This window comes from Pyrgilauda ruficollis, unplaced genomic scaffold, assembly GCF_017590135.1.
Source record: "Pyrgilauda ruficollis isolate IOZ18807 unplaced genomic scaffold, ASM1759013v1 scaffold100, whole genome shotgun sequence".
NCBI classification, from domain to species: Eukaryota; Metazoa; Chordata; class Aves; order Passeriformes; family Passeridae; genus Pyrgilauda; species Pyrgilauda ruficollis.
In genome coordinates, this window is record NW_024508102.1 from 628,037 (window position 1) to 762,341 (window position 134,305).

At 55.6% G+C, this 134,305-nt stretch overlaps 10 protein-coding genes and 1 long non-coding RNA gene across 11 annotated transcripts; 4 read left to right on the forward strand and 7 right to left on the reverse strand.

Moving 5' to 3' along the window:
* The first annotated feature begins 6,809 nt into the window (after positions 1 to 6,809).
* Positions 6,810 to 11,311, forward strand: LOC121353669 (guanylyl cyclase-activating protein 1). The gene is made up of 4 exons (XM_041467706.1): positions 6,810 to 7,007; positions 9,248 to 9,397; positions 9,882 to 9,972; positions 10,244 to 11,311. Exons 1-4 carry the CDS (start codon positions 6,810 to 6,812, stop codon positions 10,402 to 10,404), a joined length of 600 nt encoding a protein of 199 aa, XP_041323640.1. The 3' UTR covers positions 10,405 to 11,311.
* A 136-nt stretch (positions 11,312 to 11,447) lies between these two features.
* On the reverse strand, positions 11,448 to 13,557 carry LOC121353675. The gene is made up of 3 exons (XR_005955174.1): positions 13,451 to 13,557; positions 12,733 to 12,809; positions 11,448 to 11,704 (listed from the first exon to the last, which is right to left on the reverse strand). It is a non-coding gene; the product is annotated as an uncharacterized LOC121353675 (long non-coding RNA).
* Positions 13,558 to 14,144: 587 nt separating this feature from the next.
* Positions 14,145 to 19,653, reverse strand: GUCA1B (guanylate cyclase activator 1B). Its single transcript, XM_041467695.1, has 4 exons — positions 19,263 to 19,653; positions 17,782 to 17,931; positions 16,762 to 16,876; positions 14,145 to 16,212 (listed from the first exon to the last, which is right to left on the reverse strand). Exons 1-4 carry the CDS (start codon positions 19,464 to 19,466, stop codon positions 16,085 to 16,087), a joined length of 597 nt encoding a protein of 198 aa, XP_041323629.1. The 5' UTR covers positions 19,467 to 19,653; the 3' UTR covers positions 14,145 to 16,084.
* Positions 19,654 to 27,621: 7,968 nt separating this feature from the next.
* On the forward strand, positions 27,622 to 31,577 carry IRF6 (interferon regulatory factor 6). Its single transcript, XM_041467419.1, has 7 exons — positions 27,622 to 27,804; positions 28,634 to 28,838; positions 29,262 to 29,384; positions 29,488 to 29,634; positions 29,866 to 30,258; positions 30,620 to 30,738; positions 31,032 to 31,577. Exons 1-7 carry the CDS (start codon positions 27,631 to 27,633, stop codon positions 31,251 to 31,253), a joined length of 1,383 nt encoding a protein of 460 aa, XP_041323353.1. The 5' UTR covers positions 27,622 to 27,630; the 3' UTR covers positions 31,254 to 31,577.
* On the forward strand, positions 31,422 to 32,385 carry CUNH1orf74 (chromosome unknown C1orf74 homolog). Its single transcript, XM_041467030.1, has 2 exons — positions 31,422 to 31,451; positions 31,915 to 32,385. Exons 1-2 carry the CDS (start codon positions 31,422 to 31,424, stop codon positions 32,383 to 32,385), a joined length of 501 nt encoding a protein of 166 aa, XP_041322964.1.
* Positions 32,386 to 32,780: 395 nt separating this feature from the next.
* TRAF3IP3 (TRAF3 interacting protein 3) lies at positions 32,781 to 44,221 on the reverse strand. The gene is made up of 15 exons (XM_041467041.1): positions 43,779 to 44,221; positions 42,629 to 42,936; positions 40,972 to 41,062; positions 40,440 to 40,497; positions 40,243 to 40,267; positions 39,975 to 40,004; positions 39,642 to 39,737; positions 37,400 to 37,471; positions 37,004 to 37,144; positions 36,183 to 36,320; positions 35,777 to 35,912; positions 35,042 to 35,104; positions 34,904 to 34,963; positions 34,185 to 34,366; positions 32,781 to 32,840 (listed from the first exon to the last, which is right to left on the reverse strand). Exons 1-15 carry the CDS (start codon positions 43,855 to 43,857, stop codon positions 32,781 to 32,783), a joined length of 1,539 nt encoding a protein of 512 aa, XP_041322975.1. The 5' UTR covers positions 43,858 to 44,221.
* A 190-nt stretch (positions 44,222 to 44,411) lies between these two features.
* LOC121353601 (corticosteroid 11-beta-dehydrogenase isozyme 1-like) lies at positions 44,412 to 47,680 on the reverse strand. Its single transcript, XM_041467553.1, has 6 exons — positions 47,593 to 47,680; positions 47,028 to 47,158; positions 46,741 to 46,852; positions 46,057 to 46,242; positions 45,448 to 45,591; positions 44,412 to 45,006 (listed from the first exon to the last, which is right to left on the reverse strand). The coding sequence occupies exons 1-6, from the start codon at positions 47,678 to 47,680 to the stop codon at positions 44,786 to 44,788; spliced, it is 882 nt and encodes a 293-aa protein (XP_041323487.1). The 3' UTR covers positions 44,412 to 44,785.
* Positions 47,681 to 48,902: 1,222 nt separating this feature from the next.
* On the reverse strand, positions 48,903 to 53,126 carry LOC121353609 (corticosteroid 11-beta-dehydrogenase isozyme 1-like). Its single transcript, XM_041467563.1, has 6 exons — positions 53,039 to 53,126; positions 52,299 to 52,429; positions 51,167 to 51,278; positions 50,391 to 50,576; positions 49,706 to 49,849; positions 48,903 to 49,155 (listed from the first exon to the last, which is right to left on the reverse strand). The coding sequence occupies exons 1-6, from the start codon at positions 53,124 to 53,126 to the stop codon at positions 48,920 to 48,922; spliced, it is 897 nt and encodes a 298-aa protein (XP_041323497.1). The 3' UTR covers positions 48,903 to 48,919.
* A 6,513-nt stretch (positions 53,127 to 59,639) lies between these two features.
* G0S2 (G0/G1 switch 2) lies at positions 59,640 to 60,677 on the reverse strand. Its single transcript, XM_041467345.1, has 2 exons — positions 60,598 to 60,677; positions 59,640 to 60,230 (listed from the first exon to the last, which is right to left on the reverse strand). Exon 2 carries the CDS (start codon positions 60,194 to 60,196, stop codon positions 59,882 to 59,884), a length of 315 nt encoding a protein of 104 aa, XP_041323279.1. The 5' UTR covers positions 60,197 to 60,230; positions 60,598 to 60,677; the 3' UTR covers positions 59,640 to 59,881.
* A 9,241-nt stretch (positions 60,678 to 69,918) lies between these two features.
* Positions 69,919 to 93,507, forward strand: LAMB3 (laminin subunit beta 3). Its single transcript, XM_041468163.1, has 23 exons — positions 69,919 to 70,065; positions 70,513 to 70,599; positions 71,262 to 71,416; positions 80,086 to 80,200; positions 80,348 to 80,421; positions 80,524 to 80,703; positions 81,199 to 81,262; positions 81,543 to 81,718; positions 82,634 to 82,754; positions 82,990 to 83,178; positions 83,258 to 83,413; positions 83,870 to 84,069; positions 84,934 to 85,045; positions 85,313 to 85,685; positions 86,244 to 86,404; positions 87,372 to 87,580; positions 88,498 to 88,701; positions 89,291 to 89,435; positions 90,230 to 90,437; positions 91,405 to 91,546; positions 91,676 to 91,852; positions 92,484 to 92,637; positions 93,031 to 93,507. The coding sequence occupies exons 2-23, from the start codon at positions 70,551 to 70,553 to the stop codon at positions 93,165 to 93,167; spliced, it is 3,501 nt and encodes a 1,166-aa protein (XP_041324097.1). The 5' UTR covers positions 69,919 to 70,065; positions 70,513 to 70,550; the 3' UTR covers positions 93,168 to 93,507.
* A 433-nt stretch (positions 93,508 to 93,940) lies between these two features.
* On the reverse strand, positions 93,941 to 102,986 carry CAMK1G (calcium/calmodulin dependent protein kinase IG). The gene is made up of 12 exons (XM_041467407.1): positions 102,895 to 102,986; positions 100,738 to 100,866; positions 100,412 to 100,486; positions 99,713 to 99,851; positions 99,410 to 99,533; positions 98,840 to 98,915; positions 98,266 to 98,378; positions 97,357 to 97,435; positions 96,829 to 96,916; positions 95,906 to 96,393; positions 95,377 to 95,493; positions 93,941 to 94,449 (listed from the first exon to the last, which is right to left on the reverse strand). The coding sequence occupies exons 1-11, from the start codon at positions 102,984 to 102,986 to the stop codon at positions 95,400 to 95,402; spliced, it is 1,497 nt and encodes a 498-aa protein (XP_041323341.1). The 3' UTR covers positions 93,941 to 94,449; positions 95,377 to 95,399.
* Positions 102,987 to 134,305: the final 31,319 nt, after the last annotated feature.

Consider the following 134,305-nt stretch of genomic DNA (forward strand, 5'->3'; position numbering starts at 1 on the left):
GGACAGCAGAGCAAGAAGTCAGCTAAGCTAAGTCATAGAATAAATTTTATTTCTCTTTAGGGAAAAAAAAAAAAAAAAAAAGGAAGAGAGAACAGAGCTGCAGCAGCCAAGCCAATAAAATCCTGTGGAATGGGAGAGCCCGGGCTGTGCACAAAGGTGTCCCACAAATCTCATTACAGCAAGGAGACTTCAAAGGGGCTGTGGGACAGCAGCAGCAGGGGTGACTCAGCTCCTGCCACTGCTGGGGTGCTCCTGAGCCCCGGGGCTGGGGGTGCCCCAGCGCTGCTCCTGCCTCACCCTCGTGGGTGCTGAGCACGGGAAAACATCCCCCTCACTGCACGGAGGGCTCTCGAGGTGAATTTAGCATCCCACGGACGCCAGCTGCTGAGCAGCCCTGCCAGGGCTCCTGTGCACCTTCCCCTTCGTGTGCTCCGGGTGGAAGATGTTTGTTTTTCGCCTTCCACCTCCCAGCCCTCCCCTGGGAAGGGCAGGAGAAGCTCAGGGGCAGCACGAGCAGCAGGCTGGGCACGGTGGCTTCCGTGAAGAGCAAACTGCAGAGACACGGGGAACCTGCCAGGCTGGGTGCCTGGGCTGTGTTTTTGAGGAAGGACAACTGTCACCCCTGCGTGACTGAGGCCACACAGCAAGAGGGACTGGTGGGCTGGGCTGGGCACAGAGCTCAGGAAAGCACTTGGAAGATCTCCAGCAGGTTTTGTGGCATAGAAAGAGCCGTGTGAGCACTGCTGTGATGTAACACACCGCAGCGTGAGGCTGCCTTTGATCCCAGCACGGGTAAACACCCCAGAACAATCTGCTTTCACATCAGGGTGAGGAGCTGCACCCTCAGCTGGGGATGGTTCACTGGCAGCTGGGAGAGGGGTTTGTGCAGCTCAGGCTGGGCCTGGAGGAGGAAGGGATGGAGCAGAAACCCTCAGGTGTGCCTGCAGGCCAGCAAACAGCTCAGAGCAGCTGCCAGTGGGGCAGGGGGCACGCTGCAGCTGGGGTGGCAGGGCAGCAGTGTCCTGCAGAGCCTGCCCCAGCTGCACTGCTGCCCGCCAGGGCTGGCAATCCTGCCCCCATGGCCCAGCCCCTGCACTGCTCTGCACCCCCTGTGACATCCAGCACCCCGGTGACACCCCGTGGTCACAGTGGCCCCGTGGTCACAATGGCCCCTGAGCAGCAGCCCTGCAGTGCCCAGGCAGTGCCACAGCAGCTCCAGGGCTCCTTCCCCAGAGAACCTCCCTGGTGGGTGTCCCAGCTCACACTGGCAGCAGGGACACCGTCCCACCACGTCCCCTTCCTGAGGGCTGCAGCTCCTTGCCTGGGGGTGACCAGGGTGACAGGGACACAGTGATGCCAGTGGGATGCTTCATCCCAACCCTGCTGGGCAAAGCAGCAGCTGTGCCTGCAAAGCACTCCTGCTGCTCTGGGAGGGCTCTGGGATGGTCAGGGATGGCTCTGGATGGGTCAGGGATGGCTCTGGATGGCTCTGGGTGGCTCTGGATGGCTCTGGGTGGCTTTGGAATGGCTCTGGGTGGCTCTGGATGGCTCTGGGTGGCTTTGGAATGGCTCTGGGTGGCTCTGGATGGCTTTGAAATGGCTCTGGATGGCTCTGGGTGGCTCTGGGTGGCTCAGGGATGGCTCTGGGTGGCTCAGGGATGGCTCTGGGTGGCTCTGTGTGGCTCTAGATGGCTCAGGGATGGCTCTGGGTGGCTCTGGGTGGCTCAGGGGTGGCTCTGGGATGGCTCCAGGGTGGGCAGCACTGGTGGCCAGGCTCTGGCAGCTGCCCAGGGAGCTCCTCCCCAGGGAGCACCTCTGAAACCTTCCTGCCTCCCCGATTCCTGAGCCAGCCTTTCCCTGGGACCCGCCTGGGGGATTTGCTGCGAGGGCACCAGGCGGTTTGGGAGGGATTAGGGATCTCTGGGCGCAGGAACGGGGGCAGTAGGATTAGTGGGACTCTTCATTCGGGCACGGAGCCATAAACAGCACCTTAAGCCTGCTTCCCCTCGCAGGCAGGGATCCCACAGGCGGGGAGGGAGGAGGTTCCTGCAGAGCTCCAGGTGCCCCAGAGGAGGGGCAGGAGCCCCGGGGCAGGAGCAGAGGCAGAGGCAGAGCTCAGGCTGCAGCCCTGCATGACTTAGCAATCGGGCTGCCAAGGCAGCTGCAGCCTCCCCTCCCCGCCCAGGGCCGTGACTGCAGTGCTGCTGCTGGGGGGGGGCACAGGCAGCAGCCCCCTGTCCCTTCCCCCACCGCCCTCTCATTGGGTGCTGCCACTCCTGGGGGGTGGTGGACCCCCAAAATTGGGGCTGGACCCCAAGGTGGGCACTGGACGCCCTGGGGGAGGGGGGCTGGACTCCTCAGCTGGGCAGTGGACCTCCTAAGGAGGGGGGGCTGGACCCTCAAAATGGGCACTGGACTCCACACTGGGGGGGCTGGACCCCCCAAGGTGGACACTGGGCCCCCCAAACTGGGGGGGGGGGGCTGAATCCCCAAGTTGGACACTTGACCCCCCAAGGTGTGTGGGGGGGCTGGACCCCCAAGGTGGACACTGGGCCCCCCAAATTGGGGGTGGCTGGAGCCCCAAGGTGGGCACTGGACCCCCCAAATTGTGGGGGGAGGGCACTGGATCCCCCAGTGTCCTCGTCGGGATCCCACAGGCGGGGAGGGAGGAGGTTCCTGCAGAGCTCCAGGTGCCCCAGAGGAGGGGCAGGAGCCCCGGGGCAGGAGCAGAGGCAGAGGCAGAGCTCAGGCTGCAGCCCTGCATGACTTAGCAATCGGGCTGCCAAGGCAGCTGCAGCCTCCCCTCCCCGCCCAGGGCCGTGACTGCAGTGCTGCTGCTGGGGGGGGGCACAGGCAGCAGCCCCCTGTCCCTTCCCCCACCGCCCTCTCATTGGGTGCTGCCACTCCTGGGGGGTGGTGGACCCCCAAAATTGGGGCTGGACCCCAAGGTGGGCACTGGACGCCCTGGGGGAGGGGGGCTGGACTCCTCAGCTGGGCAGTGGACCTCCTAAGGAGGGGGGGCTGGACCCTCAAAATGGGCACTGGACTCCACACTGGGGGGGCTGGACCCCCAAGGTGGACACTGGGCCCCCCAAACTGGGGGGGGGGGGCTGAATCCCCAAGTTGGACACTTGACCCCCCAAGGTGTGTGGGGGGGCTGGACCCCCAAGGTGGACACTGGGCCCCCCAAATTGGGGGTGGCTGGAGCCCCAAGGTGGACACTTGATACCCCAAGGTGTGTGGGGGGGGGGTGGCTAGACCCCCAAGGTGGGCACTGGACCCCCCAAATTGTGGGGGGAGGGCACTGGATCCCCCAGTGTCCTCGTCCCTTCCCAAGTGGCCAGGAGCTGGTGTGAAAGCAGCAGCTTCTGAGCAAGCTCAGCCCAGAACAGGGGTGCCCAGGCCTCACTGAAATGGCTGTGGTGAAAGCTGCTTTCCAGGAGTCCAAATCCCCTTGTTTTATCCCCCGGGGGACATGGACTGAGGTTTCCTTGTGGCAGCAACTGCTGGAATAACCCCTGTGAGCTGAGGTCCAGCCTTCCAGGCACTGGGCTTCTGCCCCGGAGAAGTGAGTGACAAAAAGAGGTGCTGAACCTGCAGGGATCTGGTGATTCCCCCCGGAGGCTCTAAGGAGATTTCTGAACAATTTGCAGGCATTCCCCTTCTTAATGGGTTTAGGAGCCGGGGAACAGAAATAGCACCAAGCACGTCACGGAAAGCAGGAAACCTCTTTGCAAGGTTAAAAATAAGCAAAGCATTGCTTTGGGACAGGCAGGAGCAGGGTGGCTAATTGCTGAGGGAAGAGGCAGTTTCCATTTGCACAGAGGTGTCGTCAATGAAAACGAGATAACTGAGTCATGCTTAGGTAACAGCAGCAGAAATCTCTGCAGCCAAGCACAGCCCTGCTCACAGCTCACCCTGTGTGTCCTGGGGCTCACGCTCCCCTGCTCTGCACAGGGCTCCTGCAAACACCCAGGGCTCTTTCATGCTGTGCACATCTCTAAACTCTCCCTGCCACAGCATTGCTGGGTTTTGTTTTCTCTCCTTGCCTGATCTTCTCTCTGCTCCCTGGAGATTTTCCTGCTGCAGGTGTTTCCCTGTGCCTGATCTCTCCCTGCCAGCACTCACAGAGCCCAAATCTCTGTGCACTCTCCTTGGCCTGACAGAACCCTGCCTGTTTGCAGGGCACTGCCTGGGGGCAGGTTCCTTGTGCCCCGTGTGGGCAGGCATGCCTCCCATTTCTGGGGAAACCACCTGGAAGTGACAGAGCAATGCCCAGGGCAGGGCAGGCTCAGCTCCTCCTGCATCACCTGGGGCTGCGGGGTCCCTGCAGAGGCACCCAGGGCTGCTGCCCCGAAGGACAGTGCCAGTTCTGCCCCCACTGCTGCGTGCTCTGGGCTCAGACTGTGTGCAGCCCTTCCCGAGGCAGGTTTGCCATGGCTGTGCCTGGCGACAGCTTCAGCAGGAGCGTGCTCTGCTGCATTTATCCCTGCTGTAACTGAGGGTCAAGAGACAATCCAGCCCTTTGTGTCATCATTCCTGTTCTCTCAGCATTTGTTTAAAGTCACTTCCATATGTCCAGAGCACTGAGTTTACAGTCCTTCTCTTTAGGCAGCACCAGCTCAGATTTTGGCTGGGGCTGTGCAAGCCCTGGCTCTCAGCACCCACACTGCCCTCCTGCCCTGACTCCCTGTTTCCAGAGCACCATTTTAGTTTACAGTCCTTCTCTTTAGGCAGCACCAGCTCAGATTTTGGCTGGGGCTGTGCAAGCCCTGGCTCTCAGCACCCACACTGCCCTGACTCCCTTGCAGGAGTCCCCAGGCTCTCCTGCTGGGGGTGGCGAGGGCAGGGGGCAACTGCCACGCATTTCTCAGGATCTTTTCCTCCACAGGCGGCTAAAACACCAGAAGGCCCTGGCAAAGAGAGCCGAGGGGATGGAGGAGGCCAAAGCAGAGCCGGAGATCACCCACCCGCCCCCCAGACCAAGGAGCCGGCCGCCCCCAGCCGCTGCCCTGGGCTCCCGCCTGGTGCCGGTCGTTGTCCACGCTGGGGACCGTCCCCTGAGCTCCTTCCACTTCGAGTTCTACCAGCCCGGGTGGCCCAACTCGCTGGCCCCGTTCTGCACGGCGCAGAAAGCCTTCTGTGGCTTCCGCTTCCAGGAGGGCGCGGGGCACGGGCGGCGGCTGCAGCTGCAGAGCGCGGACACCCGCAGGTGGAGATCCTGCCACCACCCCAAGCCCTAGCCCGGGCAGCCCAGCGCGGGCAATAAAGCCCTGAGAGAGCAGTGACCAGTGTCCCGTGGGTGTGGGAGCAGCTGGGATGGGTGGGGAGGCTCTGCCGCTGCTCCCCAGGAAAATATGCAGAGTGGATTTTGCTCTGAAAGCTGCCCAGCCTGTCCTGTCCTGTCCTGTCCTGTCCTGTCCTGTCCCGTCCTGTCCTGTCCTGTCCCGTCCTGTCCTGTCCTGCTGCACAGGTGTCACAGCACAGGGCACTGCACAGTGCCCACCCAGCCCAGCTCACCTGGCCCAGCACAGGCTGGGCTGGCTCAGGGCTGCACTGAGGGCTCACCCTGCTCAGGACAGAATTAGCACATCCAATTAGTGTCCCTCAGCTTAATTCCTTTTCCATGAGTGTTTGATGATTGTGTAATGCTGCTTTTTTTTAGCGGAGTTATTCCTAATTTACTGTGGTGCAGAATCAGTAGTGGTCTCTGTCACTTGTTAGATAACTGCAGCTGTTGGATATAAAGTGTGTGCTGTGGGTGAACTCTGTGGGACACCCTGGATCACATCCTTTCACTTCAGGACCTGGCCCATGGCTCTCTCTCTGAGGTTCTTTCTGATTTCATCCCCCAGTACTTCTCAGAATGCTGTGTGTCAAAGTGAACACAACACTGGGTTTGGTTGTATTTACATGGGGAATTTTGCATGGGAATCCACCACAAGTGAGAACTGAAGCTGCATTTAACTGCACTGGGGTGAGCAGAGTGTGGGACAGTTCTGAGGGAAAAACACTCCATTAGCAGGACCAAGAGGGACACAGGACCCCTGGGGCTGGGGGGAGAGGGCCCTTCCCCTTCCTGCCGGCTGCAATTAAAGCAGACAAACCTTTACCATTCAAAGCAATTAAGTTTCTGTATTTGTCTGCTCACACCAAATTTACCCTCCTGGCGTGTCTCTCCAGGAGCTGAAGTGGCACTTCCCCTCCCTGATTCCAGGCTCTAGAGCCCCTCTGGAATCCTCTGGCACACTGGGGTGAAGGGAAAGCAAAAAGCAGAAACAGCACAGAGGATTCAGCGTGGTTTCCTCTCATTTTTCTTACTCTGGTTCTGGTCCAAAAGTTGTTGCTCTTGTGACACCAGCCCCCACCTCTTAAGTGATAAATGAAGTGGATTAAGGGATTAGCTCATCACAGAGAAAATTCCACCCTCCTAATCTCCTGCTGGGCCTGTAATCTGCAAGACTTCCCCATTTTACCTCTTTTCTATTTTAACCTGAACTCCTAATGCCTGGCAGGAGCCCACCACCCCTCCGAGCCTCATTGGCTGGGGAGGGATTTGCTGGGTACTTAAAAGTCACCTTCCCATCCAAAGAGGGTTTTGTGCTTTTGGGTTTTGCCAGGAAGACGAGCGTCCTGTGTCCATCCCTGCTGGGATCTGTACAGCACCAGGGATTTCCTGATGCCCTGACCCTGCACTGCAGGAGATGCCTGGGCTTTGAAGGCAGAACTGTCAGATTTTACTTTTTTTCCCCCTAAATTTCACAAACCCTCAGTTTTTGGCGGCAAAGGGACCAGCAGTTGGTGTGGAGATGGGGAACATGGACGGGAAAGCCGTGGAGGAGCTGAGCACCACCGAGTGCCACCAGTGGTACAAGAAGTTCATGACAGAGTGTCCTTCAGGCCAGCTCACCCTCTACGAGTTCAAGCAGTTTTTTGGCTTGAAGAACCTGAGTCCGGCGGCGAACAAATACGTTGAGCAAATGTTTGAGACGTTTGACTTTAATAAGGTAAATATTGTCCTTCCCCCTGGGCCGTGCAGGGCTGGGCTCTGCTCTGCTGGGCTGGGTGGGAGGCAGGAACTGCCCTGCGAAGGTGCAGCCTCGTCCACTGCAGCCCCAGACACTGCAGGATCCGTTCTGGAAGGTGAAAAATGCCAGCCAGAGCTCCTCAGCCTCTGCCTGCCCTGCAGGGACGCAGCGGCTTCTCCCAGGACTGATGTTTTCCTTCTGGAACAGGGGGGCTTTACCTGGCACTCTCTGATCCCTTCAAAACGAAGTGCCCTTCAGTCCTGAAGCACCGGCTGCCGTGACAGTGGCCGTGGGGACAAGGGCTGCGATCGTGCGGGGACAGGAGTCCCCAGCACGGGCTGGGGCTGCTGGGGCGTGAAACTGCGCAGGGATCGCTCCGGCACGGCTTCCTTCCGTGGGACACGGGGCTGGGGCTGCCCGGGCAGCCTGGGGATCCGGGAATGCAGTCCGGAGAGGGATTCGGGAATGCACTCCGGAGGGGGATTCGGGAATGCAGTCCGGAGGGGGATTTGGGAATGCAGTCCGGAGGGGGATTCGGGAATGCAGTCCAGAGGGGGATTCGGAAATGCACTCCGGAGGGGGATTTGGGAATGCAGTCCAGAGCAGGGATTCGGGAATGCAGTCCCAGAGAAGATTTTTAGGAATGCAGTCCCAGAGCAGATTTTTGGGAGTGCAGTCCCAGAGCAGGTTTTTGGGAAGCAGATGGATGCTGTGTTCCAACAGGAAACTGCATCCTCCTCTGCTTGCAAATGACCTGAAATTGCACCTCCTGTGAGATGAGGAATCCATTTTATGGCAACCCAAAGGGCTTAGTGGCATTAATCCCATTGACAAAAATGCAAATCAGGCCCTAAATCCTTCAGGTGTTTGGTTTATGCCTTGGCCTTTCCCTTGCTCGCTGCTGTGTTTGAAAGCTTGCCTGGAAAGGGAATTGATGTGCAGGAAATCCTGCTGGCAGCGGGGCTTAGCAGTTATTTGTCCCTTATCTGGCTCCTGCAGCAGTGGGTAAAGCAGATGAGCTCTGGCAGTGCCTTTGTTCATTGACAGAGCCCTGGCTTAGGCTCTGCTGAGGTCTGGGGTGGGAAGCATGGAATCGAATTTATTGGGATTTTTTGGGCAGGTTTTCAGTCTGGATGAAACTGTGGGATAGGAAAGATTTCTGGAATTTTTTGGGAGTTTTTTTTTTAATGTTGGGGAATTTTGGGGGATTTTTGGATGATTTTTAGCGTTTGTTTTGAATTTTCTAGTGATTTTTTTTTGGGGATTTTTGGGTATGTTTAGGTTCAGGATGAAACTGTTAGATAGATAAAAATTTTGGGAATGTTTTGGGAAGTTTTTGGAATTCTTGGGCTTGGAAAGGCCCCCCAAGATCCCTGAACCCAGCTGCCCCCCCAGCTCTGGTGGGCTCACCACGAGCCGTGTCCCCAGTGCCACTTCCAGGGAAGTGCCACAAACCACAGCAAGGGCATCCCTTCAAACGCCACGGGAACGCTCCGTGCTGGGCAGGAGGCATTTTTAACACCCTCCTGGAAGCTCTGAGTGTCACAGGCAGTGTCTGGTGGCTGTGAGCCCGGGCCAGCAGCCTGGCAGTGGTGCCACCATCCTGGGTGGACACCTCAAACCGTGGCACGAGCTGGGGCGGGCAAACACCGGCAGGAAAGTCAGAGATAAAAGTGTTTGTGCTCCAAACGTGGGTACAGAAATGGCCCAGGGACAGAGAAACACCTGCCCAGCCCGAGATGTCAGCGGCATGAACGCGCTCCTCTCCTGGAAATGAGACCCTGGCAGCAGAAAGGAGCTGTGGCTGGATGAGGCTGGGGAATTTATCAGGGTTCATCTGCACAAACCTCTCTGACCTCTGAATTCCCGCTGCTTTGGGCTGGTAATTAACGCCTGGTGTGTTAATTGCCTGGGCATAGGCCAGCTCCCAGTCCCCAGGAGATCCACCCAGCCAGGCCCTGCCTTCCCAACCTCTAACGGTCCAAGGCTGGACTTGCTGACCTTGGAGGCCTTTCCCAGCCTTTATGATTTTATAATTCCATCATTCTACAGCATTTCTGCCCAGATTCAGGAGGAACCTTGGCTTCCACCACTCCACGAGCCCCTGGTCTTGGGGTGGAGGGACCAGTTCAGGGGGAACTTCAGAAACTACTAAAATAATCCTTCATTGCCTGACTCTGCTTTTAATCTCACCTGAGCTTCCAACCTTGTGCTCTTAGGATGGCTACATAGACTTCATGGAATACGTGGCAGCGCTGAGCCTGGTGCTGAAGGGGAAGGTGGACCAGAAGCTCAGGTGGTATTTCAAGCTCTACGATGTGGATGGCAACGGCTGCATCGACCGGGCTGAGCTGCTGAACATCATCAAAGTGAGTGGGGCCAGCCCTCCCTTCCTGCAGCTGCAGGGAGGCTGGAAGGGGAACTTGCAGCCCGTGAACTCCATGGTCAGCTAGCAGCCCCTGCCCAGAGCTGCTGCTGAGCTCTGCCAGCACCCCCAGCTCTGCTCCCACCCCCTCGGGCACCCAGCACCCCTCGTCCTCCCCTGGCAGCTTGCACTGAAACCGGGGCTGAGATAAGCACTTGAATTTAATCTAAGGGTTTTCAGAGGTGAATGGCTTCTGGCTTATCCCAGCGTGCCCACTAAATCTTGTAAAGCATTGATGGCCCTTTAGGTGATTTTAATCTCCAGCCTTTAGACAGGACTTATTCCTTGCGAAGCCTAACTGCCTGAAAACAAGTTTTAGCCCTGAAAAAGCGTTTGGCCTTTCGTGTCTGCTCATTTGGCCGCCTGTTCCGACGGGCACAGCCACGTGCAGAGCCCTCGGTGACCCCTGTGCCCCTCGCTGCCCCCAGGCCATCCGCTCCATCAACCGCTGCAACGAGAAGATGACGGCGGAGGAGTTCACGGACATGGTGTTCAACAAAATCGACATCAATGGAGACGGTGAGGCCTTCCCCGGGCAGTGCCACTGCCCTGCCCTCCCTGCCTGCCCCCAGAGCAGTGTCCCTGAGCAGCAGGACGGCAGAGCTGGCAGAGGGACCCCGTCCCCTCCGGGCTGCCCGGGGGACGCTGCCCTCAGCCCCGCCAGGGGGGCTCTGCGGTGGGCTTCGGGGCACAACGCCGGGTGCTGAGCCCCCATTTCGGGGTCTGTGCCGGTGCTGGGGGAGCGGGGAGCAGCAGGCTGTGGGGTTTAACAGAGCTTGGTGCCCTGCAGGCGAGCTGTCCCTGGAGGAGTTCATGGAGGGCGTGCAGAAGGACGAGATGCTGCTGGACATCCTCACCCGCAGCCTGGACCTGACCCACATCGTCAGGCTGATCCAGAACGACGGCAAGAACCCTCACGAGGCCGGGCAGGACGCCCAGGCTGCCCAGTAGCTCCCGGGACGCTTTCCCTTGGCCTCCCCTGGCACTGCCAGCCGGGATCAGCCGCGGGGCTGCACTCCCCGCTGGCAGAACTGTCCCCTCGGCGCAGGGACAGCGCTGTGACACCGCGGGCAGCGGGAGGACAGGCCTCGGCAGGGAGGGTGCAGAGCTGGGCTGTCCCACACGGACCTGGCGTGGCCTCGGGGCCTCTGGACGCTGCTGCTGCCGAGCTCAGAGAGGGGACAGCCAGAGCTTCCTGGGCAGGGGAGCAGCACGAGGCTGTGCAGGCCAAGAACTCCCTGAGAACACCCCAAAACTGCCACCGAGGCCGTGGCCAACACCCCCCCAGCGGGGTCCAACAGGGGCTGCCCAGGACTGGGCCCCGGTGAGAGGGGTCCTGGAAAAGCAGATCTGAACCTTCTCCTTCCATTTGTATTTCCAGAGCAAGCTGTCACCAGTTCTGGTCACTCCTTCCTTCACTGGTTATCATTTGGTCAGCAGTGGTAGTGATAACGTGAGTTAAAACATTTATGAGCTGGCAAAAGAGGAGGGGTGTTTGCAGTGGCTTTGTTTAAAAGCATTCAAAACACTGAATGGTGCCTTTTCCTAACAACCTCCTGGACTGTAAGGAAATGTTTCTCCCTGAAGCATCAGGAAGGAAGGAAGTGCTTCCAGATGAGCACAATCAGCAATGCAGTAACCCGAGAGGAGCTGCAGGACCGTTCCTGCTGTGTCCCCACCTGGCCAGGAGCACCAGGAGGCTTTGACCCCTTGTGTGTGTGGGTGCTGGAGGGGGAGCTGCTCCAGAGGGTGAGACCAGCTCAGGGCAGTGCCCGAGGCCAGCCCTGGGCAGCCCCTGTGCAGCCCCCCGAGCCCCCAACAGCCCCAGCTGTGCCCCAGCTGTGCCCCAGCTGCTCCTGCAGGAGCTCCTCACCCCCGGGAGCACTCCCAGGCGTGGTGAGGCAGCACAGGACACCAGGAAGGGCTTCTTGCCCAGCTGGGAGTTTTGTTATTTAGCACTGGGTGTTTGCAGTTCATAAACAGCTTCCCGACCATTTTTCCTGTGAGTCTTTTTCATTGGACAGAGTTCTACCTGGAAGCTTTTGTCCTTCCAGTCCTACGATGAGCTAATAAAGATGTTTTACAGTATCATTTCAGGCTGTGCATCTTGTCTCTTGCAGTCAATCCCTGTGTTTGCAGCAGGACAGATGTAGTGGCTCACACAGTGCAGGAACAGCTGCTCTGGGGCTCTTCTCGGGCTCCCAAAGCACAGCACAGGAGCCCTTGGTGGCCACCTTGTGCACCCACAGCCCTGCAAGAGGGAGGGGAGCAGCTGCAAGCCCTGGTGAGAGGGGGCTGAGCTGTTCACTCGCAGTGTAACTCTGCCTCTTGCAGCAAAACCAGCTCCCCCAGAGATGACAGCACAAAGCTCGGAGCCCTTTGGCCCTGCAGCAGCGGGGAGGGAGCTGGGCTCAGCTCAGCGTGGGCTTTCTGAGCACCTCCCTGGGCACAGACTCCGTCAGCCCCGCCCGAGCTTCCCCGAGCCTCCCCCTGCACCGGGGGGCAGCAGGAAGCAGCTTGGAGCAGCCAGATCTCTGCATGCACAGCCAAAGTTGTTCTAAAAGGGCTGTCCCTGTGCCAGCCCTGTCCCCATCTCATGGATCCCATCCCTGTCCTATTCCTGTCCCCATCCCGTCCCATCCCATTATCCCAGCCCGTTCCCATCCCGGTTTTTGGGACCCCCCGCTCCCGCCGTGTCCCCATCCCGCAGCGCTCTCTGCCGGCGCCGCCGGGAGCAGCGGGAACGCGCCGGGACCGGCCCCGGCACCCCAAACCAGCCCCGGGACCCCAAACCCGAGAGAACCCCCAAAACGGCCTCGGGACCCCAAACCAGAGCCAACCCCCAAAACGAGCCCCAGGACCCCAACCCCAGTGAATCCCCCAGACCAGCCCCGGGACCCCAAACTCGACAGAACCCCCAAAACAGCCCCAGGACCCCAAGCCCAGCGAATTCCGCAAAACAGCCCCAGTATCCCAAACTCGACAGAATCCGGGACCGGCCCCGGCACCCCAAACCCGAGAGAGCCCCCAAACCGGCCCCGGCACCCCAAACCGGCCCCGGGACCCCAAACCCGAGAGAGCCCCCAAACTGGCCCCGGGACCCCAAAACAGCCCCGGGACCCCAAACCCGAGAGAACCCCCAAAACAGCCCCGGGACCCCAAGCCCAGCCCCGTGTGGCCGGTGCGAGGGGCGAGGGGCGAGGACAGGCCACCGCAGCCGTTCTCAGCCAGACCCTCCCGGCCCCTTTCCCATTTCGGCTGCTCCGGCGCTGCTCGGACCCCAGATCATCCTCGAGTGCAGGGGCTTTAAGGGTGATGCGCTTGAGACACTTTCTAGGCTTCTGAGGTGAGCTTAACTTGGAGAAAATAAAGAAATACAAGGAAGGAAAGGAAAAGGAAGGACAGCAAGGAAAGAAAGAAAAGGAAAAAAAAAAAGAAAGGAATGGCAGGCGAGAAAGCAGGAAGGGAAGAAAGGAAGGAAAATAAACAAACCAGCCCCGGGAAAGAAGGAAAGGGAGGGAAAGAAGGAAAGAGAGGGAAAGAAGGAAAGGGAGGAAAGAAAGGAAAGGGAGGAAAGAAAGGAAAGGGAGGAAAGAAAGGAAAGGGAGGGAAAAGAAAGGAAAGGAATTTTGGCGTGGCACAGCTGAGCACAGGCGCTGTAAGAAAAGCACTGAGAGCACAGGCAGTGCCTGCAGTGACCGGCGCGGGGCTCAGGAGGTCACTCTGGCTTTGCCCAGGACATTTTCGAAGGGAACCTGCCCACAGGTGCTTCGGGAGTGACCGGGGCACAGAGCCGGGCAGCCCCTGCCCAAAGCTCGGCTGCGCTCGGGGCAGGGCTGAGCACAGAGAGGGATCCTCTCTCCTCCCATCCCTGCTGCTCAGCCTTTCCCCTGGGATGCCTCTCCCGGAGTATTTTAGGAGGTGATGCCTCCTAAAGAGGGCTCCTGTTGCCCCTTCCCTCCCACCACAGCCCCAGCTTTCCAGCCTGGTTATTCACCTTCGGTCCTGCCCGACTGCAGGGCACGGAGCAGATGGCAGCCCAGAAAAGTCAGGTGGCATTTGCCTTTTGCGAGCCATCCTGCTTCCCAGTTTAGAGCAGAAAGAAATCCGATCAGTCCAATCCAATTGGAGCTGGGCCCTAAGTCTGGCAGAGGGATTGTGCAAGAACTGACATCAAGAGCCTGCTGTGAGTGCCAGAGATCAGGGCTTTAAAATAGCGCTGGGGCCAAAGCACCTTGCCATTTCTCGACCAAAGATTACACAATTGATAAGAGGAACAGTTTTCCATGGCTTCTGCCAGCTGTGACACAGACACAGCCCCTGCACGTCCATCCCAGCCCTGGTCTGGAGCCCTGCAGCTCCAGTCCTGCCCGGCTTTCACTGTGCAGCACTCACTCCCTTCATTTTAAACTCCTGCTTCCAGTTCTCTTGAGAAACTTTTTTATTATTATTATTATTTTTTTGCTGTCATCACACGGAAGTTAAACACAAGAGGCTCCTTCCCTACTCTGCAACAGCATCGTCATCTCTCCTTATCTCTGTCTTACCCGGCTGCTCCACCAGCTCCTCCCCTAAATTCAACAGATCACACTCACAGGCTACAGTTTCAGCCAGGTCTCACACAGCTCTTCACCTAATTAACAAACAGATACTAGGAAACAAAGGTTTTAATAAATAGTTCTTTATTCAAGTGGTGTTTTACAAAACTCCTACCAACATCTGTACAAGTGCTCACCAGGGCAGGGCTGCTGGACCAAAGAGCCCCTGCGAGCCTGGGCTGACCTGGTGGGCAGAATTGGAGCGTTTCAAGCATTTCAGTGAAGCAGCAAAATGCAATTCTACGAACTAAACAGCCTCTCTAAATCCGTGCAAGCAGCAGGGGGTGTTACCTCGGTTGAGATGCTGAAATGAATTCTTAGAGATTTGTACCCTCCAGTGAAAACATCTTTTCACAAGCTGGAAAATCAATACATGTGAATGTTTTCATCCAGGCTCTCAAGTCAGAAGTCAGATTTTTCTTTCAGATCTGGAGCTGATAAACTATTGAGCAGAGAGAGCTTTGCCCAGCTGCCTCAGAGCAGCAGAAGGCACAAGCCTAATCAGCTCTGGTAAGTCAGCACGCCACAAACTGCTCAGTGTTTGCAGAGAACTCATAGAAAGGCTATTTCCAAGTGGAAATGTGCACCATCTGAACTCCAGCACTGATTGTGTCTAATCCTGAGCACTTCCCCATGGAGTTTAAACACTGGGAAAACTGACAAGACCACAAACCAGCACACTAATCAGCTAATGACAGCTACTGCAGTCCTAATTAAAGGCCACAAAAAAAGGGGTTGTAAATCTTTTCATTGGTATGACCTGGCCCACTGATCCCACAGGAAAGTTAAAATGGAACAGACAAGCTCATGTTATTTTCCTGGGGGGTTTTCTTCTTTGGAATGAAGCAGTAAATCCAGTAAAGGTGAACCAAAATATTGATTCAGCCCAAACTCTTTTCCCACATACATCTATGTAGAAACACGGGTTAGAACAGCAGAGCCCAGCCTGCAACTTGTGTAAATTCTGTATCTGTAGTCTGGGGCTAAATTAAGTCCAGTGTAAAACCACTGTACTGGAATTTTTGTCACTTTTTCCACTTTTCAAGGCCAGTTTGGACAGGGCTCGGAGCAATCTGATGTGGCATCCCTGCCCAGGGCAGGGGGCTTGGAAACTGAGAATTTTTAAGGTTCCTCCCAACCCAAACCATCCATGGTTCTGGTTCTGGTCCTGCCAGTGGAGCAGCACAAATCCTCCCACTGCAGAGACACTGCCAAGCACAACTCTGCTCTTCCCTGCTCCCACACCAAGCTTTCCCCAGGGCAGTGAAAACCCTGGAGCTCCTGGGCTCACCCACTCTTCCCAGGACAGGAAAAGCTGTTCCAGAGGGAAGATTCCTGAGAACCAGGGGCTGTGAAGGTCACATCTGTGCTCTGAGCGGGGCTGGGCAATGCCAGCGTTTGCAGCCAGCATCTCCCAGCCCCCGGGCCTCGGGCAGGCAGGAGGAGCAGCCTCTGGTCCCCAGAGGGGGAGGAAGGAGCTGCTGCTGCTCCTGCCCAGCCCTGAGGATGTTTCCCTCAGCTCTGTGTGCTGTCCTGGCCACTGCTCCCATCCAATTCTCATTTCTGGTGGTTTTATGTTGGACACCAGCAGCAGGAAAGGCTACAAAACACACCCAGAGACCCCCTGAGCATCCAGCAGCCATCCTGTGCTGCTCTGAGGTGCTGTAAGGGCAGGAGTGAGCCGTGCCAGCACCAGTCTGCACTGAGACAGAACCCCCGGCTCCATCCCTCACTGCCCAGCCCAAACCCTGCTCAGATCTGCTGCAGGAAGCCACCAGAAGTTTGTTCCTTGGGGTGTAACCAAAAAGCAGAGCTGGCAAACACAGAACTGTGTGCACAGCAAGAGTTATTCATGGGCCAGAAACAGCCCCTGGGTACCAGCGGTGCTCAGCACGTGGGGTTTACATCAGAGGCGGCTCCTTCAACCACTCAGGTTTTCATCGGGATGCTGAGGTGGAATGAAAAAGGAAAGTCGTTACCAGGCTAGAGGAAGGGTCACACTCGGGACTCAGCATCACCTCAGAGCCGTTCTCTCAGAACAAAGCACTCTTTCTCCTCTGCTCAATGATCCATCCCCCGGGGTTCACATCCATTTGCAACATCTTCATCACCCACTTGTCCTTCCTGGCTCCATCGATGAACTCATCGAGGGACAGCTGCCCTGTGGCGAGAGCAGGGCACGGCAGGTCAGAGAGGAGGAGGAGGAGGAGGCAGGATCCCCCAAGTGTCAGATCAAACGCTAACCACACACCATCTCAGGGGATCCCCCAGCCCTGTGGGCAGCTGAAAGACAAGCCTGGGGCTGTGAGGCAGCGTTGCCCCATCCCCACGGGACACTCCGGACGCTGCAGGGGCTCACCCAGCCCTGCCAGGACCCGGCCAGGTCCTGCAGGTCCCAGTCTGACTGGAAGCAGTGTCTTCACCCTTGTGCTGGGACTGGGACTTGCCCTCTGCCTGCTGGGGCTGTCAGAGGATGGGATCTGAGAGGCACCCAAACTGCCCCAGCAGCGACTCCTCCGTGTTTTAATTAAAATAACAATGATAAAGATTTCACCCTGCTCCACCAAGCACTTTTGTCTCAGTGGGACAGAGCAGAACCAAGCCCAGCTGTCCATTGTGAGGAACACAACGCAGCCAAGGGATCTGTGGCCAGGCAGCCCGGCTCAGGTGAGCTCTCAGCAGGCAGGAATGCAGCCTGTGCTTCACTCACCATCCCCGTTCTCATCCACCAGCTGAAATATCCTGTCCACCACCTCCTCCGGTGTCAGCAGTGGGGTCCTGTCCTCCACCTCCGACCAGCACACCTTCTTCAGCCTGTAGATAGACTGAAAGGAGCTCCCAAATGAGGAGAAGGACTGGGAGATGAAAAGCACTGAACTCAGCTGGCACCCCATGGCTGTGAAGGTCTCTTTCAAAGGCTGGGGCTTTAACCCTTCTGGGAAGATCTGCCCCTCAGCAGCCTCGGGTCTGCAGTGAGCCTCGTGCCTGCCCTGGCTGCACGTTAGTGACCTCCTCTGCTCTGTGAAGCTGCTGCCCTCCTGCTCTCCTTGCACGCTCTGGGCAGACCTCAGGGCAGCTTTGCAGAGAGCAGAGCAGAGTTTCACTCATGGGAAGAATCACAGGCCTCGAGTGTGAGTTTGTGCTGACCTCCAAGCCAGGCAGGCTGGAGTGACCAGCCCTGGCCCTGGCAGCTGTGTCCAGGCTGCAGATCAAGCCTGCCTCAGCTCATATTTTGACCCACACTTTCTGCTCCCCTTTGCCACGGGAGAGGGTCAGACTTTACCTGCTCCTCCCGTGGCTCCACCTGCCCCTGGTTCCCTTTCCTGCTCAGGTTGAAGGCTTTTGTCTCAAGTCTTCCCAGAGAGAGGATTAGCAGCGGCCTCACGGTTCTGGGCAGCTCCTGGCTGACCTCAAAACTGTGATGGGAGGTGGCCCAGACAGGCTGCCCTGCTTTCACACCTGCTGCTGCTGCAGGTGACCATCTGCTCACCTTCCTGGCCAGGACCCTGCTGCCCGCAGGGAGGGCACAGCCTGGCACTGCTCTGCTCTGGGATGCTCAGGTGGGGGATAAGCAGAGCCTCACCTCAGGCAGGAGCACAGGGACTCGTGCCTGGCTGCCTGCTCGGCCCCACAGCATCCTCAAAACCTGATTACACAAACCCCATCCACCCCAGGACGTTGCCAAAGAGCAGGGATTGCTGAAAGAAGGGATTGGGCAATGCCCGCTTACCTCAACGATTTCCAGCAGCTCAGGTTTGTCTATGCAGCCGTTGCCATCCTTGTCATACACTTTGAACGTCCACCTCAGCTTGTGCTCCAGCTTCCCCCGCAAAACCAGATTCAAGGCAGCCACATACTCCAGGAAATCAATGGTGTTGTCCTGTGGCAGCACACAAACAGCAGCTGGGGAGAGAGTTGGCTGGGCAGGAAGGTGGTGGGTAGAAAAGCAGCTGGGTGACACTTGGCTGGGCAGGAAGGCGATGGAAAAGTGCTTTACAGCTTCCAGAAAAGCTGGGTTAAACTGCCAGAGGGACAGGGCACGGGGCAGGTGTTTGCTGGCACCCCGAGGAAGGTTTGTAGCAGCTCAGGAGCTGCAGCAGGCACAGCCTCACCCTGAGCAGCCAGGCTGGGCTCCTCGTCCCCATCCTGCACCAGCAGCCCTAAAAACAGAGTCCCTCTCCTGTGAGGGAAGCTCCTGTAAATTAGGAATGGGACTTCATCTTTTATGCACAGTTTGCTCTGCTGCCTTTTCCCCATAGCTTTCATGATGGAATTTGGGACCTGAACCTTTCATTTTTTGCAGGAATTTGTTTTTTTACAACTTGGAATTCTGAGACAAGCCTGACCTGCCAACATCTTCCACGGCCTTTTAAAATCCTTTCCCACAAACTGACTTTTGCTGCCCCTTCCGTGAGATTCTGACCCTGTTTTCAAGGGGAGCTTGAGGGAGATGAGTTGATCAGAGATGAACAGCCTGAGCCCCCTTTTCCTGTAGTCACACGAGGAACAAACATCCCCACAGCTGGAATACGATCAGGAAAGAATAGTTAAAGCTTTGGGCAGGTGCTGCTGAGCCAGGGCAGCCGGGAGCCCAGAGCATGCCAGGCTGCCCGTGCAGCAGTGCAGGGTGCAGGAACCCAGCCTAAACCACAAACCCCACCTTCCCCAGGTGTCCCACGGCAAATATGGCAAAGGGAACCCAAGGCACAATGTCTGTGAATTGTTCAGCATTCCTCTGCTTTCGGAAGGCAAAGCCAAAATCGATATTTTATTACAGACCACCTGGTACAGACACTTCTCCAACCAGAAGAAGCCTGAGAAGGATTTTCCTGCACTGTAATTCCCCCTCTACCTCAACAGAGAAATATTTTTGCCATGTGGGAGCCTTGGCTGTTTGAGGGCCTCAAAGTGTGACTGCCCAAGTTTTGACTTTTTAATCCACCCTTAGTCCCTTAAGGGGACATTCTGACCTTAATTTAGGTGGAGATTTGAGGAGATAAATCCAGGCCAGACTGTGCTCCTTCTCCTGCCTTCACTGGTCCCTCGTTATATATAAAATATAATATAATATAAAAATGTATAAAATATATAAAATAGATAATATATTATATATATATTATATATATATAATATATATTATAAAAATAAATAATGTATATAATATATAGAATATATATAAATAAATAACTGTAAAACCTTCTCAGCACTCACCCCATTCTTGTCAAAAGCCCTGAACATGTTCTCCACGTACTCTGCTGCCTCCTGGTTGTCCTGGACCCCGAAGAACCGCTTGAACTCGTGCATGAAGAGGGTCCCACTGGGACATTCCACCACGAATTTCTTATACCATTCCTGCAGCTCTGCAACATCAATCTCTCCTTGCTCCCCTTCAGCATTGGTGAACTGCTGTCCCATTTCCCTCCGGAAAGCAGGATTGAAAACAGAAGGAAAAGAAGAAAAACCCTGCCCAAGCCCTTTGTTCTTTGTCTTCTCGCTGTGCCGTGCCTTTCTCTGATGTTCTTGCTATGCCGCCTTCCCTTTTTTGTGCTTTCTTTTCTGCTCCTCCTGCCCTGCCCAGCTGCTGGCAGCTCCGTGCACTCCCCAGGAGATCTCAGAGTGGCTCCTGTGCCCTGGAACGCTGAGCACTGGGCACGGATAAAAATAACTAAAGATCATTAGGAGATTCCCACCCATGAGCCCCAGAGACCTTCAGATGTTCTGAGCTGTGCCCTATTTAGAAGCAAACTCCAGGGGCTCGGGGTCTTTCTGCACATTAATACCTCCCTGTCAAAGAATTTGGGAGCAGAGGTTCCCTGTACACGCAACACAAAGCCCCATTCTCTGTCCTGTAGGGTTTTCTAGGGGGAAAAAAGGGATGATGAGGGAAGGAACATTGATCTTTGCAATGCTGGCTTGTGTTACCTGCCTGTGGGGGCTGCTCAGTGCTTCAGTGAGATGGGGCACAGGGAAAACAACAACTGCAGAGGGGGAATCCTGAGAAAACAAACACTTCCACAGCAAAACCTGCTGATGGATTAAATTAATTGAATGCCTGCTGTAGGCTGTGAGACAATTAGTGAAGGCACCTAGATACACACACATTCCTCTTACTGTCACATCTCCATCTTAAAGCTTTGAGCTAAAAAGAGCAGGAGTTGTTTCTTTCCAGATTTTTGGAGTTGCTTATTTCCATCTTAAAGCTTTGAGCTAAAAAGAGCAGGAGTTGTTTCTTTCCAGATTTTTAGAGCATATTCTCCTTTTCCCCTTCCCCTCTTTGTGTCCCTGGAAATTCCCCTGCTCTCCCCTTTCCCCTGAAGCTCGTTTATGGCTTTGGGGACAGACACAAGGTGCAGCCCTTCCCTGGGCTGGCTCCTCCTGTTCAGCACCACCAAGCCTTCCTCCCAGCACACACAGAGCCCTTCCTCTTCCTCAGCAGCCTCCAGCTCCTCTGCTCACCAGCCCCATGGTTCTGAACCCAACATTATCTGTGTCAGAGGAAAGAACGACCTGAGCTATAAATGTGCCCAAGCCAGCCCAATATCTTCATTAAGAGGATTGGAGCAGCATTAATAGGAAACCATGGATTCTCTCATCCTAAATGCCAAGGCGCAGAGGTATTTAAGCTGCACCTTTTTTGGAACTTTTTTTGGTGTTGGTTTGGTAAAGAAGAGCCTCTGTCATGGAAGAATACTGGTTAAGAACCAGGCTGAAATTTGAATTTGATGTTGCAGAGCAGTAGAGCAATTCATGCTGCACTGTCAGGGTGGGGTTTGCTCTGAATCCACTCACACCTGCACGTGACCCAGCACTGGTACTGTGTGTATATTTATACTTATATTTATATTTATATTTATACTTATATTTACACACAGAGATTTGCAGGAGTATAACACAACTTTACCCTTTGACATGTGAGGATACCCAGGCAAGGTTTAGTTTCACTTAAAAGAAGAGCAAAGAGTGGACAGAGACAACACAGCAGAAGCCTGGAGATGGATGGGAAGAGCCAGAGAAGTTGCCAGAAAATTTAAGACTGTTCCATTTCAGCTAAAGCATTTTTTCTAATGATATTCTTGTCTATCCTTGTGCCTAGAAGAATGCAAGACAATAATGAACTCAGCCCTTCCTTTTGGGAGTGCTTCAGCCCCTGACTCATCCACAGCACAGCAGCTGTGGGGCTGCCCACCAGAAAAATAACAATAAATCCATCCCCCCGTTCTCCTCTTCACTAGAGCTACTGGGAAGAAGTCTTTGGTAGCCACAGCCAGGTTTATAAATGATTTTATATAATTTTGGGATTTATCTTGGCTGGTGAGGCCAGGAGTTCTCCCTGGGTCACAAAGAGCCCCATGCCACAGAGGGGCTGCTAGGACAGGGTGGGAAGGATTCTCTGCTTTCCCTGAGCCCAGCTGGGGGTTTGGGATGTTTGGGACGTGCTGGGGTTGGGATGTGCTGGGGTGAAGCCTCTCCACCATTTTGTGCTGCTCTCCTGCACGGAGCTGCCTGCTGGAATGTGAGTGCTGAGAGCACACTGCAAGACTCCACTTGCCCAGGACATTGTCTTGACTCATTGCATAATTTTGTTTTGCCTTATGGGAACCTGGTGATCTGTTCCCAGGAGAGAAAATGGTTCCTTTTTGTTTTGATGACTGCAATCTTCTCCAGCTGGGAACAAAGGGCTGCGAGAGACCTGGAGTACAAAGCCCAGCTGCTGCTGTTGCAGGTATCATGACACACAATCGTGTTGATAAAATAGTGATATTAATTTGGCACTGAAATAAAGTAAATCCCATAGCTCCTGGGATGAAAATTCCTCTGTGTGCTCTGCAGACTGCACTGGAAGAGCTGCTGCCTCTCAGCCAGCAGGATGTCACTTCAAAGGTACAGCTTATCAGCCAAAAGATCTCTTCATTTGATTAAAAAAAATGCAGATAGAGGTAAATATAGGCAGAGAGAAGTAAAAATAAAAACAATAATTTCTAGAACACACCACAGTGCAGAGGCTGGGGCTGCTTGTGTGCCTGAAGGAGCAGGATCAACACTCGGTGTGTCACAGTGAACGCTTTGGATGACCAGGTACAGACAGGTAACACCTGGCTGCACATCCTGCCTCATGAGCTGTCCCTGCATTATCACCTCTGCACCTCCAGAGCTGTGGAGTTTCCCAGCCAAGAGCATGGAAAAAGATGTAGGGCTCCTTTCCCGTCAGCTGCCTACCCCAGCGTGCTGCCACACGCCTCAGCACGCGCTGGTAGAAACTCAGGAGGGAAAAAAACCACCAAACCCTGCAGAGGGCTGGGCAGAGTCACTTGTTTGGCATCTGTGTCGGTGCTGGGAAGGCAGCAGAGGCTGTGGCAGAGGCAGCAGGGTGCTGGCAGGCACAGCTGCAGGGACCCTGCAGGCAGGACTGGGCCCCTCTCCCAGGCTGGGGCTGCCAGGCTCAGCAGTCCTCACCCAGCTGCTCTGTCACTTTGCTCCATTTTTAAATCCCCCAGCCCTGACCTGCCCCAGGACCCCTCCTGTGGCTCGGGCATCTCGAGTGTCCTTCCAGTGGTGCCAGGAAGGGCAAAACCCTGCCCAGGCACTGCCAGCCCTGGCCTGGCACTGCCAGCCTGCCCAGGCAGCCAGGGCAGCAGGAGGGTAAGCAGCAGCAGCACTGCTGTCCCCTGCACAGCTCCCAGCACTGCTGCTGTCCCCCTGCACAGCTCCCAGCACTGCTGTCCCATGCACAGCTCCCAGCAGTGCTGTCCCCTGCACAGCTCCCAGCACTGCTGTCCCCTGCACAGCTCCCCAGCACTGCTGCTGTCCCCTGCACAGTGCTGCTGTTCCCCTGCACAGCTCCCCAGCACTGCTGCTGTCCCCTGCACAGCTCCCCAGCACTGCTGCTGTCCCCTGCACAGCTCCCAGCACTGCTGTCCCCCTGCACAGTGCTGCTGTTCCCCTGCACAGCTCTCAGCAGTGCTGTCTCCCTGCACAGCTCCCCAGCACTGCTGTCCCCTGCACAGCTCCCAGCACTGCTGTCCCCCTGCACAGCTCCCAGCAGCCCACCACAACCACAGCCAGCCCAGAGCATCCTGACCTTTCCCTGTGGGACAGGGGTGTGGACAGCAGGAATGCAGGGAGCTTTTGTGCTGGCCTGTCTGAGGAGAGATCAAAGATCCTTCAGAGCCTGGCCTGGAGTTCAGCCCAATATCTGCCTGTGTCTCTTCCTGGCTGCTCCCAGAACTTCCTACCACTGCATTCTTCATACAGCAGGAATGCCAGGGGTGTTTTACCCCAGGAGCAGCTGTCCCTGGATTTACACATCAGGAAGGGTCAGGTACCACTAAGGAAACCCATCTCACCCAGCACAGAGAGCGCAGACCCCGGAGTGCCACATCTGCTATTCTGCTTATTGCCAGAAAGAGTTTCTGATGTGCTGACAAACTCCTGCGTGTTTCCTCTGAGTGGAATTCTGTGCTGAACGAAGGCTGAAATATTTACCTTGCACTTGGTATCCAGCAAGGCAAGCTTGCCCAGAAAAACGGTGAATTGTTTTGTCTCTGTGTGAATATCTCCATGATTTTGTCCAGTTCCAATCTCTTGGCTCGGGACTGAGCTGAGGATGTAATCAGCCTGCCCAAAGTCAGGGTTCAGCATTTTCCACCGTGTTCGTGGTGAGAAGAAGGGAAATTCCCATTTTTTTCCTGGTTAATTGAAACTGAAATGTGAAGCATTGTATGATCCTTGAAACCAGGATTCACCACTGAGTCACGCTTCTCCACCTACGAGGAAAATAAATAAGACGCGAGGCTGGAGGGCAGGAGCCTGCGGAGGGACCAGGAGAAGCTGCTGAGCCCCTTGCCAGGGGTAGGTGTGACCCCAGAGCAGGGATGGAGCCAGGGAAGAGGGACGTTTTTATGCTTTTCAGAGAAAAAACTGCGCCTGTGGCTTTAATCAGAGCTGCCTTTGGGGTTTGGCTTCATCCTGTGTTATCATTGCCTGGATATGGATTTATATGGATGGATGGATGGATGTGGGACAAGAGCAAACGTACTTAGGTTGTGCTAGGGGAGGTTTAGATTGGATATTTGGGAGAATTTCGTCACTGAAAGGATGGACAAGCATGGGAACAGGCTGCCCGGGGAAGCAGGGAGCCAGCGTCCCTGGAAGTGCTCCAAACCCTGCGGATGTGGTGCCGAGGGACACGGTTTGGTGGCGGACCCGGCAGTGCTGGGTTAATGTTTGGACCCGATGATCTTCGAGGTCTTTTCCAGCCTTAATCATTCCGTGATTCTATGACTCAGCTGAGTATGCTTTGAACTGCGAAAAAGCCCAGGAACTTAATGCTTTCTTCCCAAAACATTCCATTTAAAAGGCAAAGATATCCCGCTCAAAAAGCAAACTTCCTTTCCTAAACACTCCATTTACCAGGGGCGGAAAAAAATCCCGTTTGGAAGTTCCCTAAATATTCCGTTTGACGGGAAAAGGACCGCGGCAGAAGGGCGGGGATGCGGGGAGCTCCGCTCGGCCCGGGTCCCCGTGCGGGGTCCGGGGGATCTGCGGGACGGGACGGGACGGGACGGGACGTGCGGCTGCGCCGGGCGCACCTGGGCAGGTGAGGGGCGGGGCCCGGGGCACTGCGGGGCTCCGTGCGGGGCTCGGGGCACAGCGGGGCTCGGGGCACAGCGGGGCCGGGGCACTGCGGGGCCGGTGCGGAGCGGGGCCGGGGCACTGCGGGGCTCCGTGCGGGGTCTGGAGGCTGCAGCGCCCGGCCCCGGGGGAAGGGCGGCGGTGCGGGGGCGCCGTGCGGGTCCGGGCGCAGCCGGGAGGGCAGAGCCCGCTGAAAATGCCAATTTAGCGCTCCTTGCCCCCGGCTAGCCCCGGGCTACGCCTTCCAGGTCGGTGGAAAGCGAGGCCTAAAGTTAGGGCAAGGCTGGTGTGTTCCCCCCACCCCCTGCAGGCTTCGGCTCGCAGCTGTTACACCCCAAATCCTCACACTTTGTGTAACACCTCGTGCCCCTTCCAATTTCAGGGCAGCCTGGCCGTGGCGGGGGCTGAGGTGACCAGATTGGGGTGTGCAAACTGGGAATTCAAAGAGTTGGTCGTGTTCAGCTGTGTTGGGGACAGCAGGGGTGGTGGGAGGCAGGAGATGTACAGAGCTCTGAAATGTGGGAGCCCCAGGTTCCTGGTTAGGGAGGTGATTCAGCATCGGATGGAAATTCAGCCTGTTTCTCTGTGGGAAGGTTTGCCTTTGAAAAAAAGGAATACATGTCCATGAAATCCAGGATAATATAGCAAACAAAGAAAGGAGAGGGGTCTGTGGGTTTGCAGCAGTGAACCCTGAGAAGACCCTTCCATCTTCAGAGGCTTTAATGGACGAGATGGAGCAGGAACACTGAGTGTATTTGGATCTGTGCAGCAAAGCTGAGTTGGGCTTCAGGATGGTTTTCCTGGTGCTCTGAGTGCTGTTGGACTGTCTGGGACTGCACCGGGGCTGTCCCTGACCTTGGTCACTCCTCTGCAGCCCTCTGGGCAGTGGCTGCAGGCTCTCTGCTCCTTCCTGACTTGGAGTGGTTCTTGTTGGGCTGAATGTCTCCAAGGAGAAAGAGTAATAATTAGGGTACAGGCAGTAATTACATCACTGACCAGAGATGCATTAGCAGCACAGGGATGTGCTAATTATCCCTACCCAGCACCCAGATGGAGTGGGAATGAAGGGAGCTGGCTTTGTGCAGGAGGAGCCTCTGCCTTGGCAGAGCCGGGAATGTCACCGACATTCCCCAGGTGTCTGGCATTAGAGGAACCCACCGGATCGAAGTTGAAGGTTGTGAGAGGCTGACTCACCGTCTGAGCCCAGCAATGGGATTCAAGTTGATTTGCTCTCGGTTATTGTGTCAACAAGTCATTGGTGATAAAAGGTCATAAAGCATTGTAGTGTGGAGCGCTGACAGACGCTGTCTGCGCGCCGGGGACAATCCCTGCCAGCACCCACCGTGTCACCCGACTCCTCTGCTGTGACAGGGGCACAAATCCCCCCTTTTCTGGGGGTTTGAATTTACTCTGTGTCTTGCGTTATTAGCTTCTTGTAACGTTCAGTGTAAAAGAGATGCTGGAAAGCAGCTGTGCTAAGGATTCCCCAAAATGTCACTTTTTTTTTTCCCTTTCAAGAGGAATCAGTATCTGATTTTGGTCTCAATTCCAAGTCCAGGATTAACCTGGACTTTGTGTCTTTGGAAGCACACTTCTGAAGATTTAATTCTGACAGCATTTTCAACATGGAGAACCAACACAGCAGAGTTTCAGGAACAATAAAATAATTTTGATGATTGCTTCCTGATCCTTTGCAGCTCCTGGGAAACAGTCTGGTAATGTGCCCACACATTTTCAAACTATTATTTAAAAATGGTTTGCAGTTGAAGCTGAACATTTTCTTTGCAGAAAAGATAAACAGATAAACTGAGTTGTGTTTGGATTAATTTTGTGTGAGCGCTTGCCTCTGAATGGGATCTGCAGGTATTTGAACAAATAAAACCTGTTCCTAGACTAGTTCTTGGATAGGATTTTTTTTTAATCTTCTCCATCTCTGCTACCAGACACATTTTGCAACTCCTCCAGCAATATTCAGGGCTTATGGCAGAGGTTTTACTTGTCCTGTAACTGCTTTATTAATAGGAATATTTGTAATTTCTCACCTCTGTTTCAGGATTTACGAAGGAATATGGGAGATGCACCTCTGAGCACACGCGTTGTGCAGAAATCCCCTCCCAAAAGCTAAAGATACTGCATGTTGCCTCTTCTTAGTGAAGGACACACGTTAATTTTGTTTGTTTGGCTTTGTTCTATACAAGGAAAATATTGTTGGCTGGCTGCAATTGTGTGAGCAGCACAAGGCTACTTAACAAAAACATTAAGTAAACAGCAGTCGATTTTTAGCAGCAGTGCAGGCAGACCTGCAGTTCATGTCCTTCTGGATAAACATCCTGGTTATTACAGGTCACTGCTGTTTGCCAGTGATTATGCTGCATTCAGGGCATTCACGGAAAAGTCGTAAAATGACTTTCAGAGTCTGTGGCTGGGGTAGAACAGCCCCTGTGCCTCAGCCTGGCCCCTGAGCCTCGGGTAAAGCCTCCCAGTCGGGGCCCATTTCTCCTCATGAGTGCGAGTCTGACAGGACGGAAGGAACAGAGATCAGATCAGCCCCTTCTCCAAGGTGTGCGTGGAGGCTTTGGAAACTCTGCTGCCTGTTCCTGCTGTGGCTTGTTTGTGGCTTTATCTCCTGCTCGGCGTTTACAGCCCAGCTCTGCTCAGGGCTCGCGCTCCGTGTGCTGGTTGAGCACAAATATCGCACTCTGGGGCACTGAGTGTGAGCTGCTGTCCCTGTGGCAGCTCTGGGCCCCCTTGGAGAGGTGTGTGTGACCCTCCCTGGCAGAGGAGTCACCCAGCTGAGTCTGAGTTGGTGCTCTCAGGGTGCAGTACCGTAAACATAACAGCAGTCACACAGCACAGGGCCCTTTCTCGTTAAATGGATTCCGTTTCTTTGAAGCAAATGAGGCTCAAGTAACCTCCAGCAGTGGCTCCGCTGTCACCCCTGCAGAGCATGGCCCTCCACCCGCGGCGGGTGCGCCTGAAGCCGTGGCTGGTGGCCCAGGTGGACAGCGGGATGTACCCCGGGCTGATCTGGCTGAACCGCGAGGCCAAGCGCTTCCAGATCCCCTGGAAACACGCCACTCGGCACAGCCCCCAGCACGAGGAGGAGAACACCATCTTCAAGGTGAGGCAGGGGGCAGCTCGGGCGTCCCACGGCTCTGGAACAGAGACAAAGGGCTGGATTGTTGGCCCAGGAGCTGGTCGGGCATCTCGGGAGCTGTTTGCAGGCACATTTTATTTATCTGACCTCAGAAAAGCCACTTTGTGCACCTGGATGCCAAGCTTGGCACTGCCTGGGATGGTGTTGAGTTCTTTAACCCTTTCCCACCACCAAAGGCCGGGTGCTATGTGATCCTTGGTCTCTGGAAGATGACTGCTGTTGGCTTCATGTGCTCAGGCTGGGATGTGGTCACTGGCTTGTTCTTGGCAGCAAACCATGAAATGCTGTTACATAAGTCTTAAGAGGTCCACCACAAGCTCATCACAGGCACTCATCGCTGCTGTCCCTAATATTCTTATCCCAAGGGATTCACTGTAACTCCCTGCACTCCTTTGAGGAATTTCTGACCTTTGTCTTGGAGGCATCTTGGACCAGTAATCAGATTTTGGGGTGAGGGAGGGAGAGGCCAGCTGGATGTCTTTGGCTGTCCTTCCACTCCATTTTAACCGAGTCCATTCCTCCTGCACAGGCTCCCTGTCAAAAATGATTTCTGGTGTTGAATCTGAGACCCACAAAATCTCTAACCCAGAATTGTGAACATTCTTTTGGAATTTGGATTTACATCCTTTTTCTCCACTTTTCTTTTAATAGAAAAACTATTGAAGTGGGAATTTCCTTTTTTGTTATCACAAGAGCTCTAAGATTTTACGGTGGATTCATTTGGAGGTTTGGTTTCTGATAAAAGCTGCTCTGTGGGGAGGGCTGGACTGAGCTGCCTGTACTTTGTCCCCAGGCATGGGCCGTGGAAACGGGAAAGTACCAGGAAGGAGTGGACGAGCCAGACCCTGCAAAGTGGAAGGCCCAGCTCCGATGTGCACTGAACAAGAGCCGGGAATTTAATTTGATGTACGATGGCACCAAGGAGGTGCCCATGAACCCTATTAAAATTTATGAAGTGTGTGACATCCCGCAGTCGCAGGGATCAATCATTAATCCAGGTGAGGGCCTTGCTGACACGGGCTGGCTCCTGGGCAGGCGTGGGTCCAAGGGAGCTCCTTCCCTCTCTGCATTAACTCTGCAGCTGCCCTTGTGCAGCAGGAGCAGCTGCCAGCTGAAGCCTGTACTGTAACTAAAAGGATTTTGAACCATCCTTTAGTCCTAAAATTTAAAAAGCTGCACACAGTTGTATGTTTTCCTGCTAAACAGGCTAATATTGGCAATGCTGTGTCTTACTTCATCAATACTTTAACCTTTGCTTTCTAGAATTATATATTAAACTGGAATTAGCATGTTGTATGGATGAGATTTATCTTTTTTTTACTGAGATTTGAAAAATACACAAATTAATATCCAACATGAAGATGATCCTTTCCCAGTGTTTCATGCTGATCATCCACCCACAAGAATGTGCTTGTTTGCAGGTTCCACTGGCTCAGCTCCGTGGGATGAAAAGGATAATGATCTTGATGATGAAGAGGAGGAAGAATTGAATCAATCTCAGCATGTCCCAATTCAAGAGACATTTCCATTTCTTAATATCAATGGTAGGTGGCACAGACTGATTTATTAGTGAAGGTATTTGTTTGTAAATTTCTGCATGCTTGAAATAAAATCTTGATTTATTGAAGAGTTGTTGCCTTTTTGTAGATTCTCCGATGGCTCCTGCCAGTGCAGAAAACTGCAGCTCTGAAACTGTGTGGCCAAAGAATGAACCTCTGGATATGGAAATGCCCCCAACGGCGCTGCAGCACGACTTCTTCAGCAGCCCTGAGCTCTGGATCAGCTCCCTGCCAAGTACGTGCATGGGCTTGTAACAGTGCTTCTGCTTTGTACTTTAAAACCCCATAGAAAAGAGGGTTTTGCCTTTTTTCCCGTGGCTGTTTGTGAGTGAGTGAGTGAGGAGAACTTGTGTAGTGTAAATAGAATTTTGTGTGGTGTGAACATCCCTGTGAGGGCAGCAGGGCTTGCGTGGTGTCCCAGCTGCTGGTGCTCCAGGAAAAGCCACACTGATGGTTTCTCTCTCAGTGACAGACCTAGAAATCAAGTTTGAGTATCGAGGAAAGGAGACCGGACCCACAACGACCGTGAGCAACCCACAGGGCTGCAGACTTTTCTACGGAGAGCTGGGTCCTATGCCAGACCAGGAGGAGCTCTTTGGGCCCATCAGTTTGGAGCAAGTCAAGTTTCCAGGGACGGAGCAGATCACCAACGAAAGGCAGAAGATCTTCACGAGTCGGCTACTGGATGTTATGGACAGGGGACTGATCCTGGAGGTCAGCGGCCACGCCATCTACGCCGTGCGGCTCTGCCAGTGCAAGGTGTACTGGTCTGGGCCCTGTGCCCCCTCCTCCACCACCCCAAACCTGATCGAGAGGCAAAAGAAGGTCAAGCTCTTCTGTCTGGAAACGTTCCTGAGCGGTAGGTAACTTCTGCTTCTGGAAAACAGCTTTGGACAGCGGGCATTTGGGAAGGGTGGTCTGCACTGGGGCTCTGCCTGGATGCACCAGGTGTGGACAGCGGGTCAGGGCCACTGACTTCAGGGGAGCTTGGAGCGGGTGTCTGGCAGGAGAAGGGCACTGTACACTCATTTAATGCTCTGAGAGACATCAGAGGGCCTTGCTTTTAAAGAAAGCCCTTCACGTGCAAGGAGTGAGCTGTAACTGTGTGAGAGGTGGCAGAGGACTGTGTAGGTAAGGCTGGGGGTGATGCAATGAGGTGGGATGTCATGGGTGTTTCCCCTAAAGAGGACAACCCTGCAGCACTCTGCTTTTCTTCCTAGAGCTGATTGCCCATCAGAAGGGACAAATTGAGAAACAGCCACCCTACGAGATCTACTTCTGCTTTGGAGAAGAGTGGCCCGATGGAAAACCCAGGGAGAGGAAGCTGATCGTGGTGCAGGTAGGGCACTGGGGCTCTGGGGTGACATGTGCCAGCCTTGTTTGGTTTGGGATCAATTCCCGTGCATACCGAGACCTGTTCTTACCTGCTGTGGCTTCTGACACCAGGAAAACTCCAGTAAGCCTGGTGGTTTGGGAGAGCAAATACAAATGTGACGTGTGCTGAACAGAACTGGTTTGTGGATGCGTTTGAGGGTATTGTGGAAACCATCTCTGCATCCAGGGCAGGGGCTCCTGCAGAGAAACAGGGACATTCCACATGCCTTTAGGCTAAATAAGGGACTTCTTCGCCAGGTCATCCCCGTTGTGGCGCGGATGATCTACGAGATGTTCTCCGGGGACTTCACGCGCTCCTTCGACAGCGGCAGCGTGCGGCTGCAGATCTCCACGCCGGACATCAAGGACAACATCGTGGCACACCTGAAGCAGCTCTACCGGCTGCTGCAGAACCACCAGGAGGGCTGGCCCATGCAGGCCCCGGCCATGCACATGGCACAGCCGCTCCCAGCGCAGTGACCGCTTCCTCCGGGGCTTCTTCTTGTACATACACAGAAGCTTTTCCTAACCTGTGCCTCGCCTCGGTCTGAACAAATAAAATCTGTAAATCTCGTCATCTTTCTACAATTTCAGCAATTTGTGGTGCTTTTGTTTTGGAAGCGGCTCAAAACAGAGGGGATTACAGGAATGCTTCTAACTCCTTCACCCTCTTCAGCTGTTTGCTTAAGTAACCCTTCTGTATAAATCAGATTTCAATTCTGTAATATTTTTTAATCTGCTATAATACAATGTATATAAATACTTGATCATTAGAAGGGGAGAAAGAAAATAATCTGTGCTCTATTAAATCTGCCTGGACAATATCACCTAGTCTTCTTTTTTTCTCTTTCACGGGCTGTAACAGCAACCTCAAAGGCTGATACTCCTTTCAGTGTGGGGTTTTTTTATAGTGATTCTAATATGTTGGCATCGTAAATGCATATATAACAGTATGGGGTTGGAAGCAACCTCTGGAGCTTCTCTAGTTTCCTGGGGGCTGATCGCTCAGATCTGTACAACCCTGAGCACTCAGTGATGGCACGGAGCTGTCAGCGGCTCCCAGCACGGCTTGGCACTGTCCCTGTGCCCTGCTTTGTGCCCAGGCTGTGGGCACTGTCCCTGTGCCCTGCTTTGTGCCCAGGCTGTGGATGTGTCGGCGGCGCGGCGGGGCCCGCAGCTCTGCGCCCCGGCCGAGGCCCGCGCCGTGCGCCGCCACCTCGCCGCCCTCCTGGGCCACCTGCGGGACGCCGAGGCCAACAGCGCCGAGCCGGTGACCGCCAGCGAGGTTGTCGCCAGCGGCTGGAACCTGTGCACCGTGGCCGGGGTGCTGCTGGGCTACCCCGCCGTGTACACCTTCGCTGAGGGTGCTGAGAACTGCCTGGCGCTGACCCCGCTGAGGCTGTTCACGGCCCGGGCCTCCTGCCCCCGCATAAAGGATGGGCTCAGGGTGCAGATCTACTCCTTCAGCGTCCCGGAGAGCCTCTGCGCCGAGCTCGGGGACGTGCTGGATGCCTGGTGCCAGGAGCTCAAGGAGGCTTTCAGTGCTCAGAGCGATTTTGTAGATCTCTGCATTTCCAGCGAGGTCGTGTCTCTTCCAGCGGTTGCCTTGTAAAACACGAGTGTACTGAGACTTTTTAGCCTTCCTCACTGCATTAGGGACCAAGGCAGAAGATCCAGCTCCCTGTGTGTGTTGTCCCCTGCACCTCTCGTGGTCCTTGAGCACTGAAGGCTGAATTGAGACGGTCACTGCAGGCCGGTGGCAAAACCAAATACATTTAAAAAAAATAAATGTGTGTGCTCCCAGATGCTCCCTCGGTCCTGCCTGCCTGCACATCGCACCCTGCAAAGGCAGTGTGTATTTATTTGCAGTGGGCAGCTGAAAATTAATAAATTATTTGATCACCATGGTGCTTTGAATTAGTGAAGTTTATTGCAGGCTCCATGTGTATTTACTATGTGTACATTCTGTGTATATTTCAGGTATATTTACTTCCTCGGGAGGTGGTGTCATGGCCTGCATTGTGTCTGAGCCTGCACATGAATGATGGGCAAGTGCTGCTGTAAAACCTGCACGGTGCAGCTGCAAAAGGGACTTTAAACCCCTGTCTCTGGTGAATTCTTGTGGTGCTGGCAGTGAAGGGGAAGCAGGTGTGGCTGTGGGGATGCTCGGCCACAGGAGAGGCAGGAGTGGGATAAAGCAGTGGGTGTGAGGTGGGAGAATTGCTCAGGACACACGAGGGGACTGTGCTGAGGAGCCCCCCTGAGCTGGTTCCTTTGTCAGGTAAGAGTAGAGACAGCCAGGATCGAGAACCTCCCATTCAGGGAGGCAGTAAATACAGGAGGAGACCTTGGGGGCATAAACCCCAGGCAGGCTGGATGCCGGGGCACAGGATGCCCTGTCCTTCTCACCCTGTGCGAGCCACAGCAGTGGTGGGCACAGGGGCTTTGTCCCTCGGTGCCTCGGGGCAGGAACAGAGCACAGCTCAGTGTCACTGCAGCGTGCTGCTGGGGCACTGCCCAGCCTGCCAGCTTCCACAGCTGCCTGCTTTGCTGCCAGCACTCACAGCACAAGCTCTTTTCCTGCGTGGCTCTCAGCTCTGCTACACGAAGTTATAAATTATTTTTTTATAAGTCCTTTTAAATAAATCCTTGCTGGCTGAACACTGCTATAGGAATTGAGGGGCTGTTGGTTGGCAGAAAGCTGGTTTGATGGCAAATTGTGTGTAAAAGGTTTTGGTTTTTTTGGGGTTTTTTTGCAGTCCAGTTGTATGGGCATTGCTTCTGTTAGCAGGCCCTTGCTGATATTTTTATTGTTGTTATTATTGCAAGCATTTTCTTTTCCTCCTCTCCTTCCTTTATGCTCAGGGGCTTGGTTCTTAAAGTGTGGCTTTGGCTTTTCCCTGTGGGGCTGCTGAGGCTCTCCTGTCTGTGAGAGCAGGGGGGTTTGTACAGGGAGAGCTCTGCTCCTGCAGCCAAGGCTGCTGCAGCCCTGCCCTTGTGTGTAGGTGCTTCATCGGGGGTTTAGGAGTGGGTCAGGATAAAATTTAGGGCAGATAATCCTTACAGGAACCAAGCCTGGGCTACCTGCAGGAGCTTTGGTGCGTGGTGTTTCTGCTGAGTGACTTCCTCACCTCGTTCTCCTTTGCTGTGAGCTGGGATGTCCTTTTCTGCATCTCATCCTGCAGGCTTTGTGATGTCCCGTGGTCACAGGAGCTGGCTGGAGTGAGACAGCTCGGGATGGAGTAACCCCAGCCGCCAAGGGAAGGGGTGATGTCCCCGTGGTCACAGGAGCTGGCTGGAGTGAGACAGCTCGGGATGGAGTAACCCCAGCAGCTGAGGGAAGGGGTGATGTCCTGTCCCCGTGTTTATGGGAGCTGGCTGGAGTGAGACAGCTCTGAGTGACTTCCTCACCTCGTTCTCCTTTGCTGTGAGCTGGGATGTCCTTTTCTGCATCTCATCCTGCAGGCTTTCTGTTCCCTCCTCCTCCTCCTCCTCCTCCTCCTCCTCCTCCTCCTCCTCGGGGTGCTCTGACAGAGCTTTTTGTTTTTCCTTGGCAGGAGTGAGAGGTGGGGTCTGTGTGGTGAAAACCTGGTCTAGAAAACAGTCAGGCTTCTGATGAGAAACAGCTCCAGGCTCTGGGCTGGCTTTAGCTCTTGTTTACTCAGCACAGTTTAGGGATAAGGTCTGTGTGCTATGCACAAAGCAGAGGACACAGGAGCTGGGTTTGTTATCACAGGCCTGTCTCTGCTGTAGCTACAAGCTCATCATCTTAAGAGCAATATTTCTGAGCAGTTGCCAGAAATGGAGGGGAGGGAGAGTTAAAATGCCTTTTTTTTTTTTCTTTCTTTCTGTCAAGTACAGCTGTTATTGCAATTATACACTGGAATGTGTTTTGTTTGGAAAAAATATGGCGGAGCCACTGAAGTAGAATTTGCAGTGAAATCCATTTAATTTTTAAAGTGTTTGCCATCATAAATACGTTTATGTTTTAATGTTAGCTAGCAAAACAACTCATTCCGTGTAGCTCTAAAATAACCCGTTATTCTAAAGCACTGCAGACTTTTCCTAGAGTCAGGGCTAGTGTTCCTGTGTCCAGGGAGTGCTACGTGGGGGTTACAAAGTTTGCTGACCTGTCCTTTGCACCGTCACCTGCTGGCTCTTCTGTTGGTTGGTCTGGTTCTGGATCAAGTCTGGGGACACAAAAAAGCAACATTATTGTTTATAGCACAAAGGAGGTCTCTAACTTTGTGCATTTCTGTGTTACTTACTCTGCAAATGGCTGATTGTTGCCTCCAGTGTTACTTTCTGCTCTTGTTCTTTTTGCAATTTATCTGAAATAAGGATAGAAGATCAAAGTTGGTATAAATATGTATCTTTATGCAAGGGTGGTACTTTTCTGTTCTCCACATGTGTAGAGTGAGCAGATATTGTTGGCTGCCCTGGACTTTCTTTGAAGGGATGTGATTTTCAGCTGTTTATTGCCCTTTCTTTTTTGGCAGCTTTTTCTCTCGTGCCTCATGTTCAAGTCATTTACGGCTTTATTTTAAAGCCGTTCATGCAAGACCCGTTATGAGATTAGAACTGCAACCCGCTTTCTCTTCCCTAATTATGTTTCAAAATAGCCACGTGTGAGTTTGAAATAACGTGTGTGAGTTTCCTTGCCTGTGTCTGAAGTGGTGCTTTAGGACATTACCAGCTCCTCTGTACTGCCCTCACCACCCAGCACTGGTGCTCTGCCAAGGGAGGAAAGTCCTGCTTCAAGCTGAGGACATATCTTAGGTTTTTATTTCTTTTCAGGTCTCTCATTACATCCTCTCCTCTAGCCAAGCCACTTCTCTGAACCCTTTAATCCAGCCAGGAGCACCTTTTGGAGGGCTTTGGCAACCAGCAGCCTTGTGGCGCGCTGGAGCGAGCCCGGTGTGAGCGCTGCGCGGAGCCCGCGGCTCCAGGAGCGCTGTCCCCGTCCCTGCCGCGTTCGCGGCGGGCACAGCCCGGCCGGGTACCTTGGATGTGGCGGATGTGGCCGGCCTGGCGGTCGTTGTCGCCGCGCAGGGCGCTGGCTCGCTGCAGCAGCTCCGTGCGCTCGTCCCGCAGCGCCCGCAGCTCCCGGCTCAGCCGCTGGCTCTGCGCGTCCGCTCGCTGCGCCAGGACGGACAGACAGACACACACACACCGGGCCGGCTTGGGAGGGCATCACAGCTCGCCTCGTCCTGCCCCCGCACTGCCTGCCACTATCCCAGGCTGCTCCCAGCCCCAGTGTCCAGCCTGGCCCGGGCACTGCCGGGGGTCCGGGGACACTGCCGGGGGTCCTGGGCACTGCCGGGGGTCCGGGGGCAGCCACGGCTGCTCTGGGCAGCCCGGCGGCAGCAAAATCCCAGAGCAAGCTGCTCCTGGCGGGAGCTGGCGTACCTGGAGCTCGCTCTGCAAAGCCTGGAAGCTGTTTCTGAGCTCGGTGTGTGCTGTGGTCTCCTTGGTCAGCTCGGCTTTGAGTGTGGCGTTGTGCTCCTTCCAGAGGGCCAGGCTCTCTCGCATCTCTGCCAGGCTTCTCTGGAGAGCAGAGCAGGGACCCAGGGGTGGGTGTGACCCAGGGGTGGCTGACCAGGGCCCGGGGGATGCTGCCAGCCTGCCCTGGTGACACCAGCTGGGCTGTGCTGGCTCCCCGAGCAGCAGCACACAAAACCCGCGTGGGGCTGATGCCATCTGATGGACAGAGCCAAGCAGGGCAATGCTCCCTCTGGAACCGGTTCCTGTGCTCCAGCAAGCTTGAGGAGCCTGGTGCTACTTGGGATAAAGCTCACTTGTCTTTCTGCAAATACCTCTTATCTTGTGGGTCAAGGCAATTTGCTGCCTCTTGAGGAAAACCTATTTTCTTATAAATGAGCAGCTCCAGAAAGAGCAGCTCTGGAGACCTCGTGCCCTGGTGTCTGTTGGTGTGAGCAGGGCAGGGAATGGCCCAGAGGGATGGTGGGGAGGAAGGGGTTGCAATTCAAGCTGACAAACCCGAGCACATTTCCTCAGCTGTGAGCTGTCTGTAACGTGATGTGCAGCTCGTGCAGTGAGCACAGGTTGCATTAAAGCTGCTTTGGGCTTTGCTGACTAGCTAAAACTTCATATTTTTTTATCTTTGCTGCTAATGGCAAGGCTGTCATCACCTTTCCCTGATGTGTGGGTTTTCTTTATCACAGCTGGGCTAAATTAAAGCCAAGCCAGGTGTAAGACGTGTTGCTCACCTGAGAGTTCTGCAGCTTCTGCTCTGTTAGGAGTTTGTCCTCCAGCATCTTCTGAAGAGCCTCTTTTGCCTTCTGCTCATAGGTCTGCTTCTGGTCCTCCATCTCTATCAGGATCTTCTTCACACACTCCTTTGAGTAACTCTGGAAAGAAAGAAAGAGCTTGAAATGCTTATCTGTCAGATTCTCACCTTGCTACACCTGAGTATTAACAAACCCGGAGTGTGTAAATGCTACTGCTAATGTGCTGTGAAGCATTGCTTCAGCACAGAGTTGAATTCCTTTCTGGATAGGTATCTCATCACATTGATGTAGAAACTGAGACCCGGCCCAGTTCGAGGCTTGGTTTTTGTTTTCCTGCCTTTCCTCGCCCGTGTTTGTCAGTGAATCAGACATTACCTGGGTGCAGGCCTGCAGCTGATTTTCCAGCACCCGTAGTTTACACCTCAGTTTGTCCTCGTTCAGCTGGCCCTGGGGAAAAGCAGTTGAAGTGAGATGTGAAATCCTGAACTGCACAATGTGCCCCCAATGTTTTGTTGGGCTGTGTTCTGATTCATTCTCTCCCTTCATCTGTAATCACATCAAATTCTCTTCAGTGCTGAGAGCTCAAGTAAACCTTCCCAGCCTCAGAATAAATGGGATATGGGGGAGGTGAAACTCCTATGGATTGAAAACCTGTCCTGAGGCAGTTTCTCTGGTTACTGAGTGCAGGTGCTGGCAGTGACATGACAAGTTAGGAGCGAGGGGATTTGGGGCTGTTCTGGCTGGCTTTGGCAGAAATGCAGCTGCTGCCTGTCCCCACGGACAGCCCTGTTCTCTGCTTGTGCTCCCTCCCTGCCTCGAGCTCCAGCTGCTGGAACGGCCTTGTCTCGCTGCTTTCCTTAGAAAATGGGTTGGCTCTGGGCTGTAACATCTGCAGTTGGGCAGGGGGATCGAGGGCACCCATGATGATTCATTTTCCTCACTGTCATCATCTCCTCTCGGTGTTAGTCAGGCTGCTCAGGCTTTGTGGAAGCAGACTGCATGCAAATTCAGATAACACTTCTAGCAAAGAGTTCACGTGGGCTGTTTTCCACCACCCATACTGAGAACACCAATATCCTCTCTGCCCACTGCTGTCTGAAGTCACGACTCTGAAGAGAAACTCCTCGATGTTACAGGAATAGCTGACAGACCCAAGCAAAACCAGACTCCCTGGTGTCTCAGCACCGGTTAAATTTGCACAGAAACGCATTTACAGTCCCAAAGACTCAATCTTCCCAGTTCAGTTGTTGATGCAAAGAACTAAAGGCTCTTAGTAAGTAGGTGGAATTTTGAAAAGCAATTTTAGATGTGCAATATTCTGCCTGGTTTTTCTCAGTTCTCCTCCTCTGCTGTCTGCACAGGTTCCAGCTGTGCACAGATGTGGCTGTGCCATGTACCAGGCAATCAGGCCCTTCCTGTGCTCTGGAGCAGAAATCATGGAAGGGTTTGGGATGGAGAGACTCACTGAGCATCATCCTTCATCTGGCAGCATTTCTGAATCAGCCAAGCTAGTTTTACAACTGGTGGGGGATTTGAGGCACAGGCCTGGGGTAGGAAGGTCTCTCTGACCTCAAAGTGAAATTGTGGAGGGAGAAGGGACAAATGCTTTGTCCCTGCAGTGTGCTTTCACTTGCCCCATCGAGCCACAAGCACACATCAAGAGAACCTCAAAAATTACTCCGTGGCCATTCCAAGAGTTCTGCCACATCATTCACAGGTGTTCAACAGCTCATCTTTGAAACCCTTTGAAACTGTTAGAAAGGGTTAAAAAGCTGCTACAACAAACATCTGGCACCTCACCTGAGGCTGGAAAGGGCCAGCCAGCCCTCATCTTCCATGGCACAGCATTTTGGGGAAGGCTCCATCCATCATCCATCCAATCCATCCATCCATCCATCCATCCATCCCTTTGCCAGCACCCCCTGGAGAAGCCCCCCAGCCCCACCTGCCTCGTGGAATCCCCTCCCAGCAGCAGCATCTGCCTGTTGGCTCCAGCACCGAGGAGACTGTCAGGCTGATGGAAAGCTGAATTTTAGGCTGAGGAAAGTTGAATTTTAGGCTGATGAAAAGCTGATTTTTAGGCTGAGGAAAGCTGATTTTAGGCTGACGAAAAGCTGATTTTAAGCTGATGAAAAGCTGATTTTTAGGCTGAGGAACAGCAGCGTGCAAGAGGCAGCACAAAGCCTCTCCTGCAGCAGGGACAGCGAGCAGCAGGGAGCACCCACCTGTCTGTATTCTGAGGTTTCCTGGCCACTTCCTGCGCCTGTGGCCGAGTGTTTTTTCCTGCTCACGTTATATTGGAGGAGCGAGCGAAGGCGGAAGCTTCTCACCACAGGATGTCTAACACGAGTTTTTGTGCCCCCCTCACCCAATCACTCGCTTCTCTGCCCCAACAGGACTTTCATAACACTTTTTTTAAAATGCCACAACGGCACGAATTGTTTGATTTAAGGATCCTGTAAGAAAGCCTTATATATTACATAAAATGTATCATCTTAATTTTGCATTCTCATAGAAGACAGAAAGAACCTTTTCTGCTGAGTTGGTCCCACCCTCCCTGAGCAGAGAGGCAGGGGAGCCAGGGGAGGTGATGGGGGGTTCTGCAGCTCTCTGGTACCTGCCAGGATTTCTCCGAAGCCTGGAGCAGAGTGGACAGCAGCTCCTGTAAAATCACCATCTTCTGCTTGAGCAGCAGCTCGCGGTGCAGGGCCTCCTGTGGGGCAGGGGACACGGTCAGTGGGGGCAGAGCTGGGGGCACAGCCCAGAGCCCCCCAGCCCAGGGCTGGCCCTGCCTGGGGGCTCCAGCTCTTTGAGCTCTGTTGGCTTTTTTGGCCGTGTGAAAATTGGGGTTTTAACACCCCTTCACTTAGCAATAGTAATAATTTTAAAACTATTATTCCTGATGAAAACCAGCTGTCCCAGTGGGTTCTGAGCCCTGGTTGGTACCTACCTTCAGGTAGTTGGAGAGCTGCACCATTTCCTGAAAGGGAAAGGGCAGGTGTTTAAAAATAGGATTGTTTCAGTTTATAAACATGTCATGAACTTGCTCCAATAAACTAAATATTTTTAAATAAAAGTGGACTAGCAGCCTATATTTGGGTGGAGAAGGGGAGCCTGCTGGGGTCCATTGGGTTAGTTTTTCCAGGGAAGTGGAAATATTTCCACAGCAGTTTAACTTTCAGCAGTTCCAGGCTGGTCATTACCTGTGCTTTGCTTACCTTATTCAAAACTGCTATTCCCCAGCTGAAATGAAAAACAAAAAGTGCGTTACTGAGGTGTCAGGGAGGGTCTTCAGCTGGACACCCCCTCCCCAGCTGAGCTGTGTCTGTGCAGCAAACCTTTTGGGGGGAGCCCTTTGGGCTTGGGGAGCTGCTGCCCCGTGGGCATTGCCAGGGCAGGAGCAGGAGCTGCTTACTCTGTCTGCTGGCTCGAGTCTGTCACTCCTGGGCTGGGGCTTGGGAGGGTCTGTGTTCCTGTGGGAGCAAAGGGAGAGCCTGTGAATGATCCCCTGAGGGGCCGTGGGTGTTTTTCCATGAGGGTGCCCATCTCTGCTCCCACTGCTCCCAGTTTAAATAAAAAATAGTTATTAAACAGTGTCCAGTGACAGCTCAACGGGCACAAGAGGCAAATAAATGCCCTGCTCTGGTGGCAGAGAAGCAAAGGAAGTTATTCTGCAGTGAAGTCACTCCCCTGGCTGGTCCTGGGGCAGCCCTGGGGCACAGCAGCTGCTCAGCAGCACTGGGGGCCACTCTGCACTGCTTTATCCTTCCCCAGGAAAAATATCCCTGGTTCCTGCAGTCTGCAGGGAAAACTCAGGCTGGGGTGGTGAAGCAGCACAGGAGGGGGATGCTGGCTGGGGAGCTGCCAGCTGATCCCAAACAGCTCCACAGAGACGGGAAGGTGGGAAGGGAATATTGTGCTGGGAGATCTGAGCACCCCTCACGTACCTTGGGTGGTGACGGAGTCCCCTCGTGCCCGGGGGCTGCTGAGGCTCAGCAGGGACTGAGCAGGGGGGAGCGTGGGGCAGCTCCTGGGGTGCTGGAACGAGAGAGAGGGCGGCTGGAGTCAGTGTCTGCCCCAAACAGGCTGAGGGCAGGGGCTGTGCCTGCAGGGAGGGACTGCTGAGGGGCAGCACGGAGATGCCAAGGAGCTCTGGCAATTCCACAGGGATCTGCTGCTTTGGCTGCAGCAGAGCTTCGTGGCAAAGTGGGGAACAGCCTGCTGACTGCTGGGTGGGGAACGACAGCCCAGAACGGGACGAGGTGGCCGGGAGCCGGGCCCTGGTGTGGGTCTGTGCTGCCCCTTGGCTGCCTGGGCAGGGCTGCCAGCTCTGCTCCCCGGGCTGTCAGCTCTGCACAGCTCACCGGGGCAGGCCCTGCACGTCACAGATTGTTCCAGAAGCTGCTGAAGTGGCAGCAGGGGTGGGTGACTGCTCTGCTCACCCTGGTGCGGGGTGGGTCTGTGTAAATCACCCCGTGCTCAGCTGTCTGAGCTCACACGGCTTTGTGACCCCCAGGGAATTTTACACAGAAATACACTGACAGGGAGATCTGTTTGGCCCTGCCTGGGGTGTTCTGCACAAAGGTGTTTGAAGGCAGGGAGCTCTCTGGGCTCCTGTGTGGCACAGGGTGGGTAATGAGTGCCAGGAGTCTCCTGCCTCCTCCACCCTTCCTGCTCACAGCACAGGTGAGGGAGGGAAGCCAGGGGGATGGAGCTCACTTATCAAGGGTAAAATTAATTTGTGCAAGTGCAGAACTGCAGCCTGGCAGCAGAAGCTTGCAGTTGTACTTGGAGAAATGGCAGAAAAATCGCCGCGTGGTTCAAGGCTTGGCACGCAGGAGAGGAGCAGGGACTGTGAAACATGCACGGTTTTTGTCTGTTCACTCTGCATTTGGGCTGTGTTTGACCTGGATGTGATGCTCTGGTGGTGGCTGGAGCAGGGTGAGCTCCAGGCTGAGCTCCTGGCTGTGCCGCAGGGCAGGGGTTATCTGGAGCAGGATCAGCTCCAGGATGAGCTCAAGGATCAGCTCCGGGCTGTGCCGCAGGTCAGGCGTTACCTGGAGCAGGATCAGCTCCAGGATGAGCTCCGGGCTGTGCCAGGGCAGGTGTTACCTGGAGCAGGATCAGCTCCAGGATGAGCTCCAGGCTGAGCTCCGGGCTGTGCCAGGGCAGGGGTTACCTGGAGCAGGGTCAGCTCCAGGATGAGCTCCGGGCTGTGCCAGGGCAGGCGTTACCTGGAGCAGGATCAGCTCCAGGCTGAGCTCCAGGCTGTGCCAGGGCAGGCGTTACCTGGAGCAGGATCAGCTCCAGGCTGAGCTCCTAGCTGTACCGCAGGGCAGGGGTTACCTGGAGCAGGGTGAGCTCCAGGATGAGCTCCAGGCTGAGCTCCTAGCTGTACTGCAGGGCAGGGGTTACCTGGAGCAGGGTGAGCTCCAGGATGAGCTCCAGGATGAGCTCCAGGATGAGCTCCAGGCTGTGCCACACCAGGCGTTACCCGGAGCAGGGTGAGCTCCGGGCTGAGCTCCGGGCTGTGCCAGGGCAGGCGTTACCTGGAGCAGGATCAGCTCCAGGATGAGCTCCTGGCTGTGCCAGGGCAGGCGTTACCTGGAGCAGGGCGCTGGCTCCGGGCTCCACCGTCGGGGACCTCTCCAGCGGGGTCGCTGCCTCGGGCTCGTGTCCCGGCGGGGTCTCCCCGGGCTCTGCCGCCAGGTTCCTCCTCCTGAGGAACTGTGCCTGCCGGGGGCTGGTGGCCGGCGGGGCGGGCCGGCGGGCAGGGCGGCAGCAGGGGACAGCGCTGTCCCTGCCCCGCGGCCGCGCCGCCTGCCGCCGCTCGCTCCGCTCCTCGTAGCTCTCGCCCGGGCGCGGCCGTGCCCTCCTGGGCATGGTGGCCTTGTCCCCTCGGGGCCTCTGCCCTGCGAAGCCAGGCCAAAACACGGGGGATGAGTGCAAACCAGCCCTTTCTAGGATTTATGGATGTGGGGTGTCGGGCAGTGCTTCTGGAGGGCCAGTTACATCCAGAATGCTTCCATGCTGTTCGGTTTGTATTAAAATCTGCTCTGTAATTATTTCTGCTGTCCATGTGGTAGCTGTGGGGTGCTCAAAGCTCATTCCTGGTACTACCTCTTACTGTAGGGGCCTCCTTTGAAGGCCAGCAGCATTTTTGGCGTGGTCCCTGGGTGGGGAAGGTGCCCACAGGCCCCAGCCAGGACACTGCTCCAAAAGCTGAGCGTTTTTTCACTCATTTTGCTCCATTTTAGAAAAGGCCCAGTTGTGTGTCCTGCTCAGTCTCCACTCATCCATCTCTTCCCACCAGGAAAACCTCAGTCCTCTCCCACCTGTGCTGCCTCTGGCTTGCCCAGCCTGTCCCAGGGCTGTAAAAGCCTCAGTTCACCAAAAATGCACTGAGAAGCAGGATAAAGCTTAAAGAAACACAGTCCATTACTCACCCGGGGCTGAGCAAACCCTGGAGGCTTTCTTGACAAGCTAATGCTCTATTTCCTCCTTCTGTTACCCCAAATTACCCTCTGGAATTAAACATGTCCTCTATCTTTGCTTTCCAAGCTGTTACACCTCTCGCTTCAAGGGAAACCAGCAAAAAAACCTTGCTTCTTGCTGGTTCACCTTCCAGTTTCCCAGTGCAAGCTGTGGAGGCTGAAAGCGGGGTGGAAACAGAGGGAGAAGGTGCCTGGAGCTGCCTTTGGCCGCTGCTGCCCTGCAGCCCAGCAGCCTGGAGCTGTGCGTCCGCAGCTCTTACCTGTGCCAGGCTCCTGTCCTGCCCTCGGTGCCGAGCCGGGTGCTCTCGGGCAGGAGCACGCCCCGGCTGCCCTCCTCATGCCAGGCAGCTCATGCTGAGCTCTCTTGCTGTCTCTGTGGAACAGGAAACGCTGCAGCTGCGGCCGAGCCCCGGTTCCTGCGTGTGCCCGCGGCCCCGGGTTTATCTCGGGAGCCCCGAGGCTCCAGCCCGGCTCCCAGCACAGCCAGCACTTTTCTTCTGGGGCATCTCCCCCTCTGTGGCACAGAGGTTGAGTTGGAGCTGCTTGTGGCGCTCGGGGATGGGGTTTCCTTGAGCGGCTTTGGGGAAGTACAGTAATGCTATTATTTTAAGGCTTCTTGCAGATTAGAAAGAGGGAAAAAAGTGTGTTTTGGCAGCTGAGGAGAGGTCAGGAATGGCAGAAATTCATTAAGGTCTTTAGAGAAGTGAAAGCTTGGTTAATGCAAATCGGGAGGAGGTCGGTTTAGGCAGCTGGGCGCTGATAAGGGCGCCCTGCCCTGATAAGGGCTGTGCACGTGGAGAAGGAACACCCGGAAAAGCAGAGATCTCAAAGTAACACTGGATTTATTTTTACAAAGACCGGCATGGAAGGGATGTGTGACAGAAACTCTCCAGATTCAGAGACTCTCTGGTGGCTTTGGGTGGTTTGTGCTGCATGGTCCAAAGCCTGGTCCTGGGCCAGGGCTCAGATCTGCTGCCTCGGTGGCTTTCCAGAGGGAACAGCTTCTGCAGGCTGAGCAGGAACCTGCCGGTGGGCAGGGCACTGGCAGCACATACTGCTGCAGGACTTCTCTAAAGCGCTTCCTTGGAAAAAGCCCTTTACGAGAGCCCATGACTAAAAAGGACATTTTTGTGCTGCGGTAGCCTCCTGGAGTGTCCCGGCCCAGGCTGCCAGGGCGCCAGCACAGGGATGCCCAGTGTGTGGAGGGGAGCTGGGCTCACAGCCAGAGCCGTCCTGCTGGGCCCCAGGTGCCAGCCCAGCCCCAGGACTACGTTCTGCGGACATTTTCCAGGCGGTAGCTGCTGCGGACAAGCGAGTCGAGGAGCTCGGGGGCGAGGCTGTGGACGAGCAGCATGCTGCCCACGGTCCGGGCCGGGTAGTGCAGCTCCCTGCGGCGCAGGGCCCCGGCCCGGATGATCTCCAGGGCACACTCCTCCTTGGGGGCCGGCGTGTCGGGGATGACGTGTGACACGGCCTGCACGGCGCTCTCTGCAACGGGGACACGGACGAGTCAGGGGGGACACGGCCACAGCACCATCAGCCCACTGGGGTGTCTGGGGCACCCCCAAACCCACTGACTCTGGGGATCACACCTGTTTGACCAGGCTTAGAACAGTGACAATAACAATTCTCTCCTCTCCTCTCCTCTCCTCTCCTCTCCTCTCCTCTCCACTCTCCCTTCCCTTCCCTTCCCTTGACCTCTCCTGAGCTCACTGCGAGCCTGGCAGAGTCCAAGGCCTCAGGCCACACTTTTGGAAGGGTTGGGGTGGTGTTTCCCAGCTGCAGAGGCTGCAGGAGGCTCCAGCAGCAGCGGCAGAGCAGGCTGGCACCAGGACTGGGTTTGGGCTCAGCTGGGCTGTGCCTGGGACGGGCTGAGCCACGGGGTCCTGGCAGGGCTGAGCCGCGGGGTCCTGGCAGGGCTGAGCTTACCTGTGTTGATGTAGCCCAGGATGCAGAGCGTGATGGAAACGTTCACCTTGTCTATGATGAGTTCCTGCCTCAAGGAGCTGAAAAATCCGTCTAAGGCGAACTTGGTTGCGGAGTAGGGAGCAGTAAAAGGGCCAGCAATTTTACCTGGAGCAGGGACACAGCGCTGGGGCTCAGGCTGCACAGCTCTCCCTCCCTCCTGCCCTGCCAGTAGCTACAGTGTTGGGATTGAGGGTGTTGGGATAAGCTGTTGGAATGCCTGAGAGGTAAAACACACTCAGGAATGTTTAAAATGTAACATATGGCTCAAAGGGACTCCCAGAGCGGCTGATACTGCTTTTGTATCCCCACAGAGATGCCCACGTATTGCAAGTGTGTTTTAAATGTGTGGCCATGCCTGTGAAATCACCTGCACTGCGGCGTGTGAAGGCGACCAGAGGGTGCCAAGACACTGACAGCACAAAAGATGAATTTCCCAGAGCATCTGAATTGTGCACCAAAGAGCTCAATCACCTGCTGACCCTGAGTGACTCTGCTTGTGGTCCTTCCTCTGCCTTTTGCAGCAGAGTCTCAGCAGGGATCCAGGGCAGGCTGAGGGCCCCGGGAGCTCACCTGCTATGGATGAAACCACCACGATGCTGCCCTGGCTCTCCTTCAGCATGGGCAGGCCAGCCGTGGCCAAGGCCACGTAGCTGATGAAGTTGGTCTCCATGAGCCTGCGGACGTGCCCCACGTCCCCGCTGAAGTAGGTGAAGCCGCTCTGGCCGATGTGGTTCAGGATGAGCATGTCCAGGCCACCTGGGGGCAGAGCAGGGGTGCCACCAGCCGCTGTCACCCCGACCCAGCCCCTCCTGGAGGCTGCGCTGCGCTCCGGGGTGAGGAGGGCTGGAGCTGATATTTTATAAAAATCCTTTGCTAGGGTGTTTTCTTCCTGAGAAGCTGAAAAGCCTCAGGAAAGAAATGTAAACAATAACTGTCTGCTGCTGTGGAATGCAACAGGTGCAGCTGGGACTGGGGCATGGTGGTTGTTTTTAATTAATGGCCAATCACAGATGCAGCTGCATCGCACTCTGAGAGTCACAAGCCTTTGTTTCCATTCCATTCCTGTTCTTTCCAGCCTTCTGATGGATCCTTTTCTCTCTATTCTTTTAGTATAATTTTTAGCATATCATTTTAATATAATATAATCGCAATATAATACTCCAGCCTTTTGAAACACCGAGTCGAGATTCACTCCACTTGTCCCGGGAGCCCCCACAAAGCATTGACCACAGAAGGCAGCTCCACAGCACCTACCCCAGGTGTTCTCAGCCTCCCTGAGCAGCTCCTGGGGCAGGCTGGGGCTGTCCATGGAGCCGCTGATGTAGCGGGCGGAGGCAGCGCCGAGCTCCAGGCATCGCTCCACGACCTGCGGGCAGAACGGGCTGGGATGGACTGCCCTGCTCGGAACCCCCAGCCCAGGCTGCTCCTTCCTGGGCCGGGCTGCTGCTGGGGAAGGCCTGGGGTGGATCTGCAGGGTACCCGCTGTGCCCGGGCTGGGGGGAACATCGCAGCCAGCCCGGCACGCCCTGCTCGCCATTTACTTTCTGCAGCCTGGCCTCGGTGCGTGCCGTGAGCAGCAGGTGGGCCTCCATGCGTGCCAGGTGATATGCCATCTGCTCGCCGATGCCGCTGCTGGCTCCCGTCACGATCACCCGCTTCCCCCGGAGCATCTCTGCAGAGGAGGGTGCAGCGCTCAGGGCTGGCACAGCCCTCGCTGGCCCTCTGCCCCCGGGCACCGCGGCTCCTCCGTGCCCCTGCCAGCCTCGCCAGACCCCGCTGGAGTCTGATCCCCAGTCCCAGTGTGGTGGGGAGGCTTGAGCTCTGCACCAAGCCTGGCCAGGGAGCGGGGAGAGCTGGCCAGTAAAAGGATGGAACGTTTAAAACTGCTTGTTTCCCGAATAAGTCATTTACAGAGGTCAGACGCCGTGTCCAGCAGAGCCAGTGTAGCTCCGTGAGTTTCCCCGGTGCTCTGACCCTTGCCTGGGGCGGTCTGACCTCCCCTCCCGGCCCTCAGCCCTCCCTGACTCTGCCAGGCCATCCAGGTCCCCGTGCCCCGCACACGCCGCCCCTCTGGCGCTGCTTGTGGAGCCTGCTTCTCCAGCTTACCTTCACTGAAGTTCTCGGGTGCCGAATAAAAATAAAAGGCCAGCGCTGCTCCCAGCAAAGGGATGAGAATCTTCAGGAGCAATCCCATCCCCTTGCAGAGGTGCAGGCAGGAACCAGACGAGCCCCGCGGGGAGGTGAAGGTGGCTGCAGCTTGCAAACGGGGCTGGCAAGTTCTGAGCTGGTTCTTATCTCACACAAGTTTGCTGTTGGACCTTTTCTTTGCCCTGCCGTTGATTTAGCAAACATTAACCTAATGAAGCGTGTGGCTTTGGACTTTAGGCTGTCCCTTTGCACCCTTGGCCTGCCAGGAGAGGCAGGAGTGCGTTTGAGAGAGCTGAAGGGAAGGCACTGAGCAGAGCAGTGGGTGCAGGGTCTGGTGGCTGCCCTGGGACAGCAGTGTCCCCTCAGAGCACACATCCCTGGGACCAGTGGACATCCCTCTCTCCCCACCCACATCTAAACCAGGAGCAGCCCTTCCCTTCCTCGCTGCTGCACAAGGATTTACTGAGCAGCACTCTGTTGTACGGAGCAGGCCTGGCAAAGGTTCCATTTTCCAACCACTGCTGGTGGTTCTGGTTTATCCTCTGGGATATCACCATGGGGATAATACGGGCAGTTTGCTGGGTGGCTCTGACCCCTAAAAAATATCACTGTTGAGGAATCCATGGGCTGCAAAAGGCAGTAAAAGAGCCAAGTGGATGAATAGGAAAGATCTTCAACTTTCCCAGGGTTGTGATTCTGCTCAGTGTCTGCTGGGCAGGTGGCAAATGGCTTTGAGGGTGATTTTCTGAAAGTTTAAAGGGCAGAGCCCACTCTGTGTGTGCTGGTTTCTGTGGGTGATCTTGGGGTAAGGAAAAATTAGGGAGGAATTGTTCCCTGTGAGGGTGGCATGCCCTGGCACAGGGTGTCCAGAGCAGCTGTGGCTGCCCCTGCATCCCTGGCAGTGCCCAGGGGAGCTGTGCCCATGAACAGCTGAGAAAGGCGATAAAGCACACGCAGAGCTGTCGGGTTAATACACTTTATTTAATAACTAGCTCAATAATTAGCGTTCCGCGGCCGGGCGGGGCGAGCAGGGCACGGAGCCGCCGCTGCGGGCTCTGTCCCGGCGGTGCCGCCAGCGCAGCACGGACCGGCCAGGAACGGGGACCCTCCCGGTGCCGGGGACCCTCCCGGTGCCAGGGACCCTCCCGGTGCCAGGGGAGGGACCCTCCCGGTGCCGGGGACCCTCCCGGTGCCAGGGGAGGGACCCTCCCGGTGCCAGGGGAGGGACCCTCCCGGTGCCAGGGGAGGGACCCTCCCGGTGCCGGGGACCCTCCCGGCGGCGGGCTCAGAGCGGCGGGCGGGGGGCGGCGGGGGGCGCGGGCAGGCGGTAGCGGCTCCGCACCAGGTAATCGAGCAGCTCGGCGGCGCAGTCCCGCAGCAGCAGCGGCAGCCGCGTGGAGCTGTAGCGGTAGTAGAGCTCCCTCCGGCGCAGCGCTGCGCCCTTGAGGATCTCCAGCGCGCACTCGTCCCGCGGCGCCGGCCGCTCCTGCAGCACCTCCGCGGCAGCGCGCACCGCGCGGTCTGCGCGCCCCGTCAGCGCGGCACCCCCGGGACGGGGACAGCGGGGAGAGCGGGGATGGGGGAGAGCGGGGAGAACGGGGATGGGGGAGAGTGGGAATCCCCAGGGATGGGGGAAAGCGGAGGTCTCTGGTGGATGGAGGAGAGAGTGGGGGTCTCTGGGGAATGGGGGAGAGTGGGAACCCCCGGGGATAGGGGAGAGTGGGGAGTTCTGGGGATGGGGGAGAGTGGGAACCCCCGGGGGATGGGGGAGAGAGTGGGGGTCTCTGGGGAATGGGGGAGAGCGGGGAGCTCTGGAGGATGGGGGACAGTGGGGGTCTCTGGGGATGAGGGGACAGCGGGCACCCAAAGGGGTGTTGGGCTGTGCCATCCTGTAAGCAGTGCCCAGGGAAATAAATGGCCTTTGAGGCTGTTTTTTGGGGCAGACAGGTGGGATCCCCTCGAGAGGCGGCAGCAGGGGTGAAAGGCTGAGCTGGTGGCAGAGCAGGGCAGGAGAAGGAGCTGGGCTGGGGATGCTCAGCCCTGAGCAGGGCTGGAACAGCTCTGCTCTCACCTGTGTCGATGAAGCCGAGGATGCAGAGCGTGATGGAAACATTAATGCTCTGAATGGCAAACTCCTGCCTCAGGGAGCTGAAAAATCCATCCAGGGCAAACTTAGTCGCAGAGTAGGGGACGGTAAAGGGGAACCCGACTTTACCTGGACACAGAGCAAAGTTCTGTGTTAGCACACGAGGCTGCTCTGCCTGAGCTGCTCTTCTGCCTTTCCTCAGAGACAGGATTTTGCCAGTGAGCTGTCATCCTGGCACCTGAGCAGCAGCCTTACAAATATTCTTGTTGGCTTCCAGCTCTTAAGGCCAAAGCCGTGGCTCACATCTGCTCAGGGCATGGGCAGCCCACAGGAACCACAAAACCCTCAGAGGGGAGAGATGGAGCAAAGCTGAAACTCTTGTCCCTGGCCTGAGCTGCTCAGCAGAACACTGACAGCACGGCAGCTGTGGGTTTAACTGCAGCACTGGTCAGAAACCAAAATGGGGCGATTGGATTGAGCAGAAAACAAATTCCTTCAAGAGAACCCCAAACCCGTCTGGATCTGGGTGTTGGGGCTGGTTTTGGTGGGGTTTCAGTGTTGAGCACTTATGGCTCTGGAGGGTGGTGGTGCCTCTGTGTGCTGCTCCTGACAGCCCAGGTGCCTTTTGAGCGAGTCCCATGTCACCAGCCTGGTGACACTGCCCACTCACCTGCCATGGATGAAACCACCACGATGCTGCCCTGGCTCTCCTTCAGCATGGGCAGGGCTGACGTGGTCATGGCCACGTAGCTGAGGAAGTTGATTTCCAGGAGCTTTCGTACGTGCTCAACGTCCCCATCAAAAAAGCCAAAGTAGGACGCGCCCACGTGGTTAAGGATCAGCATGTCAAGGCCTCCTGCAAGCAGAAAAATGGGCATTAGTGCTGGGGGGGAGAGGGCTGCAGCCAGCAAAACAACATTTTCTGGGAGCAGAATAAGTGTAATCCAAGGAAATCAGGTTTGTGGGTCAGAGCTGTGGCCTGTTATCTCCGGAGCAGGGATACAGCCTGGATGGTGGCTGCCAGTAAATATTTTGTTGTGATGTATTTTTTTAGTTCAGAACACACATGCCATGGCCCAAGGGAGACCAGCCCTGAGCTGTCTGTGGGCCGGGAGGGAGAGGCAGTGCTCCCCATGGAGCTGGCTGGTGCATTTCTGAGCCGTGACCCGTGGCCACAGTGGCCAGGGCTGCTGGATCCCCCGGACCCCGGCACTGGGCTGGTGAAATCCAGGGCTGTGACACTGCCAGGGGATGCCAGGAGGCCACAGAGCTGAAATCCAGAGCGCAGTTCAGTTGGAGAGGCAGCAGTGCAGGCAGAGGAGCGGGGCTGCAAATGGCAGAATTCGGGGAGAATTTTTCCCATCTCACCCCATCTCTCCCACTATTTTTACACGTGGCACGGCCGGGCCGGGATGCTGGCAGTGTGCAGAGCAGGTTCAGACGTACCCAGCGAGCTCTGAGCCTCCCTCACCACGTGCTGGGCGAAGGCCGTGTCCTCCATGGTGCCGCTGACGAAGCGCGCCGAGGCCGCTCCCAGCTCCAGGCAGCGCCGCACCACCTGCAGCACAGCGGGGCTCAGCAGCGCCCTCCCTGCCCTGGGACCCCATCCCTGCTTTGGGAACCCCATCCCTGCCTGGGAACCCCATCCCTGCTTTGGGAACTCCATCTCTGCCTGGGAACCCCCTCCCTGCCCGGGAACCCCCTCCCTGCCTGGGAACCCCATCCCTGCCTGGGAACTCCATCCCTGCCCGGGAACCGCCTCCCTGCCCGGGAACCCCATCCCTGCCTGGGAACTCCATCCCTGCCCTGGAACCCCATCCCTGCTCTGGGAACTCCATCCCTGCCCTGGGAACCCCCTCCCTGCTCTGGGAACCCCATCCCTGCTTTGGGATCCCCATCCCTGCCCCAGATCCCCCTCCCTGCCCAGATCCCCCTCCCTGCCCCGGAGCCCCTCCCTGCCCCCGAGCCCTCTGGCTCTCGGTGTGGGTGTCTGAGCTCCCTGTGATGTGTCCCCACCTAGAAGCAGTGGTTTGGACTTTGGGGAGTGTGTTTGGAGCCTTGTGAGCTTCAAAGGGAGCCTGGAAAATGATTCCTTGGGTGAGCGTGTTACCCGAGGCAGTCTGGCTGCTCCTGCGGGCAGGCTGAGCTGGAACTGCAGGAGCCGTGGGATGAGGGTGTGGGGATGTGGCTGTGACTGTGACTGTGACTGTGACTGTGACTGACTGTCCCTGTGTGTGCAGCCCAGACAGTGCGGGGTGGAGTGCAGGGAGCTGTGTGTGCAGGAGGGGACTGCTGTGTGTGTGTCTGTCTGTCTGTCTGTGTGTGTGCAGGAGGGGATTACTGTGTGTGTACAGCCAGGACCTGTGCCTGTCATGGTGCCCAGAGGGACCTGTGCCATGGATGTTCCTGTGTGCCGTGTGTCCCTGTGTGACATGAATGTCCCTGTGGCTGTGTGTTCCTGTGTGCCATGGATGTTCCTGTGTGCCATGGATGTTCCTGTGTGCTCTGTGTTCCTGTGTGCTGCCGTGTCCCTGTGGGAGCTCTGTCCCTGCCATGCCCACGCGCGGTGCCCATTTACGCTCTGCAGCCGGGGCTCGGTGCGTGCCGTGAGCAGCACGTGGGAGCCCATCCGTGCCAGGTGATATGCCATCTGCTCCCCGATGCCCGTGCTGGCTCCCGTCACGATCACCCGCTTCCCGCGCAGCATCTCTGTGGCAGAGGCACAGCCCTTCCAGTCACCCTCACGCTCTTAGAAAAACCTTTAAACTACGAGACAATAAATCCCCCGTGCCCTTCAGACCAGCGGTTAATCGGAAGGTAAACGAGCCTGAGGGTGCAACGCATCCAGCACCAGCAGGGCTCTCCATTGCATGGAAAAGCTGTGGGGCTGCTGCAGCTCCCCGGGAATGCAGCGACACAGGGACGGCTCTGGACTCTCCCAGCAGCTTTTTCCACGAGCCAGGGCACAATTTATCAACGCCCCAACTATTCTGTAGTCAAAGCAATCCGCTGAGTGCGTGCTCCAGACTCTAACACTCACAAGCCCCGTTTATAAAATCTTTTCCTGCACGAGGAAAATGGAGCACTCAGTGCCCTCTGCCTCTCACCCCCTGCCTCACCTGCTCCCTCAGGAGGTTTTTCTGCGTAGCCCCTGTTCAGTTTGGTTTTAAATCTTTGTTAAAGCCACTTTCCAGTATCCTCCACCACACCAAGGCTCGGCCGTGCCTTGCTCCGAGCTCTGAGCGGTTTCCATGCAAAACACCCAAATGTGGCTTTCTGTTGTTTTTTCCTAAAGTCAGATTCACTCTGGACACTTACCCGGATTGAAAGTGTCCCTCGCAGAATAGAACCAGAAGGCCAAAACCAATCCCAGGAAGGGAATGAGAATCTTTTGCAACCGACCCATCCCACTGTGGAGTCAGGAAATACAGCACGGGAGAGAAGGAAGGAACAAAAAACCCTCTGCAGAGCTGCTCCTGGGGGAAGCAGCAGTGTGACCCTTTAAAAACCTGCCAGCGGAGGAGCTGCAGCTTCCAAAGCCCTGGAAAATCACGGCTGGGTGGATGGACAAGCCAGGCAAAGCCCTTGCTTTGCTGCCTGCTGCCTGGCCTGGCCAGCGGGGCTGTTTGGGTTCTGCCCGGCTCTTTTCATATTTCCTGTCCTACATTAAAATGCAGAATTTTGCACAACACCCTGGAAGAGGTGTGTCTTTGCTGAGCAGCATCAAGTTTCACTTGGAGAACATCAGAGGGAGCCCAGTGCAGGTGGTTCAACATTGTCCTTTATTCCTGCAGGGCCTGGGCAGGGATGTGACATTCCCAGCTGGTCCTGGGCTCCCCAGGGCAGGGATGTGACCCCTGGCTGGTCCTGGGCTCCCCAGGGCAGGGATGTGACACCCCCAGTTGGTCCTGGGCTCCCCAGGACAGGGATGTGACACCCCCAGCTGGTCCTGGGCTCCCCAGGGCAGGGATGTGACACCCCCAGCTGGTCCTGGGCTCCCCAGGACAGGGCTGCTCCATGCCCCAAAGCAGCTCCTGCCCCTGGGTGATGGCAGCAGGGACCCAGCAGCACATTGCACCCCAAACAGCCCCAGGAGTGTTCTGCTGAGGCTGGGCTGAGTTTTTAATCTCTATTTTTTTGTCTGTGAGCAGATGAGGGAGCAGGGGCTGAGCTGGAGCCATCTGTGGGTGCAGCCACCTCAGCCCCAAAGGGCACAGAGAGCTTTGCAGGGAGACACTGGATGTGTTTTCTGCAGAGAAATCAGTGCCCTTGCTGCCGTGGTTCCTCCTTTGGGCTTTGCAGGAGCTTTGTTCTGACTTTTAAATGAACATAACCTTGAGGAAAGCCCACAGAACACCCAGCAGCTCCCCAAGCCTTGGCAAATTCAACCCACGGATCTTGTGCCATGAGGATAGACCAGGTCCCAGCTTTGCTCTGGGGTCTCCATCCACAGTTCCCCAGGTGGGGAAGGGCTGTGGGAGCTCCTGGAGCTGCCCTGCCCCAGCCTCATCCTCTGCTGGCCAAAGCCGTGTCAGCAGGACAGGAGCCTCCCCTGCAGGGCAGCAGCTGCTCTGTGCTCTGATTTCTGGGGGCACAGCACTCTGCTTGTCTCTGCCTGACAGAACCAGACCGAATTGTGTCATGGCTTTTCCCCCTCGTGTGATACCTTTAAAATTCAGGTGCTGTAATTCATGGGGTGCCTGGCAGGGCAGCTGCTCCCTGGCCTTGCTGCTGCCTTATGGATGATATTGTTCCTCTTCTGCCTTTCTCCCCCAGCCCAAAGTTCCCCTGTGACAAGGAGGGCTCAGCCCACGCTGGCTCAGGTAACAGCAGTGCAGTCCCTGCCTTTCCTGCCTCCCTTTGGGGAACTCGGGTTGTGATCATGGGCAGCCATTTCATTCCTTGCCTGTGGGAAGGAAAAGAAAATGAAGTCATGAACCATATCTGAGCTGGGATCTTGTTGTGGCGCAGGGAGAGCGGCTCTTCTCAAGATGTTTTAGTTTCTTACTGGCACCAGTAAAGCAATAACCACCAACCCGTGAGCAGCACCTGCAAGTGGGACAGGAAGGAATTGTGTCCTGTGATCCCTGGGGACACCAGGGCTGGGGATGGAGGCACTGGGGGGCTCCAGAGCCAGCAGTGTCCCACCTTGCTGCTGGTGACGAGAATTGAGGGGTTGGGCTGGGCTTTTGCGAAGTAGCTGATGAAAAGGGACTGGAATGTGGGATATTTTGGGCAAACCCAGCCTGGTTTGCCCGTACGAGCAGTTCCAGGGCTGAGCTGGGCTCTGGCCCTGCTGGGTGCCCAGCTTTGTTCCCAGCCCCGCTCCCTGCCAGGCTGCTCCTCGCCCCCCCCGCGGCTCCTTCTGGCTCCTTTGCCTCTGCGCAGCCCGAGAACTTGGTCTGGGCTTTTTCCTGGGGGCGGGAGCAGGAAAGGCTGGCGGGGGAGGGTTCTGTGATCCGCCTGCTGCGAGGCTTGGTGGGCAGAGCCAGAGCTGTGCCCAGAGCTGTGCCCTCTGTGCCAGAGCTGTGCCCAGAGCTGTGCCCAGAGCTGTGCCCAGAGCTGCGCCAGAGCTGTGCCCAGAGCTGTGCCCTCTGTGCCCGAGCTGTGCCAGAGCTGTGCCCCCTGTGCCAGAGCCCAGCTGCTCCTGGGTCCCCTCTCTGGGTGCATTCCCTGTCCCTGCCCGTCCCGTGCCCTGGGGCTGTGCTCCCGGGCTGCTCCTGCCCTGTGCCCGCTCTGGGCAGGGAACTTGTGCTGGCAGACCCTGAGAGGGGAGAGGGGAGCCTGGGGAGCCCCTCAGGCTCCAGGGCACGGCTGGGGCTGGGGCAGGTTTGTGCAGGCAGCTCCAAGGCTCAAAAACACTTGGCAGGAATTTGGATTCCGCTTATTTTTTTTTTGTTTGTTTGTTTGTGTTTTTTTTTTTTTTTTTTTTTCCCTTTTTTTGGTTTTTTTTTGTTTTTTTTTTTGTTTTTCCCCTTTTATGAGTGATATTCGGCTTTTTTCAAATCATAATCAAATCTTGGCCAAATACAGAGGATTTTCCTTTTCCTTTTTTTTTCTTTCCCCTCTTGCTTTCATTATCTCATAGACATTAAAATATTATTTTTCCTACCCTGCTGTCCCAGTGCCCTTTGCCATGAACACAGCTCTAATTCCTTTCTTTCCAGACGGGGCCACCACGATATCAAGGCTGGCTGCCCTCAGTTCTGCTTTTCCCCTTGCACATCCTGCAGGCCCCATCGCTGCCAGGCTGCCCTGGCAATGCCCTCCCCATCCCAGGGGAGGTGAGAGGATTGGAGGATGGCTTTGCTCTGGTTTGACATCACAGTTCTGCTGGTTTAGAGAAAACACCATGATGTTTAAGTCCTTTCCAAGCCTTACATTTGTGGTTTTTTTTCCCCTGTGTGACCAAATTGGGAATTGCTGCCTTGAAGTTTCATTGTTGGAAGGGCGGCTGCTGGGAGCCTTGGCCAATGTCCATGTTCCCAGTGCCCTTGGAGCTGGGAGGCTGATACTCTTATCTGCACCCCTAAATTTAGCCTGGCAGCCCCTGGAGCATGCAGTGTCCACGCTGCAAAGAGCAGTGAGGGCTCTCTGAAGACATCCAGCCTTTGGAGAGGCTGAGCTGTCAGGGGAGGGCTGCAGCTCCGGGGGATGAGGGGCTGGATGACAGCTCCAGGCTGAAACCTGATCTCTGAAAGATGGGTACAGACAAAGACTCACCTGATTTTGTGCCAGCTGCGTTTTTCCTGAGAATTTAATGTACCAGGAAAGTGTCAAGTTTACAGGCTGGAATGAACCAGATTCAGACAAGTCTCAGAAGAACAGAAATCAACCTCGTGTGAACCAGAACGTAACTCGGCCCTGGGGCAACGTGTGGCTCTGCCCAGGAGTTTGTTCCTCAGGGTCTGGGTTTAACTCATCCTTAAGTGCTCTGGCTGCTCTCCCCAGCTGCTCCCTGGTCCTGTCTGTGCCTTGTCCCACCTGGTTTCTCTCCGCTCTATCCCAGGGTTTATAATTAAACAGTTTTGCAATTGGCCACGGGGCTGTGGCCATGGTCCCATGTGCTCTGGGCTGTGGGGTGCTGTGGGATGCTGTGGGATGCTGTGAGATCCTGTGGGGTGCTGTGAGATCCTGTGGGATGTTATAGGATGCTGTGGGATGCTGTGGGATGCTCTGGGGTGCTGTGGGGTGCTGTGGGGTGCTGTGGCTGTGCTGCAGGTTGTGCCGGGCTGTAAAGATGAGGAGGTTTTGCTGAATCCCTCTCTGCTGCTTTAGGCCAGTCTGTCACTGTCCCTGTCCCTGCCCCTGTCCCTGTCCCTGTCACTGTCCCTGTCATGTTGCAGTGGTGTCCAAGGCGTTACCAGCCCTGTGCACACTGAATTTATCGTGTGCTTTAAGCAAGGCTTCACGGGGTCGGTGTGCTGGAATCCGTGACTGATCCTGCTCTAATTCCCCTCTGCAGTCTCGGCTCCCTGCAATGCCCCGGGGCCGTGGCAGCAGCCCGGGCTGGCCCGAGGGGTGAGAGCTGGGTGCGGGGCCCAGCCCGAGACTGCGGGGCAGGAACGGGGCAGGAACGGGGCAGGGAAGGGCAGGGACAGGGACAGGGGCAGGGACAGGGACAGGGACAGGAGAGGGGCAGGAGAGGGGCAGGGCAGGAACAGGGAAGGACAGGGTCAGGAGCAGGAACGGGGCAGGAGCTGGGCAGGAACAGGGAAGGGGCAGGAGCAGGTACAGGGACAGGGACAGGAGCAGGAGCAGGAGCAGGAGCAGGAGCAGGGACAGGGGCAGGAACAGCAGCAGGAGCAGGGAAGGGACAGGAACGGAGCAGGAACGGGACAGGAGCAGGAGAGGGGCAGGGACAGGGACAGGGACAGGAGCAGGAGCAGGAGCAGGACAGGAGCAGGGAAGGGGTAGTAACGGAGCAGGAACAGAAGCAGGAACGGGGCAGGAACAGGGAAGGGGCAGGAACGGAGCAGGGTAGGGCAGGAGCCGGGCAGAGCTCGTCCTCCGCGGGCCCTGCCGAGCAGGGCTGTGCTTTATCTCTCTAATCCCCTTAGCTGTCTTAGCAGCGGCTATTTTGACTGCTGCCAACCCTCTTTGCTTTAAGCTCATCGCCCCGGGGCTGGATCGCTGCGAAGAGGAGGTGCGGGCAGCAAAGCCGGGGTTTTGGGGGGCAGCCTGGAGGGGCTCACCTGGACCCCCGGGGGGTTTGGGGGCTCCCTCCCCTCCCTTTCCCAGTGCCGGTCCCGGGGGCAGGGTGACACACCAGGGACTGGCGGGGCAGCTCCTGGGGGCTGAGGGGGATTAAGGCCGCCCGGGAGCGGCTGGCACTGTCCCCTCGGTGTGACCCGCGGCAGCTGGCACCACACAGCAGCGCTGGGAGCGCCTCCGTGCCCCCCGACACGGCCACGGGCACCCCGCTCCTGCCCTGGCCCTGCCCCGGGTGTGCCACAGCCTCTTCCAGCCCGGCCTTCCCTGCCCCGGCCCCGCTGGAAAAGTAAAAACGCTTTAAAAGCCGGGGTGGGCAGGACAGTGGAGCTCCTCAGCTCGTCATCCCTTCGGGCATGAATTGGAGTTTCCCCAAGAAACTTCCATCGGTATCAGCGAGGGGTGGGATTGTTCAGCCTCGCCAGAGACCAAAGGGCATTCAGTTACAGACTAAATTAATTCAGTTACCGACTAAATTCATTTAGTTACAGAATAAATTCATTTAGTTACAGACTAAATGAAGTAATTCTCAAATGCTGTTTTAAATTAAACTATAATTTAAAGGAAATAATTTGAGGAAAAAGTACTTCAAATTTGAAAGCTTGAGCAGATTTTCTGTGCAGATGCTGGGCATGATTCTTTCTCCACTCGGTGCTGCTGGGTTTGTTTTGGTAACAGAAATAATTGTCAGCAAAATGAGTTTGGGTTGCGTATTATGAAAATGAAATAGTGAACTTCAGCCGTATTCTGATATTTTCAGCTCCTGATCTTTCGTTGTGCAGCTCTGGGACGAGCTGTGCACTGGGCACTGAGGTCTGGCAGGGTTTTTTTCATTTTCCATGATCAGTGCTTGGCTCCATTGTTTTGCTTTTAGCTGGAGAGTGGCACACTGCTGGTGCACCTCCCAGGTTCTGTGAGGAGTGTACCCTGCTGCTCCTGCCCTGAGGGTGTCTTTGAGCAGATAAAGAGGATTTTCTGCCCTGGTCAGGGCTGGCAGGGCCTGTTTGCCTGCCCTCCCCTCTGCAGTGTGGCCGGGATCACTCAGCTGTGTCTGGCTGGAGACTTTGACTGACATGACACAGTCCCGAATGCAAGAGATTCTTGCTAAGACCCAGAACATTTTTTAAATAGGTGAAAGTCCTCTAATGATCCTGGCAGCGCTGTGAGTGGAGCCTGAAGCCTGGAACAGTTTGCACACCCTCGGGCTGACTGTGCCATCTCCGGCCTTTTCCATCTGTGACACCCTGGGACTCTGGAATTCCATATTCCCCTGCACACTCAGGTGTCTGTGGTGGCTTTGTGACAGATCCCAGGAAAGGTGGAAGGGTTTTGGTTTTGGTTTTAAGATTTTTAGCCGTGCAGGAGCCATTGGAGGACTGCCAGGGCGAGAACGGGGTTTGATTTATTTTAAAGCAGTTCTGTGCACACGTGGCAGTGGCAGAGACAAATCTGTGCCATTGAACCCAGATAACCCCTGAAGTCCAGCTCGGAGCATGTGGCACCCGTGTGACACAAATGCCACCTTGGGAAGGAGCAGAGGGACAGACAGACGGACAGAGCAGCCCCCAGGGCAGCCTCTCTGGGTTCATCTCCTCCACTGTCCCCGGCGTCCCCCCTGCCCCCCAAAAGGAGCCAGAGGTGTGAGCAAAACCCCTGCAAACCAGCACGAGAAGGCCTTGAAAACAAACGCAGCAAGAGAGAGCAGCGGTACCATATAAAATATTTATTGATCTTGCAAAACGGTGTAAAATGCGTCCGTAAGAAAAATAAGAAACCGCGCTGTGCGTCGCGCACAGCTCCATACCAACAAAAGGTATTTTTCCCCACTGCTGCACGGCAGCAAATATAACCCTTCACTTCTGGCGAGGCTCTCACGGGCAGCCTCCTTCAGCCGAGCCTTCCCTTCGCGCTGGAACCCCCCGGGCAGGAGTCTCTGTGTGCTGTGTCGGCCTAGGACGCGTGCTGCCGGGTCACCAGGGCCCTCTGCAGCGCCGGCCGAGCCTTGCCCTTGTCCGGCACCAAATCCTCCCTTTTCTGCGGCAGCCGCTGCTCCCGGGGCGCCGCGGGCTTCTTCCTGCCCTCCTCCTCCTCCTCCTCCAGGCTGCCCGAGGAGCTGAAGGGGCTGCACACGGTCTCCACCAGCCCGATGACCACCCCAAAGAAGGCCAGCACGCTGCCCAGCATGTACAGCTTGACCATCTTCCTGTTGGGCTTCTGGCTGAGCATTTCCTTGGCGAAGGGGATCAGCTCGTGCACGGTTTCCATTTCAGCGCGGAAGCAGCGGGTTTAGATGCGGCTTCTGGAGGAGAACAGAGAGGGGGACGTGAGTTAAATCCAGCTGCTGTGGTGGCAGAGCTCCCCGGGCTGCCCGAGCTCCCAGCAGACCCACAGCTAAATGTGCTTCAAATGGGGGTTCTTGCTGAAGGTTTGCTTCAGGAAAATGCACCCACCCTGTCCCAGCGGTGCCGCAGGATGGAGCCACCCTCCCCAGCACCGAGCCACCCTGCCCAGGACCGAGCCACCCTCCCCAGGACCGAGCCACCCTCCCCAGGCTGCGGTGGGGGCACACGCTGCTGGTCCCACGCGTTTTGTGCAGCGTCCCACCGCATCCCATCCCACCGCATTCCATCCCATCCCACCGCATCCCGTCCCCGGTCAGCCCTTACCGGCGGTGTTGCTGCGGGCTGTGCTGTGCTGTGCAGGGAGCGCTGCGGTGTTGCTGCAGGGCTGAGCAGTGCGGTGAGCAGTGCAGGGAGCGCTGCGGTGTTGCTGCGGGGCTGTGCTGCTGTCGCTGTCGCAGCCGCTCCGCTGCAGCTGCTGCCCGGGGCCGCCGCCGCCGCCTTTTATCGCCGCCGGGGCGGGCGGGGCGGGGGCCGGGCCGGGAGCGGGGCCCGGAGCTGGGGCCAGCCCGGCCCCCCCGCGCCTGGCAGCTCCTGCCCCTAATCCGGCCAGACAGAAAAAAAAAACCTCATTCTTTTTTTTTTTTTTTTTTTACACCCTTTCCTCCCCCACTTTGTAATTTTTTTAAAATTTCTTTTTATCTCCTCTTTCCGTTCCTCGTTCCATTTCTTTCTCCTTCCATTTCTCCTTGTGTTTTCCCATCCCTCCTTCCATTTCTCCTTTTTCTCTTAAAAAACTTATGTTTTTCCTTCCTCCAAAAAACCCCCAAGATTGTCTCAGTCTAATCCCCGAACCAGAGATCTGATGCCTGGCTTGCTGTGCAGCTCTGTACCTGCTTCTGCAATAAATATTTCGTATATTCACAGAAATATATTGCCTGGGAGGCAGGGACAGGGTCTGCGCCCACAGCTCCCAAAACAGGGCAGCGTTTGGGTCAGGGCTCGGGGCTGTGAGTGGGCAATTCTGCAAAATGTCCCTGCCTTGCTGCCAGTGGCCAGTTCTGCAAAATGCCCCTGTCTTGATGCCACTGCACTGGGAAGAGGTGAGAAAATGCCCTGAGGTGTGACAGTGTCACCGGGCAGAGGTGTGACATGCTCGTGGGAGGTTTCTCCAGGTGCCTCACCAGCCACGAGCAGGTAATTCTGCAGGTGTGACAGCCCCTGACTTCCCGGGAGTGAGAGAACTTTGGGAAAGTCCGAAGATGGAGAAGTTACATCAACTTCAGATCCACTCTTCACTCTTCCTGCACTTGCTGCTGAATCTGAGTGCCCCCCCCTTTGTGTCCCCCCTTTGTGTCCCCCCCTTTGTGTCCCCCCCTTTGTCACCCCCTTTGTGTCACTCTCTGTGCCACCTGCAGCCCGGTGCTGTTCCCATCCTGGCCTGCAGCCCGGCAGTGTTGCACCAGTAACCCCCGGCATTACTGATGGTGCAAGAACGATTGCATCATCATCATCATCCTCACCAGCAGCACCATCATCTGCTCGGGCTGCAGGCCCGTCGGAGCAGACACTGCTCTGGCTGCAGGAGCCCTCCCAGCTGAGCCCAGAGCGCTGCTAAAGCCACGAGGAGCTGTTGGGATCTCCAGCAGATCAGGGACTCTGGGGCAGGCTGATCCACGTGGCTGAGAGGATGGGAATTGCGTGTAGAAATTAAAATATCAGCTGATGTTGCCGCAGCACTTTTAGGGAGAGGTTGGTGCATGTGGAAGGAGGTAAAGCTCACGTCCTTCCTCCCTTCCTCCCCTCCTCCTCCTCCTCAGCTTGGATGCCCCACACTGCCCTGTTCCCTGCCCACGAGGTGGGCACTGCTGAGCAGCCCCAAAAAAGGGGCACGGCCCTTGAATGCGTGGGGTTTCCCTGTGGCTGAGCCGTGCCGGGTGTGGGGCAGTGACTCAGCCCCGGCTCCTCACATCCCGCACGTCCCGGGCCGCTCCTGCCCCCGCAGCCGCTCCCGGGAAACGCTCCTGCTGAAAACTTGGGGTTTTTTGGTTTTTTTTTTTTTTTTTTTTTGCAATTTTGAGCCTGCTTAGGAAATTGTATTGCAAGACTAGCTGTAAAAGTTGCTAAAGACTTGTCTATCCCTCCTCAGCGTCTGGGGTTTTTCTGCTTTAATAAAGGGTCCTTATCTTCTCTGCCAACTTGGCAGCCGAGGTTGCGGCTGATTCCCGAGTTCGGGCTGTGTTTTTTCGCTGCTGCAACACTCAAAAAAAAAAAAAAAAAAAAAAAAAAAAAAAAGGCTTTTGGAGAAAAGATAGCTGGAGGAGACAGCGACCAGAGAGGGGAAGTTCAAGGTCGCGGCTCCTCCCGCTGCTCTCGGGGGTCGCTGTGCTGCCCCTCAGCTCCAGCAGAGGCGGGGGCTGCCCCGGCCGCGCTGCTCCCGGCCCCTGACACAAAGGGCACTGTCATTGTGACATTTCACCTACAAAAGGCATTTTTGGTTGTTTTTGGTTTTTTTCAGGCAGGGTTTTTGTTGCCTGCTGAGCCTTATGTTTGCAAGTCTTTTCCTGAGGGCTGGGAAGGGTATTTTTGTTCATGAAATGCTGATGGAGATGCCCATGCTTTCCCAAATACTGAGAGCCGGAGCTTTTGGGCTGACACAGAGCTCAGGATAATTTTGAGCCTTAACCAATCAGCTGATAATCATCTCTGGCAAACACTTCTCATGGCAGCACTCAGATTGTGTTGATCTAATTTAACAACATTTAATTCAATTTTGGTTTAGATTTCAGTAACAAAATCTACCCAAGCTCGTTGTGTGGACATTTAAATTGAATTAAGTGGATAAAACGATTAATGATTAACACTAAATTAGACTAATTTTAGCCGTTCTAAATCTTATTTAGGAGAGTCTGCACGAGGATGCTGTCAGGTTTAATCGCAACTTTGATTGAACCGGGCTTTGTGCCTGGGGAGCCGCACGAGTTTAACGTCACGGGGGAAGAGCTGTGCCCGAACTTCCCCACAGCGTCAGCAGCGCGGCTTAAGCTGAGCCTGGCAGGGAGGGGAGCCCGGGATGCGGCAGGGAGGGGAGGATGCTGCGGAGCGCCAGCCGGGAGATCTGCCTGGAACTGCCCTGGAGGAGGCACAGGGGATGCTGAGCTGCACCGGGGTGCCTCTCCAAAAACTGAGCACGTGCCTCTCCTCCTGGCACGGCTGGCTCGGCACGGTGCCCTCGGTGCCACGGGTGACATTGGTACCGTGGGCTGACCTTGGTAAAGCGGGGTGACCTCGGTACCATGGGTGACGTTGGTACCACGGGCTGATATCGGTACCACGGGGTGATATCGGTACCACGGGCTGATCTCAGTACCACGGGCTGATCTCGGTACCACGGGGTGCCCTCGGTACCAGAGGTACCCTTGGCGATGCTCTCGGAGCAGGAGCGAGCCCCGCTCCCATCCCAGTTCCCATCCCTGCTCCATCCCCGTTCCATCCCCGCTCCCATCCCCTCTCCCATCCCTGCTCCTTGCCCCGCTCCCATCCCCGTTCCATCCCCGCTCCCATCCCTGTTCCCATCCCCTCTCCCATCCCTGCTCCTTGCCCCGCTCCCATCCCCGTTCCTGGCCCCGCTCCCATCCCCATTCCCAGCCCCGCGGAGGCTTCCAGGAGCTCGGCTCCGGTTTCAGTGCCCGGTTTCGGCTGGCACAGTCGGTGCTGGCAGGGGCAGGGGCACGGCAGGCGCTGGCCATGCTGTGGGTGCGTGCTGGAGGAGCAGAGCTGCCCTGGAAGGGGCTGGCAGGGAAAGGGAGCTGCCCCTCCTGCCAGAACAGCCCCACAGCAGGCCAGGAAATTTCCAGGGTGCCTGATCTGCTCAGGCACAAGCTGCTGTAGGTGGGGTCACCCTGAAACACCCAAGGGAATAAGGAGGGAAAAAGGGCAGGAAACGCTAAAGCCCAGCAAGGCTTGTTAAGGATCTGTCCTATTGCAAATGAATAAAATAATGCAGGTTTGGCTCCACAGCCCGGCTGTGCCTGCTGGGCCCAGAGCAGCCTCCCGGGCTGGGATGGACTCAGGCTGCAGAAGCTCTGGCACAGCTCTGGCACAGCTCTGGCCACGTGGCGGGGCCGTGGTGACCTGGTCACTGTGGTGACAGCACTGCCGTGGGGTCTGAGGGGCCACCGCTGCCCTGGGCAGGTCACAGGGGCACAGCCAGGGGGACTGTGGCCCCTGGTGCCAGCACTGCCCTGTCCTCAGTGCCAGCTCCCCGAGTGTGGCACAGCCATGGGGACTCTGCTGCTGCTGCCAGCACTGTCCCTGTGGCCCTGGTGCCAGCACTGCCCTGTCCCTATGCCCTGGTGCCAGCACTGCCCTGTCCTCGGTGCCAGCACTGCCCTGTCCCTATGCCCTGGTGCCAGCACTGCCCTGTCCCTGGTGCCAGCACTGCCCTGTCCTCGGTGCCAGCACTGCCCTGTCCCCAGTGCCAGCTCCCTGAGTGTGGCACAGCCAGGGTGGGCTCGGCAGCAGCACAGAACTGCACGGAGCTGTTGCCTCACCTCCCACGTGTCCGTGAGCGGGCAAGGGTCGGGCACTGCTGGATTTTGTGGTGAGTGTGAGCTCCGTGGGCTGTGCCCAGCCCTCAGCCCTGCCAGGGAGGGCAGCAAAGGTGGCACCAGCCTCTCTTCTACCTGGGCAGCTCAAAGCTGGGGGGCAGGAGCAGCAAACAGCGCGTCCTTGGTGTCACACAGGGGCAGTCTGTGCCTTACAGGGGGCTCCTAAGTGTCCCTAAATGTTAGTTTAAACTTAAAGGGGGCTTAAAGTTTAAACTTCTGCCCTGGATGTTGCAGGGAGAGGCTTTTGGGGGTTTGCTGGCTGGCACCAGGGTGCAGAGACCCCCCATTCCACTGCCTAGAAAAGCCAAAACCCTCCAGAGGAGAGCTGATGGAATATTTTCCTGTTTAGAGAACGGGGACGTGACAAAAATAACGCTGTTCCCCTGCAAGGATAATTTTATCAAGGTCCCGGCGGGAAGCGGGCACAGTGCCACCCTGTGCCCTGCCAGCCCTGCTCCACTGGGGACACTGGGGACACTGGGGACACTGGGGCACTCTGTGCCAACCCATCGAGGGTCAGGCCTCAGGGAACTCCATGGGGTGAGGAAAGGAGCTGGGGGGAAAAGGAAAACTCAATTTAAGGGCAGATCCTGAGCCTTTGCTTTGCTGCAGAGTGGTGGGGAACGATTTGGGACAGCTGCTGTGCTGCAGGGCTGGGCTAGGTGAGGAGCAGGTCCTGTCCTGCCCCAGCTGTGCCCACAGCTGTCCCCTCCATGGCAGCACAGTCCTGCCCCAGCTGTGCCCACAGCTGGCACGGCTGCAGGGCTGCACAGGGAGCTGGGCTGAATCTGCCCTTTGGAGCCAGCTCCTGGAATTTAAACCTAAAGTAGGTCAGTGGCGTTTTGGTTCAAAGTTTTATTTGCTTTCAGAGCAGGTTTTCAGAACATGAACTGGAATTTCATCAGGAATTCCTGACATGCTTTTAAAGGAGATCCTGGTAATTAGCCAAGTCAGTGATTTAAATAATTTCTCTGCTGGAATAAAGAGGTGGTTTGCTGGTCAGGTTTGAATTAAAATGGGAAATGAAAAGATTAGGTGGAGGAAAACCTCTTTTATTACTGATATGATTAATCTTCCAGCGCAGAGGGTTATCAGAAAGTTACAACATGAGACATAATTTCTTACCCCTGACAAAACCCTCCCAAGTTTTCCTCTTCCCAAGCAGCTTCAGTGCTTCCAGTCCACGTCCCGTGACTCTTGCAGGTTTTTCCCGACAGGACTCAGGCTGTGCCTGCCCAGTGATGGGAGGTTTCATCCCAGCCCTGGGAACTCAGGGGCTGGAGGGGGCTGGGAGTGCAGACTCTGCCCTCCCCTGTGCCAAGATCCTGCTCTGCATAAGCAAATTATCCCTGTGCCAGTTTTTCCATTGTAAATCAGCTGCTCGTGCAGCAAATGTGCTTTCAGGAATTGTGCTTCAGACATTTGTTAATCCTTCAATGGAAAATGTAACAGCAGCATTAAGTATTGTTCCATTTCTGTGTGCTTGAACTATAAAACCATCCTCAAGCAGCATCCTTCTCCTTAGGGGAGGTTTTGCATTTCAAGGGATTAAATGTTCTTTACGCAGTGCCCTGTCCCTGATTTCCAGTTCCTTTTGTGTTTCTGTCAGCTCCAGAGAGACAAGTTAAAAACTGAACTGAACAGGAGCATTCCTGGCTGGCCAGGCTGGCTGAGGGTGTCCCAGCAGCTGAGCCCAGCGCTGCTGAACTCGCAGAGTGTCCTTGGAAAAGCTCCCAAGGGAGCGAAGTACTCGTGTGCCTCTAATCTGAACAGAGAGTAATGTCAGCCTGGAGGAAGGAAAGCAGAGCCACTCGTGCAGGAGTCACAGCCTTTCCCAGCTGGGCTGCAGCGCCCGAGTGTGCCCAGCCCTGAGCCCAGCCCTGAGCCCAGCCCTGAGCCCAGCCCTGAGCTCAGCCCTGAGCTCACCCTGTGGCTGCAGAGGGGACCCACAGAGCCCGGGAGGGTGGGTGAGCACTGCAGGTGTTCATCCCCCTGCAGAGCCTTCCTCCCTGTCCCCATCCATCCCATCCAGAGCCTTCCTCCCTGTGCTCATCCCCCTGCAGAGCCTTCCTCCCTGTGCTCATCCATTCCATCCAGAGCCTTCCCTCCTGGGCTCATCCATCCCCTTCTGGAACCTTCCTCCCTGTGCTCATCCCACTGCAGAGCCTTCCTCCCTGTCCCCATCCATCCCATCCAGAGTCTCTTCCCGTTCCATCACCGATGCCAGAGCCCAGAAGGAGCCTGGGGAATCTGCCTGGCCAGGGGGGCTGGAGACCCAAATTCAGCAGGCAGAGGCTGGCAGGGTCGTGACAGGTGACACTCGTGGCCTGCCTGGCAGGGCTGTCCTGCTCCCTTTCCAGCAGCCTCCTGTGATGGTTTCTGTCCCCAGCGCTGTGGCTTCACCTGGAACCCAAACCCATCAGTCCCTGGATGGCTCCAAAGGCTGCTGACAGCGGGGCAGGTGTACAAGTTTCTGTCCCCAGCGCTGTGGCTTCACCTGGAACCCAAACCCATCAGTCCCTGGATGGCTCCAAAGGCTGCTGCCAGCGGGGCAGGTGTGCAGTGTCCCCTGGGCAGTGCCCCCTGGGCAGTGTCCCCTGCTGGTGCCACCCCTGTGCACAGGTAGAGCATCACCTTCCTGCCCTGCAGGGCTGGCACAGGGATCCTGCCCAGCACAGGGATCCTGCCCAGCACAGAGATCCAGTCTGGCACAGGGATCCTGCCTGGCTCAGGGATCCAGTCTGGCTCAGGGATCCAGTCTGGCTCAGGGATCCAGTCTGGCACAGGGATCCTGCCCAGCACAGGGATCCTGCCTGGCACAGGGATCCTGCCTGGCACAGAGATCCTGCCCAGCACAGGGATCCTCCTGGGCACAGGGATCCAGTCTGGCACAGGGATCCAGTCTGGCACAGAGATCCTGCCTGGCACAGGGATCCTGCCTGGCACAGAGATCCTGCCCAGCACAGGGATCCTGCCTGGCACAGAGATCCTGCCTGGCAGAGGGATCCTGCCTGGCACAGGGATCCTGCCCGGCACAGGGATCCTGCCGGGCACAGGGCTCAGGCTGCCCTGCTCCCGTGGTGTCCCTGGGCTCCTGGAGAAGAGGCTTTCCCCAGCCGCGTCCCCGCTGCCGCAGGGCAGGGGATGTGCCGTGACTCAGAGCACGGCTTCCTGCAGGAGTTAATGGTGTTTGTTTTCCAGGGAATGTCTCGCCCAGCCCTCGGAGGGCTGTGGGCACACCTGGCACAGGTTAGCACAGGCTGGAGAGGAACTGGAGCCCTGTGAGCATCCCCTGTCTGTCCCACCCACCCCAGATTGCTCCAGCCCTTGCATTTATTTGCTGTGGTGCATTTTCAGCAGCAGCTCCGGTCTCCATCTGTAACACGTTCCCTCCCTGCTACCCAGGACAGCCCTGGGGCTGTTCCAGCCCCTGGCTGCCATCAGGGCTTTCAGGGATCCCCTCTCCCCGAGCACCCCCCGTCCACAGCTGACTTTCCCTTTCCCATTTCCATGGTTTGCAGTTGATATTCTGCAAACGAGCCTTTTCCTGGGTTCTGTTCTTGTTTGAACTTGCGCAGCCTGGAACCGCAGGTGATGTTTCACCTTGCCGTGGCTCTCCGGGGTCGGTGGGAGCCCTTCACACACACGGGGGGTCACAGAGGGGCTCGGCGTTGGGGCTCTCCGAGCAGCTCGGGGCACGTCTCATCCCTGCCTCCCTTTCCCTTCACACATTCCAGGGTTTCTTCTCGCCTCCTTTTCCCTTCAGACATTCCAGGGTTCCTTCTGGCTTCCCCGCTGCCGCCGGGCGGGGCAGGGGAGGAGGAATGCGGCGTTACCGCATTGCTGAGCAGGAGCTGAGCACGCCCAGGTGTGCCCAGGTGTGCCGCACCTCAGCCCAGCTTTCACACTCTGTAGCCCCAGGGACGAGATTATTTTTTTGTTTTGTTTTGTTTTTTTCCCCAGCTCTGTGTGGAGCCCTGCTCGGAGCTGCTGGCCCTCAGCTTGTGCCTGTGTCCCCCAGGGTGGGGATGGGACGTGGGTGACACAACAGGAGGAGACACCTGGGGCCACCTGAAGGGTCCTGCTGAGCCCCTCACCATTATGGGAGAGGAGCTGACCTTGGGGTTATCCCACTGAAGGACACGGAAAGGGCTCGATAAAGTTTTGCCGAGGATGAAACGTCAGTTTTAGCTGAAATTCAGCGTGTGGGCAGCGCTGGGGGGGTGGCTGCTCTCAGCTGCCCTCCCTTCAAACAGGGCTTTAGGAGTTTCTGACTCTGCTGCCGCTGTACAATAATAACAAACCGATAAATAACAAATGCTGCAGTTTCCATTGGCATTTAAAGGCTGGAGCTGAGGCGCTGGGAGCGGCACTGCCCTGCCAGCCCGTGAGCACAGCGTGCCAGCCCTGCCCGGAGGGTGGGCAAGCTCTGTGCAGCGGCTCCAGGAGCCCAGCCGGGTTAAACCAAGCCCAGATGGGTTAAACTGAGCCCAGATGGGTTAAACGGGGCCCAGCCAGGTTAAACCGAGCCCAGAGGGGATAAACCGAGCCCAGATGGGTTAAACTAAGCCTAGATGGGTTAAACTGAGCCTAGATGGGTTAAACCGAGCCCAGCCGGGTTAAACCGAGCCCAGATGGGTTAAACTGAGCCCAGATGGGTTAAACACAGCCGAGCCGGGTTAAACCGAGCCCAGCCAGGTTAAACGGAGCCCAGCCGGGTTAGACCTAGCCCAGCCGGGTTAAACAGAACCAGCCGGGTTAGACCGAGCCCAGCCGGGTTAAGCCGAGCCCAGCCGGGTTAAACAGAGCCCAGCCGGGTTAGACCGAGCCCAGCCGGGTTAAGCCGAGCCCAGCCGGGTTAGACCGAGCCCAGCCGGGTTAAGCCGAGCCCAGCCGGGTTAAGCCGAGCCCAGCCGGGTTCCCCCGGTGCCCGCGGAGCTGCCCTGCCCGCCGTGCCCGGCTGCTCGCGGTGCCCGTGCCCGCCCCGGAGCTGCCGGGAGCTGTGCGCTCACAGGGTGTGGATGTCTGGGGATCCTGAATCACTCCTTTGTCATCGCTGCACCCACAGGCACCTTCTGGGCAGGTGAGGCAGCGCGTTTAAAGCCTGCGAGGATCGGCCGGCGCTCAGAGCTCCGGCGGCTGCGGGGGACGCGGGGACACGGCGGGGGACACAGGGACACGGCAGGTGAGGTTTGTGTTTGCTGGGGTGTGTGCTGGCAGCATTTCCTCCCCCAGGCTATCCCACGGGGCTCCTTTCCCTGCAGGAGACGCTCACGTGAGGTTTTTATGGATTTCTCCTTTTCCTGGAATGTCAGCTCGAGCTGGGATCTGGGATTTGGGACTGGCTCTGGGAGCGCAGGGCGAGGGTGGGGCTGGGGCACAGGGAGTGCCCGGAGGGTGCCCGGGGGCTGCAGGGCTGTGTGTGCACACTCCATCCCCTCCAGCCCCCATCCTGCAGGGGCTCACTGCATTGCAGGCAAATTCAGTTTCAGCACCTGATTTTCCTCTTCATTATTCTTGGTTTTTTCCCCCATGCCCTTCTGTGTGGATTAATTAAAATATCTCCCTGTGAGGTGAGAAGGAAGGAGGATCCGGACTGAGTTTTTGAACTGGAATTTTCTGCTCTTTTCAGCCTCGTTGCAAACTCCCCCCAGCTGTGTCCGTGGCCGAATGGAGCCTCGCTGCCAGCCGTGGCCGTGGGCTGTGCTGGTGCTGCTGGGTAAGGCTCACCGGGGCTCCCAGAGCAGGGCACAGCTGGCCAAGAGCAACGCTGCTGAGGGAGCTGTGGGGCAGCAGAGCCTGGGCTTGATCCCAGTGCTGGGGGGTGGCAGGAGGCTGTGCTGTGTCCCACCTCCAGGGCTGCCTCTGGGACAGGGGACACCAACCTGGGCTGGCTCTGGGAATAGGGGACACCAACCTGGGCTGGCTCTGGGAATAGGGAACACCAACCTGGGCTGGCTCTGGGAATAGGGAACACCTCCAGGGCTGCCTCTGGGACCAGGGGACACCAACCTGGGCTGGCTCTGGGACTGGGGGACACCAACCTGGACTGCTCAGTTTGATGGGCAAGGCACAGAGCATCCCTGCAGCCCCAAACCTGGGGCCAGGGCAAGGAAGTGTTTTGGAAGTAACTCTTAGTACAAAGCACTATTATTAAAAAATAAAGGTTTCACCTCAGGGTGAAACACCCTTCTCTTGGTTGGCACGTGCACTGGGAGGGTGTCCCAAGCGTGGCTGCTTTGGTGCAGTGAGCATCTCTCCGTGCTGTGGGGCAGGTTGGTGTCTGTGCCCCCTGCCCTGACTCTGAGCACAGCTGGTTTGGGGCTGTGGGGCAGGTTGCTCTCTGTGCCCCCTGCCCTGAGCCCTGTTCCCCTGTTGCAGCTGCCCCGGGGCTCCTGGCAGCGCAGAGAGCCTGTTCCCAGGGAGCCTGCTACCCTGCCCCCGGGGACCTGCTGCTGGGACGGGCCCCTCACCTGAGAGCCTCCTCCACCTGCGGCCTGAGCAAGCCCGAGACCTACTGCACACCCCACGGACAGGTACAGCCCCCACCCCACGGACAGGTACAGCCCCCATGGACAGGTACTGCATGCCCCAAGGACAGGTACAGCCCCCACCCCACGGACAGGTACAGCCCCCATCATGGACAGGTACTGCTCACCCCACGGACAGGTACAGCCCCCACGGACAGGTACAGCCCCCAGCCCGCACCCAGAGCTCCCTGGGAGCAGGAAAGCCTTCCTCCCCCCATCCTCCCCCCTTCCTCCCCACCCCGGCAGGGATGTGCCTGGAGGGGGCTCTGAGCTGGCCCAGTGGGATGAGCTTTAAGCCCCTTCCCAACCCAAACCATCCCGTGGTGCTGGGGTTTGTCCCCTCCCGGCCGTGCTGGGTCAGTGTCCCCTGGAGCCCCTCTCTGCCACCCTCCTGGGTGAGCTGGGCACGAAGGCAGCGACAGGGCACGGGCAGCAAGGTTCTGGCAGGGAGCACTGGGGGCAAAACATCCCAAAGCCTCCTGTCCCCGGGCATTTCAGTTCTAAACTGAACTGGTATTTTCTTGTCATCAATGAGAACGTTCCAGCTCTTTCACAAAGGTTTGGGAAAGCTGCTGAAGGTGTTTTCAATCCCTGGCTGTGTGGGGGCAGGAGATCCTGCTGGGGGGATGATGCTTCATCCAGCTGCACATTCCCACTCTGCCACCGAGTCAGAGGGAGAGTTTAGGGATAAACCTGCCCAGCACAGGGCTGGGAACTGCAGGTGTGATGTGTCCCTGCTCTGAGCACTCCCTACAGCCTCTCTGTGGCTGCTGTTAACCCTGAAAGTGCCTTGGGAGGAGCCCCGAGGGTTCAGTGCAGGACAGGCAGACTTGTCTTGGAAGAGATGCTGCAGAGGAAAGGAGTGGCAGCTCTCCAGTGGGGCAGTGTTTTCTGCACTGCAGCCCAGCTCCTGTGAGTCAGCCTTGTGGTTTTAGCTGCCCTGCAAACTGGAGGCCAAGATGTGGCTGTGAGTGGGTTTGTTGTGGAGCCAGTGGTGTCCTGGCTGGGCTGGAGAGATTTCCACTGGTCCCTGAGCTCAGGGTGTGAGCATTGAATCCTCCTGGATGCTGGGCTGGCTGCAGCATCTCTCCTCCCTCACGTCCTTTTCCAGGCTGACAGCCACAGCCAGGCATTTCCTCCACTCCCTTTTTCTGGAGTTCTTCTGCTGCTCCCAGGGGTCAGGATTTGTGCTCACAAATAACCCCTTACTGCTTCCCGTGGCTTAATTCGCTTTTCCTTCCAAATTTCTGCTTATAGAAGAGGAAAAATGCTCAAAAATGTGCCTCTGAAATCTTCATTTAGCAATGACTTTTGGCAGTGACTTTGAGAAGGGGGCGTGGGGGCCGTGCTTGGGCAGTGAGTGAGGACAAACCTTGATGAGTCTGCTCTTGCTAAGAGCAGCAGGAATGGGCTGGGTGCCCCTTTGCCTGGCCCTGGGAGCTCTTTCAAAGGGCATCGCTGTGACCCTCTGCATCATTTGTGATCTCTGAAGAGGGGCCAGGACCCCTCTGTGCCACCCTGAGGCAGGAGTGACCTGCTGGCTGCAGGGGTGGGAGGGAGGGCTGCTGGAGGAAGGCAGGGAGCAGGGCTGCAGTTGTCTCTTCCAGGCTACAAATCCCAAATCTATTTGGTTTTCATGTCCCTTGTCCCTTGCCTTACAAGCACCAGGGTTAAAGTTGGCATTGTGTTGAGCTGGATTCTCCAGTTCTGCCTCTGGGAATGGGCTCTTCCCTTCCTTACACTTTGCTCCTTTCCTTTATTGAAATGAGAGATCCAGAGCTGCTGAGAGCAAATCCCCTGATTTCTGTTCTACAGCTGTAATTGCTGATGCAGGTTTGATTATCCCAGCTCTTAACTCGGGACAAATCCCCACGGCTTCAGCATTTCCTAACTCTTCCCTCCCTTCCTCTACTTCCCTAATTTAAGCAAAACCAAACTCGATTTCCTTATTCCCACCCTATAAAAAGCAAGCACGTTTAATTTATAGACTCCTAGGGCCCTTTTTTTGGTTACAAGCCTCGCTCTTGTTCGGTTGCCAAATAGGTACAAATCTGGGGGCGGTTTTGCAAGCTCAGCAGAGGGCACGGGACGAGGGGTGGCTGCGGTGCCCGGGCTGCCAGCGCTGCTCCCTGCCGGCCCCAGGGCCCTCTTTCACAACTCTGGTGGTCACTGATGGACCGCAGCCTGTGCTCCGCTGTCTGCCCGGCTCCGGATCCCTCTAACCTTTATTCTTTGCACTCCCGGTTGCTCCGCGCCCGGCCGGTGAAAGCCGAGCTCATCCCCGGCGCTCCCAGCCCGGCAGGAGCAGGGAGGGACGGGAGGGCAGCGCGATGGGAAGGACTCGGGCTCGGCAGCTGCTGCTGGAGCCACCAGGGCGGGGAACCTGGAAATGGAGGGGAAAACGAGCGAGGCTGGGTTTGGGGGCTGGGAGGTGCTCGGTGCGGCAGGCTGTGATGGGCTGAGGTGTGGCTCAAGCTCAGCCAGCGCTTCATTGAACTCTGGAACAGAATATACCAAATATATCTGAAATATAGGTAAATATGAACGTAGGCACAGCACTGGGAGCAGCCCCCACTGTACCTGCAGCCGCGGGGAGGCACAAGAGTGGCTTCCACAGACCCCTGAGCATCCCTGGGAGATCCGTGCCAGGGAACAGGAGAGGAGGCAGGGCAGGAGCAGAGCTGGGTCCCTGTGCTGGTCCTGCCGACTGAGACTCCTCACCCTCCAGCCCTGGGAGACTTTTGTATTTAAAATGTTGTTTGAGTGGGATTTTCTGCCTGTGTCACCTGAGCTTTGTGGGCACTCGGTGGATGTGGGGGGTGGGCAGTGCCCTTTGCCAGCTCGGGTGACACGGAGCCATCCAGGACTGAGAGGATTGAGAGGAGAGGTTCCAGAGGAGCCTGTGGCAGCCAGGGAGGGAGATGTGAGCCCGCTGGGGCCCCTGGCACAGCACAGGGGGCCCTGCTGCTGATGGATGGTGGCAGCTGCCTGGCAGGGCTGCTCTGCAGCATCTCTGGAGCCTCAGCACCGACTCCTCTTTGGCTGCCTCCAAAAATACCGGCCAATGCCTGCCAGGAGGGCAGTGCCAGACAGGTCTGGGCTGTGCTGGTGCTGGCTGCTGCCTGCATCTGCTGGGCCACCTGCCTGAGTCCCTCAGGGAGCTGGGAGCCCACCCCAGCACTGGAGCAGGCAAAGCTGTGCCTCCCAGCTCCCCTTCTTCACACAAACCCACAGCAGGCTCTGGACAGGAGCAGGGCACCCCCAGAACGACTGGACAGGAGCAGGGCACCCCCAGAACCACTGACAGGAGCAGGGCACCCCCAGAACCACTGGAGAGGAGCAGGGCACCCCCAGAACGACTGACAAGAGCAGGACACCCCCAGAACCACTGGACAGGAGCAGGGCACCCCCAGAACCACTGGAGAGGAGCAGGGCACCCCCAGAACGACTGACAGGAGCAGGACACCCCCAGAACCACTGACAGGAGCAGGGCATCCCCGGAACCATGAAATAACTGTGGCTGGATGGCACCAAAGCGTGGCTCTAGTTTGGGTTTTTCTTTGCAAACCCACAGCAGGCTCTGGACAGGAGCAGGGCACCCCCAGAACCACTGACAGGAGCAGGGCACCCCCAGAACGACTGGACAGGAGCAGGGCACCCCCAGAACCACTGACAGGAGGAGGGCACCCCCAGAACGACTGGACAGGAGCAGGGCACCCCCAGAACCACTGACAGGAGCAGGGCACCCCCAGAACGACTGGACAGGAGCAGGGCACCCCCAGAACCACTGACAGGAGCAGGGCACCCCCAGAACGACTGGACAGGAGCAGGGCACCCCCAGAACCATGAAATAACCGTGGCTGGATGGCACCAAAGCGTGGCTCTAGTTTGGGTTTTTCTTTGTCCAGCCAGGGTTTGCCCTGCACAGTCTGTGCTCCTGAGGGGCTGGAGGAAGCAGCAAGCACAGGCTGCTCTGTGCTTATCTCACCAGGCATTGGGGCACACCCTGCTCCCTGCTGCGGGATGTGCCCCTACCTGCCCAGGGAAAAGCCTCTTTCCTGTGATTGCTCCCTCCTCCTTTCTCTGCATCTCATTTTCCTGGCCTCAGGGCTGCAGATTGGCACTTGCTGGGAGACATCTCCTCACTGCCTCGCACCCCGTGTGGGATCAGCTGCTGCAGTGTGGGGTTTGCAGCCTGTCAAACCATCCTGGCGGATTTTGGATGAAGTTTTGCTGATGTGAGAACAGATGGGGTGAGGAAAACAGCACCCACGAGCTTGCTTTGAAGTGAGGGAAAGGAACTTCATTGCCTTAAACCTCATCCCTGGGAAGTTTGTCCCACTCCTGCCTTTACCCCATCTCTGCTGCCCCCCTGAATTTGGGGTAAAACCAAGGTGAATTTGGGGTAAAACCAAGGTGAATCTGGGGTAAAACCAAGGCGAATTTGGGGTAAAACCAAGGTGAATTTGGGTAAAACCAAGCTGGGGGCAGAGCCCTCTCTCTGTGGTTTGAGCATAACCCCAGAGCTCATTTTCAGTGTCATATCCAGCCAGCCACAGTGACACTGCTGTCATGGCAAAGAGAGTCCCAGGCTGGGACTTTGGGGTGTCCTGTGTGGGGCTGGCAGCTGCACTCTGATCCCTTTGACCTCCCTGACTCTGTGCTGGACCCGTGCCCCCAAACGGAGTCCCAGTCCAGTTTAGGGAATAGCAGCTAAACTGGGAAGTTTAACCACCCTGGCAGAGCCACGGGAGCTTCTGCTGCCTTCTGCCATGGCAAAGGAACAGATTCCTTCCCTGCTGCAGGAGCCTGCAGGTAACAGTGCAGGAACAGAGAACTGTGCTGCACAAAGGGGCTGCAATGGGGAATTACACAGCCTGGCTTTGCAGGGGCTTTGCCCCCCAGGAGCCTTGCTGCTCCCTGTTGTTTAATAACCCAAAATCTCTGTGTGTGTATGAATTCCCACCACTTTCCAGAGTGTCCCCAGCTAGAACTGGAATGGGCATTGCTGTCCCTGTGGAATCTTGGCTGTGCACAGTGCTCTCTGCCTGGTCAGAGGTGGCACCCCGAGGCCCCACAGCCAGGAGAGGTCTCTGCCCCACGGCTGCTCAGCCCAGCTCCCCTCTCTGCTGGTGAACAAGTGCGGTTTATTCTGGGCTCTGCTCCTGTGCCAGGAGGATTTCATTTCAAGGGCTCTCTGCTCATGTTAAAATGGCAGCAGGAGCTCCTGAAATAGCTTTGGTCAGCGGCCACCAGGTTGGAGTGTGTGAGGTTTGCTGCCCTGCACGAGCAGGGAGGCTGCTCAGGAGCGGGGTCACGAGGGCAGGGCAGGGGGAGAGCAGCACAGACCTGCAGACTGTCACTCTCGGCCACTTTCAAGCTGTTCTCTGTGCACTTTCCCCCTTTCCATTTATTTCTGAGACGTGACTCTACTTATTCTGAGCACAGGAGTTTTCCCTCTCACATAAGTGGGCAGTGAATTATCCTTCAAAAGTCTGGAATGAATTCCTCTTAATCCCAGAGCCTCCATAACCCATATTTTGGGTGACTGGAGCAGCTTGGAGGCACAGAGGGTGAGAAGTAATTTCCTTGCACACCCAAAACCACTCTTACCTCCCTGAAACAGCCCTGTCAGCCCCCAGCCCTTCCCAGCAGAGCTCCTGGCCACCCAAAATATGAAAATGGAGCCCCAGAGCAGATCCCAAAGCTTCCCTGCCACTGGGCACGTAGAGCTGCAGCCCTGGGTGCTCCTGGCCACCCAAAATATGAAAACGGAGCCCCAGAGCAGATCCCAAACCTCCCCTGCCAGTGGGCACATAGAGCTGCAGCCCTGGGTGCTCCTGGCCACCCAAAATATGGGTTATGGAGCCCCAGAATAGATCCCAAAGCTTCCCTGCCAGTGGGCACATAGAGCTGCAGCCCTGGGCGCTCCTGGCCAGCTCCCAGGGCTCCTCCGAGCCTGGTCAGAAGCAGAAATGGCACAGAGCAGGGAAAGGTACGTGCTGGTGGGGCTCTCCTCACTCTGGGCTGTCATTTTTGGTAATTGCCTCTGTCCCAAGGAACTTTGAGACACATAGTCACAGCTGGTAAGAGCAAACCCTGCTGTTGTGCAATGCAGGGGTTTCACAACTTACTCAGAGGATGTGGAATGAATTTGGTTTCCAATGTTAATTTTAGTCTTAATTAAAAAAACTGAGGGAAAAAAAAAAAAAAAAAAGAGGAGATTTTTGCAGCCAGCAGAGCCCTGGGCTGCCTGGGAAGGGTTTGTCTCACACCCCTGAAGCTTTATTTTGATTTAGCACCAGGCTGGAGTGGGGCTGCAGCTGCACTGTGGCTGCTGGAGAGCTGTCCCTGCCTGTGTGAATGGTCTCACAAGTATGCACCAGTCACTCCTAATGAATAATTTAGCCGAGATTAACCTTTCCCCTTGCAGAAAACCTTCCCTTCTCCTTTGCTCAGCACAGTCAGGACTGGTGGGAAGTTTAATCACCGCTGGCAATTGTTCACTAGATTATTTCTGTGGATAATTCCTGCAGCTCTCTGACAATTTGCTGCTCGTGGCCATGATCTGAAATGAGTTCTGCCTAGTCCTGATTAAATGATTTGTGATTCTCACTGGTAGAGCCAGGGAAACGGCATGATTATATATTTTCAGTGCTGTGTTTGCTTACTTTGTGATATTGTTATAAATACTGTCGTTTGCCAACTCCTGTGCTGGGGTATTTATAGACAGAGAACATAAAGATTGTGGAAAATATGGAAACAGATGGGTTACACGTGAGGATGTCACTGTGCACCCAGCTGGGGAAGCTTCCCAGCCTGGACAGAGCAGGCTCAGCTCTGGGCTGTGTGAGGAACGAAACCACAGATTCATTTTTGTAAACCACAAATTAATTTTTAAAGGGGAAACCATTAAGTGTGGTGTCACTGTGGCCCAGTGGCTGCCACCCTGCTGCCCTGTCCCTTCCCCAGCCCCACGAGGGGCCCTGGAGGGTTGGGGTTGGATTTGGCTCCTCTGTTTTAAGCATCCCAAGGAAGGTTTTAGCACAGGGGTGCCTGTGCAGTGCTGCTTGTCACTTGTCACCCCATGGCCCTGCTCAGGCCCTGAAAGCTGATTCCCCCCGGGGTCCCAGCATGCCCTGGAGTCACCTAAAGCCCCTGCAGCCCCTGCCAGCCTTGCAGAGGGTATCTCATTGCCTTCCCCGTGCCAGCTGTGCCCCTGCCAGGCCCAGACCCCCCTGCAGCCAGGGTGGCATTTCTGAGCCATCAGGGCTGGCTCCTGCCATCTCTGGCATGCTCTGCTCTATCCCCCTGATCCCTGTGGGATGTGGCAGTGTGACAGATGTGTCCCCCTGCTCCATTCTCCCTGATCCCCCTGGGATGTGGCAGTGTGACAGACGTGTCCCACTGCTCCATTTGGGAGGCTCCTCTGCTGCTCTGGCCACTGACACCTCAGGCTCCCAGAGGGTTTTTTGGGCTGGAGGAGATGATGCAGTTTCAGTGCCCTGCCATGGGACACCTTCCACTGTCCCAGGCTGCTCCAAGCCCCATCCAGCCTGGCCTTGGGCACTGCCAGGGCTGGGCCAGCCTCAGTTTCTCTGGATAACCCGTTTTCCACCAGGCTGGAGGTGCTGAACCCTTCATTTCATGGTCTGAGCAGCATCTTCCCCCTCCCAGTGGTCTCTGCAGTCCCTGGCCCCACTCCAAGTGCTTCGGGCCTCCCCATGTTCCCTGGGATGCTGCTGTGGACTCTGGCACCATCTAATTCCCCATCCCCTAATTCCCCATCTCCTAATTAATTCCCCATCCCCTAATTCCCCACCCTGCCGGCCCTGCCCTTCCCACCTTGGCCTCCCCTGGGTCTCTCCATCCCACTTTCCTGGTGGTCCTGGCCCAACCTGCTTGCCCACCCCAAGCCTTGGCTGCTGTCCAGCCCTTCCCCACTCCCGGCTCTTGCTCAATCTCTTTCCTGCTGCTTTCTGCCCGTTCCTGAGCCGGCGCAGGAGCCCCGCGGTGCTGGCTGCTGCTGCTGCGGGGAGCGTTGCCTGCTTGGTGACAATTTGGGTATTTGTTTGCTCCCGGGGGACGCCTCTCTCCCGTCCCCACGTTCCCCGTGCTCAGTCTCTGTTTGCTCCTTGGGTTACTTGCTCAAGTGAAGGGCTGAACTTTGAGCCGCTCGACTTCCCACCCCCTGGCTTCTCACCCACTGCGAGCTCTGCTCTGCTCCCCGGGGAGAGCCCTGGGGGATGAGCATCGCCCGAGCCCTTGGATAGGAGAGAAAGGCCCTTCTGTTCACCAGACAGCCCCTGGGCTCTGTGGAAAGGGCAAACCAGTCCTGAAAGGCTGCAAAGGGCTTTCTATCCAGCGTTGGTGCTGTGGAAACCAGGGGGGGTTGCTTAAAATACCGCAATTTTGATGGTTCGCCAAAAATCTGTGTTAGTCAAAAGCATTTCGGGTTTAGTTTTTAGTCCATAAAACCTTGAGCTGTGGCTTTCAACAAGGTGTGGAGGGGAGCTCTTGAGGCCTGTCAGACTCACTGATCGTGGTCCTTCAGCTCTCTCTAACTGAGCTGATGCTCCTTGGCCTCAATGAACCCACCCTGCCTTTCCTCCTCACCCCTGGGGCCTTTCCGGGGTGCTGCTGGGGTGGCCACTCCCGCTGTCCTTTCCTTGCAGTGGAGCATGAAGTGCTGCAGGTGTGACTCGAGGCTGCCCCACAGCTCCAGCGGGCACCGCGTGGAGAACGTGCTGTCCTCGGCCGGCCGCGCGCGCTGGTGGCAGTCCCAGAACGGTGAGAGCCACAAACTGCTGCCCACAGCCCGCCCCAGGGGAACAGGGAACGCTGCTGGGCTCCTGGCTGGGGAGGAGAGGAGGAAGTGGCTGTCACTGTCCCTGTGTCCCCAGCGTGTCCCTGTGACCGTGCCCTCTGTGCCCGCAGGTGTGGAGCGCGTGTCCCTGCAGCTGGACCTGGAGCAGATGTTCCAGCTGGACAGTGTCGTGCTGCACTTTAGGGTGGGTGTCTGTGGGCAGCTCCTCTGCTTGCCCTGGCCTACCCCATGGTGCCAGCCCCGTGCCAGCCCCGGTGCCAGCCCGTGTGTCTGTCCCTGCCCGCAGTCGCCGCCCGCAGCGATGCTGATCGAACGCTCTCTGGACGCCGGCAGGACGTGGCAGGTGCTGCAGTACCTGGCCTCTGACTGTGCCACCGCCTTCCCCCGCGTGCCCCGTGGCTCCCCCGAGGGCTGGCAGGACCCCCGGTGCCAGGAGCTGCGGGGGCACCCCGTGCATGGGGGCACGGTGGGTACTGGGGGTTTGTGGCAGGGACCCACGTTGGGGTCCTGGGGTTGGGGTGGGTGGGAACACGGGGTGGCCTGGGAGGCTGGCACACCTGGTGAGGGATGGGGGATTGGGGGGATGGAAACCTGGTACACCTGGTGAGGGATGGGGGATGGGAGCCTGGCATACCTGGTGAGGGATGGAAGCCTGGCACACCTGGTGAGGTATGGGTGCAGGGAGCCTGGCACACCTGGTGAGGGGTGGGGGATGGAAGCCTGGCACACCTGGTGAGGGGTGGGCCCCGTGGCACCCAGCAGTGCTGAGGGCAGCCCTAGGGAAGGTTCCTGCTCCTCTGCTGCTCTGTGACAGGCAGGTGCTGTGTCCTCTGCAGCTCTAAAGGCTGTCCCTGTGTTTAGTGACATTGTGCAGAGGCCAGTCCAGAGCACACAGTGCCCAGAGCAGGAGCAGACAGCAGCTCGAGTTTCCTGCTTTTTAACCTGTTTTTCCCCCTCTAAGGTGAAATTCAGTGTCCAAGACCTGGGGTCTACAATCAGCTCCTCTTACAGCCAGGCCATCGGGAGTAAGTGATGGGTCTGCTCCAGAGCTGAGCAGGGCGAGGGGAATGAGGCTCCTCGTGCTTCTCCCTGCAGTGCTGGGAAGTGCTGAGCTGGGGCAATCCCTGGGGGACCCTGAGCTGCGCCCCTGGGCTCTCGCAGAGCAGCATTTGGTCTTTGCTGATGGCTGACCTGCTGCTCTTTGTGCCACTTCCTCCTTCCCGTGCTCCAAGCCCTCCCCACCAATTGCAAGGAGCTTCTGCTGGGCACCTGCTGCCCCTGACGCCCGTCCCCTGTCCCCAACAGGGCTGGGGCCCTTCACCAACCTGCGCATCAACTTCACGGAGCTGCCCCACATCCCACGCCAGGGCTACCACTCGCCCAGCACCTTCTACGCCGTGACGGAGCTGCAGGTGCTGGGGAGCTGCTTCTGCCACGGCCACGCCGAGCGCTGCGGCCCCGAGGGGGACCAGCACAGCACAGTGAGCTTGGCTGCCAGGGGCTGGGCACCGCGGGGATGGCTCTGCCATGGGCTGGCAGGGGCCTGGGCACCACTGGATGGCTCTGCCATGGGCTACCAGGTGCCTGGGCACTGCTGGGATGGCACTGCCATGGGCTGCCAGGGGCCGGGCACCGCGGGGATGGATCCGCCATGGGCTGCCAGGGCCTGGGCACCGCTGGATGGCACTGCCATGGGCTACCAGGCGGGATGGCTCTGCCATGGGCTGGCAGGGGCCTGGGCACCACTGGATGGCTCTGCCATGGGCTACCAGGTGCCTGGGCACTGCTGGGATGGCACTGCCATGGGCTGCCAGGGGCCTGGGCACCACTGGATGGCACTGCCATGGGCTGCCAGGGACCTGGGCACCGCGGGATGGCTCTGCCATGGGCTGCCAGGGGCCTGGGCACTGCTGGATGGCTCTGCCATGGGCTGTCAGGGGCCTGGGCATTGCTGGATGGCACTGCCATGGGCTGCCAGGGACCTGGGCACTGCGGGGATGGCTCTGCCATGGGCTGCCAGGGCCTGGGCACCGCAGGATGGCCCTGCCATGGGCTGCCAGGGACCTGGGCACTGCTGGGATTGCTCTGTGGCTCTGCCATGGGCTGCCAGGGACCCGGGGCACCACTGGATGGCACTGCCATGGGCTGCCAGGGGCCTGGGCACTGCTGGATGGCTCTGCCATGGGCTGCCAGGGACCTGGGCACTGCGGGGATGGCTCTGCCATGGGCCTGGGCACTGCTGGGGTGACTCCACTGCCTGCCCGGGGTGCTCCTTGGGACACCTTGGCCACAGTGACCAGAAATGGGCTGTGGGAGGTTTTTGCTGGCCATGAACTGGTGAGGCTCCGTGTTGAGCCGCTGCCACCAGGGTGGGTGACACGTTGTCTGTGCAGCAGGTCCCTGGGCACTGCGTGTGCCAGCACAACACGGCGGGGCCGCACTGCGAGCGCTGCGCTGCCCTGTTCAACGCCCGGCCCTGGGCCCCCGCCGAGGACAGCGACCCCCACGCGTGCCAGCGTACGGCCAGATCTTCCCCCGTCCCAAATCCCGCCCGGCCGCAGCTCCCAGCCCTTCCTGGGGCTCTGTGGGGCTGCTGTGACACGGTGTCCCAGCCCTGGTGCCCCTGTGGGGCTGTCACGGGTGTCACTGTGTCACACGGGAGCCTTGGGCACCCTCTAGTGCCACCGCTGCTGCCGCCGGCGGGGTTTGCGCGGTGCCGGCTCCAACGGAGCCGTTTGCTGGGGTTTTTTAGGATGCGACTGCAATGGTCACTCGTCCTCGTGCCACTTTGACCCCGAGCTGTACCAGGCCAGCGGCGGGGCCAGCGGGGGGGTGTGTGACAGCTGCCAGCACAACACCGAGGGCAACAACTGCGAGCGCTGCAAAACCGGCTACTTCCGCAACCCGCGGCGCGAGCTGAGCCACCCCGAGGCCTGTCTGCGTAAGTGCCCCCCCAGAGCCCCCCAGACCCTTCCCCAGGACCTGTCCCCTCAGCTGGGACGTTCCCTGCCCCTTTGCAGCCTGTGAGTGTGACCCGGATGGCACCGTGCCCGGCTCTGTCTGTGACCCGGGGACAGGGCGCTGCGTCTGCAAGGACAACGTGCAGGGCGACCGCTGCCACCTCTGCAAGCCGGGCTTTGCCCAGCTGGCCGGTGCCAACCCCGCTGGGTGCCGCAGTGAGTACCCCTGGGACACCCCCTTGCCCCCGGGGTGCCCCCTCCAAAAGGGAGCCGTGTCCTGCCCAGCTGTGGTTTGGGGTTTTCAAGCCAAGGGCCCGTTTTGTAAAGGTTTATAAAAGCTCCCTGCTCAGTCTGGGGGTGGTTTCAGGCATAAGTTTAGCAAGAAGCATTGGGCAGGTGGGGTTTGGGGGGTGCAGCTGTGTCCTGGGTGCCCCCAGGGCTCAGGGGGTGATGCCACACAGAGCAGGGTGGGTGGGGGCACTGCTGTGTCCCCCTGGGCTGGGGATGCTGAGGCCCTCGGGCTCCAATCCCCTCTGCAGCGTTTGGGGGATGCTGTCAGAGCCAGCTGCAGATCTCCTGAGCTCGGGTGGGAAGGGAGGGAGGAGAACCCCACCTTGGGTGGCTGCGGGCTCCTCCAGAGGCTGCTCCTCACCCGGCCCCTCCCTGGTGCAGGGTGCACCTGCAATGCCCTGGGGACGCGCCAGGACACCGTGCCCTGTGACGGCGACACCGGGAGCTGCTTCTGCCTGCCCAACGTGGTGGGCAGCGACTGCGGGCAGTGCGCGGCCGGGCACTGGGGCCTGGGCAGTGGGCAGGGCTGCCAGCCCTGTGCCTGCCACCCCCGCGGCTCCCGCAGCCCCCACTGCAACCAGGTACCCCCGGCCCGCTGGAGCCTGGCGGGGCTCCTCTCCTGCAGCAGCCTTTCCTTTTCCCTTTCCTTTTCCCTTTCCTTTTCCCTTTCCTTTTCCCTCTCCCTCTCCCTCTGTTCTCTCCTTTCCATTTCTGCTGGGAGCGGCTCTCAGGGGCTGAGCTGCACCGACCACGGTGTCACTGCCATGGCTCTGTGTCCCCTCACTGGGGACCTGTGAGAGCATCAAACCCACCTGCTGGGTGGCTCCTTTGTCCTGTGCCATCCATAGGAGCCTGCACAAAAATGCTGTGTGTTCCCCAGTGCATCCCACTCCTATTTTCCTAATTCTTAGAAAACACCATGACAGACTATTTAGGAAAATGAAAGAAAGTGGTAATTATTGAGGCAAGATTAAGTCACTTTAACAAGCTTGATATTTATCAAGGAAGTCCTAATAAGACATCTTCATCCAGGCGAGGGAAGTTAATTATGCTCATTTGTCAATGAAAAGCATGTGTGCCACTTCAGGCTTAAGAGGCAACTGGGAAAATTAAAGTTAAATGCAAAAAACCCCAAACCATGACAAATTCTAAGAGCCTAAGATAGGCTCCAAATGAGCTCAGCGTGGGGAGGAGACCTGAGATGGCAAAGCAGCTGCTCGTGGGCGATTGCTTTGTTTTTGAAACAAGGCTGAGCATCCTCCTGGTGGTGCTGGGGCTGTTTGGAGCCTGTTTGCATCCTGTGTCTGAGCTGCAGCCTGGCATGGGCACCTCAGGCATGGCATGGGCACAGACTGAGAGGAGGAAATGGTCCATGGCTGGTTTTGGTGGTTATGAGGAGCTGGGGGAGAGCTGTGCCAGGTGTCCCTGACGTGCTGCCCTCTCAGTTCACAGGACAGTGCCCGTGCAGGGACGGCTTCACAGGACAGACGTGCTCGGCAGTGGGGCAGCAGCAGTGCCCACCCCGGCACTACAGGGATGCACGGGGAGGGTGCACAGGTACTGCTTTGGCTCGCTGTTTCCTGGCTGAGATCACAGAGAGAGCCCCAGTGCCCTCCCAGCAGCCGTGGGCCCCCCCGTAGGGTCAGGGGCTGTGCCAGCTCTGGGGGGCTCTTCCCGTCCTCTGCTGTGCCACCTTTGTCCCACGGGAGGGGATGGATGTCAGTTTGGGCTGGGGGTCATTAACCCTAATTAAGGGGCTGATTTTATACAGATACAAAGTTATTCACCAGCACCTTCTCTCTCCCTCCTCCTTCCCTGTCCCAGAGTGCGACTGCGACTTCCAGGGCACGGAGGAGGCGGGCTGTGAGCCGGCCACGGGCCGGTGCCTGTGCCGCGCCGGGGCCGCCGGGCCCCGCTGTGAGCGCTGCCAGCGTGGGCACTGCAGCTCGCAGCCCGGCTGCCAGCCGTGCCACCCCTGCTTCCACGCCTACGACGGGGACATCGAGCGCCTGCGCCAGCGCCAGGCCGGCCTGGCCAACGCCACAGCGCGGCTGCCCGCGGGCACGGGGGGCTCCCAGCTCGGCCCCCGCCTCGCGCGGGCACAGGGCAACCTACAGCAGGCACTGGGCATCCTCGGCCACCCCGCTGGCACCCAGCAGGGCCTGGCCCAGGCGGGCAGCGCGCTCGCTGCCATCAGGTGAGGGACGGGTGCTGCCCGTGGGGCACAGCCCTGATGCACGGGGAGCTGCTGGGGTTTCTCTGTGAGCTGCTTGCACGGGTTCTGCTTTGTTTCTGTCCTTGCTGTGCCTGGCTCTGCTCACGAGGGGAGCAGGGAAGCAGCAGAGCAGCGCTCCCACGTGTGCCCGTCCCGCTTCCACGTGTGCCTGTCCCACTTTCCATGTGTGCCTGTCCCATGCACAATGTCCCCGAGGCAGGAGGAGAATGGGCAGCCTGCGTGGTGGCACTCAGGGCTGTGTGATGGCACTCAGGGCTGCGTGGTGGCACTCCCAGGGCACATCCAGCATGCCTGGTCCCTGTGTGGGCACGGCCCTGCTGCGGAGGGGCTGCAGCCCAGCTCCTCTCTGCAAACTGCAAGGCCCTGGTGTGTGCTCGGCTGTCTCTGGGCTCAAGTGCACTCTCAAAGTGCCCCTTTGCCAGGTGCTGGCAGTGCCCCAGCACAGGTGGCCCTCTCAGCCCTGCTCTCTGTCTGCTTTGCTCTCTACATCATTCCCATTTTGTTCTTGTTCTCTCCCAGGGAGCAGGTCCGAGGCATAAATCCCAACCTTCGTCTCCTGGACGACACTGCCTCTCTGTCGAGGGAGCTGGAAGCCCTCAACAGCAGCTTGTTTGTCACCAGCTCCCAGTACCAGAGCAAGAAGACCCAGTTTGAAAGCAGCCGCAGCACAGACCTGTCAGGTACAGCTCTGCAGCTGCAACATCTCTTAATTTGCAGTCATTAATTTACCTCAGCGTGACTGCCTGGGGTTTTTCACTGGCTGGTGGATGAGAAGGGGATTTTAACCTGCTGGCAGGCTCAGAACAGCAAACACATCTCTCTCAGTGAGAGGTGCTTCCCAGGCAGCCTGCCCACGACCGGGGCCTTCACGCTGCTGGGGGATTTGATCTGGTGTTTTGGGGCTGGCAGCTCATTCTGTGTTCCTGTTCCCCCAGCACAATCTCTGCTGCCAGGGAGGGGTGGGAAGGGACAGCCCTGCTGGGAGGGTGTCACTGAATCCATGAGGCAGCAGAGAATGGAGGCTGAGCACAGACAGAAGGGATGGAGGGTGGGGAAGAGGGCCAGGCTGCTGTCAGGCACTGGGGAGGAGAAGAGCTGATTGAGCCCTGTGATGATGCTGGTGCTTGCTGCCATGAGTCCTGCTCCAGCTCCTTCTCTGCCAGTGCCTTGCTGCTGTCCCCTCCCTGCCACAGCACACAGCTTGGGGACGTGCCAGCCGTGCCCAGTGGCACCAGGACAGTTCTCTCTGCACCTCTCTGTCTGCTCAGAGCTCCATGTCCTGGCCACCCTCCTTCCAGCCTGTGCTGGGGGGGAGTGATGGGGCTGCTTGGGAGCTGGGAAGAGGCTCTGAAATCTGTCCTGCCCTGCCAAAGGCCAGGATCAGCCTGTGTGCCTTGGCTGGCTTCAGTTTAATTTCAGCCCTGAGTTCAGTTTAGACTCTAGCCCTGAGCTCAGTCCTTCAGGAGACCCCTGAGGGAATGGCTGAAAGGTGTTTGGAACTAAAAGGAGTTTTTGGTGATGCCTTGGTGACTAATCCTGCACCCTCTCCTGTGCGGGAATCCAGCTCAGGGCAGAGGCAGTGCCTCCCCGAGGGGCTGTGCTGCATTTGTGAGTCATTTGTGCCTTTTATCGCCTTGATTCCCGCAGGAGCCTTCCAGACCATCCTCTCTGCCTACCGCAGCTCGGGCAGGGCCAGCAGCCTGGCCGAGGGAGCCCCGGGGCTGCTGGCCCAGGCCAGGGAGAGCCGGCGCAGCGCCGTGGGGCTGCAGGGGACCCTGGCTGGGGACACGGCCAAGCTGCTGGCCCTGAAGGGCGAGCTGGCCTCGGCCCCCGACCTCACCCCTGTCATCAACCAGGTGAAGATGCAAAGCGGGTTTTTGACTTGCCCACAGGCTGTGTCTGGTTCTCAAGGGGGCCCTGCAGAGCTCGGGGGTCCCATCCTGCAGCCCTGCACCTCTCCTCCGGCAGGACAAAGCCTGTGCAGACAGACTCGGCTGGAGAGCTGGCTGAGCATCCCCTGCCCGGGATCACAGATCCCACAGCACTGCCCTCCACCCCCTCCCAGCCTGTCCTTTTCCCTCCAGGGACTCTCTCCTGTTGCTTCTTGTATCTCCAAGACCCCCTTAATTTCTGGATGAGATTTCTCTTATTTCTCCTTCACTGCTTTGTTATTGCCATGGAGACCCATTTCGGTGTCGGTTGCTGTGGAGACCACCAGCCTCCCCTCTCTGCTGCTGGGGGCACCAGCACGTTCTGAGCCAGCAGCCTGGCCTGGCTGGGCACGTGCCCTGCTGCGCTGTGAGCCCGTGGGCAGCTCTGCCAGATGCCAGAGTTAGAGCTGCTGCTGCTCCCAGGGGCTGCTCGTGCAGTTCTCCCCCAGAGCCAACAGGGCAGAGGGGTGGCTCTGCAGAGAGGTTTGCTCCACGCAGATGTGCTGTTACTCATCGTGAGCCACTGGCTCCTGCTTTGTTCCTGTTTCTGCTGCAGCTCGGGCTGGTGGTGCCATGCTGGCCTGGCTCAGGTGGGGGCATCCAGCTCTGCCTGCCCTCCTCTGACTGGCACATCTCCAGCGCTTTGGGCTGTGCCTCCTGTGTCACTGCCAGCCCGCTGGGCTCCCTCCCGTGCCCACACAGCTCCTGCAGCACGGGCTCAGCAGGTCCCAGCTCCCGTGGCAGGGTGTGCCATCCCTGTGGGGCTGTGCTTGCCTCCCTGCGGGCACCGAGGTGTGTCCAGCCGGGCGCTGCCCAACCCCAGCTCTTCTCTCCCTGCCCAGGTGTGCGGAGGGGCCCGAGTGGAGCCGTGCACCCCTGCCCGCTGCCAGGGGCTGCTGTGCCCAAGGGACAACAGCTCTGTCTGTGGGGCTGGCCGGCCCTGCCACGGCCTCTTCCCGCTGGCCAGCGGGGCCCTGGCTGCGGCCGGGCGAGCGGCCAAGGAGTTCAGCAGCCTGAGCGCCCGGCTGCGGGACACGGCACAGCTGGTGAGTGTGGGCACTGCCCATCCCTGCTCAGACCTCTGCTTAGAGCGAGGAATACCCACCTCAAACTCTGCTTGAGGCTTAACCCCTTGGGCAGCTTCAGAAATCCAGGGATTTTGGAGTGGGAGGCTCCCTGCTGTGTGTGGGTCCTGCCTCCCCAGCTGAAGGCACGTGAGTGGCACCGGACACAGCACAAGGAAGCCTCTCTCCCTCCTGGGCTGGGATCAGTGGGCAGAAGGGCTGGGAAAATGGAAAACTCTCAGATTCTGCAGGTTTGATGCATTTGCTGCAACCAGAGAGAGTTCATGGGTTAGGGCTCTTGCAGCTCCTTTCTGTGCCTTGCAAAGAGAAAGTGAGGCTTCAAAGTGATTCAAAATGCATTTCAAAGGTGTTTTTAAAAGCTGAATGGTGCTGCCTCTCTTTGAGAGCTTCCTTTGCCGACCCAGCCCTCAGTCTTTGACACCTACAGCCCTTTGAAGCTCTGGCACAGTGAGAACAGGGAATAGCATCGTGCCTGGCCCAGACCAGAGCTGAGGCGGTGCCGTGGGCTCTGGATGGAGCAGAGGCCCCACCAGGTGATTTCTGTGTGCAGATTCAGACGACGGAGCTGTCGGCGAGCCAGATCCAGAGCAGCACGCGGCGGCTGGCGGAGCAGCTGGGGCAGAGCAGGACGCAGCTCCAGGGCGACGTGCGGCGCGCGCGGCAGCTCCTGCAGCGCCTGCGCGCCTTCCTGGCAGGTACAGGGCAGGTACCAGGGCAGGGCACGCCTGCAGCCTGCCTCCTGCATGGCACAGCTGCTCTGTGCAGTGAGCAGAGACTCACTGGGCTTGGAACAGACCTCCAAGGTCACAGTCCCCAGCCCAGAGCAGTGAGTGCCATGTCCGGGTGTTCCCTGGGCGCTCCAGGGATGGGATTTGTGGCCAGCATTGACCTGATGCACAGAGGTTTTCTGGCCACGCTCACTGATGCAGACAGACAGACAGATGACCCTTCTCTGGAGCAGGCTGTTAATCAGATGAGGATTCCTTGTTGTCCTACAAGCTGATGGGATGACTTATTGTTCACAGACAGATTGTAATAACATAATGAGCCTCCTGAGCATTAGCAGAATAAGAAAATCAGGTCATTTGGTGCTGCCTGGTGTTAATGATGAGTGAAGATATTTCTGAGCTAATCACAGGGCTAATGTCCCTTGGGCTCTGCCTGCTTCTGATTTATTTTTATTTGTGAAATGAAAAAAGGCTTGTCTTGAAACACACTCTCATCTGCTCAGTGAGGGCTGTCTGACTGCTTTGGGCTCAGCCATGGTGTTAGCATTGCCAAATTCAAGGTACCATTTCAGCTGTTTCCTGAGGGTTTTGCTGGTGTGAATGAGAAGTGCGTGGAATTCAAGGAGATGAGTTCAGAAGAGATCCTGGCAGCTGTCTGGAATGAGGAGATGTGTGTGAGACGTGCATGGGTGTCTGCCCTCCTCCTCCCTTGCGTTTGCACTCCCACCTTCCCTGATGCCGTCTGTCTGCTGGCTCTGCAGACAAGGACACGGATCCTGCCTCCATCCAGGAGATCAGTGAGTCAGTTCTCTCCCTGCGTCTCCCCACGGACGCTGCTGCAGTCCGGAGGAGAATGACCGAGATCCAAAAGCTGGCGACGGAGCTGCAGTGCCCCGAGGACATCCTTGCCCAGACGGCCGAGGACATCGCCAGGGCCAAGAGGCTGCAGCAGGAGGCAGAGCAGGCCAGGTGGGTGGGGGTTCAAGGCCATTGCCAGCTGAAGGTCCCTCAGCTGGGCTGGAACTGGTGGTTTTCAGCTGGGCTCAAATCTTGCTCTGCCCGAGCTGTCCTGACTTGCACAATCTGGAGTTTTAGGATCTTCTGTGTCCAGTAGTGCCTAAAAGAATGAGTCTGCAATCTCCAGACACCTCCCTGGGGCCCCAGTGTGAATAAATCTCCCCAGAATAGATCCTGTTATAGATACCAGGACAAGAAGAGCTTTATGGAAAGCAGTGGAGGCTTTTCTCTTATCTCGAGTGCCTGTGCTGGGAGATGGCAGCGTTGCCCTGGTATTAGCTGATATTGGTGACCTACATCCTAATTGCACAAGAGAGCATGGGGACAGTTAATGGGCTATTTGTTTTCTGGGTGAAAGTTGGGACGATTATTCCACAGCCCCTTAAAAAGTAATTACAGGGTGTCCTTGCCAATTTGGAGCATCTGCATTGTCACAAGTTGACTTGCAGCAATACCCCAGCGAGAAGGTCAGCAGGATAAATCTGTAAACTCCTTGGCAGTGTCTGACACCTGCTTAACCTGCTGGAAGTGATGAGACAGAGGAGCCTGGCTTTCTCCAGGGCTCTGTCACCCAGCCCGAGCAGCCCCACTGTGAGCAGAAAACTTCATTGGAGCTGCTTTCCCTTTGACACCTTGTCATGCCCCATAAAATATACGTTTCTGACTAGTTTGAAGGAAGTTGTTTATCCCCCCTTCTTAGTTGTCTCCTCTGCTTGAGGCTGTGAAGCAGAACTGATGTTCCTCTCACAAGGAAACCTGCTGGAGTCCAGATGTGTGGGTTTTGGGAGTGGGACATTGCAACCTTCCCAGCAGCAATCCTCTCCTGCTTCCCAAGCTCCCTGATTTTACCTCTGTGACCTCCACGCCCAGTCTTTGCCCTTATCACACTCACTCCTGGCTGTTTCCCACCTTTCCCCAGGAACCGGGCCAACGCCGTGGAGGGCAGCGTGGAGGAGGTGCTGGGGAGCCTGCAGCGAGCCAACACGGTGCTGCTGGAGGCCCAGGGGGCCCTCAGGGGCTCGGGCTCCTCGCTGCGCTTCATCCAGGAGCGCGTGGAGGAGGTGAGGGATGCCTGGCGGCCTCCCAGAAACGATCCCGAGTGCCTGCGCCCCCTCCTTCAGCCAGCAGAGCTGGCACAGGGAGGGCTCTGGATGTGACTCCCCTCCTGACGGGGCTCCCTCTGCCCGCAGATCGAGGCTGTCCTCGGGCCAGCTGAGAAGAACGTGGTGGCCATGGGGGCCGGGCTGGCCGGGCTGGCCGGGCGGCTCTCGCAGCTGCAGCACAGCACGGAGCAGAACCGCCTGCGGGCCGGGGACACGCAGGACACGGCGGGGACAGCGGCACAGCAGGCCAGCAGGGCCCAGCAGGTACCGGCTCACAGCAGGGCCCAGCAGTGCCCAGCAAGTACCAGCTCACAGCACTGCCCAGCATGGCTCAGCTCACAGCAGTGCCCAGCAGGTACTGGCTCACAGCAATGCCAGCAGGTACCAGCTCACAGCAGTGCCCATCAGTGCCAGCAGGTACCAGCTCACAGCAATGCCAGCAGGTACAGCTCACAGCAGTGCCCAGCAGGGCCCAGCTCACAGCAATGCCAGCAGGTACCAGCTCACAGCAGGGCCCAGCAGGTACCAGCTCGGGGTGTGCCCGCTGCCAGCACAGCCCAGCCAGCTGTGCCCTGGGCGAGGCCAGGACACCTTCCTGTGCGGTCATGGCTGCTGAGCTGTCACACCACAGCATCGTCCCGCTGCTGAACCTCTCCAGAGCCATTCCCAACCCCAAGGCCCTTTGCTGGGAGCTCACTTCTGGTCTGTCCTGCCTGAGGCAGGGCAGCTCGTGGAGCTGTCTGTCGGTCTGTGGCTGCATCACAAACTGTCACACATTTGGTAACAAAGCTGTGGTGCAGTATCCATTTAATATCCAAACAAGATCAAACACTGGAATTGCCCCTCTGCAGCGCCTGCTGGATGCTACCTGCAGTGTTTGCTTGCCTTTCCCCAGGCTCTGGCCCAGGTGAAGGAGCTGTACTCGGAGCTGCAGAGCAGGCTGGGGCAGGGCCCGGCGCTGGGCGAGCAGGGCAGGAGGGTGCAGAGCATCGGCCAGGAGGCACAGGCGCTCTTCCAGGAGACCGTGGGCATCATGCTCAGGATGGAAAGTAAGGCTCTCAATGTCAATGTCATCATGTCCTGGGGAAGAGCTTGGACTGCTGCTGTAATGAGGGACACGGCACTTTGGGCAGTGAGAGGGTGGGGTCTGGGCTGGAGCTGGTGGTGCTGTGCCAGGAAATCGAGAGTTTTCGAGGATGCCACCATGAAAGGAAGCCCTGCCTGCAGTACCACTGTGCTCCTCTTTTCCTCCACACACTCATTTCCATTTTTTGGCATTCAGAACTCATGGGAGTGGTGTTTTGGGGGTTGTTTAGAGGGTGGGGAGCAGAGGGAGTGCAGGACGTTGGTTTTCTTGCCCTGTCAGAGCTGTGCAGGAGTGAGGTGGAGGCTCAGCCCAACCCCACCACGTAACCCTTCCCTTCCCTGCCCTCCCTCCTCAGCTCTAGAGTCGGAAATTCAGGAAGGCAACAAGGCTCTGGTGTCCAGGATGTCACGGCTGTCGGGGCTGGAGGAGAAGGTGGGAAAGATCCGGGACAACATCAAGAGGAAAGTCGCCTACTACGAGAGCTGCTCCTGAGCAGCCCCGGGCACTGCTGCCTCCTCTGCACACACCCACTGCTGCATTCATCCCACTTTCCAGCTGGAGCTCTCCTGTGCCCAATATCCCTATTTTTAGCAAGTTAATTTTCCATACCTCTGGAAAATAGCTGCACTGAACCGAAGGAGCAACCCCATGGAGGGGGTTGGACTGGCCAAAGCTGCCCAGTGGTTGGAGGAGAAAGGGGGAGAGACATCAGGCTCCCATGGCAAATAAACACATCCCCAGGTTGTTATTTCCAGAGGGCTTTATAAACTGAGAAATTATTTTTTTTTCTTCTTTTTAGCCAATTCAAGCTCTTTAAGCTGAATTTCACTGTTCAAATTAAAGCCCTCCTGTGGGGTCTTCTAAAGCTTTTTATCTGTGCTGCAGTTAATTCTTCAAACATGCCATGGCTTCAGTACTTCCCTCTGAGATCTTCCTTCAAATAAGCAGATCAGAGAAATGGAGAATTTTATCTCCCTCTGTACAACATACCTATATTTATGCAAATTAGGGAAACACAGGCTCATAGTCAAAGGTGAAGTCAGATGTCTTGTTTGATTTTTCTGCCACAATCTGCTTATTTTCCACAGAACATTTTGCCACAAAAACACCAGTGGGAGCAGGTCTGGGATGCACAGGGAAAGCTTTAGGAGGGACTTAACAGACCATTTCCATGTCAGATTTCTATGAATAACCAAGAGGCCCTTTACAAAACAAATCTCAGCTTTATTAAGCAAGTGTTCATTGTGCAATTACAGCCTTGGCAGGGGAGTTCAGACCTTGCTGTGGTATTGTCACACACAGGGAGGTTTCTAGCAGGTTCTGTCTCCTGTTGCACTGAGGGCTGGGCAGCTGAACTCCAGAGTGCCAAAGCCTGGACTAACCAAGCCCGAGGAGAGGAGAGGGCTGTAAAAACATGGGAGCTGCCACGGGAGTAAAGCTCTGCATGGCTTTGGTTTGTGGGGCTGATGTTGTTCAGGGTGTTTGTGCAGTGACACCTAAACAGGGAGCAGGAAACAGAAGCTCACAGCACTGGTGATGCCCTATGAGAATGTACACTGGGTGTGGGAGCAGGAGCCTCAGACCTTCCCTCGCCTCCTCCCAGCTGGAATGATCCAGAAACACCCCGAGCTGACTGCAGGGATGGATCCTGGCACTGCTGTGCCCCTGGCCCCAGCTGGTCACTGCTCTCCAGAGCTGCTGGCTGGGCAGAGCCTCCTTTCTGCTCCGAGTCTGGCTCTGAAGTGCAGAAAAGAGTAAAAGAGCCCTTCTGGTTCTGCAAGAGAGAGAATTCCAGGTGAGGACTGGGCTTTGCTCCCCTGCCCTGCTCCCTGCAGATCGTGCTGCTGACGAGCCCCGGTGGGCAGGGACAGCTGGGGTCCCTTTGTGGCTCGGACAAAGGGCTGCCACAGCTCTGATTGCTGAATGGGCCTCTCTGGAGTCTGCAGGGCTCTGACTCCGCTGGGCTCTGCTGTTAATCCGTTGTGCTTTGCAGTCCTGATCAAACAACCTCATCAGCAGAGACTGGCACAGGGCACGAGAGGAGGGAGCTCGCTTGATGTGGCTTTTGAGGAGAGCTGTGCCAGCAGGACACAGCTTTGGGACATTGCTCAGAGCAGGATCTGACAGCAAAGCTCCTCACTGCTCACACACAAGTGATGACAGCACTGAGCCAAGCTGTGGCCAAACAGGATCCAGGTTGCATCATTTTACTCTGCTTTACAAAATGAGCATCTCTGGGCTCTGCTCACAGAGACATTCAAGCCTGCCTGAGTCAAACCTGGCAAAGAGAGGAGCTGCCTGTGCTGAGCCCTGGAGCTGCAGCTCCTGTCAGCCCTGTGCTCATGGCCACAGCTGAGACCTGGCTGAACAGCCCAACCCCAGCTGAGGGACAGGTTTGCATCTTTTTCCCATGAACAGCTTGAAATCAGTGTAGAGTTTGGTATGACAAACCCAAGCTTGGCTCCCTCTCTCACCCTGGGCAACCTCGTTGGGATGCAAAAGTTGGATTCTGAGTCAGGGGCCTGGCCCTGGTGGAAGCTGAGAGCTCTCATGGCTGGAGAGGTGCTGGTGAAAGGCTCTTGCAAAAAACCTGGGTTTGTTCATTTCATGTACAGTCACTGTGCTATTTGTGCCTTTCCCTTTTGCCTGCCCTAATTGGATTAATTAAGAGCAGCTTAAGATTGGACTGCAGGGCACTCACCTCTGACCACGTGGCTGCCTCCATCACATGATCAAACAAACTCCAGTTTGCCCAGTGCCACAGTGAGACGAGTGTTTACTGGTTTTCATTGGAACAAGAACCTCTGACTTGAAATGACTGGTTGGGAATGGGTGAAAGGGAGCAGAAAGAAGAGAAATTGCAATTAATTAGGATCATTCTGAAGGGGAATCGTGGTGTCAGTGTACACAACATCAGCTGTCAGAGCAGGGCTGGGTGCAGTCCCTGCAGCCAAGGCAGGGTCTGGTCTCAGCAGCAGCAGCTCGAGCCACTGGTAACTCTTGTGGAAAAGCAGTGAGCTGCAGTCCATGGGAGCTGTGCCACCCAGCCTGGGCACCCTGCTCACCCGTGCTGGGACACCAACTGAGCCTGGGCTGGGCACAGCTTCCAGCCAAACAAAGCACTGGCTCATCCCTCCCCTTCTCCCTCCAGCTGGCCACGACTCCTGTGCCAGGCCTCTCCATTCCCATTCCATTTGCTGGGAGCTGATGGCAAGGACCTGGATACCTACTGGGATCTTGAAGACTTTTTGAGCAGCACTGTCTCGGAGCAGGAGGACGCCTTCATCTTCTCATGGCCCACACAGGAGGGGCTGCAGCCACAGGAGCTCCTGCCCGGGGGGCTGGGGGTGTCCGGCAGGGCCAGGCTGCTGTCCCCAGGCAGGGGTCCCTCCTCTGGGGGGCTGGGGGTGTCCGGCAGGGCCAGGCTGCTGTCCCCAGGCAGGGGTCCCTCCTCTGGGGAGCTTGGCAGCTTTTCCTCCCCCAGTCCCGGGTCCTGCTGGGGCTGAGGGGGTCTGGGTGGGTTTGGGTGCCCCTGAGAGGGGCCCTGAGCTGTGTCCTTGTCATCGCTTGGCGCTGCTGGCGGGGGGGTCCCGGTGGGGCTGCTGGGCCTGGGGGGCTCTGAGGTCTCTGTGGCAGGGACAGAGCCCTCAGCTGCCCCGTGGCCGCTCATGTGCAGCTTCTTCATGTGGTGCACGACGGCCGCGGCGTTGAAGGCTTGCTGGGGAGGGAGACAAAAGCCCCAGTGAGCAGCTGGTGATGCCAGGACACGCTGTCCCCCCCTCCCCAGGTGACACCAGTGCTGTCAGGACTGGCTGTTTGGCACGGGCACATTCCTGCCATAAACACCCCCTTTCCATCGGGTGCAAGCTGCTGATGTTTGGAGCTCACAGCTGCTTCCAGCCAAGAAAAGCAGGGAACAGCTGGGAATGACCCCCTGCCCTCTGCTCTGCTGGGGAGAGCCCTGCAGCTCCATGTTTGTGGTGAATCTCACTTTGGGAATATTGCTGCAAACAGCCTGTAGGCATCGCCTGCAGGCAGCTCCAGCTTTGGAGGATCCCAGGTTCTGGGTGCTCACCCACCCAGCTGAAGCCCTGCTCGGTGCTGGCTGACAGCAACTGGTGTTTGTTGTGGGCTCCCGGCAGCAGCCACTTACCCTCCATTTGCTCTTTGCAAAGTTTTTCTGGATCTGAGCACTGACAGATGGGTAGATGTCACGGTGAAGGGCTGTATTTCCATTAATCCTGCAGATGGAAGAGAAGGAAATGGGCTCGTAGGCAGATGGCATTTGTAAGGCATTCCACATTCTGGAAGCACCGAGCTGCTTTGTACGTTCAATCAGCAATAATTAAACCCAAAGGAAAAACAGCAACAAAATGTAACACAAACACACACTTCAAAGCCTGGGAAAGCTCAGGGTGGGATTTCTCCTCTGCCTCTGTTTGTGGAGGCAAATATGCACAAATTGCATCTTTAATTATTCATGGTTTGCTTTCTTTGCACACAAGAAGGAGCCGGCCCGGAGCGCGGGGGAGGCGGTGACGTTAATGATGTTAATGACGTTAATGACGGGGTGGGGGACACTCCTGCTGCGGGGACACTCCTGCTGCCTCTCCCACGGAGCACAGCGAGCACACAGAGCGACACCTGGGGCTGCAGGAGCCCGTGGCACCGCGAGCCTCACCAGGGGTGCCGCAGGGCCTCCTCGCAGGTGAACCTCGCGCTCGGGTTCTTCTCCAGTAAATGCCGGATGAAGTCCTTGGCTGTTTGGGAAAGGGGGAAAAAGCAGACAGGGGTTGTTGTCTCCTTCTTCCAGAGCTGATCCTAACAGGACATGGGAAATGCTGCTGGATGAGCAGCACAGAGGTCAGCCCCGAGGAGAAGGGGGTTGTGTCGCTGCACCAGGGGAGGGTCAGGTTGGATTTTGGGAAGAAGTTCTTCACTGAAAGAGTGGTCATGCATTGGGAGGGGCTGGCCAGGGTGGTGGAGTCACCGTCCCTGGAAGTGCTCAAAAATGAGAGATGGCACTTGGTGACGCGGCTTGGTGGGATTCAGTCAAAGGCTGGACTTGATCTTGGAGCTCTTTTTCAACCTTAATAATTCTATGATTACTCCAGTAAAGGAAGATTCTTATAGTGACAAGCTCCAGATGAAAAAAAATATAAATTCTGGATGTACCAAACTTCACTCTTAGATTGTGTGAGTTGGAGTTGAATTATTCACCAAAAAAATAACTCTAGAAACCATGAAGTGAAAACTGAGCAGATTTAGAAGTTGCCTTGAAGAGCTCTTACATCTCTCCCTGGTTTTTTTCCCCTTTGTTTTTCTTGCAGGAATGATTGTGATGTTTGTTATTAAACCCCAGCACACCCCCTGCTAGGTTTGTTTGTTTGCATAAAAGATTGATGTTGAAATAAGCCGTGAGGATGCTGCCTGCAGTGAACTCCACGAGCAGCTTGGGCTGGTGAAGTGGTGGCTGATGGGACAGAGGAAAAAAATGGGGAAAAAACTGCAGTTTCCCTTCTTACAGAATCACAGAAGGGTTTGGGTCAGAAGGAGCCTCAAAGCTGACCCAGCACCATCCCTTCATTACCTGACTCGGAGATATCATCCCAAAACGGAGACTCGAACTCGAAGTAGCCTTCCTTAATCTTCTCAAAGAGCTTGGATTCGGTTTCCTCATAGAAAGGAGGGTACCCACAGAGCCTGGAACAGAGCAGGGACAGGGGCCCTTCAGTGCCAGCACAGAGTGGGCACAGGCTCCTCCACACACAGCACAGAGTGGCACTGGCTCCTCCGCGGCCACGCGAGCGAGGAGTGACAGTGGTGACAAGGAGCTGCTCTGCCCCCTCCGCTGTCCCTCTCCGCTCAGGGGATCGGCAAAGCTGCACAAAAGAGTTAAAAACTCCACTGCAGCAGCGAGAGGACAAAGCCACAGCTGGTACCGAGCTGAGAAGTGTGGGAGGAAACGAAACAAAAAGTCCCCGGGAAGATGGAACGGTATTTGTAGGGAACTGGGGAAAAACAAACCATAGGATGAGGCACAGACAGAGCACGTGGGATTCCTTTCATCTCCTCTCCTGTGCTCGATTCCCCACGTCCCTTTAATTTCCGTGTTTGGGCAGACTCGGGAGAGGAGCGGGATGCTGCTGCCCGCCGGTACTCACAGGATGTAGGTGATGACCCCGATGGACCAGCAGTCCACGGCTTTGCTGTAGGGCTTCTGGGCCAGCACTTCGGGGGCTGCAGGACAGCAAAGCAAAGGGCAGCTCTGAGCAATAGTGAATTATCCAGCTGGGGGAAGCAGCAGTTTCAGCCAGGAGCAGCCCCGTTGCCCAGCTGAACTGGTCTGTGGTTTTTGGATCTTTTTTATGCTGTTACACAGAAAGAACCGCAGACAGTCTCTGCCTGCATGCTGAGGTTTAACCACAGAGCTGCACCCAGCCAGTGCAGTCTGGTGGGAATTAAACAAAATCCCATTGCATTAAAATAATTTTTATATATTTTTTTCAATAAATATATTGCCCTTAAAATTACCCTTTTCTTTGCATTTTTAAAATATTGAGATTTTTCAGTCCCTACACTCATTTATAGGGTCTGTGCAGTGCATCTGTGAGTCCCATGTTGTTACCAACATATTGCTGTATTTCCTTCCCTCTTCCAGGCATGTCCTGGGTGTGCACAACCCTTTCTCCAGGAAATCCACCAGCACAAGCCCACTCCTGCCCCTGGCTCACCCACGTATCCTGGAGTCCCACAGGCCGTGGACATGATCCCGTTCTGCTCCATTTTCGACAGGCCGAAATCCGTGATCATGATTTTGGAGTTCTCCTCGGGGGTGAGGTACAGCAGGTTCTCAGGCTGTGGGCACGGTGAATTCGTGGTGAATTCGTGGTGAATTCATGGTGAATTCGTGGTGAATTCGTGGTGAATTCGTGGCGAATTCGTGGTGAATTTGTGGTGAATTCGTGGTGAATTCGTGGTGAATTCATGGCAAAGGAGGTGGGCAGAGCAGGTGAGGGGGCACGGGCAGGGCTCACCTTCAGGTCCCGGTGCACGATGCCGTTCTCGTGCAGGTATTTGACGGCTGTCAGCACCTGGTGGATCACCAGGCTGGCATCCTTCTCCGTGTAAACACCCCGCTCCAGGATCCTGTCAAACAGCTCTCCCCCGGACACCCTGGGGAGAGAGAAGCGCCGGGATAAACGCGGACAAAGCTTTTGTGTTAGCTCAGCTGAGTTTCTGCTCCTTTCTCAGCAGTTTTTGGGAGGCTGATGGATGCTCCTGGGTGCAATGCCAGGCTGCCAGTGGGGGTTGCTGCCAAAGCTGGGCAGTTTGGGTGAGCTTGTGAGGCAAGTCCTGCTAGGGCTGGGCTGCAGGGACCCAGCCCTGCCTCAGGCTCCCCTCCACAAGTGGCTAGAGGGTTTTGTTCTTTACTAAACCTGCAGTCAAGCAGCAGCAGCCGGGTGCTCAGAGCTGTTCCCTGCTGCTGACACGGTGCCCATTCCATTTCTAGAAACCCTGCGTGGCACAGCTTTAATTAGAAATACTTCTCTCTCTGCCCTGCCAAAGTGTGAGGAATTAATTTGCATAAATAGACCCAAATCGTGGTTCAGAAAGCTGCTGTTAGAACGGGGATGGGCCAAGGGGCCACAAGGAGTGTCCAGGCTGGTGCTGACATCCCACACATGCCCCTGCTCCTGCCCTGGCCCCAGAGGAATGGCTCTGCTGGCACTCACAGCTGCATGACCAGGTAGAAGTGGGTTGTGCTCTCATAAATATCTTCCAAAGTCACGATGTTTTCGTGCTTTATTCTGCAAAGGGAAATGTGGGTCAGAAACAAATCCTGGCAAGGACAAAAGGGGGGAAACCCAGCAGATATCTTGCTTTAATCACCAGGGAGAGTTCGCTGGGGGTTCTGGGGCTGCTGTCCCTCCCCCTGCGTGGCAGAGGATCATTGATCCATCCAATTCCTTTTGGAGCACCAGGCACCATCAGTGGGGGCCAGACCCTTTATTTAAAGTCCCCAGCACATCGGGAATGCTCCTTGCACTGTCACACTCACTTTTTCAGCACTGCTATTTCATTCTCCAGGCTGCTGTCCCTGTTGAGAGGAGACTTCTTGATGCATTTCAGAGCAAAGAGCTTGCCAGTGCTTTTCTGCTTCACCAGGAAAACTTCAGAGAAGGCACCTCTGCAGAGAGGGGGAGAAGCTGCATTTCAGGGGGTGCTGCTTCTGGGAACGGGAGGGACAGACAGAGAGGGGAAACAGCACGGAAAACTGTGTGGTGGGAACTTTATGTGGGTGCTGATTCTAAAGCTGGAACTGTACTGGAGCAGCCCCAAACTCAGGGTGTTCAAGGCAAGGTTATGCAATGTGAATAAAACCCCACGATCTCTCTGCAGGGAAAATGTTAATTCTGCACGGTCCAGGAGGGAGCTGCAGTTTGGGTTGTGTCACCCAGCATTCTGCAAATCCAAAATGCAAAACAGCAGGAGAAGCCCAGTTAATCTTTAAATTCAGCCTCTGCTTGCTCTCCTGCCTGCAGAGGCTGTGGCCCTGTGTCCCCTCGGGGACAAAGTGACAGTGAGTGTCACAGCGAGTGTCTGCTCACCCCCAGCAGCAGCAGCAGGTATTTATAACCTGCCTAAAACCCCCAATCCTGTTACAGCTTTGTCCTGGGAGCTGAGCACGAGGCTGGGGCAGTGACAGTGACCCTGGGCTGGGCCTGACCTCACTAATCCTCATCAAACCTTTAATGATGCAGCTCCTTAATTGGGGGCGTTAAATGGGACTTGCTGTGAGTCTGCAAAGCCCTGCAGGGAGCTGAGGGCAGGGCAAGGAAGGGCAGTGCTGTGGAGCCTGGGGAAAAGTGATAACAACTTGGAGGTGGTTTTAAGTCCCAGATCTTCATTTCAATTCTTCAGAGAGCTGAAGCGACGCATGTGGGAAAAATCCCAATTTCTAATGCTAAATTTTCCTATTAAAGCAATAGTAGGAAATGAACAACCTACAAATCAGCTGCTGGGGCATCTGTTCTACATCTCTGTCCCAAACAGTTTATAATAATTATGCCCCTTATTAAAAATGATGAATCAACAAGTGGGCTAGGAGAGAACAAAGCTTCTTCTAACCTCGTTCCTTTAGTGAAAGCTGCTGGATAATTCAATTAATCTCTGAGGCTGACAAGGCACAGAATTTGGAGTAGCTGCTTCTTTGGGAGCTTTCTTGTGGGCTCAGAAGTCACAGAAAATTTGTCCATGACAGAACTTGCTGGTGGAGGTAATTCAATTCCTCCCCCACAACCTTGGAAATGTTTTGTTGTCTCATCCCCATGAATAGGCAAATGAAGCTGTTAACGCACAGGGAAGGATTGTACAACTCCAACATCCTTGTTTTTGTTTCATTCCCCGACTGAGTCAGGGTTCCTGAGCTAAATATACAACTTGTTATTGTCATTCTGTGCTGCGCCAGCCCCTGACCTTGCAGCAGCAGGAGCGGGGCAAAAACCCCAAAACCTTCCCTGCAAGAGAGGCTGCCTCGGGGTCAGGGGGGCTGCAGGGAGGGCAGGGGGCACCTGGGGCTGTGCCCGGGGCTGGGGGGGCTGGCTGGGGGTCTGCTGCTGTTTGGGAAGGGAGAGCCAGGAGTGGGAGCAGCAGCAGCAGCATCCTGGGCACCCCACACCTGCTCCTGGGCACCCCTCACCTGCTCCAGGACACCCCTCACCTGCTCCTGGGCACCCCACACCTGCTCCAGGACACTCCTCACCTGCTCCTGGGCACCCCACACCTGCTCCTGGGCACCCCTCACCTGCTCCAGAGCACCCCTCACTGCTCCTGGGCACCCCACCCCTGCTCCTGGACACCCCTCACTGCTCCTGGGCACCCCTCACCTGCTCCAGGACACCCCTCACCTGCTCCAGAGCACCCCTCACCTTCTCCAGAGCACCCCTCACCTGCTCCAGGGCACCCCTCACCTGCTCCAGAGCACCCCTCACCTGCTCCTGGGCACCCCACACCTGGTCCAGGACACCCCTCACTTGCTCCTGGGCACCCCACACCTGCTCCTGGGCACCCCTCACTGCTCCTGGCCAGTCCCAGAGCAGCGGGTCCCTGGGACACTGGGCAGGGCCAGGAGGGCTTGGGGACACTGGGCAGGGCCAGCAGGGCCTGGGGAGCCGGGCTGGGGCTGCTCCTGCCCCGGGCCAGCGCTGGTACTCACGAGCCCAGGGCCTCCATGAAGATGAAGGTTTTGCGGATGTTGCTGGTCTGCTTCTTCCAGGAGCCGCTGCCATCCTCCTCCTTGCGCCCCATCTCCTCCAGAGTGGAAGCAGGAACGCTGCGAGGAGGAGGAGGAGAGGTCACTGTCACTGTCACTGTCACTGTCACCGTCACCATCACTGTCACCGTCACTGTCACCATCACTGTCACGGTCTGGGCTGTCAGGGAGCCCAGGACTCCCCAGTCACAGCTGGACTCAGAGCTGGACAAGGCCTGGGGGCTGGGAAATGCTCCCCAAACCCCTCAGAACTCGTCATGAGATCGGGTCTGGGGACGGGAGGGACACTGGAACCTGAGACAGGAACCTGAGACACGGGAAAAATAGATATAAAAGTGACCCTGGGCAGCAGGGAGCGTCCCTGGGAGTGGGGAGCATCCCCTGCCCAGGGCAGGAAGGCAGCCAGGGGCTGTGGGGCACTGCTGAGCCTTCAGAAGACAAAGCAAAAGCTCTCCTGGATGTTTTTTATCCCTTTGGAAAAGGCAGAAGTATTAAAGCAGAGAAAAAGCTGAAAGGTCTTTTTTTCATGAGAGACTGCTTAGATATTGGATTCCTCCTGAACCTACTTTATCTCCTTAATTAGCACGTTTGCAGGGTTCTCAGCTCCTTGACACAATTTTTAAAGGTTAATTTAACATTATTGAAACCAAAATTGACTCAGTTGTAAACAGTTGAAGCCTTCAGTCCATAAAATCACCAAAGGCCTCATGAACTTGACCTTTATTTACCTCTTGTTGGTGATGCCTGTGTAACTCACAGAAATGCAGCTCCTTCTAGAGCCCAGCCTTATCTTGCTTTTGAAATCAGGGAAGGTCAAAAGTCCTTCACAAAAATGCTGATCAATCAGTAGAAAACTTTCTGCCAATTACTTGAAGTTCCTAAATAATGTTTTCTTTGCAGTCATCTGCAAAGAAAACCCAAATCTACAGATCTGGAATAGCACAGAAAAAGAATTTGCTGGCAGAGACATTCAGCTGTGATGTCAGGTGAGTTTTACCCACTTTAAATAAATATCAGGCCTGGCAGGGTGGTGCTGAGTGACAGGGAAAACTGAGAGGAAATCTCCATTCCTGTCCCTGGCTGCTGCCAACCAGAGAACATGAGGTGGAAAAAGAGAATAAAAACCCCAAGTAGGTCAGCCTGGCCCTGGGGACAAGTGGCATTTTGGGCTCCTGTGCTGCAGCCCGTCCTGGCTGGGAGCAGCTCCTGGGACAGAGGGAACAGGGCAGGGAGAGCCTCCTGCCCGGGCAGAGGTGACTGTCCCCAGCACTGGGGGACAGCGGGTGATGGACACTCACTTCTGAGAGTTTGTCCCATCCAAGCCCAGGGGTTCAATCTGCCCAAGCCTGGCTCATTTCAGCTCCACTCCCGGAGTATTCCGATGTTTAATTCCTTGTGAATTCAACACGTTCCCTACTTTAAAGGGAGTTTTGCTCCCAAGGGAAGGAGGGTGGTGTTTTCCCCGCTCTCTGTGAATCATGTGCTGGTCCCAGAGCTGCTCCTGCTGTCCCCTGGGGTGTGGCAGTGCTGCTGGGCACAGGCTGCAGGAGCAGCCCTCGCTCCCTACGCCTGGGGCTGATTCCTGCTCCCTCAGTTTCCCTGTGCCATCAGCACAAGTCATGTCCTGCCTGCCCTCGCCTCTCTGGAGGAGATGCTGCTGTTCTGGAGCAAAAGAATGGAATGTCTGAGCTCCTGAGGTGGGAAGCTGCCCGTGGCAGGGGGGAAGGGAATGATCTTTAAGGTCCCCAAACCATCCTGTGATGCCAGCAGTGCTCAGGTGATGGACATTCACCCCCTCTGCTCCTGTGGATCACATCCTTCCCCTGGATTTCCCTCTTTTGGTACCAGGGGAAGGGTTTGCCCAGGGGTGGGTGCAGGACACGGCCTCTCAGCCCAGCAGTTGTGGGGTCGGGAGAATGGGAATTCCCTGGGTCTGTGGGAGCTCCCCAGGGTCTCTCACTCTGCCTGAATCACCTGTTGCACTCACAGCAGTTGGGCACAAGGCAGTGCTTGATGTAGCTGCTGTTTGTCTTTTGTTATTTTTTCAAGCTGTGGTGCAAGAATCCCCAAACCGCAGATTGGTTTGGGTGGGAAGGGACCTCAGAGCCCCTCCAGCCATGGGTCAGCCATGGGCAGGGACACCTTCACTGTCCCAGGCTGCTCCAACCTGGCCTTGGCACTGCCAGGGATGCAGGGGCAGCCCCAGCTGCTCTGGGCACCTGTGCCCTTCCCGGTGCCCAGCCCTGGGTTTATGGATGAACTCCCTCAGCTGGAGAAACTTCCCCCAGCAGTGGGACCATGGCAGAGGATGGGCAAACCCCTGCTGCTGGGATTTCCTGCCCTGCTCTGTGCCCACCTGCACACTCCCACCCCTGCCGTGCCCTCCTTCCCTGCCAGCTCCACCCTGACCCCAGCCCTGGCAAGCACACAGAGGGCACCCACAGGCACCTGGAATTCACATTATTTTAAATAATTATTTCAATAATTCACATGATTTTAACCCCTGATCCCAGCGAGGGGCTGTGGTGCCCTTGTGCCCGTTCACCTCCGGGCAGTGCCAGCACACCGGTGTGCCACGGTTGCATAATGAGATTGAAAAGCTCATTAAGTAATGCAGGTGAGACCCTCTGGAGCTGGGAGTGAAAAGCTCATTAAGTAATGCAGGTGAGACCCTCTGGAGCTGGGAGTGAAGTGCATGACACAGCTTTGATTTGTGGAGCTTCCCCATCCTAACAAACACAGCCACACGCAGGGCTTCACCTGGGTTTATATCCTGGACAGGAGATAATAAACAAGTGTGGCATCAACGTCTGACCTCTGGGCTCTCCCACAGCCTGAGCCAAGCAAGCTCTGCCCTGGCTGATCCTGCACGACACTGCCAGGGTGCAAGACTTGTTATTATGACCTTGCTTAAATCTTTCCCGAGGAAATCTCTTCTGCTTCCACATCCCACAGCAACAAATGCATCTGCAGCCAGCCCCTGGTCCTGAATGCATGCTCTGCATTAGCAGAATGATTGTAAGTCATGATTAATGGTCTCGTGACAAACTTCCATGTGCAGGGGGAGCAGACTTGCAGCTTTCAGGGCTTTGCCTTTGGAATTAGAAGTTTATAGGAAAAAAGGGGGATAAAAATTCAAAGGGCTTTGATTTTTAAAAAAAAAAATAGAGCAAAGCAAGCAAATCTGCATGTGAATGAATGAATGGATGGATGAATGAATGAATGAAGTGCCAGGGCAGCCTCTGTGTTCAGGGACAAAAGAACGAGAAATTGAAGCCACGAGCTCGCCATTAAAAACAAACCCACATCAAAGCTCCCGTGTCCCCCCACCACGCCATCCATTCCAGGGCAACTTGGGGGACACTTGCAAAATCTCCATTTTCATGGTAAATAGCCCAGACTTCCTACAACACGTTGGATGGAAAATGTCAGAGACAGCTTTCTATGAAATCGCGGAACGCAACACGAGTGCCGGAGGACACTACGGAGGAGAAGTCCTCTGGTGTTTCCCTGCTACGAGATAAAACCAATTCAAAGCAAAGCAGGTGAGCAGGGCTCCCACCTGCTTCACTGCAGGAGCACGAACAGCAAACGGCTCGTAAGGAAAGGAAATTTTGCTTACCCAAGTCAGCGCAGACAAAGCAACTCCTGTTGGCTGCTCGCGCTCGGCGCCGAGTCTGCGGGGATTAGAGCTCGGCAGGAGGAGGAGGAGGAGGAGGAGGAGGAGATGGAGCCCAGATGGTAACCAGGGAGCCACCAGGGGCACGGGGACGATGCAGCAGGGCTGGCAGCCCCGGTGGCAGCAGGCTGAGGGCTGGAGCTGGGCGTGCAGCAGCCGCTGCTGAGCCATCCCCGGCTGCGCTGCAAACCGAGTCTCCTTCCTCGCCCCGACAGCTCCTCGGGGCTTGGACACCGCCCCATGGCCCTGGCATGGGCTGGCAAAGCTGGCATTTCTGTGGGACTGCCCTGGGAGGGACAGGCTGTCCCGGCAGGGGATGCTCCTCACCGTCTCTGAATGGCACAAACCTGGAGAGCGATCACTGGGCAGAGGTTAATCCCCATGCCCGGATTTGGGGCTGTTTTACCCCCCACAATGGCTCTGTTTTGGCTTTCAAAACCTCCCTGTGAGTGCCTGCTCAAGCACAGCACGTATGAAGAGAGGAAATATGAATAATTCTTTGAATCTTTGCTACGGTGTGGGATTTTTAGAGCTGGCAATAACAACTTTACTGACTGCATTCTCAGTTGATTTACACTGCCATCTAGAATAATGCATGGGAAAAGTCCGTATCATTGTGGAGTTTAGTTTTATGTCAGGAATAAATCAGCTCTGAGGCAATGCTTGAAAATCACCTTCTTTTTCTCAGTGTGTTTTCCCTCAGGAGCTTGGTTCCAAGGCAAAGGCTCTTGGGTGTTGCTCCTGTCTTTGCTGGTCGGGCTCCATCCCTGGGAACTCCCCAGGGATTTCGGTCAGGATTCCTGGATGTGGCTCTGAACGTGCAGGATTCCTTTACTGCGAGGTTTGGGTGGAATTTGCAGGGATTTTCCCTTGAAATCCTTGTAAGGCCTCACCTGTGGAGCGAGGAGTCCCACTGCTGGGGAGACACCAGAGTGGAGTGGGGGGCTTTTGGGGGGTTATTGGGTTTATTTGGTTTATTAGAAGAGTAGATTAGGGGAGGTTATTGGGGTTTATTAGGGGGGTTTATTTGGTTTATTAGGGGGGTTTATTGGGGGGTTTATTAGATTTATTAGAGGGGTATATTAGGGGAGATTATTGGGGTTTATTAACGGGTTTTTTGGGTGTTTATTGGGTTTTTTTGGGGTGTTTATTAGGGGGTTCCCAGCCATCCTGGGGTGGTCTGGAGCAGCTCGAGGTAAGCTGAGGAGCACAAAGGGAAGCTCTGCCTGTGCCACCCCCGGAGCTGTTTGGGGGGAGGTGGCTGTGCCAGCCCAGCCCTGCCTGGCCCCTGCAGAACCCAGTGGGCACAAACCCCCAGGGCCCTGCTGGGGCTGGCCAGGAGTCAGAGGAGGGAGAAGCATTCCTGGGAACAAGGAAGGGGAGCAGAGCTCCTCGGCTGCAGCGCTCCCACACCCCAGAGCTCCGAGCTCAGCCTTCAGAAACAGCCGGAGGAAAACAGCAACAACCTGCAGGAGTGAGGGGGAGAGCTCCCGAGGGCTCAGCTGGGCAGGAATCCATGGAGATGGGGGCTCCTGACCTTCCTGATGGAAATCTGGGGCAGCAGCAGCGCAGCGCAGGGCCCTGTGCTGAGCTGGAGCTAAAATAGCTGTTGTTACCCAGAGCAGCAGGGAAAGCTGCACTGCTGGCTGTGAATCAGACTGAGGGGGTGTCAGGGAAACAGCAAACGCTCGGCACAGCAGCCCCTCTGCACGGGGTAAGGTGCTGCTGCCCCCACCCCTGGGGAGAAGCACCTGGAACACGCCTGGGAGGAAAGAGAAAATATCTCCTGAGAGTCATGGAAAGGATGGAGAGGGGATTGTACAGAGGCAGCTGGTGAGAGGACAAGGAGGAGCGGTTTCAAACTGGAAGAGGGAAGATTTGGAGTGGGTGCTGGGAGGGAATCCCTCCCTGGCAGGGTGGCAGGCCCTGGCACAGGTGCCCAAAGCACCTGGAGCTGTCCCTGCATCCCTGGCAGTGCCCCAGGCCAGGCTGGGCAGGGCTGGCGGCACCTGGGACAGGGGAAGGTGGAAATAGATGATCTTTACCATCCCTTCCCCCCCAGACCCTCAGTGAGAGGGGAACAGATCCCTTTGGGCAGCAGCTGCGTGCCCGGGGGGTTCAGGGGGAGGGTTTTGAGCCAGAACTCCCTGAATGCAAACACACACTCAGCAGGCAAACACAGGGCCAGGGCTGGCATCCCTGGGCTCTCCTGGAGCCTGGCTCTGTGCCTGCCAGCCCCGGCTGTGCCTCACCCAGGGACAGCCCCGGGTGGCCCTTGGGGACACGGGCGGCTGTGGCAGGGCTGGGCGACGCTGGGCTCGAATTCCTGAAGGTCTTTCCCATCCCAAAGCATTCTGTGACTGAGGCCGGGTCTGGGACAGCCCTGGGAGCCGCAGCATCCCGGGCTGGAGCCAGCAGAGAGCACTGCAGCACAGCCGATGAGCGCCGGGCAGCACGGGAGCGCGGCGGGGAAAGCCTCGAGGACAGAAACGCTGGGAAAACACCCGCGGTGCCGCTGGGGTTCCGAGCGGCTGGCCGGGGGGAGTTACTGTGGCACAGCTCCTTGGAATAAAGTGCATTTCAAGAACGCGTTCCTGGCAGCTTTATTTGCCTTTCTGCGTTGCCCTGAGCAGGGCTCTGTGAAGCAGGAAGGCTCCTCCATCCACGGCAGGCTGGGAATGAGCCCAGGAGGGGCTGCATCCTTTGAGTCGCCTCGATTGGAAGGAGCTGCTCTTTTCTCCAGGCTCTGTTTTTAAACTTCGGTGGATAAACTGGTGAAGGAGCTCAGGCTCAGGTTTTGCACGTTGTCCTTAACCTGGGGATTCTGGTCCTGGAGACTACATGGTAACCACTCATTTAAAAATGGCAAAGAATCATACCATTAGCTGCTGATTAACACTGCTGTTAATTACCCTGTTCAGTGGCACATTTACTGCACAGCTTCATTATCTGTCCCTAAATAATTCCATCCATCTCTTGCATCTCCATCATTTCCATACAAACCTGCTTTTGTGGGACACCCAAACCACCATCCCCAAACTGACTCACCAGCCAGGATTTGGGGATTTGGGACCTTGGGGCCTCGGGGCTTTGGGGATTTGGGGATTTGGGGCTGCATTTCTCCAACCTGAGCTCTGAGAGCCCCCACGAGGAGAGGCTGATCGGGCACCCTTGGTCACCCTGTGTGGAATTCCAGCCTCACATTCCCAGCCCACACAGAGCCCTTCCTGTGCTGCCAGTTCATACCCAGAGCTGACGAAGAGGAAGCCAATTAGGAACCTAAAAGGGCCTTTCATTAGCCTTTTGAAAAATTCAGTGCTAATTATGCAGGTTTGAATAGATGTTTGCTCAAGGGGTTAATTATGCATCCCTGAAGAGCAAAACTTCCTTTAGTGCATCTGGGGAGGCTCAGGGAGCTGTGGCTGCCTTGGGGCCTTCATCCCCTCCTTCATCCCCTCCAGGCCCTGCCCGTCTGCCGGGAGAAGCAGCCAGCAGTGCCCACCCCTCGCTGGTGTGGGGCTGTGCTGGGCTTTGGTTCATGCCCTTCCCTCAGGGCAGCTCCCAGCACCGTCCCCAGCCTTTGGGATTCCCTGGAAGCTTCACCTGGGACAGGAGCACAGTGGGAATGAACCTCAGCCTCCTCCAGAAGCCCCCAGGGAGGTGCCTGCCCTGCCCAGGGCTCTGTGCTCTTGGGGAGAATTCAATACTTCAACTTTTACAGGCAAAGAAGGCAGCAGGAGCGATGGAATTCAGAATTTCCAGAGCCATTCCCTTTGCACCCTGTGGCTGCACAATATTCCCTCCCCGAGCAGAGGGTTGGCCACAGGATGGCTTTTGCAGTGGGGAGGACAAGGGAGGGTTCCTTGGGGACACTGCAGGGTCTGGGCTGGCTCCGTGCTCACCCCCAGCCCCCTGCAGCACCTCCTGCCCATGAAATCCTGCAAATCAGCACGAGTTCACTGCAGCATGAACCATCTCGGTGTTTGTGTGCTCCTCTGCTCGTGCTGCACAAGCCCACCCTCACTCTTCCCCTCAGGAAAAACGAATTAAAAGAGAAGGAAGAGAAAACCAGACCGTTTCCCCCAGGCCACAGAATGTCTCAGATATCCATTTCAAGGTGTTTATTGCAGCCTTTCATCCCCCTCCCCGACCGCTGGGGCTGAATTCCCTGCCTGGCAACAGATGGGATACCAATTTATTTTTAGCAATTTCTTTGCTCTGAGTGAACCCTCAAACACCACCCTGCTTTCAAGCCCGTGAAGCACCTCGGGGGCTGCAAGGTGGGCTGAACTCTGCACCAGGGGTTCAGGACAGAGCTCCTGGGCTGGGACATCCCAGCTCGGGGTGTTTGCCCTCCCATCCTGGGCTGCTCAGAGCCACGCACTGCCACGGGGCTCTGAGCCATTAATTCCATTTCACAGGAATTTCCATTTCACAGCCTGACCTCTCCATCAATGCCACAGAAGTTCAGAAATGCCTCACGCAGCCCCAAAAGAGGCACGTCACCCCTGTGTGCAGTCCCTGCACAGGATTCCCTCAGCTCTTTGCTAAAATTACCCTTTCAGGCACAGGGAGCTGCCTTAGACCCCTCCTTTTGTGCCTCCCCACAAATGGCTTTTAATAATTAAGTGTAATGGAGGAGCTCTGATTGGATTCCTCACTCAGACGGTTAATTGAGTATTTCTAAATAAGTTACAAAATGTGTTCCTTTGGACTCAGCTCCTTTTGCTTTATCCAAACTAAAATACACTGTTCTCCAGAGAGTTCTTTTTTGAGAATTGACTGAAGAGAATTATTTCAGATAATTAAGATCACTGAGCAAAGTAATTTAATTTTCTTCCCTGCCTCTCCCTCCCTCCAAGAAATGTAAATGTCTGTGGAAGAGTGGATCAATAAAAGAACCTTTCCAAAGGTTAACTTGGCCAAGGGTGTTGGGAGAGACCAGCATGGAGTGAAATCCAGCAGAGATGTTTGGAAAAGTACTGAAACTTCCAATTAAGTTACTCCCCCCACCAAGATTTTTTTTTTTTTTCTTTCTGAGTTTGTTTTTGGATTTGTGTATTTCGGATTTTTTGGGGGGTTTTTTTTGGGTTTTTTTTTTTTTTTTTTTTTTTTAAATTCTTCGTGTTGGCCAAGGGCAGGGCAGGGACAAAGAGCTGAAGCTCTATGGCCACATGATTTTATTGAAATCTGCTGTGGGCAGACGCAGCAGTGAGGGAGAAGCAGATGATGAGGAAAGGAGGATTGTGCTCAGATGGGGAATTCAGTGCAGCAAACCTTTGGCAAAGCTGTGCTGGGACAGCAGCAGAGAAATGGAACTCGGGGCCTGTGAGGAGTGGATAAGCTGCGTGAGAAAATGCATTTGAGGCTTTTACTTTCTTTTTCTGCCTGGTTTTCTGGCTGTTTTACTTTCTCTGAACACCTGCTGGCTGCACAGAGAGCAGGGCTGGTCGGGGGGTCGGGCTCCCAGTGTTTGTGCAGGGAGCTGGTGATATTTGTACAAAAAAAAATCTTTTCTGTTCCCCTGCCCTGTGACCTCAGGCTGCAAGTGGAGAAAGTGCCCAGCCTCTCATCACAGACACGGGAAAAACAACAATGCTCAGTCTTTCTTAAGCAGCTTTTGGGATTTCGGCTTGACCCAGGCTGTGTCCTGGGCTGTGCCCTGAGCTCAGAGCTGCTCCCAGCTGGGTCAGACCTGCCTGAGCTGGGCGAGCACCAGCCCTGCCCAGGGACGAGCTGGGGCAGGGGAGGAACCTCTCAGGGCTGCAGGAACCCTGCCAGGAATGGTTCTGAACGCTGGGCACCAAATACTGCACACTGGATACTATATACTAAATAACAGATAATGGATACTAAATACTAAATACTGGATATTAAATACTAAATACTGGATACTCTGTGCTAAATAAAATACTGAGTACTAGATACTAAATATTAGATACTAGATACTAAATACTATATACTAAATCCTAAACACTGAATACAGGATACTAAATACTGGATACTAGATACTAAATAGTAGATACTAGGTAACAGATATGAAATACTAAATACTAAATGCTAAATACTGGATACTAAATGTTAAATACTGGCTACTAAATGCTAATTACTATGTACTAAATACTGAATACTAGATACTAAATGCTGAATACTAGCTACTAAATGCTAGACACTAGATAACAGATAGTACTAAATACTAAATACTGGATACTGTATAGTAAATACAGATATGAAATACTAAATACTGGATACTAAATGCTAAATACTGGATACTAAATATTAAATACTAGATACTAAATACTGAGTACTAGATACTAAATACTATATACTAAATCCTAAACACTGAATACAGGATACTAAATACTGGATACTAGATACTAAATAGTAGATACTAGGTAACAGATATTAAATACTAAATACTAAATGCCAAATGCTAAATACTAAGTACTGGATATTAAATACTAAATACTACATACTAAATGCTAAATACTGGCTACTAAATGCTAATTACTATGTACTAAATACTGAATACTAGATACTAAATACTGAATACTAAATGCTAGACACTAGATAATGAATACTGAATACTGGATACTGAACATGGGGTCTGTGTCCATGGGAAATCCTCCCAAAGCAATGCTCCCCTGAGCTCCAGGAGGGCACACCCCTGCCCTGTGCTCTCCTGGCACCGTTTGTGTTGCCAGGCTCTCCTGGCAGCACGCCGAGGTTTTGGAGGAGCAGGGTGGGCTGTGGGGTGGCTCTGGGGGGAGGACAGGCTGCACCCCGGGCTCTCTGAGTGCTGCAGCGTGTGGGAGCAGTGCCTGCTCCCCACAGCACCGCCCTGGGAGCTCCCCAAAGCTGAACCTGCCTTATTTCAGCCCAAATCCACTGCTAATGGCTGCACACTTCCATGAAAGCTCCCCGTGGTGTGTTCATTATCATTTCTGTTTTACAAGGGCCACTCAGCAAAGCACAAACACTCCAGTGCCCTGGCAGTGCTGCTTTGAAGCTGCCGGGGAGGTGAGCACCAAAGATCTGCTGTCTTAATTGGAACAAGAGGTTACAGAGATGCTAATACCTGATCTTGCAGGGCTGACAGAAAGGATTAAAGGTGGTGCAATCAGATGTCTGTAAAGCAGGGGGTTCTGGATGCTGGGGGGTTTATCCTGAGCTCACATTCATGGGTTGTGGCTTCCCCTTCTCGGCTGAAGGAGCTCCTTGGTGCTGGGCTGTGCCTGGGACAGGGATGGGAGCACCAGGAGGGTCTGAATCCCCCAGGAATTCAGGTGCTGGCTCCTCCAGGGTGTCTGTGTGTGACAAGTTTGGCTCAACCTGTCTCAAGGTGGTAAAAATCTTGCAGCAATTAATTAACTTATTGTATTTCTGATGTTGGCTGTGCCTCCTTGGCACCCAGAGGATCTCAGCTCTTTGATCTGGGGGTGTGATTTATTGGGCAATTACACATCCCCACACCATCACTCACGCTGGGAAGAGGTGCTGTGATCTCATCAGTCTGGGCAAACGTGACATGGAAGGACTTTTATCAAATGGAGGGGGGCTGATGGATGAAGGAGCCAGGGAAGTATTGATTGGAGCCAATATATTATTTTCTACATGAATATTGTGCAGACAGTGGCAGATAGAGCCCCTGCATGGTCCTGGTGCTCTCCATGATGAAGAATTGCCCTTCTGTGAGTTTCTCTGCCGTGAGGGATGGGGCTCTGGGACCTTCAGTGACTTCCCAGGGAAATGTTTGTTCTTTAATTATGAAAAGAAAGAGGCAAACTGCACAATTGTTTTTCTCATGCTATCAGGCAGAAACGACGTCAGGGGGATGCTCTGGGAGTGTGGAGCTCCCTGTGAGTGCTGCTGTGCTCGGGGATGGCTCAGGGGTGCTCAGGTGTTTCCTGGGGTGGCTGTGGCACTGCTGGGGTCCCTGTTGGGGTGAGCACAGCCAGGGCTGTGGTGTCTCCCCAGGAACACCGAGTTCCAGGAGCTCCGTGGGCCCCTCCAGGGGCTCCAAAGGGAGCTGGAGCCAGCCCCGAGTGGATAAACGTCACTGCAGCTCTGGGGGCCGAGGAAGGTGGGATCAGGAGAGGTTTTTAGTCTTGGATTAGTCCTGGTGCCTCTCCTGACTCAGATCCAGAACACCAGGGCTTGGGTTCTCCTTCTGTTTCCTCCCATTTCAAGGTGGTCCCTGTGAGTTTAGCACAGGGTGGGACTGATGTGCTCCCCTGCTGTCTGTTCTGCCTTTTAATCCTGCATTTATGAGCCAGAGTTCTGCCCATATTCATCAGGACCAGATGGTGATAAGGACTTGTGGTTTAAAAATTACCATCCTCCTTTTCTTCCCTGACCAACAGCAGGAAGGAGGGGATTCATCTTGGACTGAAAGTCTTTGGTTCTTGGCTGGCTCAGAAGTCATCAGGAGATAACCAGGAATGAGACTGAGCCCCTGGCTTGTGCTGACTGATGAAAAGGTGAAGAACCTGCAGGATTTTAGGGTTGGCAGGGCTCAGGCAGCTTTGTCCAAGGTCCTGTTGTCCAGACAGGGAAGATTTGCACCGAGTTTCTGCACCAGAGGGATGGGGGTGAGTTTGAGCTGTTTAAATAAAAAACGAGGGAGGTTTTCTCGCACCCCTTGCTCTGTTTGTCCGTCCGGGGCTGCAGGGTCGCTGTATTCTCGCCGGTCCCCACTGGAGGTCACTGGAACATTGGATACCATTGTCCCCTAGAACAAAGGAGCTGCCAAACTGACGATTGACGAAATTAATGTTTGAAATTTTCGGAGATTTTTATCAGTTTCGCGTACGAAAATAAATCTCCAAATTGCTCATAATCCCTGTGTGTAATGGGTATTTTATAAACACTTCTTATGCCCCGAGGAGACATCAACAGAGGCTTTATTTTACAAAAGTATGACTCAACTGCCAGGAATTTTGAGCAAAGCTCCTCTAATGGGTTCTCTTTGTCACACCCTGATGGATGTGTCAGAAGTTCTAAAACACACCTGAAGCCATGCCGTGGTTACCAGCAGGAAGCCTAAAAGTCGCCACGGCCATCACGGCATGGTGTTTGTGTTGTTAAAAACGCTGGGGAGAGGATGAGCAGCTCGAGGTTTGCAAAGCTCATTTTATAAAGATCAGTTCCGATCATGGAAGCAAATACTTTTTTCCTTTCTCCCTCTGTCCCGGTGCAGGCAGCTGCCCCTGCCCACTCAGATTTTTGGGAAGCCTGCTCAGATCCCTCCTGCCTCAGAACCAGCCCCCCAGCATGAGCAGCCTCAGCACTCGGGGCTGGAGCAGGAGCAGCTGATGAAGGAACAGGAGCTAATTATCAGCAATAAGGAAAGTTTGGCAACTCGTCACAGACTCATCAGTGCAAAGCAAAGCTGCTTCTCAACCCGTCTATCAAAGTGCGGTTGCTGTTAATGATAGACTGAATAATAATTAGTATTAACTAAAAGGATCCCTTTCTATTTCCCAGCGATATTTAGAGCCAAGCAGCAGACTCCTGGCTTTGGGTGAGATCCAGCTTCAATATAGCTCTGGGATTTATAGTTCAGTCTTTAGATGGGAAGCGAATTTGTGGGATTTGTACCAGCTCACGGCAAACCCGGTGCCATGCGCTGGGAGCGTTCCCTGGATGCACCCGGAGCTCAGAGGGAGAGCTGGGGATTTCCATGGCAGGGCTGGGTGCTCCTGGGAATGTGCTCCCACAGCCTGGATCCTGCAGGGCAGGGCTCACACAGCCACGGAGCAGGATCCTGCAGGATCACACACCCCAAGGTGCAGATCCTGCAGTTCCAGGGCTCACACACCCCAAGGAGCAGATCCTGCAGGATCACACACCCCAAGGTGCAGATCCTGCAGTTCCAGGGCTCACACATCCCATGGAGCAGGATCCTGCAGTTCCAGGGCGCCAAGGAGCAGGATCCTATAGGATCACACAGCCCAAGGAGCAGGATCACACAGCCGTTGAGCAGATCCTGCAGTTCCAGGGCTCTCACACACCCCAAGGAGCAGATCCTGCAGTTCCAGGGCTCTCACACACCCCATGGAGCAGGAGGGAGCTGGGGCTGCAGCACTTTGCACTATTTCTGTCAGAGAAGCACGGATCCATGGAATCATCAGTCAGGGTGGTTTGGGAGGGTTAAAGTCATTTATTCCATCCCCATTCCATTGCCCCAGGTGCCCCCAGCCCAGTCTGGGCTGTGCAGGGGCTGCAGGAGCTGCTGGGCTTTGGAGGAGCCTCTAGCAGATCAGAAATGCTGAGCTGGCTCTGCTGGCCAGCCTGGAGGCTCTGTCTGGGGTGAAAGTGGCTGCTGAGATGCCCCCCTGCCCCTGGCCCGGCCCAGGGGCTGCCCTGAGCCCTGCAGGAGCTGTGGGGGCTCTGCCAGGCTGTGCAGGCTCAGCCCTGCTGCCAGGGACAGCTCAGCACACACCGTGGGCACTCTGAGCCTCATCCTCCTGCTGGGGAGCCTGGATTCAGGCACTGAAGGGATGGGAAACTCCCTGGCTGGAGCTGTCCGTGCTGGGAGATGCAGGATCTGTGTCAGGAGATGCTGTCTCTGAGTGCTCAGAGCTTTGGGCAGATGCGGGGGACAAGGGAGGTGGCTTGGTGTGAGCTGCCAACAGAGGGTCATCCAAAACCGTGCCCCAAACCATCCCTTTATTTGTGCCAGGGGTTTGAAAGGGCCTGGTGGGGTGGGCAGGTGTCTGAGGCAGCCTGGAGAGGAGCCTGGCCTGGCTCTGCAGCACAGCCACTGCTTCATTTCAAAGCTTATCCTTAAATGTTTGCTCCAAAGCCCTGGAGCCCCAAGAAAAGAAGATGCAAATAACTTGACTCTTTTCCCATGGAAGCAATTAAGGAACTGTGTTAATAAGAAATGAAGTTGTTTGTAAATTTTAATGGTTTAAAAGGTGCCCCAGGGAAATCACAGACAAATAGGAGCTGTTTGGTGCAGACCCTTTCTAGCCAAGCTCCACCTCTGTGGTGGATGTGATCAATTAAAAATTATCAGGAGAAAATGACACATTCTTTTTAATTTAATGCCTTTGGCCAGAAGCATTTTCTAACATAATGATTTGGGCTAGGAGGGGAGTGTTGCTTTATTTCCTCCCCATTTCATCCAAAAATAGCCCCAAAGGGAAAAAAAAAAAAAAAAAAAAAAAAAAAAAAAGCCAAAACAAAAACCAAAAAAACCCAAGCAAAACAACCACTACCAAACCCCAAAGACAGCCCCATGAAAATGCCTAAATGTATGGGGTTGTTTTTAATTCTGTGACTGCAAAGCCCATCGTCACTCTGAGGCCCAAACCCAGCTCTCTGGACTGGTGTTTGGGGCAGGGGGAGCTGCCAGGGCTGCTTTGGGGCTGGTTTGGGGCAGGGAGAGCTGGGCAGGGCTGGTTTGGGGCCGGGATTTCTGCCCAGGGCCGGTTTGGGATTGATTTGGGGTCGTTTTGGGGCAGGGATTTCTACCCAGGGCTGGTTTGGGGTTGATTTGGGGTTGTTTTAGGGCAGGGATTTCTGCCCAGGGCAGGTTTGGGGTTGGTTTGGGGCAGGGATTTCTGCCCAGGGCTGCTTTGGGGTCGTTTTGGGGCAGGGATTTCTACCCAGGGCTGGTTTGGGGTCGTTTTGGGGCAGGGTTTTTTGCCCAGGGCTGGTTTGGGGTTGTTTTGGGGCAGGGATTTCTACCCAGGACTGGTTTGGGGTTGATTTGGGGTCATTTTGGGGCAGGGATTTCTACCCAGGACTGGTTTGGGGTTGATTTGGGGTCATTTTGGGGCAGGGATTTCTACCCAGGACTGGTTTGGGGTTGATTTGGGGTCATTTTGGGGCAGGGATTTCTACCCAGGACTGGTTTGGGGTTGATTTGGGGTCATTTTGGGGCAGGGATTTCTGCCCAGGGCTGCTCTGGGGCAGTGGCCCGGTGGCCCCTGGCACTGCCGGGGGTGGCACTGGGGGGTGCCCGGGCAGGAGGGGGTTCCGGGGGTCCCTGGCTGCTCCAGGAGCCGGGGCTGAGCCCACCCTCTCCCGCTGCTGCTGCGGCAGCCCCTCCTGTGATCGGAGCAATTTGTTTCCCCCGGAATTCCTGTAAGGCTTGACAAGACACAAACTTCTGGGGAGTCACACAAAGGCCTCCTTTGCATATTAAAGACTCTGCCTTGTCACTTGACTAAATTTGGGAGAAACATCGGCGCGGTGAGTGTCATTAGGGCTGAGATGAATCCCAGGGCTCGTTAGGGGTGCTGTGACAAAGAGGAGGAGGAAGGACTGCGAAGTGGCGCTGTGCTTTTCCCCAAAGCCCTGTCGAGGCTCATTTTCCCTCTCTCCATCTCCAGCACTCTCAATCCCTTGATAATAAATGCAGCTCACATAGGAACTACCCCCCGGACTGATTTCTTTCCACTGCAAGAAGTGATTTAAAAGAAGACGAAAAAAGACATTGAATGTGTTCATTATTGATAATCTTAAAGATTTACTGCGGGCTTTCAGGAAAGCTGCTGCCTTAAAGCAAACTGCTTTTATCTCCTTTTTGTTTGCTTAGTTGGCTTTTGTGGGTTTTGTGTCTTTTCCTCCGGTAGCTCATGTAGGTAGAAGCTTGAATTATTTTCTCTTTTGCTGAGGGGGAGTTTGCCAGCCCCTGGCAGCAGCGGGAGAGCTCCGTGGGAGCTGCAGAGGAGGTTCCAGGCTGCTGCAGGGCTCGGTGGGCTGCAGCACTGCTGCTCTGGGGGTGGCCCCTGAGAGCAGCAGGGCTGCCCCTTTTGGGGGAGATTTGGGAGCAGCTCCGTGCCCGGAGCTCTGCACAGAGCTGGGATCCCACCCGTAGGCACTGGGGCTCTTTAGAGCAGTTTGAACCAGAAATTAATGGTAAATATTTAGAAAACAAGCAAAAAAAAAAAAAAAAAAAAAAAAGGCCCACTTTGAGCAGATTTCTGCACGATTTGCCAGCAATTGCAGCTGTTTCAGCCTCTCCCTCCTGAGCCTGGGCTCTGCTCCTGTCCTGGGGTCAAAGCGTTCTCATCACGGCTGGAGGGGAGGAACTGAGGGGCAAGGGGGGCTGGAGGGGGGCACGAGGGTCCCTGGGAAGGGTGGGGTGTCACCAGCTTCAGCCGGGCCTGTGCAAAGCTCACTGATACCTCCGAGCCGTCAGAATCCCCGAGTGGCCCGGGCTGGAAGGGATGTCACAGATCCCTTCATCCCCCTGCCATGGCAGGGACACCTCCCCTGTCCCAGCTGCTCCCAGCCCTGCCTTGGCACTGCCAGGGGTCCAGGGGCACCCACAGCTGCTCTGGGCTCCTGTGCCAGCCCTGCCACCCTGCCAGGGCACAATTCCAGTGTCCAACCCGAATGTTGCCCATTTCAGTGTGAGCCCGCGGCTCCGTGTCCCGGCCCTGCGGCTCCTGGCGAGGAATGCTCTCCTCATTTCCTCTGAGGACGGCTTTGGGAAGGGACAACACAAACTGAGGGTCCCTGAGGCTGAGGGGTGTTGGAGCAGAGGAGTGAACTCTGGTTTTTGGGTTTCCCTCAGGTGCTGGGGTCTGGGCTGTGCTGCTCCCCCCTCTCTGCAGCTCCTCTGCCTCCCTGCTGCCCTTCGCTCCCCCGGGGCTCTGAGCATGCCATCGCACCCCACTTTTCACAGAAAACACCAGAGCACAGGCTACCACAGGGTGTCACAAAGCAAAGCCACGTGCTCCACCCTGTCACCAGCGCAGAGGCTCTAACAGCATCATCCTTCACCAATCAGAATAATTAAACAGCCTCATTATTTTAAATATTCATTGAGTCCAGATCCCATGTTTGGCTTTCTTGGTCAATTTGGTTCTTGCTAATCTGGGGGAAGGAAAGAATGTTCTCTAGTGCTTAATTTGCATTAAAAACACTATAATTTGTAAGTAAATTGGAAAGCTTTTAAGTGAAGAGGGAACATCAGTGACTTGACAGTCAAAGCTCTCCTTTGTTTTTCAAGCACAATGTTCCAGAAAGATGCTCTTCCTTTCTTGGCATTACATGGCAGTGAGAATGAAGCCTTGTAATTGTTCATTAATCCACGGTCATTAGGAGACCCGGGGAAGGAGGCACCAGCACTGAAACCCAAATCCACAGCAGGCAGTGCTCCGCCAGAAAAAAGTGATTCTGAATTTCTGGAGCTGCTCGGGGCGGGTAAAGGGCCAGGAGAGCTGAGGCTGGGAGGGGCAGGGATGCTGCTGCCTCTGTCCCGAGGGTTTTCCAAGGAAAGCCTCTCCCTGAGCCAGCCCGGAGCTGCGGGCTCTGGGCTCTCCTGGGCTGGGCTGAGAGGGGCCAGGTGAGACCCCGGAGGGCTCCAAAGGACACAAAGATCTGTCCCCAGCAGATTTCCTTCTCTCTGACCAGCTGGCACCAGAGCCCGGCTGCACTGCTCTGGGTCTAAGATGCCCAAGGAGCCAGGCTCTACTTGTCTTCCTTTTTTTGGAGCATCTGATTGTGTGGATTTTCCTTTAAACCCCCTTTTCTCGCTTGTATTTGAGATGTTGCTTTCTTTGTTGCTTCCACCTCTTTATTTAGGAGGAGGAGGAGGGATAAAGGCAGCAGAGGAGCTGATTTCAATGCAAATCTATTGTTCATAATTGCAGTTTTAAAATCTTCTCAACCTTCAGCTGAACAATGATAAAAGAATAATGGCTGGGAATTATTAGCTGTTCCACTTACCTTCAAAATAGTTCTTACACTGTTGTGATACTTGGCTATATTTATTATTGCACTTCTTTTTCCTTTTGTAAGGAGCTTGTGCTTCCTGTGGCCTTAATTTTCTTTTCGGACCTCTGCTCATTCTGCATCTGTGTTTTTGATGGGGATATACAGGGCCAAAATCAATTAAAAATCTCTTCCACGCTTCCAGAGTAATTAGATAATTTCCCCGTTTTTCTGTTTCCAGGCCTCTCTGGTTAAAGTAACAAATATGAAGATAAAAATGGAGCAAGGCAATGAAATAGGAGAGTTTTTTATTGCTCTGCTGGAGGTGTTTGCACACAGGTGGGCTCGAGAAGTTCCTCGTGGCACTGAAATCCAAATTTCTGCCAGTTGTGGCTGTCACACAGTGAGCACAGAGAGCAGCTGGACTGGGGCAGCGTTTCACCCCCTTTGTGCAGCATTTCACCCCCTTCATGTGCTTTCTGCACAGAAGTGGCCTCAGGTGTGGGATGAAGGGAATCCATCCCTAGGGATTCTCACCTTATGTATGCAAATATTTCACCCCCTTCATGTGCTTTCTGCACAGAAGTGGCCTCAGGTGTGGGATGAAGGGAATCCATCCCCAGGGATTCTCACCTTATGTATGCAAATGTCTGAGTCTGGATAAACTCTCAGTGCAGAGGGAATTCTTCATTTTTATTTGATTTTTTTTTAAGCATTTTGAGATTTAAAGGCAGCAATGAAAACCTCTCAGAAGGAAAAGGAGAGATTTGAATTGCAGTAAATAATAAGAGAGAGAGCTGAGGCTCCTAAATCTGCTTAAACCCCCCAAGCCCCGGCTTTGCTTCCCCCAGGCTCGGAGTTAAACACCTTTCCTTTCCATGGCAGAGTGGTGGCTGTGTTTGTCTGGATCGGGATGGATCTGCCTGCAGCTCTCACCTGTCCAGAGTGACAACAGATCTCCCTAATTCCTGCGGGATCAGGCCTTAGCGTTTGGGTGGGAAAGGAGGCTGAGTGCCGGGGGGATTGAGGAGGGGTCAGCACAGCCCAGCACGCCAAAGGAGCAGAGAAGTCTCATCCCCATCCCGAGGGCGGCACCAGGCTGCTCAGGGATGAGCAGGGAGGTGATTTATCCTCTCCTGAACCCCCGTGGCTCGGCTTGTTCTCCTGACTAAACCCTTAAACCAGCCCGGGACGGGCTTAGACCTGGGGGAGCGGAGGAAAAGCCCGACTCATCCCCAGGGGGATCCCACCGCCGGGAATCCTGCCCCTCTGCTCTGCTGGCATCTGCTGCCCACGGCTGCTGAGCACGCCTCGGCTTCGGGGACAAACGCGGAGCTGTCGAGGCTTTGATTGCTTCGCCTCAGCTGCCCGAGGAGTGTTAGAACCTATTGCTTTTGACAATGCACCTCAATTAGGTCTTCAAGTCAGTACTACACGCTCTGTGAAACCAGAGGAGTGTGGTGGATTCCTCGGAGGACTGAGCTGCTCGATTTCAGCTTAAGGATGATGTTTCTCCACAAGGGAGTCACCAGTCACAATAATTACATTGCTGTCTTCTCATAATATGATTTATTTAGATGTTGCCGTATGAATTAATTCTCTCTAATTGCTGCTCTTCTCACTGTAAATCAAGGTTTCTTGCTTTCTGGAGAGTAGTGAACATGATCCTACACTGAAGTAATTAGTCCAATTAGAAAGGAAAGCAGATGTGGAAAACCAATTACTTTCAGGAATATGTCTGCTCCTCTGTAGCCCAAACGCTGTTCAATCAAAATGCAACAGTAGTTTAATAAAACATTGTTTTATTCATCAACTCCATCCAGCGGTGAGGCTCCACCTGCTCTTTTGGAGGAGCCACTTCGGAGCAGCTTTGAGGCTGGGGAGCTTTCTTCAGCCCTGCTTCACGAGCTCCAGGGAGAGAGCAGAGCGGCCAGCAGAGGATGGCACCGCGATCCCAGCCACTGACGAGGAGGCAGAAGAGGAATTGTGCTGGGGAGCTCTGCGTGCACCAGCAGCAGCAGCAGCGATGTTCCCCAGCCCCTCCTGCCCGGAGGAGCTGTTGGATCAGAGCGTGTGCCCAGCCTGGAGGCCCCGAGGAGCTCTGGTGTCTCTCACCGAGAAGCAGCCCGCGGTGACCCAGCCCTGCAGGGCTTTGTTCCGACACATCCCCACAGGCAGGCAGGACCTGGTGAGGCCAGGAGGGGTTCTGTGCTCCCCCCGAGCCTGTCGCAGTCTGCAGGCAGGGTTTGGTGTCCTGAGGATGCTCTTGGTTAGCAGAGAGAAGGAATCAAGCCCCGAGTGTGCTGTCTGTAATTAACTGGGCAGTGACGATGGCGAGGTGGCTGTGCCAGCCCCGAGGGCCAGAGCTGGGCACACACAGCTCCTGTGTCACCAAACCTCGTCCCAGAGGCCTCCTCGGAGTTTGTTTTCTGCGTTCTTCATTAAAATACCTGCAGAGGAGTTTTGCATTGGAGATTCACCCATCTATTTTCCTCTATCTGCTGCATGGAAGACAAGTGTTCTCATAATTGGGCCATTAAAGGAGGTGTTGAAATGTTACTAATTGTCAAAGGCAATTAAGTATGGCAACATGTCACAGGTAAATTAACGAGGCTCCAGGTGTTTTGAGCAAACTGCAGATCCCTAGGTGTAAAACACTTCCACTCCGCTGCTTGTCTGTGGAGTTTGGTGTGCTCTGATTTTGGGGTTGTGCATTGACTGAAACGCTCCTTTTGCTGTTGAAAAGTACCAGAAGAACGCTCAGAGCTCCTGCAGACACCTCTCATGGCAGGCAGAGATCACTGCTGTCCCCTCTCCCTCACAGGGACACCGCAGTGACCCCCGAGGACGTCACCTGCAGGGCTTGAACCCCAAAACGAACGGCGTGGGTTTGTTCCTCGATCCGCACAGAGCGCCCACATTTGGGGTGCCCGGCAGCTGTGGCAGCGCTGCCACCCCCATGGCACCGCGCCCTCCCTCTGTCCCCTGCCACCAGGCCGTCATTACCAGCCTTTGTTCCTGCTCTGCTCCCAGGCACGCTGCTGATTGTGTGCATGTGCTCAGGCCCGTCGGAGGGAGGGCGGAACCCTAATTGTATATTATTAAAATATTATGATTTTTTTTTCCCCCCCTTCCAAGCTGCGGCACCTCCCCATGGCTGGTGCAGCTGGCTCCGACTGGCACTTGCAAGGTTGTCCTCCAGGTGCTGCATCAGAAATCTTTTGACACAGTGTCAGTAATTAAGTGTACAATTAAGAGAATGTCTGCAATTAAGTTCAATCAGTCAGTCAATCAAATCTACATTTGTAAAGGGTTTCTAAAGGGCCTCTCATCCAAACCTCCCCTCTGCTTCTGAGCTGGGCTAAGTTAACACCACACAAGGCAGTGTTTATTTGAAGCAGCTCGAAGGGCTGAAGGTTTATACTGAAATGCTGTGCGAGGCCTGGCTGTCTCCTCAATCAAAACTGGCTTTAAGTGAGGCATCGAGGCACAGCACCGAAATGTAACCATTAAAAAAGCTGCAAACTCGTGGCTTTTCCAGCAGTGTGTCTCCCTGGGCTTAGCAGTGTAATTCCTCACCTTGTTTCCTTTGGGGAATACTCAGAAAGGACAGATATTCTGCTGGAATAAGCCAAAACCTGGTTTTGAGCTGTTTCAGGCATCTTTCAGCTCCTGACAGTTCAGTTTTTGCCAGGAGGCTGCAGTGGGTGAGCACTCGCTGCTGTTGTGCTGCCCAGTCAGTGAACCTGGAGTGGGGAGTGCCCTGCTCGGGGTTATTTGTGTAATTATTTGTGTTATTATTTGTGTTATTAATTGTGTTATTCTTTGTGCTATTATTTGTTTTATTATTTGTGTTATTCTTTGTGTAATTATTTGTGTTATTCTTTCTGTTATTAATTGTGCTATTAATTGTGTTATTCTTTGTGCTACTCTTTGTTTTATTCTTTGTGTTATTATTTGTGTTATTCTTTGTGCTATTGTTTGTGTTATTAATTGTGTAATTATTTGCGTTATTCTTTGTGTTGCTCTTTTCCTCCTACAGACCAGGGCTACCTGTGCCTGAAGGCTTCCATGCACCTCAGCAGTGCACCCACACCCTCCCAGGGACACGAGCCCCAATTCCAGCCCTTCCCGGCGTTCTCCAGCTCTCCCTCCCCGAGCTGCAGTGGCAGAGGTTCAGGGTTTGGTGTCCCCAAGGAGCAGCAGGAGGGGGCACTGGGGGTGAGGTGCCCAGAGCTCCTGGTGCTGGAGCAGACCCTGCTGTGGCCCTTGCTGGCTGCTGGGCCCTGATGTCACTGCTGTCCCCCGAGAGGAGCCCTCCTTGTCTGAGCTGCCAGATCTGTATCACCCGCTGCTCCCCAAGGCCCGGGAATATTCACTCTCTAGACTGCAGACATTGCTCCAAAGAGTGACTGGAGGGGTTTTCTTGTCGCTGGTGCTACATCAGTGTGAGCAGCAAGCCGTGGTTGCTTTGATAACGAGCTTGCATTTACACAGCACCTGTCAGCTTGAAGGGAGCTCTGCTAACTCAGCCCGAGCTGACAGAGCCTTGTCCACGGCTCTTGGCTGCTGGCTCATTATGTGCCTTGCTGTAACGTATGGAAAGCTGTTACCCAAAATGTCCTTAACACGGGGGGAAAAAAGAACAAATGGATTGGTAATATGTGACTTGTGGTGCTGCAGACGTTCCCCAGCACGTCATTAATGCCCAGCTTTGTTTGTGTCCTCATCCCCTGGCTCTCCTGCCCTGCAGAGGGAGGCTGGGGAGTTCAGGGTAGGAAGGAAGGGTGGGAAGGCAAAAAGTGCCTCCAATCCAATGGATCTTCAGCAGAAGCACAGGATTCTGCCCTCCAGACCCGGGGCGAGGCAGGACCCCTTGTTTTATTGATTTTAGTTGGTAAATACACAAAGCTGTGTGGTTTTCATCCACTTGTGCTCGACACGTGAGACTTACCCTGGTGCACTTGGACTCCTGGTTTTGCTAAAAGGATAAAAAAGGAAAAGAAACCCTCCAAATTCTTCCCAGTGTCCTTGTCACCCACTGCCAGAGCTGCAAAGAATGGCTTACTGAGCTCTCAGAGGCTCTGAGGAAAACCCTTCAGGAAAAGGAGGTGTTGAGGGCAGGGCTGGACGGGGCTCTGAGCAGCCTGGGGTGGTGGAAGGGGCTGGAATGGGACAGCCTTGAAGAACCTTCCAAAGCAAACCATTTTATGAAAAGCTCCCAGGACTGGTTTTGGTGGTGATTACATCACGAGATGAAGGATTAGATGGACAGGAAAGTACAGAAAACTGAACCAGGGCTGGCCAGCCCCCTTTGCAAACCTCTTGTGCTCTGAACTGCGGCTGGAATGGTTTGGTTTGGTCTGAACTCAGTGTAAGCTCAGCACTGAGCAGGGAAACCTGGATTTGGGAGACATTCAAGCAGGAGTGGCTCTGGGAATACACACCAGGAGCTCTGACACGTGCTGAGAGGGAGAGCTCAGCACCAGGCAGTGGGAGCTGGAGGCTGTGGCTTTGCAGGGAGCAAAGCCCCCTGTGCTTGTAGGAAAAACCATCAGCAAGTGGTTCCTGAACGCTCTTCCCATCAGTCAGAGAGAAGGGGCAGGCAGCTGAGAAATAATACAGGACAATAAATTCCTGAAATCTGCTACTAAATCTATCAAGGCAAATAATACATCCTGATGGGAGCGAGACATTATTTGTATTTTTTTGTTTTAAATTTGCCAGATCTCATTCTTTTTTGCATTTGTCTCAGGGAGGTGAGGACTTGGAAAAGGCAATTACAACTGGTGAATGATTAGCTTTAGATGTGACACATTTATGCATCAAATATGTTTAACTGCATTAACCTTCAAGGAATTTACACTGACACCTTGAAAGATCTATCCTGTGCTCAGCCTGAAAAATCTGAGTTCTCCCTCAACTTCCATCTTATTTATATTAATTTTATTACAAAATAAATGGGTCTAAAATATTAATGGAGTTTTTACAGGTTCTGAAGGTGGTGTGGCAGGGGAAGCTGGAGGGGAGGAGGCATGACTGGGGATTCTGTAGGGAGAGGTTTTTGAGGGAATGCAGTGGTGCAAGTGCACTGAGCACGGTTAGTTTCTGGTTTCTTCCCTGGCTGTCCCATCCTGGAGGGAAGATGACTGAAAGGGATGAGGTTACACAGCTCATTTATCCACTTTAGGGTTTAATTTCCTGCTAATAAGGTATTTAAACCTTCCAGAAAGCAGCTTGTGGTCTTTGTAGACTTTTTAATCTTTACACACGATGCAGAAAGGAAGCACATGCTGGCAGAGGGTTCTTACTGGGGATTTTCAGGACACACCGGGGTTACTGCAGAGCCCCTCGTGCTGCTCCTCTCCGCTTGCAGCGCGGTCTCTGCCTGCTGCACCCCGAATTCCAGGCGGTGTCCCACCCTGCAGCTCCTCTGTGCTGGCTCAGCTCCATGCCTCTTGTGCTTCACTCCACTGAAATCTGGTTAGCTACGAGACAGACTCCGGTGGAATGAAGGACAACAGAACCCATGGATGTCCTCGCTTCCCTCGGGAGCACGGGCGGGCTTTGGGGCGCTCAGGTGCCCTTAGGGAAGCCAGGCTGGCTCAGGTGGGTGTGGAGGTGTGCTTGGCGGGGTTCTCTGGGCTGAAATCCTCCTTTTCCTCCCCCCACACGTCCCTGGTGTTCACCGCTGTAATTTAGCCTGGAACAAAGCAGCCGCTTTGGACACTCTGTCCTGTTCCTTGTGGGAACAGCTGACCCAAGGATGTGGCAGCTCTCCATCCATTGAAGGCCCTCCAGCCACCAGGAGCTTCTGCAAATTAAATGCTCAAGGCGGCTTTGTTGTCTTTTATGGCTTTTACAAGGGAGGTGCCACCAGATAACGGCCAGGGTCCCTCCTGGCCTTAAACCCTGGATTTACAAAACGCCAGGAATGCCTGGAGGCGATTTTCCTCAAAGTGCTGGAGCTATTTAAAGACCTCTGGCCATACTGGGAGTGAGTTAAGGTACTGCTTCCCTTTAGCCGAGAGATAATCCCATTAATGCCGGCCCCACGGGATGTGGGAATTGGGGTTTGCTCCCCTCGGGTGCCTCCTGAAGCCCGGGCAGGGCAGGGAACTCATCCCCTGTCCCAGCCAGGCTGCCCCTGTCTCTTCTGGGAGATGGATCCTGGATTTCATGGGATTGCCCTGGGGCACCATCAAGTTTTGAATAGTTAAAAACCCTCTAAAAGGTGTCCAGCCTCTTCCTGAGAGCTTCCCATCTGTGAAAGAGACAAAAATAATGAAAATTAAGACTATTAGGAATATTCTCCTATCAAAGCACAACCCATCCCTACATCTGTGCAATAAAGATATTTCTGGGATTCCTGCAAAGGAATCTGATTATAGATTTAAATATTTTGCCTTATAGATATGTCCCGGTTTTATCTATGAAATTAATAAACCAGAACACAATGCACGTCCTTAGCATTGCATGTTGCTTCTCCTCTAAAGAACCACAATCATCAAAACAAATCGACATCAAAACACACAAATCCCTTGAATGAAATGGAAATTCCACTTCCCAGCAAGGAGTTGCAAATGGTGTTTCCAGTTTGGGTGGCTTTGCCAGATGAAGGTCCCAGCTCCTTCCTCCTCAGTGCCTGGGAAAGCCGGGGCTCTCAGGAGGGTCCAGCTCTGATTTTGGCAAGTCTCCCACGCACTTGGGAAACTTCAGATTTCAAATTTTAATTTGCTTACACTTCACAGCTTGGGAAAAGAGAGGTTAAGGCGCAAAACTTGCCTTGAAGGCGAACTGAAACGTTTGCCCGCACTTGAATTAAAAAAAAAAAAAAAACAAAACACCAAAAGCAACCAAAAACCCAGCCCACAAACCCCAGTGCGGGGGTGCTGAAGGACGATTTAGCAGAACAAATAGTTTGGGGTGTTTCTCTCTCTCTCTCCCGCTGTTAAACCCGAGCTGCCGCTGCCCGGAGCCTCTCCCTGGCTGTGTCAGGACTTGTCGGGAGCTTTGGGTAAGCCCTGAGAAAGGGTGGCCTAGGCAGGAACCCATCAACCGAAATTCCTCCGTGCAGTCCGTGTTTGAAATGCCTTTTATCCGGCAAGTTAGGACGGGCTCACCCCGCAAATGCCTCCTGCTCGGCTGCGGGGCATTAACCCCTGCGAGCCCAGCGCAGGGAGCAGCTCAGAGCATTAAATCAAGGGGTTCATCAGCGAAATCGCGCGTTAAATCAATGCTAATGAAAACCTGAAATACGAGCTCTCCACCTCCAACAGCTCCCCTCACTCCTGAACAACCAATTTAAAGTGTGGGGGGTTCGGTTTTTTACGTTTTAATGAGATACCCCTTGGTTTTTGCTTTTTGCTGGGGAGAAGCTTTGGAGGTCAGGCTGCAGCTTCACCTGAACAGCAGCAAAGGTCTGCAGCATCCTCAGAAGGGGCAAACCTTCAACTAAAGGTCAGGTAAAATTGTGCTGGACTCCCTGAACTTTAAAGTGAGCAAACGTTTCTCTGTTCCTTTGTCTGTGGGGGCCCAGCAGTCGAGGCAGATCTCTGAGCACTGAAAGGGCTCTGCCTTCACCCCAGGGATGGCAAACTCTGGAAATTCAGTGCCATGCCCTGAATGCGTGCTCTGAGTGCCAGGGGTTCCCCATCCTGGAGAGAAAACACAAAATAATTTCTGTCCCTGTGTCTGGGCTCAGCTCTGACACTCTGAATTCCAGAGGCAGCACTTGCACGGCCCCAGCCCCATCCAGGTGTTGTGCCCAGCAAGGACCTTTGGGCTGGTCCTGCTCATTCAGGGGGTTCCATTTTTTCCTGCCCTTCTCAGGCGTTACCCTCACACTTTCCCAAACATTTTGCTTGCAATTGGCTGCTACTGCTTTCAAAAAGGAGTTTTCTCTTGGTTTTGAGGAAGTTTTACCCCATAAGAATCAGTTACATTTGGAATTGGCTTTACCCCTGTGCATTGCTCGTGGAGAGGAACCTGATTGTTCAGCAGCACCGAGGTCAAAGCTCCTGATTCTCTCTTGGGAAAGCGAGAGAAGGCCTTTGGGCACTTTTGCTGGAACTCAACAGCCAACACAAACAAGAGATCCACAGAAAGGGGCAGGGGCAGCCTGAGCCCCCTGCTCCCTCTGATCCCAGAGACCAGGGGGGAGCTCACCCAAAGTAAGCTTCAGCATCCCACAGCACCACATCACCATGACTTTGGACCTCAAAGACCTTGGCAAACTCAAACTAAAGCAAGTTAAAATTGTCTCCATAAGGCAGATAACCAAGTGTGACTGTTTTCCAAATATTTCACTTCTTACGATACCACTGGATAGGGAGCAATTTTAAGTGATTCACATAGACAATCAAGAGAAGAATCAACTGATTGAAAAGAAGTTAAATCCTTGCAAATAGTGGCCTGGACAGCAGCTCAGATCTGATATTTGTTGCACCAGTGCAAGTCCAGAGCGACTGCACAGGTTGTGATTGAACCTGAGTGTTCTTAAACAGCACCAACCTCCCCATTCTTGCTGCTTTGGGAGACATCTCCCCATGTACCACCAGCTGCTGCTTTCAGTATCTTTACCATGACTTAAAATATCCGCAGGAGCTGTTTAAGAGGGTCACATTTTTCCTTTTAGAAGCCACGTCCTGCCACGGCCAAGGGCAGCTCGTTGGTGTTTGTAGGGAACGGGCTGCGCTCCTGCCACGGGAGCAGGATTAATTAGCACAGCTCGTTAGAGCATCCTGTGCCTCTCTCCCCCGGTCCCCATCCCTGCTCCCAGGGGCTCTCAGGCACGCCCCTGCCCCAGGTGTCCCCGAGCCCTCCGGACACGAGGCTGGAGGGTCGCTCACTCACCTGGCTCTGCTGGGCAGGTCCCAATCCCATCCCGCAGCCGCTCCACTGAGCTCCGGCCAAAACAACAGAAACAGGCTGGGGACACGAGAGACTCAACAGGAACTGGGGGGCTCGTTCAGTGCTTGGAGCAGAAGCCGGGGAGGGGCCCAGGACAGACCTGTCCCATCCCGGCCCCTCCCGGCGGCCGCAGGTGCGGCTTTATCCCCGCGCTCACCTGCGGCCGCAGCCAATGGAGCCCCGGCTCCTCCCTGCCCGGCCCGCCCCGCGCTCACAAAACCTCCCAAACGGCCCCAAACCCTCCAGCCTGCTCTGCTGCTCCTCATCCCGTGCTTACAAAACCTCCCAAATGGCCCCAAACCCTCCAGCCTGCTCTGCTGCTCCTCATCCCGTCCTCACAAAACCTCCCAAACGGCCCCAAACCCTCCAGCCTGCTCTGCTGCTCCTCATCCTCACAAAACCTCCTAAACAGCCCCAAAACCCTCCAGCCTCCCAAAACCCTCCAGCTTGCTCTGCTGCTCCTCATTCTCACAAAACCTCCCAAACGGCCCCAAACCCTCCAGCCTGCTCTGCTGCTCCTCATCCTGTGCTTACAAAACCTCCCAAACGGCCCCAAAACGCCCCAGCCTGCTCTGCTGCTCCTCATCCTGTGCTCCCAGGTCTTGCTTATAAACCTAGCATTAATTCAAAGTGTAGGAGAACACTTTCAAAGCATCCACTTTAATTTTTGCCCCATCAATTGCCTTTTTTTTTTTTAAACTTGCCTCTCCATACAAGAAATATTTCATTTTACTTTTCCAAAGCTGTTAAAGAAATGGGAGATGTGTTGGCTCTTGCTCCCCCATGAGTGGTGGGGTAGGGACTGTGATGTAACCCCTGCAAACTCAGTATCATTCAGGTGGCAGAACCTGCCTTTGGGGTATAAACTTGTGAAGAATTTGGAGAGGAGAACTCTGGGAAGTTCAGGGATGCTCTGTCCAAGGGCCTCCACGCACTGGTTTTCATTCCAGTTCTAAAGGAACCCATTTATAGTGGGACTCGCTTGGTGCATTCTGTGAATCTCTGGAGCCTCTTCCTTTCCTTGCCCCTTTATCTCTGCCCTCCTTTGGCAGGGGGTGCCCAGCCCTGGCTGGCACGGGGGCTGCCCTGCAGGGTGGGCACAGCAAGGTTTCCTTCCAGAGCTCGGCATTTGGCAAAAACATCCTGGGGGGCAGAGTTCTTCTGGATCCTCTGGGTCTGCTCATCTGCACAAAGGGAAACGTTCCACTTGGTCTGCCTTTCCATGGAGGAGGGTGTAAATAACTAAATAACAAAAAACTTAAACCTCCCTGCTTTTTTGTTTTCTTTCTGTAGTGCTAACAGCTTTCTGCTGTTCTTCCACGCTGTTTTCCACGTAAGGACTGCACACAAGTCCTGATTTTCCTTTTGTTTATTGGGTAAATTAGAGTTTCCAAAGCCAGGCTGCTTTAGCAGTGACACAGGTCACAAGGTTTGCTGCTTTAATTTGGGCTGTACTGACTTGCCCTGAGAGCACTTTCCAGCACAAGTGCCCACAGCCAGGAATAAAAATCTCTGATTTTTGCCCACACGTTTCAAGCACGGAGGTGAACACATCAGTCTTTAAATGTGGCTCCTGCAGTACCCTCAGAGAAAAGGAAGTCAGTGTTTTTCATGTGAGAAATAAGAACTGAAGGTTATCAGTGCTCATTGCCTGCTTTTATTTTCTCAGAACTCTGTGAAACCAAGAGCCAAACCCGCCACAATTTTCACTCTGCACAGTTTGAAGCCGGGACTGTTGTTCTTTCAGATACAAATCTGTCCTTTTATTTGTTTTATCTCCTACTGGAAAATAACAAATACCTTTAAAGTTTACAGCTGCTACTGTCAAGGACAGACAGGGAGGGACTGGCTGGGGCACGGGGAGCTGCAGGAATGTCCTGTTGTTCCATAATACCCAATTATGTCAACTACCCCTTCCTTTAAACTTTCAACACGTCCCCGTTAGGTGGGAAAAGCTGCCAGCACATCATAAAAGTGCTGCTGCAAAGCCCAGCCCTGCTGATGGAAACGTGTCAGGGGATGGAGGCTCTGCCCTGCAGGCTCTGCGAGGCACATTCCAGCCCTTGGCTCCCGAGGAGCAAACCTGTGTGGTCTTGAAGCTTTCTCAGCCCTGACCTCTAAATTTGTCCCGTAAATGGGATCAATTTACTGGGTCTGGAGGTCTGAGACATCAAGGACAGCCCAGGGAAGCTCAGGGCCACGTCTCCTGCAACTGCCCCCCGTAAATTCAGTCCACAAGCAGCTGGAGAAGAATTACTTGGGGTTTTTTTACTGTTTGCCTCAAAAGTTTATGATTGTGAAAAGCGTATTTATAAAGCAGCTGCTCCATGGGAGTGAGGATCGCACAGAGCCTCAGATGTGCACTCCTGCTGTCCCCATCCCAGAGAGGGGCACCACGGAGCCCTCTGGGTCCCAGTTTGATTCCCCTGTGCTCAGCACAGCCAGCCCTTCCTGCCCCCTCCCTGCGCCCTGCTCCCTCTCCCACAGGCATGAAAGGCAAACCAGCCCTTTGGGGCCTTTCTGAAGTGGAGCCAGAAGCGCTGTTTGATGCTGGGGAGGCACCCTGCCTGCTGCCCTGCTCTCTGGGGTGGCACTGCAGGCTGGGCAGGGTGTCTGTGGGAGCACAACCAGTCCCTCCCCTCAGCTGCTCCTCTCTCTGCTCTGACCCGGCTTTTCCTGGGAACAGCAAGAAACACGTGCTGCACAATTAAGGCTTGGAGGCTTTGGGATCTTTTTGTGCCGGTCCCCGTCTCTGGAATTGTTCAAAAGCTGTGGATGTGGCTCTCGAGGACATGGTCTAGTGGTGGTGCTGGGCTGATGTTGGACTTGTTGCTCCTAATGGTCCTTTCCAACCTTAAGGATTCCATGATTCACTCTGTGATTCACCAGCCAAATCCTGAGGTGATAAACCCGGGGAAAGAAGGCAGCACAGCCTTTAAGTGTAGCTAAAATGGGCTCTTCTGCTCTTTCAGTCACTGCAAAAACAACAGCCCCCAAGCAGTGCTGGTGTGATGCAGGTTTGTGGTGGAGATAAAATGATTCTTTTTTTTTTTTTGGAACAACTGAAAAAGTGAATAAATTGGAGCG

Bases quoted from the DNA above. Each gene is read 5' to 3' on its own strand.
- LOC121353669 (XM_041467706.1), top strand. From the start codon at position 6,810: ATGGGGAACATGGACGGGAAAGCCGTGGAGGAGCTGAGCACCACCGAG. The intron at 7,008-9,247 runs GTAAATATTGTC...TTGTGCTCTTAG, and splicing joins AGACGTTTGACTTTAATAAG to GATGGCTACATAGACTTCAT. The intron at 9,398-9,881 runs GTGAGTGGGGCC...CGCTGCCCCCAG, and splicing joins AGCTGCTGAACATCATCAAA to GCCATCCGCTCCATCAACCG.
- GUCA1B (XM_041467695.1), bottom strand. From the start codon at position 19,466: ATGGGACAGCAGTTCACCAATGCTGAAGGGGAGCAAGGAGAGATTGAT. The intron at 17,932-19,262 runs GTGAGTGCTGAG...GTGCTGCCACAG, and splicing joins GGGCTTTTGACAAGAATGGG to GACAACACCATTGATTTCCT. The intron at 16,877-17,781 runs GTAAGCGGGCAT...AGCTCCTTTCAG, and splicing joins AGCTGCTGGAAATCGTTGAG to TCTATCTACAGGCTGAAGAA.
- IRF6 (XM_041467419.1), top strand. From the start codon at position 27,631: ATGGCCCTCCACCCGCGGCGGGTGCGCCTGAAGCCGTGGCTGGTGGCC. The intron at 27,805-28,633 runs GTGAGGCAGGGG...CTTTGTCCCCAG, and splicing joins AGGAGAACACCATCTTCAAG to GCATGGGCCGTGGAAACGGG. The intron at 30,259-30,619 runs GTAGGTAACTTC...TTTTCTTCCTAG, and splicing joins TCTGGAAACGTTCCTGAGCG to AGCTGATTGCCCATCAGAAG.
- CUNH1orf74 (XM_041467030.1), top strand. From the start codon at position 31,422: ATGCTTCTAACTCCTTCACCCTCTTCAGCT. The intron at 31,452-31,914 runs GTTTGCTTAAGT...CTTTGTGCCCAG, and splicing joins CTCCTTCACCCTCTTCAGCT to GCTGTGGATGTGTCGGCGGC.
- TRAF3IP3 (XM_041467041.1), bottom strand. From the start codon at position 43,857: ATGAGGAGGGCAGCCGGGGCGTGCTCCTGCCCGAGAGCACCCGGCTCG. The intron at 35,105-35,776 runs GTACCCGGCCGG...TCCTTATTTCAG, and splicing joins CCACATCCGCCACATCCAAG to ATAAATTGCAAAAAGAACAA. The intron at 34,964-35,041 runs GTAAGTAACACA...TTGTGTCCCCAG, and splicing joins AACAATCAGCCATTTGCAGA to ACTTGATCCAGAACCAGACC.
- LOC121353601 (XM_041467553.1), bottom strand. From the start codon at position 47,680: ATGGGATTGCTCCTGAAGATTCTCATCCCTTTGCTGGGAGCAGCGCTG. The intron at 46,853-47,027 runs GTAAATGGCGAG...TTCTGCCCGCAG, and splicing joins CCGAGGCCAGGCTGCAGAAA to GTCGTGGAGCGATGCCTGGA. The intron at 45,592-46,056 runs GTGAGCTCCCGG...TCCCTGCTCCAG, and splicing joins GGTGGTTTCATCCATAGCAG to GTAAAATTGCTGGCCCTTTT.
- LOC121353609 (XM_041467563.1), bottom strand. From the start codon at position 53,126: ATGGGTCGGTTGCAAAAGATTCTCATTCCCTTCCTGGGATTGGTTTTG. The intron at 52,430-53,038 runs GTAAGTGTCCAG...CCTCTGCCACAG, and splicing joins GAGGGACACTTTCAATCCGG to AGATGCTGCGCGGGAAGCGG. The intron at 50,577-51,166 runs GTACGTCTGAAC...TTCTGCTTGCAG, and splicing joins GGAGGCTCAGAGCTCGCTGG to GAGGCCTTGACATGCTGATC.
- G0S2 (XM_041467345.1), bottom strand. From the start codon at position 60,196: ATGGAAACCGTGCACGAGCTGATCCCCTTCGCCAAGGAAATGCTCAGC.
- LAMB3 (XM_041468163.1), top strand. From the start codon at position 70,551: ATGGAGCCTCGCTGCCAGCCGTGGCCGTGGGCTGTGCTGGTGCTGCTG. The intron at 71,417-80,085 runs GTACAGCCCCCA...CTTTCCTTGCAG, and splicing joins ACTGCACACCCCACGGACAG to TGGAGCATGAAGTGCTGCAG. The intron at 92,638-93,030 runs GTAAGGCTCTCA...CTCCCTCCTCAG, and splicing joins CATCATGCTCAGGATGGAAA to CTCTAGAGTCGGAAATTCAG.
- CAMK1G (XM_041467407.1), bottom strand. From the start codon at position 102,986: ATGGGGCGCAAGGAGGAGGATGGCAGCGGCTCCTGGAAGAAGCAGACC. The intron at 99,534-99,712 runs GTGAGCCCTGCC...CCGTGCCCACAG, and splicing joins TCGTGCACCGGGACCTGAAG to CCTGAGAACCTGCTGTACCT. The intron at 98,916-99,409 runs GTGAGCCAGGGG...GCTGTCCTGCAG, and splicing joins TGGGACTCCAGGATACGTGG to CCCCCGAAGTGCTGGCCCAG.